Raw genomic sequence first — 131,165 nt, forward strand, 5'->3', positions numbered from 1 at the left:
TGGCACCAGCTGAGGCAGAAAAGCCCCCAGCGCCTTTCCCTGGGTGCAAAAATGCTGCCCTTTCGTGGCACCCGAGGGGAGCTCCCTCCCGCCCCCTTCCCCGCCCAGTGAAGAGTCCCGAAATCCCCAGCTGGGCCGGCGCGGACTTAGCGACGCCACCGCTGCTGTCGTCCTGCGCCCTCACAATAGCCTGGAGTCCGCAGGGAGACGGCAGCGTTTTAGGCTCTGCGCGGCGCAAGCGAAGCCCGCTGCTGCCGCTGCGCTCGCCGACCTCCCCGCCGGCGTAGCCAAGCCTTCGGCGGAGCGGCGGCAGGAGGCGGAGCGGCAGGGCGCCTCCCCGCTTGGCCGCAGGTGCCCGCGAGGCGAGCGCAGGCGCCCTTCACAGGCGCCCGGGCCGAGGAAGGGCGCGCGGCGACCTCGACTCTTGTGGCGTCGCGCGGAGGCGCCATGGACGCCCCGCCGGAGCGGAGGGCGCCTCTGCCGACCTCGGAGCAGGTGTACCGGCTGGCGGGGGCGCTGGGCTCGGAGCTGCAGCGGCTGTCGGGCCTCTTCGGGCCGAGTGCCGTGGCCGGGCTGGTGCCGGAGGTGGTGCGTCTCCTCGAGCTGCTCGAAGCCCTCGCCGCGGCCGGAGAGGGAGGCGTCGGCGGGCCGGATCCGGCCGAGGGGCTGTGCCGCGCCGGGCAGCTGCAGGAGGGGCCCTCTGCGGGGGAGCCCTTTCCGGGCCCGACGCGAGACTTTGTTCAGGTGCGCGGGGAGGTCGAGCTCGAGGCTGCCGCTGGCTTGCTCGGAACTGGAGAAGAGCTCTCCGCACGCCCTGTTAGCATAGATTCCTAGGTTGAATCCCGGCCACATCCAAATGAAGGGGGGGGGGAGCGTAGCTTAGCTTGGTGGGTTGAATCCCATCGGAATTTATAGAGACTAATAAATCTTCGTTACACAGTACCTCGCTAGAGGGACCGTCGAGCTGGCTCGGTAGAAAGGCAGCTTTGGGTGCTCATCGGGAGCCTCTGGTCCCTTCTTAACAGATCAGTTCAACAGGTGCAGTCCTGGTCCCTTACCCGCTCCCCCAAAACTCCCAGTGTGTATGGGCCTTTCAGACTGATCGATTTTGTGCTGTAGGTGAGCCCAGTTTAAATCCCTGGAAGCTCATGGCTGCGTTTGTGTCCCTGGGTAGAATTTCAGAAATGGGGAGATGTGGAGGGGTGGGGAAGGTTTGCTAGGCAGGGCAGGCCTGTTTTCAGCAGCCTCCCCTCAGAAAGGATATTGTAGCACTGGAGAAATTCCAAAAGGGACAAACAAAATGGTCAAGGGGTTGGAGTGACTCCCCTGCGAGGAAAGATTTCAGCCTTTGGGGCTTCTTAAGTTTAGAGAAAAGGTGAGTCGGAGGCAACATGACAGAGGTGTATAAAATTACACACGGCCTAAGAAAGTGGACAGAGAAAAGGTTTCCTCCTGAGCTCACATAATAGTAAAATTAAGATTCGGGGTTATCAAACTAAAGCACTTCTTCACGCAACACACAGCTAAGCTACGGAATTTGCTCCCACGAGAGGCAGTGACACCCACCTACGTGGATGGCTGCAAAGAGGAATAGGCAAATTCATGGAGGAGGAGGAGGCCATCAGTGGCTACTAGCCAGATGGCTGTGTTCGCTGTTGGAGGCCGTCTGCCCCTCTGAATGCCAGTGCTAGGGAGTCTCTAGTGGGCGAGTTGCTGTTGCGCTCAGGTCCTTCTTACGGGAGTCCCATTGGGGCATTCAGGTGGCCGCTGAGAACAGTGTTGGTCTAAATAGGCCTGGCCTCTTATGTTCTTACACCCTTTGCCCGGCTGGGCTGCCGAGAGACGTCCTAAAAAGGCATTGCCAACCTGATGTGCTCATTGCTAGCTGGGGCTGATGGGAGTTGTAGTCCAGACCATCAGAGGGCACCAGCCTGTCCTAAGACAGCCCCTAAGCTGAACTGCTGTGAGTCACCAGGAGGAAAGGGCCCGCGGACAGCTTGCCATCCATGTACACACACACGAGCCCTGCTTGGTCCAACCTCCTGTTTCCCTTCCTCCTCACAGGCTCTGGAGCTGCAGCTTGCTGAGGCCCGGCAGAGAGAGCGCCTCCTACAGAGTGGCCTGGCCCAGGCCGAAGAGGAGAACCAGCGGCTCTTGGCCCAGTTGGCAGGCAGCCAGTCCCAGGAAGGTGAGAGGCTTGGGAGGGACGGGATGGGCCGTCAGCACTCAGGTGCCGTGTCTATTTGGACTGACCTGTGGGGTTGCTGTGCCTGGCCTTGGGGAATTTCCCAGGGTGGGGCAGAAACTCCTGCACCTCATGATGGTATAAATGCAAACCGCAAGGCATTTAGAGCTGCTGTGACACTGCCAAGCGCTCCTTTTTACTCCCTACTGCTGTTTGTTTGGTTTCTCTTTTGCCCTCCCCTCCTTTGTGTATCTCTGGCATGCCCGCCTGGGGAGGAAACTGGGAATGAGGAGCTGGACTTTGCCAGGGGATAGCGTGCAGGGCGTGCTGACTGCAAAGAATTGTGCAGGCCACATTGACGGGTTGGAGAAGAATCATAGACTGTTCCTGAATACTGAGCTTCTCTGTGACAGGGAGAGGCGAAGTTTCCTCTGGGTTCAGCAGCATCTCCGATGAGATTTTCTTTCTTTCTTTGGCTGTGTGGGATGCAATTGTCCAAATGTTGTCGGTGGTTATTGGGCAGCACCTGTGACGTTGCTGCCGAGTGACAGGATGACGATGTCTGCGTTGTGTGCTCCAGCTGTTTTTAAGCAATTTCTTAAGGTTTCAGAGTAGGAGAAGGAAACCTCAGGCTCAGGGGCCAAATGCAGCCTCCCCCGGCCATTCTCTGTGGCCCTGGGGAGTCTCTTCAGGCCACTTCCCTCACCTGTCTGTTCCATGCCGTCTGCCAGAGCTTTTCCTCAACCTGTGATAGCTGGAGCGGATGGACAATGTCTCTACCTTTTGTGTAGCCTCCTTAACAAGGTTAAGAGCTGCATCGGTGGCCCTGCCCACTTTTGCCTCTGGCTCTGCCCACCCCTGGTATGTGCGTGCTCTCTGCCTCTCTCATAGAGTAGTAGAGTTGGACGGGGCCTATGAGGCCATCGAGTCCAGCCCCTTGCTCACTGCAGGAATCCAGCTCTCCCTTGGAAGGTTGTGCACAAGGGGATGTGGCCCTTGAGCTGAAAAGTGCTCCCCAGCCCTGGCTGAGATGCTGAATGTTCTCTCTGTTTACACAGTGTGAGCGCAGGAGTCCTTGCAGGAAGCATAAACTGGAACCAAAACCAGGCCAGCGGTGCTTCTGTTTTCTAGTTCACTGGCTTCTCTCTCTCTCTCTCTCTCTCTCACTTTCGCTCTCTCTCTCCTCTTGCCTTGCTTAAAAAAATAAAACCTTTTGAAAATTGGCTGGTCCATGACAAGGCGTTGCCTTGGCTGCACTATGTGTTTTGAACAGCCACAAAGCCTCTTGGGCTGTGCGTCTTGAGCAGGGAGGGTGCATTTTTAAAATAATGTATAATTAATGCTAACTCTACTTCCTTGAGAGAGCCAGTGTAGTGCAGTGGTTAAGGTGCTGGACTACGACCTGGGAGACCAGGGTTCGAATCCCTCCACAGCCACAAAGCTCCCTGGGTGACACTCCTTCTCAGCCCCAGAGGAAGGCTTACCATGAAAACCCTATTCATAGGGTCGCCATAAGTCGGGATCGACTTGAAGGCAGTCCAGTTCCAATTCCTACTTCTATGAGCTGCAATGAGTTTCACGGGTGCAGTGTTTATCCAGCCTTCCTTTGGAAGGAGGTCACTGAAGGCTTAGGGTGTGGTGTAATATCTGAATGTGTTTACAAACAGTACAGGTTACGTATAGGGGGAGGCTCCAACTTACAGCCAGATCCAATGCCCCATATCACATCTCTGGGGAGCGCTATGCCAGGCACCTCCAGCGCTGTCCGCTTACCAAGCTCACGCTTGGCACTCCCTGGCTCTGGCCTTCTCGTTGCATGCAGGCACCTCGATCACACCATCCTCAGCTGGGCCGTGGGGAGGGATCCTCCTTTACAGCACTCGAGAACGCCAGCTCTCAAGGGGAAGGGCTGTAGCTCAGTGGCGGGACACCTGCCTTGCATGTAGAAGATCCCAAGTTCAGGCCCCAGCATCTCAGGGTCAGACTGAGAATTTCCCCTCGCCAAGACCCTAGAGAGCTGCTGCTGGTCAGTGTAGATCAGGGATGGGGAACCCGTGACCCTCCAGATGCTGCTGGACTCCAATTGCCATCATCCCTGACTATTGGTCATGCTGGTTGCTGGGGCTGTTGGGAATTGGAGCCCCCCCCGGTCTCTCCCTCCCCAGTGTAGACAATACTGAGCTAGATGGACCAGGAGTCTAACTTGGTATGGCAGTTTTCTATGTCCCTATTTAAACCAGCCCTTTATCCAAAATCATGAGGACTAGAATCTTAGTTTATTTTCAGGGAAAGAGCTATGGCTCAGTGATAGCATACCTGCGTTGCAAGCAGAAGGTTCCAAGTTCACTCCCCAGTGGCATCTCCCTGAGGACTGGGAACATCCCTGCTGTGAAACCCTGGAGAGCCACTGCCAGTCAGTGCAGACAGTACTGGACCAGATGGACCAATGGTCTGACTTGGTAACGGCAGCTCCCTGTGTTATAAAGTGTAATCAGCCATTTTCTCCAACAAAAGGAAAGTACTTCTTCAAACTTTGCCACAAACTATTAAGGCAGCATCCTCCACTTACCGTCTTGTGCCCAAACACCCAATTTTACCCAACGTCATAAAATGTTTTGCTTCCCAAGCGAGGGCCTCCAGCTTAACTACATTCACAAGTTTAAAAAATAATGCAGTAAAAAAACAAAAGCAAACAGTGTTAAAACACCAGAACTAACTAAAACGTAACTCTCAGCAGCGGTGCGTGTGTGTGGGCCTAATTCCTGTCTCTAGTGCTGTAGCTCTAGTTTCAAAATTTAATTCATGAATCGTGAGATTTAATCCCTCAAATAATACCGTTTGCATGGACTTGCGTGTGACTGCCCCTGTAGCTCTGGAGGAAGAAAGCGCCCTTTGTCTTTAGATGGGGGTGGGGAATCGGTGGCCTTCCAGATGTTGCTGGGCTATTAGAGAGGCGAAGGCCCAGAAAAAATAGGGGGGAAACCATGCCCCTCCCCAATTTTTTCACCCCCCCAGACCTTCACATCTCTACTTGTCGCTCCCATCACCCCAGATTATTGGCTGTGTCAGCTGCTGGGACTGTGGCGGGTTTTTGAGTCCAGCAACATCTGGAGAACTGCAAGGGCCCCGTCCCCTTAATGCTTTAAATTTTGCTAGTGCATTTTGTTGCAGGCAGGCATCTTAGAGGACTCCCTCGCGTGAGAGAGAGGAGGTGCACCCTCTTCTCGGAGGACACCTACCACAGGCAGGCTGTGCAAGTGCTAAAAATAGACTACTTCGGCTTCACTGGAGGGGGCTTCTTCTAATCGACACGAAACATTTAAAATCAGTTAAGAAAACTGATTAATCAACTCCGTGCTGTAGCTCTGATGCAGGGGTGGGAAACCTCATGCCAGGGGTCCAAATGTGGCCCTCTGAGCCTCCCTGTGTGGCTTGGGACTTGCCCACAGGCTGCACCCCCGGCCGTGCTTCACACCATCCTTGAGTGTTTTTGCCTGACTGTCCAGTGCTGGCAGGAAAGGTGTTTGGGATTGGCAAAGCCAACCAGGGAGCCCATCAGGGCTGCTGCTGCTGCTGGTAGTGGTTTGTGTGCCGCAATTTGCCATCCAGAGGCTGCTACTCAGTTCCCTCCTCTGTCCTCAGACAGCGCCTTGCGCAAAGAGAGGGACGTGATGTTGCGCCTCAAGGAGGTGGTGGACAGGCAGCGGGACAAGCTGCGTGCCCAGGCCCACGAGATCCTCTGCAAGGCCCGGGACACTGAGGCGGTAAGGGCTGGGGGGTGGGCTGGCAGAGATGTTGCCCTGGAGGTCCCCCACAGGTGGCTTGGCACCGCTCCTGTGGTGTAGGGGCAGCCACGTTCCCTCCCCTGCACCGCTTCAGCGTGTGTCTGTCTTCTCAGCTGCAAGAGCAGCTCAACCGCTTCATGTCCATGAATGAGGAGCTCCGCCATAAGTTGGCCGTCGTGCAGGCACAGCTCAGGAGTGCCCTGGAGAAGAAGGGAGACCTGGAGAATGCACTACTGGAGACTCGCCAGGAAGCAGAGAGGCTGAGCAAGGCTGGGGCGGCAGCAAAGCCCTTGAGGACTAGCACCACGGTGAGAGAGAGAGCAAGAGCTTCACCCAGAAGTACCCCCGCCTCACTTTCATACCAGGGCATGGCCACCGAGAGTCATAGGGAGCTGCCTCAGAGTAAGTCAGTCTCTTGCCACCGAATGTGGTAGCGGCTGTGCAGGGATTTGGCAGGGGACGTTTCCAGCTGGGGATGCTGTCAGGGATTGACCCCGCAACCTTCTGCATGCAGAGCAGGAGCCACAGCCGTCCCCCAAGATCTGAGGAGCCTTTGCAGCTGCTTTTCGGTATTGAATATGCAGTGCCGCTTTGTCATGACCTGGCTTTGCTGTCTTCACGTCCCTCACCTGGGACTCTGGGGCTTGGCATCATGAAACTCTCTTTACCTCGCAGGCAGTAAGATCCTAGCTCCTTCTGCGCAACAAAGACCTGCTTGAAACTGTAACGGGCACTGCCTGGTGAACTCTCGAATGCCTGGCGGGTCTTGAGGGAAAGGTGGGAGCAGCTTTCAGGGCCTCCGCAGAGTCTCCCTTCTCCTGTCAAACGCACAGACACTTGTGTGATTCTCTTGTCTTGCCCTATGCCAGCCTTCACCATCCTGGTGCCCTCCAGATGTTTTGAACTATAGTTCCCACGGCCGTGCTGGCTGGCTGGGGCTGATGGGAACGATAGTCCGAAACATCTGGGGGGTACGAGGTTCATGAAGGCTGTGGTATGCAGACCTCCTGGTGGGGTCTGGGGCATCAGAAAGCGTGTTGTTCTGCAAGGGCCACTCTGAAGCTGGCCTAGCGGGACGGGATCTGACCTCTCCCCGCCTCCTCCCAGGACGAAGAGGTGACTGCAGCAGCGGCACCACCTGGGGAGGGGCTTCCTGGCAGGGGCCAGCGGGACAGCTCCTTCTCCAAGGAAGAGTTGCAGCAGGTCCTACAGGAGCGCAACGAGCTCAAGACCAGCCTGTTCTTGGTGCAAGAGGAGTTGGCCTATTACCAGCGGTCAGTTTGGGGGTGGGGAGGGGGGCAGCTGGGTGGTCCTCCCGGCCAGTTGCTGTTGGACTTCTGGTCTCCGGGGCCAAAATATCTGGGCAGAGGCTGGGCAGTTTTATCCAAGAACTGCGCTCCTGAAAGGTCGAGATGGGGAAGCTGTGGCCCTTGCACTACAACTCATGGCCACCAACCTGGACAGCTTTAGACAAATTCATGGAAGAGGACGAGGCTATGTTCTAGTACATCTGTCGGGAATGCTTTAAGCTGGATTCTTGCATTGGGCAGGGGGCTGGACTCCATGGCCTTAAGGGCCCCTTCCAACTCTCCTATGAACAGCAGGTGCTGGGAGGAATCCCAAATGGGAAGCGCGCTGCTGTTGGTCTCAGGTCCTGCTTGGGGCTTCCCTTTGGGGCATCTGGCTGGCCACCCTGAGGACAGGATGGGCCCCTTTTGGCCTGATCCAGGTGCAGCCGAGCCCTTCTTAATGCCCATCAGCCCAGACCGCTGGCCATGCTGAGAGTTGCTGAGAGTCCAACATCTGGGTCAGAGGGCCACAGCAGTTAGGAACATGGCATCTAGCCCATGGTTGTGTTCTCACTTGGTGAACCAGATGCCCAGTGTGGGAAGCAGAACTTGGGTGCGAGAGCATTCTCCCTACTTGCGATTCACAGCCACTGATACACTGAGGTACACTGCCTCCAACAGTGGAGTGTAGTCATTGTCTGACCCCCTTTCAAAGTCATCCAAGTTGGGGGCCATCACTGCCTCTTGTGGGAGTCTGCAGTCTTACTAGGTGCGGTGTGATTAATACCTTCCTTTCCCTGTCCTGAATCTCACACCATTCAACCACCGTCTTCCCTAGCGCTAGCCTAGCCTGATCACGGAGACCTGGTGATGCTTTGCATTGCGATGCGAAGGGGGCACGCACCCCCGCCTCTCTTTGGTGGTAGACGTAGATCCCCTGCCCTCCAAGGCTCTCTCCTACATCTCTCCTACCTCCAGGGAACTGCTCAGCGACGAGCGGATCCCCAGCCTCCTCCTGGAAGCCGTGAAATCCACCATCAAGAAGCAGCGCAAGAAGATCTGGGCCAAGATGCTGGGCACGGCGGAGGAGCCAATGAGCAGGTGAGTCTCCTTGCGCTGCTGCTGCTGCTGCTCTCTGGGGATGCCTGCAGGGCTGGCGTGGATCTGGCTGTCCTTGACCTTCTGGCAGGGGGAGCCATTGGCCAAGGAGGGTCCCAGCATCAGTGGGACATGCCCGGCTGTAGCTGATGTTGGGAGACTGAGGCTGCCTTGCTGAGCTGGTGGCTGCTCTTTGCTCTGGTAGAAAGAGCCCGGTGGCAAATGGGGCATGTGAGGGCAAAGGAGGGCTCCTCCAGGCAGTGAGGGTGGTGTGTGGGGTGTGGAAGGAGGTCATCCACATTTGCGGGGTTGGGGGGCTTCACTTTGCCTCCTTGCAAACAAGCTAATTAATTAGTGTCTGGTGCTGATCCTCCCCCCATGTCACTGGAATACATTTGCTGTGGACGGCATATTTTAACAACTTTTTAGATGTGTGTCCAATAAAGCTTTGGAATAGATGGTTGAAAGCCATGCCCCCCTCAGTTGTTTTGCGATGTGGCTTCTGCCTTCTGCTGAATAAAGGAAAGACTGTTCTGTTCCCCACCCCAGGTCAGCTGACTGCTGCCTTCTCGGAAGGGTAGGACGTCTGGAGTGGCTCAGCAGCATCTTCTTGGGCAGGGGGTGCCTCAGTGGCAGAGCACCAGCCTTGCATGTGAGAGGTCTCCAGGCAGGGCGGGAAATATGATCCCTGCCTGCGACCCTGGAGAGCTGCTGCTGGCCAGTGTTGACAGTACTGAGCTAAATGGGCCATGGTATAAGGCAGCTAAAGGCCTCCCTGTTTGGTGGCAGTCTGCCTCCTAGCCAGTGGGAGTTTTAATGAAGTGTGCCTGCAGGGAGGGAATGCCACCGCTCAGGGGGCTGCCACAGAGAATGCCATGTCTCCCCCCACGTGTCTCAGGGCAGGGGGACTACCGATAGGGCCCACATGACGGCACATAATAATCTCACAGCTGTCATGGCTGCAGAAAAGCGGGAAGATGTTAGCACACGCAGTTCATTAAGTGAATAACTGATCTGGCTTCAAGGCACATGAATGAATCCTCCCCCCCCATTTCCCACCACACACAGAGCAGGAAATAGGAAACTCGTGGCCTCCCCTTAAGCAAGCCTCTCTCTCCTTCCCCCCCCCCCAATATCTCCACACTCTTGAAAAGCATCCTGGAATTTCTCGGTCCAAAAAGGCTTCTCTCAGTCAGTGAATCTGACGTCTTGACTCTCACACATGCGCACCCCAACACCCTTTCTCTCTCTCTCTGATGTTGGAGCTGCTGTTAAACCTTTGGAAGGGCCTCCGCTCAAGTCCCTGGCTCAGTCCCTGCATCTCCAGGATGGTAAGATGCCTGAAACCCCAGAGAGTCGCTGCCAGTCAGTGCAGACAATACTGAGCTGCTTGGACCAGTGGACTGACTGGGCATGAGGTAGCTCCTTGTAACGTCCCTACCATCTCCGATGGGGAGAAACCGTCAGTCTGTGACTGGTGCATCCCTAGACCATCCCAGGCTGCTGTGCTGAATGTGGCTTGCCTAAGATCATGGAGACCGCCTTGCGCTACCCCCAGAGCTGGACTCCAACTCCCAGTGGCCAGCAGTCGGGCACGATGAGAGCTGAAGTCCCAACGTCACCTGGAGGACCACAGGCGAGCCACATCTCCACAACATGTTGCCTTGGCTGGGAAGGGGCGTGGCCCCGGGTTCAATTCCATCTCCAGTTAAAGAAGGATCACGTGGTAGACGGGGTGGGGAAAGCCCTTTTTTTCACCTGAGGCCCTGAGGAGACACTGCCTGTTAGGGAGACAACATTGGGCTAGTGATCGACCAGTGGCCTGTTTAGTGCAGTGGCCTTCAACTTTGGGTCCCCAGGTTTTTTCTTCTTTTTTTGGACTACAACTTCCATCATCCCTGACCATTGTCTAACCTGGCTGGGCATGATGGGAGTTGTAGTCCCAACGTCATCATAGGACCATGGTAACCTGCCTTATAGAGACTCAAGCCATTGACACAGCTGAGTCTACGCTGACCGGCAGTGGCTCTCCGGGCCCTGCTGACTCACTGCTCACTCTCTGGTCACATCCACACCATGCATCAGAGGTGCTGGGAATCTTTGGCCCTCCCCATGTTGCTGAACTACAACTCCCATAATCTCTGGCCATGGATTTCTGTGGGTCTACTCTGAATAGAACTTAGTTGGAAACCACCTTCAGAGTCCACATTTTGCCAAGGCAAGGAGCCTTGGTCCTTACCCCACCACACACTGCAAATGGAAACAGCCCTCTCTACATTCAGTTCCTGGGGATGGGAATCACCCCCCCGCCCCCCCCCCACTTTAGGCCTGCATGTGCCTGAGTGAGCGGGGCTGCCCCGGGGGCCTCTGACCTTCTCTTCCTCTTTGGCCCTGTCTGTTCCAGTGATGAAGAGGAGGAAGGCGTGTGGCTGACTTCCCCTGCTGGCTCTGACTGCCTTGACGGCCGCCTTCCTGAGTCTAAAATCAAGAGCCTGTAAGTCAGTGCCTGTTGGAAGAGGGGATGGTTGTTTTGGCTGGAGCGAACAGGAGGGCAGCCTGTCTTGGAAGAATATCCCTTGCAGAAGGACAGGTTACGTTAACACGTGCAGACAGAGAGAGAACTGACTCCATCCAGTCCAGGCCAGCACAGCAAGCTGCTGTGCAGCAGACACTTATCTTAAATTCAGAATTAAACTGGTTTAATTTGAAGGCAGCCTCCAGTTTAACTGCCTGCTGGGAAGCAGGCTGGAGCCAAAGGTATCTTGGCTGGGTGTTGCCCACAAATAGTTCTTTTGAATTAGCAAACCCTTGGCACGCTTTTCAGTCAGCTTTCCATAACCTGATACCCTCCAGATATTTTGGACTCCCAATTCCCATCAGCCCCAGCACCAGATGACTGTGCTAGCTAGGAGTTGTTGGCCAAAACGTCCAGACGGCGAAGGCAGTTCTGAGTTCCCAGAGATGGCACAATTACAAACAACCTTAGCAGTTTTATATCTCTTTTTAAAATTATTATTTATTGTGGCATTTATATCTCACCTTTCCTCCAAGCAGCTCAAGAGATTATGCACATGGCTTACCCCCCCCCAATTTTACCACCACAAGAACCCTGTGAGGCAGGTTAGGTTGAAGTTGGTGACTGGCCCAAGGTCACCAAGTGAGCTTCCTGGCTAAGCAGGGTTCCAAACAGTCATGGCTTCCCTTCAGGAAATCTGAGGGTTGTTGTTTGGGGCCAGGGCTGAGACTTCCCTGAGAAGCTCTTTCTGCCTGAGAACAGGCTCTGGGACAGCCTTTGCCAACCTTGTGCCCTCCAGATGTTTTGGACTACAAATCCCATCAGCCCCAGCACCATACAGCCATCCTAGCTGGGGCTGATGGGAGTTGTAGTCCCAAACGTCTGAAGGGCACAAGGTTGACAAAGGCTGCTCTAGGATATTCTCCCTATCGAACACAATATTTATATTCTATAAACGTCCTCCAGGTTCATCATGATTCTGCATGTAAAGAGAACTAAGTTCTTACCTCCACTGCCAAAGGCAGTAAATGCCTCTGAATGACAAGTGGGGAGAGTTGCTGTTGGGCTCAGGTCTTAACTTGCAGGCTTCCTGTTGGGGGTACCTGGTTGGCCACTGTGAGAACAAGGTGCTGGACTAGATGGGCGCCCTTTGGCCTGACCCTGCTGCAGTTGGGCTATTACATTTTCACTGCACAAAATTAAGATATGCGCTCCTTCCTGTGTGGCCCCAGCCGAGGGACCTGGCCTCACCGTTGGCAATGTGGCCTCCAGACTCACAGCCAACAAATCAGTTTATTACTTATATAATGTTTTTCTGCATGAGCACTTGGAGCAGTTTCACAACATAAAAACACAAAATAAAAAGTACAGTGATAAAAAAAAATTAAAACCCGCAGTTTCAATCTAAAAGTAGCCATCTCAAAATCTAATATCCGGTGTGGCTGCAGTAAAATCAAAGACAGATCTAAAACCCCATTGGAAAGCAAGAGTTCTGCGCATGAGTCTTCCACGGGGCAGGCCTTGATCTCTGCCAAAGTCCACTCATCTCTCTCTCTCTCTGCAGTTTTAGCCTGTGGTATCGCCGAAGCAGCAAAAGCAGCTCACCCGAAGCCTGGGAGATAGTTGGCCCCCAAGATGTGGGCCCTGAGGAGCAGGAGGAGGAGACGAGAGCTTCCTGCAGTTCCAGCCCTTCAGATGGGCCCTCTCACTTTCCCTGACCCAGATGCTGTTGGTTGGACCCACAACTGTACCCTGATCCTGTGGGGACATCAAGGCTCTCCGAGGTTCCTGCCCAGCCAGCAGGAAAAGCTCCAGCTTGGATTAGCCGACACAGTTTTGGAGAGGGGAGCGTGCAGGCAGTGTTGAGGGCCCACCTCACTCGACCCTGCTGAGTCCTGCAGGGTGCACAGTTCTGAGGTGTCCCTAGCAGTCTGTTGGTGCAGCCTCAGGTGAGGTGGTGTCTTTGGATGGGCCGGGACATTCTCTCCCTGTGTAAAAGTATGCAAATATGGCTGGCTTTAATCTTGCATAATGTAAGCTGTCTGTTGTGTGGAGATGTGTGCCCAGAGGGCTGATTAGCGGAGCTTGGAGGACACTAAACTGCTTTCCCCTCAGCCGGGACTGATTTCACACAGGCTGCTTCCAGTGTTTTTGAGCCTCTTTCTCCCCAATTGTGAAAAACAGAAATGCTGCTTTGAACGCACTCGGATCAGGATATTAACCTGACGGAGGACCACACAGGAAGGTGGACTCATAGCTGCGTCTCAAATCTTCTGTCCCCATGAACGGGGTGAAGCAGATTACAAAAAACCACCCACCACTTTCTCTGTAGAATTTGCACATATTTCAGGAACGGATTTGTTTTTATAAAAGATGTTTATACTGCCCTATCTGCAGGAGATTCCCAAGATACCTACCAAACATTACAGTCCAAATGTTAACCTTTTAACATGGAAACATTCAACATCATTTCATATTGATGCTAAAAATGAAAAGCAATAAAGCAGGAGCAGTAAAAAAGTAAAAATGTAAGCGAGGTTACAACACATTCATTAAAAGCTCAGGAGAATGCAATGATCTGATAATCTGGCACTGAAAAGCTACTGAAGTTGGTGCTAGCTGTGTGTGGTGAGGTTATGACATAACTGGAGTGCCCCCCCCCAAAGGCCCTTTTGCCACCCAGAGCATGGCTTCTGTAACAAATCTTAAAAGGAAGGGGAGGCAGATTTCTGAGGGATTAATAAAGCAGTTGAAAAATCCAGATACGATTTTGGTTTTCTACATATAATAAAACCAATTTAGTTTGACGATTGCTGCCAGTTTAATCAATGAGAGTTAATCGGAACTTAGTGGCATTCATTGATTGCTATATCTGGCCTCTTCCTTTTTTTAAACAAAGGCTGGGATTTGAGAGCTGATTAAACCATTCATAGGGAATAAGCCCATCGTAATGTTATGGGATTGAGGGGTTTGGGAAACTTCCCTATAAATCAAATGGGGAAGCAAGATCTGTTTGAGTGTTCATGCTGTGAGCCCTTCCATTTTATGCTTGGGTTGTATATATGTGTAAATAAAACCATATATCCTAAAGACTCCACAGACTCCAGACACCTTCATTCCGAGGAGACTGAACCCCGGGTAAGCACTAGAACCCCTGGAAGCCTCACACAGCTCAGAGATCGGGGTGTGCGCAACTATACTGTTCTTCTGGATCCCACCTTCTGCCCCTCTGATCAATGGCCAAGGCCTATGGACACCCAAAGAAAACCTTCCTGGAAACGAGAGACTTCCAAAAACAAAAAGATGAGTTTCTAAGCTGAATTCTAAATAGGGTTCCAAACCACATAAACAGGTACAATACAAAGAGCCCGATGTCTAAGGCCTGCTGTCCTTTTACACACCTAATGCCCCCCATCCTATTCCACACATATTTGTGGGATGCAGGTGCCGGACAGGAAGGGCATAGAGCTCTCAGACCCCACATGGCTTGGGGAGACCTCATCACTTGTGAAGCCGCTGGCCCATGTAGGGAAGGGGGAAGGATGTTTACAGCTTACAGTTAAGAAAACAGGAATCTGTTATGTTGAACCAGACCAGTGGTCCATTTAGCACAGTATTGTCTACACTGACTGGCAGCAGCTCTCCAGGGCTTCAGGCAGGAGGTCTTTCCCAGCCCTACCAGGAATGCTACCAGGGATTGAACCTGGGACCTTCTGCATGCAAAGCAGCTGCTCCCCACTGAGCTATAACCCTTCCGATAAAATTAAAGTAAGATTCTAGTCTTCATGGTTCTGATTAAATAATTGACATAAGAATACCAACCACCCAGTCAAGGAAAAGACAAGGATGAAACTTTTGAAAAGCAAATTGCCGATGTTTGGAGGAGGCATGATGTAGTAGTAATGGGGGAATTCATTTACCCCGATATCTGGCCCCTCCAAGAAATTCCTGACTTGTGTTGGAGATTTCTCCTACAGAAAGTGGAGGAAGCAACTAGAGGATCAGGTATCCTTGACTTGATTCTAACCAATAGAGATGACTTGGTGGATGAAGTGGGAGTCATGGGAATTCTGGGAGAAAGTGACCATGTTATACTTGAGTTCTTGATTTTAAAGGAAGCAAATCTGAGTGTAGCCATACATGTACCCTGGACTTCAGGAAAGCCAATTTTAATAAACTCAGAACAATGATAAGTAAGGTCCCACGGCAAGCAATCCTAATGAGAAAAGGAGTCCAAGATGTGTGGGAGTTTCTAAAAGAGGAAATTCTAAAGGCACAATGGCAAACAATTCCATCAAGGAAAAATGGGGGAAGACAGCAGAAGGAGCCAATGTGGCTTCACAGAAAGCTCAGAGATGACCTGAACACAAGAAAAGGAGACATACAGGAAGTGGAAGGAAGGTCAGGCCACAAAGAAAGAGTACAGGCAGGTAGCACGGAATTGCAGGGATGGTGTCAGGAAGGCTAAAGCTGAGAATGAGCTGAGGTGAGCGAGAGATGCCCAAAGCAACAAAACAGCTTTCTTCAGGTACATTCATAGTAAAACAGAGAAAAGAAACAGTGGTAGGGCTACTACTCAGTGAGGATGGCATATAAAATGGTAACAAAAGGCAGAAATGCTCAGTTCCTGCTTTGGCTCTCTTCTCCCAAAAGAGGGTCTATGATCCTCCTGGCAAACATGACGTTGAAGGGGCAGGATTGCAGCTTGAGGTTGATAGACAAATGCCCAAGGAACACCTAACCACTTTGAGTTCAAATCTCCAGGGCCCAATGAACTCTCTCCTAGAGTCTTGAAGAAACTGGCTGAAGAACTTTTGGAACCACTGTCTATTCTCTTTGCCAAATCGCGGGGGATGGCGAAGGGCAGGATGACTGGGGAGGGGGGCTAATGATGCCTCTATCTTAAAAAAAGGGGGGAAAAGAACCTGGGAACTGCACACCAGTCAGCCTGACATCAATCCCTGGGGAAATTCTGGAGCAGATTATAAAGTTGTCGATCTGTAAGCAGTTTGAAAACAATGCAGTGATTACTAGAAGCCAACATGGACTTATCAAGAAATCCCGCTAGACCAGAGGTTCTCAGTCTTTTTTGGTTCGCAGCGCACTGTAACACATATTAAAAATTTCTGGCGCACTTCGTGTACAAAATTAAAAATATATTAATATATTTTAAACTATGAATAAAAATAACAATAATAATATACTTTCATAATACTCGCAGCACACCTGCCACCTCTTGTGGCGCACCAGCGTGCCGCGGCGCACCGTTTGAGAATCACTGCGCTAGACTAATTTCATCTCATGTTTTGATCAGGTTACCTCCCTGGTAGACTGTAGGGATACTGTGGACATAATATCTCTCTGCTTCAGTGAAGTCTTCAACATTTTTATTAATGAATTGGATGAGGAGGTGCAGGAAATGCTTATCAAATTTGCAGATGATACAAAATTGGGAGGGATAGTGAACACCCTGAAAGATGGAAACAAAATTCAAAGGGATCTTGATAGGCTGGAGCACTGGGCTGAAAACAACATAATTAAATTTAACAGGGATAAGTGCAAAGTTTCCTAAGTTCTACACTTAGGAAAAAGAAATCAAATGCACAGTTATAAGACGGAGGATACTTGGCTCAGCAATACTACATGCAAGGAGGATCTTGGGATTGTTGTTGATCACAAGTGGAATATGAGCCAACAGTGAGATGTGGCTGCAAAACAGGCAAATGCTATATTAGGCTGCATTAACAGAAGTATAGTTTCTAAATCACATGAAGAATTAATTCCCCTCTATTTGGCAATTATTAGGCCTCATCTTGAGTACTACATCCAGTTCTGGACATCGCAGTTTAAGAAAGATGCAGATAAACTGGAATAGATTCAGAGGAGGGCAACAAGGATGACCAGGGACTGGAAACAAAGTCCAGTGAGGAGAGACTGGAAGAACTGGGCATGTTTACCTTGAGAAGAGAAGACTGAGGGGAGATATGACAGCACTCTTCAAGTACTTGAAAATTTGTCACACGGAGGAGGGCCAAGATCTCTTCTTGATCGTCCCAGAGTGCATGAAACAGAATAATAGGTTGAAGTTGCAGGAAGCCAGATTTCAGCTGAACATCAGGAAAAAACTCCTGTTAGAACGGTACAACAATGGAACCAATGACTGAGGGAGGTGGTGGGTTCTCCAACCCTGGAGGCATCCGAGAGCCAGCAGGAAGGTATGCTTTAAGTTGGATTCCTGCTTTGAGCAGAGGGTTGGACTTGATGGTCTTACAGGCACCTTCCAACTCTGATTCTATGAATATAGGAAGTTGCTTTATATTGAGTCAGACTATTGGTCTATTTGGCTTAGTATTGTCTACACTGACTGGCAGCGGCTCTCCATGGTTTCAAGCAGAGGGTCTCTCTTGAACATTACCAGGAGATGCTGTTGGGAACTGAACCTGTGACCTTTTGCTTGGAAAGCAGGCATCTATACCCCAGAGTTGCGGCCCTTCCCACAATGTTCAGCGTGCAAAATGTGGGGCCTTCATGTCACCTGAATGCAAAACTCACCTTCATTTTATCCCATCTCAGTAGTCATGGCTTTCCCCTAAAGCATGGGTTCTCAACAAGTGGGGAATTCCCCCCCGGGGGGGATTTTAGGGTTCCAGGGGGGGAATTGGGACCACTATTCAGCAAAGTGTGATGTCCTGTAGATTATGTACAATCTGTAAAATTGTAGTTTGTTTTTAATTTAATCTGTGACATTCAATAAAGTTTATTGAATGTCACAGATTAAAATCGATTCTTGAACATGCAGCATTATTTTCATTTGCAAAATTAAATTATTATTTAAAGACCAGAAAGTGCTCCAAGAAATTATGTTATAATATAAACTAAGAAATTTTTCTCTCACGAGAAACACCACCGTCACTCGCGAAATGGCAACACGCTATGAGAGACTATCTTGGGAAGGGGGGAATTATATTCTGAACAACGGTGAAAGGGGGGAATGGAGCAAAACAGGTTGAGGACCACTGCCTAAAGAAACCTGCAAATTATTCCTTGGCGTGATGGCACAAACTCTGTCAGAAGTCTCAAGAACAGCCATCCTCCCTAAAAGAAACCTAAACACCTACAACAATTCACAGACTTTCCTGGAAGAGGGGCTGATGACTGTTGATCCAGTTTTAATTCTGTGATGCAGAAATGTCCGAGACTTGGACTCTAGCCGGACATGGACTGAGTCTTCAAGCGGGTGGCAGGGGCCCTCTTTGAACAAAGTGTCTGTTGGAGCAGGAAAAAGGTGTTTCCTTTTAATGTGCTGACATGGAGCTCTGTGAAAGGGGAGAGAATGAACAGGAAAGACCCTACAAGGTCCTCAACTCCCCCTTTTATTGTGGGGCTGTTGCCGCATCAGTTCCTTAGAAGACTCCGTTGGCAGGAAGAGCCAGATCTCATCCCTGGAGCCTGTTTTGAGTGTCGGGAGTTGGTGGAAGGCTAAAACCTCTCAGCCCTTTTTGGAGTCCTCACCACTGAGCAACTGCAGCCGCCTGAGCATTCCTGAGGTTGAAGGGCTTCTGAGGCAGCCAGCTTTCAGCTCCGGCACCCCTCTTGTTGAGAGGACGCTTAATCACCGCTTGCGGCCAGGGATGGGGATAGGGAAGGCATTTGGGCCTCACCACGGTGTACACGAGCAAGACTAGAGCACGAGAGATGCCTGAGGAGGGCTGGTGACCTGTTCCCTGAGCATTCGCCCTCATTTGCTGTCACAAAGCCTATGCAGAGGTTAGATTATATCCGGACTTCACTGAGCATTCGTTCTGATTTATTTGCAGGGCAGGTTATACAACAATGAATTTGCTTGTGGGATGTTTAACATGTCTTCCCGTTAGTCATTTGTTCATCCCATGCTTTTCAATCCATTTCCCGATTTTTTTGCTAACAAAAAGTCTGTTCCTTTTCATAAGTGGTTTTCTTGTGACAGAGCACATTAACCCACTTTAATTGCACAAACCTAACTTTCCCAGTACGCACTGGAATCCTTCTTGCAAAATACTGGCAGTCTGGGGGTGCTACTGTCAGACTGCAGGGACCGCCAGGCTTGGGCAGGGAGGCATCTTCCTCATCTCACCCCAAGACGCCTTCCTCTGAAACTATGGGTTCCCCTCCTGCACTCCCATTTGGCTAAAAATAGCCGGGGGGGGATATGGGTGTCCATCTGTCTACCTTGCCCTCTGCATCCCTCCACCCACCAGCTCCCAGTTTGCTTCCTCAGGAAAAACCAAGGAGGAAATGGGAGGGAGAGCAGCAGCTCCGGAAGGAGGCCTACAACAGTGCCGTGGCTGCAGCAGCCCGGGCAACGAGTTTTTGCCGGGAATCCCTACAAGGAGGATGGCGCGTTGGCCTCTGCTGCTTTTCTGCCTGCAGTTCCTGGGCCCAGGGATTGGGAGCTGCAGCTCTGACCTGGACCCCAGCGGGAGGCACGTCTGCACATCAGACAGGTAGGTCAGCCCCCATGGTGGGTGGGTGGGTGGGTGGCAGAGGGTCTTGTGTTACTTTTGACCATTTGCTTCAGGGATTAGGAAGCTGCCGCTTATCAAGCCAGTAGCTGTCCACCTAGCCCAGTATGGTCTCTGACTGGCAGTGGATGCCCAGGATCCAGGCAGAGAAGGGTCCTTCCCCATCGCTGCCAGCTGAGATCCCTTCTGAGTGGAGCCGGCATTGGGGATCAAGAACCCGGGGCCTTCTGCATGCATATCAAGGGCTCTGCCACTGAGTTGAAATCCCTGCCTTAAGGATCTTCTGGACAAAACAGTCACATGGATAAATTTCCCCGCTTTTTATGTTCTTATCCTAACAGGTCTGTCTGCACACATATATCTTTGGACACACCTGTCAGGGTAAATAATGACGCTGAAAGACACTTACCTTAGTTACCTGAGGGAGAGGAAGGGGGTTCTGTGTTCATTTTGTTCATTTATTATTCTCTATGACTGTCAGTTTTTGAAACTTAAAAAAAAGCTCAGGGTGTTTGTCTTGGCCCATCTAGCCCCCCAGTATTGTTGGCTCTGACTGGCAGCAGGTCTGTAGGGTGTCAGGCAGGGAAGGTCTTCTCCCTCACTGCTGCCTGACTGTGTCCAACTGGAGATGCTGCTGGCGTCTGAGCCTGGACTCTGCAGACAAAGCATTTGGCTGCTGAACTGGGCCCCTCCAGGGCCTTGGGCAGAGGGAGGCCTTCCCAACTGCCTGTTACCAGATCGTTTTGCCTGGAGACACCCAGGGCCGAAGTGGGGAACTCTTGCATGCAAGGCATGTGCTCTGTGCCACTCAGCCCAGGGTTCCTCCTCCACTGTCAGGAGGCGGCATGTTTCCGAATACTGGAAACCGCAGGAGGGGAGAGTGCTCTTGTGCCCAGGCCCTGCTGGCAAGCTTCCCATTGGGCCACTGCGAGGACAGGAGCCTGGACCAGAAGGGCTGTTGCCCCGATCCAGCTCTGTGCAGGGATGAATGTGTGCTGAGAATGGGCAAGATACGTGTGTGCGTGTGTGTGAGAGAGAATGTGTGGGCACCATGCATGCCGCCATGCCTGGTTGAGGTTTACGCCCCAGTATTTTCTGCATCTGAATATCTTTTTCTATTGTATTTTCCATTTCCTGCCATTCACATTGGAGACTATTTAAGTTCCCGCGTCTGCTCTGTTCAAAACTTCCCCCCCGAACTCACCACTTTTCTAGACACATTATGGAAAACCTGTTGCCTTCCAGGTGTTGCTGGACCCCCAGTCCCCTCATCCCTGACCCTGGCCTGTGCTGGCTTGCTAGGGCTGACGGCATTTGGAGTCCAGCAACACCTGGAGGGCCCCACAGGTTCCCCCCCCCAACTGTTACCCAGCAGAGGCTTTGAGGCAGCGACTGAGCTCTCACACAGCTTCCTTTGCTGATCAGTAACGTTGCCCACTAATCTTAGGTAAGAGGAAGCGAAGCCGGACACTTTCTGCCATTCGTAGGAGCAGAGGAGGCTGCCTTGTACTGAGTCAGACCAGTATTGTCTGCACTGACTGGAAGCAGGACAGAATGTGCTGGTTGTGGGAGTTTTGTGGGGCCCCAAATAGGCTGGGCAGCAAACTGGGCTCTTCCTGGGTGCCTTTGCTGGGATGGAGGGGAGGGGCCACCCAGTCTGAGCCTCTGCAAGCACCAGTCCTGGAGCCGGGCTAAGCAGGCTGGTTCTGGTTTGCTTGCTTATCTGTTTCTCTCCTCCCCCCCCCCCGCCAGTCACCCCCCAGTCCTCACCTGCTGCCCAGGATGGAAACAAGAGGGCCGGGAATGCCCAGCTGGTAAGTGGCACATGCATCTTTTGGGGGTTCCTGTTCCCAGCATAGTCTGAAGCCTCAGGCTGCTGCCTGCGGGGTGGGGTCTCTTTCCTCTGCTGTCTTGAGCGGGATTGTGGTGCGAGGAAGAGGCAATCTGGCCTTACACAGCAACCAACACAAGTTCTTTCAGTAAAGCTAATCCTGGCTGTTCATTCAACTAAGCTAGTGCCCATATTATTATTATTATTATTATTATTTCTTACCCACCCTTCACCATACTGTTCCAGGGCAGGTTATAGCAATCTAAAAATGCAATGTTAAAACACTGTGAAACAAATTACAGCCATAAGGATAGACTGGGTCTCAAGTGTCAAAGCCCAGGGTGAAGAAGTGCGTCCTCAGCACATGATGAAAGCAATACAGTGAAGGTGCCAGTGCCCCTCTGTGGGGAGGGAGTTTTCACAGCTGAGGGGCCACCACAGAGAAAGTCCTCTCCAATGCCCCCCCCATATCTGAGGATGGTGGAACTACCAAGAGGGCTGCCTCTGCTGATCTTGGTCTTTCAGATACGTGGGGCCTAAGTCATTCAGGGCTTTAAACACTAGAGTTAGCACATTCAACTGGGCCTAGAAAGGAACTGGCAGCCAATGCACCTGTTTCGAAAATGGGGTTATATGACATCTAATTGGAACCCCAGCCCATAATCTGGCTGATGCTTTTTGGACCAGTTGATGTTTCCGAGTTGTTTTCAAGGGAAGCCCCACTGAAAGCATGTCACAATAATCCAATCTGGAGCCAGTGGGAAAGAGGGTCTGAATGCCACCTCCTGTCTCCTTATGCCGTTGCCAGCACTGTGCACAGGAGCAGATGCCTGCCGGGAGGGTGAAGTGTGCATTCGCCCTGGTGTCTGCCGCTGTAGGCCTGGATTCTTTGGGGCCGACTGTATTGCACGTGAGTATTGGCTGAGGGCGGGGAGGGGGCAGGCAGAGCAGGAAAGCTCGGCAGTTTCTGAACAAAGACAGAGGCTGGTCCGTTTGGGAGACGGGGCAGTGCGCCACCAACCTCACCGGCCCCGCTTCTGACTTACAACCAATCACGGGGCTCTGGCTGCAACTCCTGACGGTCTCCCTTCTGCCCTACCAGTCCCAATGGGCACCAGCTGCCACTGCAGTGAGGGCATCTGCAGGAGGCCCCCTCGCTCAAGGTGTGGGGTCCTGGCTGCCCCACAGAATCCCATGGACTGAAATATATTGGGGAGGGGGTGCTCTCTAGCCCAGTGTCCCTTACCTCAGTCCTGGGCCCTGTGGCAGCTGGCATCCTGACCCTTAAAACCAAAGCAAGCCCTTTGATTTGTACTCAATTTAAGTACGTGCCAATTTATAATAGGCCACAGAGGCTCAAAGAAAAGAAAAAGGCAGATTTAAAGCTGCTCAGGTGCCTGTTGTTTTTTTGGGGGGAGGGGTTGACACAAAAGGAAGGTACAGAGGGGAAAGTTTGCAATGACGACCGGAGTTCGCCCAAAGACTGTGGACTCCTCCTTTGGAGGGTTTCAACTAAAAGTTTAGGGCTGAGGGTTCTCCTGCCACCAGGGGGGGAAGAGGGGAATCTTCCCAACAGGGCTGAGGAGAGGCTGAGGGGGTCTGCAGCACTTTGGAGAAAAGCCAGCATGACAGGAGAAGGCTTTTCGTGATGTTCCCCATTGTTCTAAAAAAAATAAAATAAAAACTAATTCTGTACTGGGACAAGTCACATTTTATCCCAAGAGAGGCAGAATTCTGTGGATTGAATTCACACACCCAGCCCGTTTTTGTGTAATTTAGCCATTGCAGGGCCAAGGAGATGCCTGGAGGGACAGCTGGCCAGGATCTGGCCCTGATGCCTCCATCTATCAGTTTCCTCAGGGAACTCACTATATTCCCCAAGCACCTTTTTCTTCTGTGCAGCAATGAAGGGTAGAAATTTGGTTTAACATTTAGGAATCAGAAAGCTGAAAAGTTCACAGGATGCAGGACTCGTCTCTTCCCTTTTCTCTTCCTTGTGGCCAGACTCCGGATTTGGTGGTTCCACCGTACAACTGTGGAATCAGAGAATATCCTCCCAGCAAAGTTCACAGAGTGGTGGTCTGTTTTGGGGAAGGGCCCAAGCACAGCAGCAGAGCCCCTGCTTTGCATGCAAAAGGTCCCAGGTTCAATCCCCAATGGCAGCTCCAGGTAGGGCTGGGTGGGACCTCTGCCTGAAACCCTGGAAAGCCGCTGCCAGTCAGTGCAGGCAACACTGAGCTAGATGGACCAAGAGTACTTATGCTTTGAGTTGGATTCCTGTATTGACCAGGAGGTTGGACTTGATGACCTTATAGGCATCTCCCAGCTGTTACTACTCTGTGATTCTAAGGCAGCTTCCTATGTTCCTATTGAAATTAGCCCTTTATTCAGAATCATGAGGGCTAGAATCCTACTTTATTTTTGCGGGAACGGCCACAGCTCTATAGCAGAGCCTCTGCTTTGCATGCAGACAGTCTCAGATTCAATCCCCATCATCATCTCCTGGCAAAGTTCAAGAGGGAGCCCTTCCCTCAAATCCTGGGGAGCTGCTGCCAGTCAGTGTAGACAATACTGATTTAGATGGACCAGTATTCCACTCCACCCTCCAGCTCAGTGACTGCTTGCTTCTGGAGGTCCCTTTCCCTTGGGTGTTGCTGGGGAAGGCAGGGTGATTTGTCTCTTCCTCCCCAGAAGGCTGATGACTCCATCCGTCTCACGGGGCCTGCGGTTTCCTTGCAGGCTGCCCTGATCATTACTGGGGTCCAGACTGCAAAGAGAGCTGCCTCTGCTATCCCAACGGGAAGTGCGATCCAGTCAGCGGAGAGTGCAGCTGCCACCCTGGGCGATGGGGCCCGCTCTGCCAGTTTGCGTGCCTGTGTGGCCCCAGGAGCCACTGCGACCCCCTCACTGGGGCCTGCCAGTGTGAGCCTGGCTGGTGGGCACCTGACTGCAGGAGGCCATGCTCCTGCAACCTGTCTGGCTCCCGCTGCGACCCTGTGACCGGCCGCTGCCTCTGCAGACAAGGCTGGTGGGGCAAGAGGTGCACCTCGTCCTGCCTCTGCAACGGCTCGCCCTGCGCCCAGGAGACTGGCCGGTGCGAGTGCAGGGAGGGGCTGTGGGGTGTGGCCTGCCAGTCCAAGTGCCAGTGCCTGCATGGCACCTGCGCCCCCCAAGACGGCCAGTGCACCTGTGACGCCGGCTACCAGGGCCAGAGCTGCAGGGACCCCTGCCCTCCTCGGACCTACGGACTTCGCTGTGCACACAGGTAACTGCCTGCCCCCTCTTGCTCCCGTCTCTCAGCCTGTCTGTTTCCAAGGCTGGCACTTCTGCTGACTCAAAAACGTAATAATCTGGCTCCCACTGACATTGATATCAAAATGCCCATTGGTTTTAATACAGGAGTTGGAAAACTTTTACCACCCCAAGGGCCGCATTCCCTTGTAGTCAGCCTTCCGAGGGCCGCATGCCCAGTGGCAATAGTGGGTGGAGTAATTGATGTAAATTTTACCTTTGTACACTGAGCTGGTTGTTCCATACATACTTGCACACGTGCACCCCCATCCAGGGAAGGAAGCAGTGCTGGATTCAGACTTGGTGAGGCCCTAAGCTATATAAAGCTTGGAGGCCCTTTGTTAAAAAAATTACACCAGATATATATATATATATATTCAGTACACATAAAATTTTAAAAGCCCCCCCCCCCCCAAAAAATCCTGACATTTTTTAAGGCCCCTGCGGATTGTGAGGCCCTAAGCTGTACCTTGTTTAGCTTATGCCTAAATCCGGCACTGGGAGGAAGAGCCATTATCTTAAGAGACAATTATTAAGAGCCTTCACTGTACATTTTTTGGAGCCTGTTTAAGACGTTTTTGTTTCTGTAAGCCTAACACAAGGGTTTAGAGGCGGGGCTGAGACTAATATTGTACAGCTGGGTTGGGTTGCCCCACACAGCTCAAACAGCATGTGTGTGGGGGAACCCCTTCTTTTTGGCTCTAGGGGCCCCTTCCTCTCTGCTAAATACTCCCTCCGTCCTGCCACCCACAGCTGTGGCCACTGCAAGCACCAAGAGCCTTGCTCTCCAGTGACTGGCTCCTGCCTGGCCTGTGAGCCCGGCTGGAACGGGACCCACTGCAAGCAGCTATGCCCACCAGGGCGCCATGGGGAGAACTGCACCCAGATCTGTCCCCGCTGCCGACGAGGGGAGACTTGCCACCCAGAGACAGGGAAATGCCGGAACTGCGAAGCAGGACTCACAGGTGCCAGGTGGGAGCACGTGGGCGAGGGCCCCTCTGGGAAGTGGCCTGTCCTGCCTGGAGCTGGGAGGGAGCCTGTGGGCACTGACTGATAAGGCACTGTGGCAGCCCCTCTGCACAGCTGGGGAGGAGGGAGACGCTTGGTGCAGCCCCCCCCTCTTGAAGGACAAAATGGTTGGCAAGCCGCAGTGGGGGAAGCAGCCACAGGGCCTGGCCATGCAGAGGGACCCCCTCCCTTGACAGGAACAGAGGAAGCGACCTTAAGCCAGGCCAGACTCTGCCTGTCTAGGCTACTATTTCCTACTCTCTTGGAGGCTCAGGTGGGGGGGGGCAGTGAAGGCTGCTCCATTTGGGTGAGTGGGGCACTGCCCCACCAATCTTAGCCTGGCCTCACCTACCCACCTGCCTCCTTACTGACAACCAGCCCAGGGGGAGGTGGCACTGCCCTCACTTCCTCCTCTCAGTCTCAGGGCTGCCCCTTGTAAGACTCAGCAGGGAGGGGGAGGAGGAGGGTGGGGCCAAGCTAGAACGAGGTGGCTCTGCTTGGTTGGCTCCCTGCCTTCCGCCCGCCAGTCCCAGAGAGCACCAGCCACCACTGGAAGGAGATCTTCCCCATCTCTTGCTCCCTGATCCCTTTTTAACTGGAGATGCCATCAGGGACTGAACAGGGCCTTCTGCACGCCAAGGTAGACGCTCTGCCCCTGAGCTGTGGCCCCTCACACCCTTGCCTGACTCCTTCCTGCAGGTGTGAGCTCTCGTGCCCCACTGGCCTCTTTGGGGAGGGGTGCCAGTTCACCTGTCCAGACTGCGTCAATGGGAGCTGTGATCCGGTGTCTGGGGCGTGCGTGTGCCAGGCTGGGTTCTGGGGTACCAGGTAAAGGGGGCTTGGAGGAAGGGGGGTGAGAAGGGGGCCCTCCCTCTCCTAGCCCATGAGACGGCTGCAGCATGGACCCTCCCTCCCTTTCTCTCTCCCTGCAGCTGCAACCAGACCTGCCCTGCAGGGTTTCACGGCCTCAACTGCTCAGAGCCCTGCCAATGCGTGGGGGGCACGTGCCACCCCATCTCCGGGGACTGCCAGGGGAGTAAGTCACTCAGAACATAAGGAGAGCCTGGCTGCAGCTGGATCAGGCCCAAGGGGCCCCCTCTAGCCCAGCATCCTGTTCTCACAGTGGCCAACCAGGCGCCCCCAATGGGAAGCCCCCAATCGGGAGCTGAATGCAACAGCAATGCCCAGAAACTCTCCTCCCTGTCCCCACAATACAAAGATGACCTTGGCCCAGTCACTGTCCCTCTCAGCCTAACCTACCTCACTGCATTGGTGTGAGGATAAAATGGGGAGGGGAGGGGGGAACAATCCTGTATGCCACTTTGAGCTCCTGTGGGGGAAAATCAGGGTATACATGTAAGACCACCCCTGGCAAAGCACGGGTAGACTGTACTAACTTAGCTTAGTTGGAGGTAACGCGGGCGGGCAGGGGGTGGATGGGAACTGCGTGTGGATTTCTTTCCTCGCACCAGCTTACTTTTCCTTCCTCTCCTAGGAGGGCAGAACCAGGCAGCCCTCTTAGCAGGCATCCTGACCCCTTTGATCCTCCTCTTCCTCATCCTCCTGTGCATGTGCTGCTGCTGCTGCAGACCAGCCCCAATGGATACCAGGTACTGTTACTGCCCAGTGGGCGAACCGTGTGCCACTCTCTTTCAAGACAACAGGGTGCTAGGGCTGTACAGATATGGAAGGCTCACTGTCTTTTCCTAGGGTGCTGAGGCTGTTTGAAGCAGGAGGTGGGAAGGCGGCCTTAAGAAATGGTCTCACTCAGTATAAGGCAGCTTCCTATTTAAGTCAACCTTTTATTCAAAACAATGAGGACTAGAATCTTATTTTTAGGGACAGGGCCATAGCTTAGTGGCAGAGCACCTGCGCTGCATGCAGGAGGTCCCAAGTTCAATCCTTGGCACTTCCAGTTTAGAAAGATCAGGTACCAGGCAATGGGGAAGTCTGTTCTGCACAATACAGGAAGCAAAGGGCCTTTGGTGTGGTGGCCCCCACCCTTTGGAACTCCCTCCCCTTAAATATTAGGCAGGTGCCGTCTCTGTTGTCTTTCTGGTGTTCCTCTTCCAACAAGCCTTTTAAGTACAAACCTTTATCCCAGTCTGCATCTGTATTGGAATTGTTCTTTAAGATGCTTTTATCATTTTATTGGTTCTTATTTGCTGTCCTAGGGGCAACTTTGGGAGGAAGGGCAGATACAAATTTAATCAATCAATAATAATCTATCAAAGAGAGATCTGCCATAGTAATTTTCTGCCATGCTGGCACTCTGTTTTGGAAACTGATGCAGCCACGTCCAATTATGTTAGTTCTCCCCGCCCACAACATTATTTAGCCCAGACAGACTTGGAAATGGAAGGACCTTGTCACTGCTTGTGTGAAACCAGAGTCTCCCTTCATTCCCTCCCCAGGGCAGTGGCTGCGGAGGGGGACCCCATCTCCCGGGTGAAGCACCACGTGCTGGGAGCCCTGGCCAGCGCCAGCCCTGCCTTGCCCTGCTTCTCTCTGGGGGGCTACAAGCTTCCGCGTGTGACAGGTGAGATGGAGGTTTTAGCGTGAGCCAAAAGTACATAATTATTTCGGTGCCTGCCTCATTCCTAGGGGAAGGACATTCCACAGAACACAGAGGCAGTCTCTCTCTCTCTCTCTCTGATGTTGCTGGGAATCACAAGTGGGGAGATCACAGATGCACAGAAGAGTTGGAAGGGGCTTATAAGGCCATCACGTCCAACCCCCTGCTCAATGCAGGAATCCAGCTTAAGCATCCCCAACATGTGGCTGTCCAGCTGCCTCTTGGATGCCTCCAGGGTTGGACAGCCCACTACTTCCCTCCGTCATTGGTTCCATTATTGTACTGCTCTAACAGTTAGGAAGTTTTTCCTGGTGTTCAGCCGAAATCTGGCTTAGAATCATAGAATCATAGAGTTGGAAGGGGCCTTGTAGGCCATCGAGTCCAACCCCCTGCTCACAGCACGAAATCCACAGCTAGAGCATCTCCCGCAGATAGCTGTCCAGCCTCTGCTTGAAGACATCCAGCTTCTTGTAACTTGAGCCCATTATTCCATGTCCTGCACTCTGGGACGATCGAGAAGAGATCCCGGCCCTCCTCTATGTGACAACCTTTCATGTACTTGAAGAGTGCTGTCATATCTCCCCTCAGTCTTCTCTTCTCCAGGCTAAATATGCCCAGTTCTTTCAGTTTCTCCTCAAGGGGCTTTGTTTCCAGTCCCCTGATCATTGCAGTTGCACTCAGGTCCTGCTTGTGGGCTTCTCATTGGGGTATCTGGTTGGCTACTGATGGCCCATTGGTCTGATCCAGCAGGGATCTTGTGTTAATTCCCTCTTATCTGAGATACTTATTAACCAGGACTGTCAGCTCTGATATATATTTATATATATAAATAAATTCTACCGCAAGTAAAGCTGAATTCTGCAATTTGAACAAACCACGCAATGTAAGCAAATGACCAATTTTGTGCTTCCTTTTGCACCAGTTGCCCTGCTTCTGCTAGGCGTGGGGATAGGGCAAGAAGCCAGACAAACAGCTGAACACTGCAATGGCATGTGCGTGTTCACACAGGGTTGCACCAGTCTTGTGGGGACCCAATTCCTGGCCTATTTTTGCAGCCATGAGAAATTTGCTTTGTTTTAAAATGAAGGTTAATTGGATTCTGCACTCAAGACCCACATTTTGTGATTTTTGTGCATCTCTCAAGAATCACAGGATAAAGACACTTCCTTTTTTTAAAAAAGGGGAAGGGCTATAGCTCAGTGGCAGAGCTCTCTCTTTGCATGCAGAAGGCCCCAGGTTTAATCCCCAATGGCATCTCCAGGTCAAGCTGGGAAAATATTTCTGCCTGAAACTCTGGAGAGTTGCTGCTGGTCAGTGTGGACAATACTGAGCTAGATGAACCAATGGTCTGACTCAGTATAAGGCACTTTCCTGTGTTCCTATTTAATTCAGCCCTTTATTTGCTAATATTTAGAATCATGGGGACTAGAATCTTACTTTTTAAGGAAAGGGCCATAGCTCAGTGGTAGAGCAACTGCTTTGCATGCAAATGTCCCAGGTTCATCCCCAAGTGGCATGTCCAGGCAGGGCTTGGGACAGACCCCCTGCCTGAAATCCTGGACGGTCACTGCCAGTCAGTGTAGGCAACACTGAGCCGGATGGTCCAATGGCCTGACTCGATATAAGGCAGTTCCCCATGTTCCAGTCAAAGGTGCTGGAGCTGATGGGAACATTCCCTGCACATGAAGGCCTGTGTGCATGTATGCTGGGCTGCCACAGAGCTATGGCAGCCCCTCCGCTGAAGAGGTCTTTGGGGCCACAGAGGGGGGGCGGGCAATGGATTGGTGCTAAGCCAAGGGCCGTGGTTGAGGGATCCAGGGCCGAGTTACCTTCCCTCCCCCTGACTTAGCCCTGCTCTACGCTCTTACTCTTCTCCCCGTCTTGTTTTTGTTTCTGTCTCCCCACCCCACCCCTCGGGCAGTTTCCCACCACGATGCAGAGCTTCCCTTCAACCCCAGCTTTATTGAACCCCTGTCCGCTGCCTGGCCATCCGACAGCTCTTTCTCCTCTTCCTTCGACACAGATGACGAGGAGGGGGGGGCAGCTTCCCCCCTCCCTGCCAGCAAAGGTAGGGCTGTGATTGGTGCTCACTTCTCTCAGTTTGCCCTCTAGCAAAGCTGGGTGTGTGGGAGAGTGTCTGTGGCAGAGCCGGATGGCAAGGCTTTTCTGGCCTCCTCCTCCTCTTCGACTCTCCCCCAGATGATGTTCAGCAGGCATCCCCAACTTTTTTAGGCTCTTGGGCACATTTGGATTTTTGAGTGACTGCTGTGGGTGCCTCCTCCTCTAAGTCACTTCCCTCCCCTGGATTAGCCCCCCCCCATACATACACACACAGAAAGAAAAAGGCACACTCACACGCTCACTCTGCTTCCCAAGGGATCTGGGCAACAGCTGGATCCAGTAGAATTAATCTGAGCCTTGGAAAGAGGACAGAGCTGAAAAAGGAAGTGGGAAAGAGCGTCACTCTTCCCAACTTCCTCCTTCAGCTCTATGTACTTTTCAAGGGAGGAAAAGGTAACCACCCTCATCACCAAGGGAAGGCAGTGAGGGCGGCACTCAGAGCCTTTGGGGCCACCAGGGGAAGATCTCCATGGCACCACTGTGCTCACGGGCCCCACGTTGGATCTAGAAGGCTCCGTGGAAGGCCCATTACTCAGACTTTTGTTCCGTGCTTCCACCCCACCCAAACAGCAAATTCTGACTCTAATGACTTGCATGCCGCTGCCTCTTTGATCTTTGAATTGCTGGGATTTTGTTGTGATAGTTTTTGCTTTAACACAGGGTTGGGGAACATCTGTGGGGCCCTCCAGATGTCAATGAACTCCAACTCCCAGGAGTCCAGCAACATCTGGAGGACCATTGCAGGTTCCCCACACCTGCTTTAAAGGACGCAAACTGCTCTTTTGAATTCTGTGGGTTAATTCACTGCTGTTGCTGCAAGCTACTTTCATTACTGCTGTAACAGAAGAGGGGACAGGATTGAAATAAGGGCCCAGCCCAATCCCCAGGGAGCCCCCAATTCGGTGGGCAGCAGCTGCCTGAGCCCCACACCCTTCTCTTCCAGCGCCAGATGCTGAGCTCGCGGCTGGGTTCCCCCCTGGGGCACTGGCCTTGAACTCGGAGCCCTTTGCCATCCCTCGCACCTCCAGCATCGCCAAGGCCAAGCAGCCCTCCGTGTCCTTTGCAGAAGGAACCCGGTTCAGCTCTCAGAGTCCCAGGGGCTCCATGGAGACCCTCGACCCCACACGGAAGCCGAAGGCCCCCTGGGGCTCAGCCCAAGTCTCCTCCCCACAGTGTCCCCAAACAGACCAAGCTGGTGCTGCACAGGATGGTGATTCACCAGGGAGCTGTTACGAGAATGTGGAGGCCCTTTGCAGGGAAGACGGGAGCCACAAGCCTTCCACGCAGAAGAGCACCCCTGGTGGTCATGGCAGGAAACGGATGGCCAGCTCCCGGCACGTGGCCCAGAGAGTGGAAGCCCTGGAGGCCGCCTCGAGGGCTCAGGGGAAAGACCTGAGTGTCACCACCATTTATGTAACGGTGGGCAAAGCGGGCAGCGAGGGGCCGGTGCAAGCCGTCCTGCAGCGGCTGGGGAGCCTGCAGAGGGCCAAGCAGCTATCTGGGAAAGAGTCGCTGCGGGCAAGAAGCAGCCCTCAGGGCATCCAGAAGCCACCATGGAGGGCACTGGGCTCTGAGAGGGACACCGCTGTGAAGCTGATGCCCCAAGACAAGGCTGGCCTTGAGGCTTCCATGCCTTGCACTGAAACCAGTGCTGCAGAGGAGGCAGAGGCCCAGGGCATTCTGGGAGGGCCAGCAGTTCCCACCGGAGAGCACGGCAGCCTTGAGTCACCCCAGAGCCACAACCAGCCAGAGATGTTGACTGGAGGGGCTGCCTTAGAGGAGAATGCAAAGGAAGAGCTGGAGCCAAAGTATGAGAATGTCTCTGGCTGGTCCAGCTCTCCGTAAATACCAGGTGCCCCCCCATGCCCAATACAAGCATACTCCCTTCCCAAGAAACTTTAGGGAAGCTGCGGAGGAGAGGTCGCCACGGAAGATCCCTGCAGGAAGGAGGCCATCATGTCCACGAGGAGGGCTGCTTTCCTCAGGGGGGGCTCCCACCTTTATGGAGTGATCCCCCTCCTGGAGGCGCAGCAGAAAAAGGTTAAAAGCACACCTGATTATTAGTCAGGCATTGATTCTCAGGCTGTCGATTTTTAAGTACTGTACTGGCTTTTAATGAACCTCTGCATATTTTTGTGTATATTTTAATTTGTATGGTTTTATTGTTTTGTAATGACTTGTCATGTGGTTTTATTTCATTGAACTACTTTTTGGGGGGGTAAATTGCCTTGTAATCATTTTGGTGAAAGGCTGATTTAAAATAAATGTATATAAAAGGAGTGACATGCATGGATGTGTGTGGTGTACACACACACTTCAATCCCTTTGCACCATCCCTCGTTTTTACCCTGAGTTTGTCTCAGGCTTTATATCTCATGGAGACTCCTCTGTGATCTCACCCTCCACAGATCATCACACCCACATATGACAGTGAACCCCCTTAGGACCCCTCTGTCTCACCTTTGCTCTATGGGGAGTTCACAGTTGAACACGAAACACAAGCTATTGATTTCACAAAACAGAGAAGAGGCAACTCTTACCTGTATAAAAAAGCCCCCGGCACAGACCTCCTTTGTCCCTCTGAACTCTGAATTCTCCCAGAGGTGAACTCCACAAAGCCAAGCGGAATTTCTTCATGTTCTCAATAAACAGAAAACTGAGATAAGGAAAGATCTGTGCCAGGAAGTGTTTATCCTTCACTGGCAGATAATATTCTGAGTGTCCATGACCCAGTTCTGGTGCTGAAGCTAAGCCGGCCTGGATGGGACCACCATGAATGAGGAAGGGGAGAAGGGAGGGGATACCTGGAATCAAAAAGAGTTTGGATATTTTTCCATTTACAGACATTTATGAGCTGATCTTAAATCTAAGGGCAGCTTAAAAGAACTTATAAACACAAATGTTTCTAATATAACAATATATTACTAAATATATAAATATACTAAGCAGCCCAACTGAGGAGCAATAAATGTCAGTCACAAAAATGTGATACTAGCAGCTCTAAAAGACCTGGGTGGCTAAAAAGATTTCCAGCTGGTGCCAAAAGGAGATCAGTGAAGAGGGAGTGTTTCGTTTCCCCATGAACAACGCACGACAACCTTCTCAACAGACCTATTTCCAGAGCATGAATAACTAGCTTTGAGGCCTGAGCGGGATGGGAATCTGACTTGCACTTTTGAGCTGGGCTTTCCAGGGCAGAGGCCAGACTACTGGGGTGGCTGTGCAAACAAGCTTTGCCCCAGAACCTTTTTGCAATGCCCTAGTGCATGTAAACAATACTACAGAAAGCATTGTCTCTTGAGCATGCACAGACTGTGTTCCCCATTCCGCAAAGTCACCCTAACCAACCCCTGTATATCAGGAGAGAGATTCTATTTATTTATGTAACAAAATTTATATACTGCTTAAAACCTCTAAGTGTTTTACTAAAAAATGAAATGCAAAAGGCAGACTGTGACAATTCAGGGTGAAGCTTCAGATAGGCACGGCCCCACTGAGTGGGGAACCTGGGGCTGAATGCGGCTCTTCAGGCCTCTCCACGTGGCCCTTGGAACTTTCCCCAGGCCGCACCCCTCACTGTTTTGCACCCTCCTTCAGTGTGTTCTTGCCTGGCTGGAATGTGTCATGCCTCTTGTGTTGTCTGGATGGAGGAGCGTGCGTGCGTAGAGTCTCTGCTACAGCACAGAGGGGCAATTAAAGTTTGTTGCTCCGCCCACTTTTGCTTCTGGCCCTGCCCACCACTGGCACGTGGCCCCCAGAAGGGAATGTGGCCCTCAGGCTGAATAAGCGCCCCCCAGGGAACAGCTTTCCCACTCTCTCCTCCACTCCCCCCCTCCGGGTGTGCATATCCGTTCTTGCTGACTAAAGTCAACCCTCTGACAAAATGGGTCCCCCCAAAAGACTGCCGCAGTGACTCTTTTACCCGTCTTGAGAGTTCCACCCAAAGAGTCTTGCTTGTCTTTGCTGCAAGAGACGGACTAACCTGCCGCCTCGCTCCCCCTCAAAACAAGCCTGGGACTCCTTTCCCCCCGGGAGTCTTGCAGGTGGGCACATCGCCCTGCAGGTGGCACTAGTGGCGCAGGAGGCGGGCGCAGGTACGTGCGCGCGTGTGTCTGCCTGCCCTCAGCAGCTCTGTTGCTTCCAAGGGCCAAGTCCCCTGAGAAGCAACATTTCTGCGGGCCTTCCTGCCTTCCCCTGTCCGCTCTGCCCCCCCCCCCGGCTCCATCTCATCATCTCCTGCCACAGCTCCCCTTTTGCCCCACGGGGGGTCCTGGCAGCCATCATAAGCTTGGTGTGGTGGTGCCCTAACTTAAGAACGGAGCCTCGCCCTCCTCTTGGGCCTGAGGCTGGAAAGCTTGGTGGCCTCTCTTGGGGCTGTGCAGGCAAGCTTTCGAACGACACAGGGTTCTTCAGCAGCACGTTCAGTTCCTTTAGAGCTGGGGCCCTCCAACGGCTCCTGGGGTATCCCAACGGCCGGGTGCGATGGGAGATGGGTCCAGCAGCCTCTGGAGGGCCCCATGGGCCGGCTGTCCCGTGGAGCGCAGTGCGGCCTCCAGCCCGTCGGTGGGCTGTTCCCCTCAGAGTCGCCCTCGGGCGCTGCGGAGGAGGAGGAGGGCCAGCCCGGCCTTGGACTGCCCGCCCAGGCGCACTGCAGCTCCCCCGGGGCTGGCCAAGTTGTCTCGGCAGCTGCTGAGGCAGAACAAGCGGCCCCCACCCAGAGCTTCCCGAGGGATCCTCCGCCTCCGGCTGCCTCAGACCGGCCCAGTTCCGCCCGGGCAAGGCTGGCGGCCGCCTCGGGCATCCGTAGCGCGCAGAACTGCCCGCCTCTTCCTCCTCGGGAGAGGCTCCTGCCTCAGGCGCCAACATCGCTTGGAGGTCTGGAACGCGCCTCGCCCGGTCGCCATCCTCAGGTACCAAAATGGCTCACGCGGGGGGCGCGCTGTGAAATCACCCTCCCGGCGGGGGCTCGTCGCCACGAGGGTGCCCCGGAAAGCGCCCACGAGGCCGGCGCCAGGCGAGTCTCCCCGGGGTCTCCTCAGGCGGGACTCACCGATGCTCTCGCCTCCGGGGCCGCCGCACCTCTACAGCATCTCCGCCGACTCGGGCCCTGAGGCGGTGCCGGGGCTCCTCCGGCCAGGCGCGTTTCCTGGGCCGGTGAGTCACTCTGTGCATGCCCAGAGGCGCCTCTCTCCTCCGCTCGCTTTCGGCCTGGGCGAGGGGAGGCGCCGGGCTCTCCATCCTTCGCAGAGGGGCGCGCGGGCGCGGCCTGATTGGCGGCGGCGCGGCTGGAAACAGGCCGGGGACCAATCAGCGCCCCGCCTTGTTTTGCTCCCCGGCCGCATAAAAGGCCAGAACCGCTGCCCGCCCGGCCCAGTGAACCAGCAGCAGCTGCGGCGCGCAAGCAGAGCGCGGCCGGCCAGGTAAGCGAGCGAGCGAGCCCCGCTGCCGGTGCTTCGCGACCGCGCCGGGTTTTCCTGCCGCCGGGCGCTGCGCCTCGGATGAGCGACTTGCCGGGGATGAGGAGGGGGCGCCGGCGTGGCTTCCTTCCCAGCCTGCCGGCCACGCTCCTCTCCTGGCGACCCCGGGACTGCAAGCGGAGGCGGGGCGCTGGCCTCTGGGTGGGGGTCGTGTCTCCCTCTCATCCCCCTTCCCGAGGTGCTTTTCGCCGGGGCGGGGGGAGCCAGGAAAGGGGGGAGGCTTGCTTCTCGAAACTCTAGAAGCCCCTTCTGTCTTCCCCCCCCCGCCAGGAAAAGGGAGGTAGCGTCCCCTCGCCTGAGATGCAGGCGAGCAAAAATCTGAACGTACAGGGCGGGGTGCTGCCCCCCACGCCCCAGTGAGCCGGTAGGGGAGGGCTTGTCTCGGGGATCGGTGGGTGTGCCTCTGCCCCCGCAAGCATTCCTCCCCACAAGGAGCCCCGTGGGGCCTTCTGGAGGAACTGTCGGGCCCCTTTGCAGAAGGGGTGGGAGATTGCAGACTGTGCTTTCCTATTTGCTGGGGGGGGGAAGAGAGCAGAAAGCCCTTCGGGGCTACCATCCCCTTTTGTAGTAGCCATTCAGATCCTTCATGGAAGCCACCAAGCAGGATGTGCAGCAATAGCCTTTCTGTGTGCTGAAGTGCTTGGTGTTCAGAGATACACTGCCTTTGAACATGGAGGTTTCATTTGGGTATCATAGCCTCTCTTAGTGTATCTAATGTTGGCAGGTGTCCCCCATCTTGTGGTAGTGAGTTCCATAGTTTATGCCCTGTGTGAAGAAGTCCTTCCTTTTTGTCTGTCCTGAATCTGTCAACATTCAGCTTCGTTACATGACCCAGTAGTGTTATGAGTGAGGGAGAGAAACCCCCCTTGTTTATCTACTTTCTCTGTTCCATACATAATTTTATGTCCCCTCTTACCTTTTCTGTAAACTAAATAGCCCCAAATGTTGTGGCTTTTCCTCCTGGGGGCCAGCTCCAACCAACTTGATCGTTTTGGCTGCCTTTTTCTGCACCTCTTCTGGCTCCAGGATATTCCTTTTTGAGGTACAGCAACCAGAACTGCACCCAATATTCCGAGAGCGGCTGCACTGTAGATTTATATAATGGTGTTACGATAGCTGGCAGTTCTGTTTTCTTTGCCTAATAAATCTCCATTTTTAACTGCAGCTGCACAGCCAGTCCGTGGTCAGCTCCCCAAATAATCTTTTTCTTTGATTCCAAACCATTCTGGTGTGTGTGTGTGTGTGTGTTTGTGCATGTGTATAGGTTAACCCTCAGTGGTGCAGTTAGGTAACATTAGACTATTTACTCAGTGGCCTTAAGGGAGCTGCCCCCCACTTTAGATGGCAATGTCTGTTGCTTCTCTTACTTCAGAATAGGGTAAACCAACCCTGCTGTGTCTGTGGGGGAGGGGGGGCTCCATTCTTTAATGCCCATTTTGGAGAGATGCTTCTGGCACTCCTTACAAGTTCCCCTTTGCCACGCTGGATCATCTGGGGACACCACCTCACTGTGCACCCCTGACTCCAGGTCATTTAAGAACATGTTGAAAAGCGCAGCTCCTGATGTAGGGTGAGGGAGTCTCTGCTTGTCCCAGAGGTTCATTTTGAATTGCTTTCAAACCTATCTTCGGTTGTGTTTTGCTCTTTTATGGTATGTTTGTAAACTGCCTTGAGATGCGTGTAACATTAATTGATGCTAATTATAGTAATATTGATCCTTGGGCAAACTCTGCTGTTTACTTTCCTCCACTGTGAAAACTGCCCATTCATTTCTGTCTCTTTCCTGTTGCTTCACCAGTTGCTTATCTGTAAGAGGAGCCGTTCTCTTAATCACATCACCTCTAAGTTTACTTTGTCGAGACCTTTTTGGAAATCCAGGTGTATCATGTTTACCAGACTGCCCTTATCTTTGTCCTTGTTGACACTCTTAAGAATGCCAGAAAGTTGGACTGCTCTTTGCAGGAGCCAGGCTGATTCTGCCCCTGTGAGTCTAGCGCCTTTGGAGCATTTTCCACATCTAGCTCTTTAGGAACGTTTCCCACCAGTTCACCTGTAAGTGAAATTAGGCAGGCAGCTCTGAGGTTTCCTCGTTCCTTTAATGTCGCATTGGCCACCTTCCAGTCCTCTGATAAGCTGCATTTTTTTGCTAAAAGATTTATCAATTTCTGCCAGGATTCTCAGGTGAATGGTCTCTGACCCTGCTGGCTGGTGCTGGCTTGTTAATTCATAACTGGCCAATTGACTGTTCTGACTTTATTCGAACGTAGCTGCTCTGAGATTGAGTGGAGGGCAAGCAGCAACAGGCGCAGGATGAAGAGCTGCTTAGGTGGATTGTGGCCTGGGACTGAGCTCAGGATCGCTTCTGATAGGACTGTGTTTGGGGTCTCAATCTTGGCGTAGCTCCGTTTACATCTTGCATCCTGGTCACAAAGTGGACTGTTAATACCAGGCCGGGGAGGGTCTACTACCCAGTGCAATCCTTCCTCAGAAAAAAAGGCTTAAGGGATGGAGATCTTATGGTTGAAAGCTGATGGGGGGGGAAGGGATGGACTGCCGTAGCCCAACAGGCGGTTAAAGGGCCTGTCTTCTGAGGCTGGTTTGCTTTGCTCTAGGGAGAGGTGGACATTGTAGGTGAATGGATTATTATTTCACTTATGTAACCTTGCTTTTAATGTTTTGAAATTGAATTGCATGGGTTGGGTGGAAATTCAGAGTAACACAACCAAACGCAGACTGAAAATAAATAAGGTAAAGCAAATATAAAATAAGACGAGAAAGCAGGAAAGAGAGCAGAAATTGGTCCATCTGAAATGCCAGGAAGAAAGGGGGAAAGGGGGTTGCCTGGAAAGACCCCCCCATTCTCCCCACAGGAGTGTTCATCATCCAGGTGTTTCCCTTTCCACTGCTCCAGTGGGGGGGAATTAACTCAATTTATCTTCTCCCCCCCCAATGCTTGCATGTGGTGGTTCTGGATGGGGCTTAATTTACACCGTGAAAGAAAGGGTTGGATTAAAGCTTATGTATGAACTGCCTTCAAGTCGATTCCAACTTATGGCGACCCTATGAATGGGTTTTTCATGAGGCTGAGAGGCAGTGACTGGCCCAAGGTCGCCCAGTGAGCTTCATGGCTGTGTGGGGATCCGAACACGGGTCTCCCAGGTCATAGTCCAGCACCTTAACCACTACACCACACTGGCTGAGCTGAATGTTCTTGGACATAGAGTTTAATGCTGTGACTTCTGCTTACGTTTGAGCACCTGATGGTTGTCTCTCTCACCCCCCCCCCCGTGTGAGGGATTATTGGTTGGAACTATTTGGGGGATGGGGGTTGAGGGGCTTGTGTCTCCTTGGACTTTCTCCTCACTTCACACATGGTGGGACTGGGACCTCCCATTTGGAGACCCCGGGTGGGTGGAGGGGTTGAGGTTCTGCTGCGGTTGCTTGAAATCCTTCTGGGCCCCTCCCAGGGTAAACCATGTTATCTTTCTTTCTCTTGCATGCCAGCAGTTTGGAGGACCCCACGTGAAGAAGGCTCTGCTTGCCTCCCATCCTCCTCGTTGTAGTCATGGCTCCCACACTGGCCACGGCTCACCGGCGGCGCTGGTGGATGGCCTGCACGGCTGTGGTGGAAAACCTCTTCTTCTCGGCCGTCCTCCTGGGTTGGGGCTCCCTCCTCATCATGTTGAAGTCTGAGGGGTTCTATTCCTACTTGTGCACCCTGCCAGGTAAGAGAGGCTTGCTGGTTTCCTTTTTTGGGGGGGGGGAGGTTTGATGGTATTAGTGGCGCTGCTGAGTTGGGTTTCTGGCCAAACCTGGGCCTGCTCCCTCAATTGGCATTTGCTAGGCAAGTTGTAGCGGCCTCCATTCCAGGCTGGCTAAACTGGTGGCTGCCGTGGGAGTGGACGCCGGAGTGGGGAGGGTGCCCAGGCGCTGCTCCCTGTGCTGGTTGTCGTGGTGTTGCTGTTGCTGCTGCTAGCAGGGAGCCTAGATGAGGCCTAGGCAGTTGGGGCTTGGCTGAAGGAGAAGTGACCTTCCCTCTCAACTGAGGGGCACTTCCCTCACTTGTAAGAAGCCTTTCCTCAAATCCCAGGTGGCAGGGCTGGTTGAGAAGGAGAATGTCCTCTGGGCATGCTTGCACTTCACATTTTCCCCAAGCCCCCTCAACACAGATTCCTCTGAAGCCCCTGAGGAGAGTCTTGGCCCCATGGACCTGGGGTGCTGTTTGGCCCCAAAGCTTCTCATCGGTTGCAATGCCCTGTTGGCCAGCATCAGCCAGGAAGGCGCCCTCTGTGCATCTGCTGGTGGGAGGTGGGGTCCCAGGCATTCTCCTTGGGAGCTGCGCTGTCCGTTGTCATGCTGGTGAGGGGGAGGGCAGGTTTCCCTGGCTGCCCACACCCATTATCTGGGGCTGTTCTGGGCTGGCTGAGAGCCCAGCAGCCTCTTCACTGCAACACCTAATGATTAACTTGTAAATGGATCTAGATGATTGCAGGAGATTAACAGCAAGGAATAGAATGGAAGGTTAAAGCAATTTCCAAGGAGTAAAGAGCGCGTCTCCTGCTAAGGCTAAGCCAGAACTTGCTAGCTAAGATATAGTTAGAGTGACACCGTCTCAACCTCCCCCCCCCCCACGTTTGCTGACAGACTTTTGCTGATATGCAAAAATGCTTTGGAAAAGGTGCTGGTATTTGTTGCCCAGGAACAACTGAGGGGTTTCTGGTTTCTGGTGGTGCAGTTTATTGAATTCAGACCCTGGAATTAGTGGTCAAATGGCCCCACCTGCCTCTGTAGGGGGTCATGGAGTGTGTGACTTCACAGTGTGTGAGGCCAGGCCTGCTGTGTTGTCCACCCCCCAAAAGCTGCTGAGTTGTGGGGCCCCTGCCCCTGCCTGTCCCACTGTTCTTCTCTGAGTCTTGTGGCTTCTGAAGTGAAGTGGGTAACCATGCCTTTGGGACTGGGGTGGGGGGGCAGGATGGCCTTTGGACCCATCCGCTCTTTGATTCTGCAATCTTGCAGTCACAATGCCGTAAAAAGAAGCGGAAACCTCTTCTGGAGAAGTCGGCGGAAGCTGGCAGTCTGTCGGGGCTCGAAGGGTGCCCAAAGGGGGAGGCCCTCCCTTGCTGGCCTGCCGCTGCTGCGCCCCTCCTCTTTGTTTCATCGGGGCCTGTCCTTGGGCCACGGAGTCCGTCTTTCGCTGGGTCTGCAGAGATGCCCCTTCAAGCCAGGCAGGAGTTTGGATGAACATCCTCGCTAGAGGGAAGCCCTGTTGGGTTGTGCCGAGGGCCTCTTGGTCTTCCGTTGTGCTTCGCATGTTGGAGGCAGTAAGTGCCTCTGGATGTGAATCCCAAGCGGGTCGCTGTGGTGCTCAGGTCCTCCTCCAGGGCTTCCCTTTGGGGCATCTGGGTGGCCATTTCAGGGAACCGGACGATGGCCTGGATGAGCCCCTTTGGCCTGATGCAGCTGCCCGAGGGCCCGCCGGGTGCCCCTGTGTTGATCATGAGGACCGGGTGGGGAAATGGGGCTGTAGCTCAGTGGCAGAGCACTCGCTTGGCATGCAGGGTCCCCCGGGTTCAATCCCTGGCAGCAGCCCCAGGCACGGCTGTGGAAAATGCTCTCCAGGGTCTTGGGCAGACAAAGTCTCTCCCAGCCCTGCCTGGGGCATCTCACCCAGCCCAGTGACAGAGCGCCTGGGTGCCCAAAGGGTGGAGGGAATAGCCGGGAGCCTCCCGTGCAACATGAGGGGACAGCGGAGGCAGTACTGAGCTGGCAGGACCTGCGCTGTGACTCTGTCTAAGGCACCTCCCTTCCTTCAGAGTGGCCCACTAGGGGCTTCTGGGAAAACGACAGGCGCCAATGCAGGGAAGAGCCTTCTTCCCCGCCCACTGAGTGCCCAGCACCTGGTGCTCAGAGATATACTGCCTCTGACCCTGGAGGTTCTTCTAAGCTACTATGGCTGATAGGAGTCTATATTGCCCCACCCCTTTATAAAGCCCACTAAGCAGCCAGCCAGCACCAAGTCTTGTGACAGTGAGTTCCGTGAGTCAACGATGTGTCCTGCGGGACTGCTCCTCCTCTTTGACCCCATGCTTTGAGGTGGGGGGAAAACGTGAGGAATGGCACTGTCTTGTTGGAAATGCAGTAGGTGATTCTCCCGTGTGGCTCTCGTTGCCTTCACATGTATTTATGCTTCCTTTGAAATTGCGCCTCACTGGCAACCCTAGCAATTCTCCTGCAAGGGAGGCTGGGATTGATGTGCTAGTGTTACTCTCCACGCTGCAGATGGAAATGAGCAGGGAAGCGATACCTGTTGAATTTCTACTTGCTTGGCAGTTGTTCAATAATTGCACAAATATTCCCTTCCATGTAGCTGGCCTCTTTCTTAGCTGCCAATCCTGCTCTCCCCTCTGGCTGACTGGGACATTTCCTAATCCACACCTGGCTTCTTGCTGGCCGCCTCCAGTTCCAGCAGGCCTTTCTACCCCCTTAAGACCCTCAGCAAGGAAGGCTCTGAAATGACTGCCGGGCATCAGGGCTGCAAGAACTGAGAGAGAGGCAGAAGGCTCGGCCTTCGTCCCAGGGTGACTCTGCTCCGTGGTGGTTTCCTGCCGGTTGGCAGCTGTTGCTTCTGCTGCTTCAGCTGCCGGGAGGAAACGGCTTCCCCTTTGCAAAGCAAGAGCAGCGGAGATTCTGTGTCCTGAGTCAGCAAGGGCAAGGCGTGGGGTGGCCAGCCGAGGGGCAGGGCCGAGGGAGGGAGGGCACCCTCTCCCACGGCTGGGCCCTGCTGCTCCAGAATGCCTGAGCGGAGGATCGCTGGCAGGGCAGGGCCTGCCTGCGAAAAGCGTAGCTCCTTGCGAGACCTTCAGCCTGTGCTGTGCAAGGAAGGACCTTGCCCCCTGTCCAGATGGGTGCTGGCTTCTCCTCCCCACTTCCCTGGGGGCTTCCCCCCAGAGGCAGGGGATCCCTCCCTCCCTCCGCAGAGCCTGCTCATGCCACTTTGCCCCAGCCGCAATCTGACTGTTCCATCACTGATCGCCCTCGTCACCTGTTGAGCCAGCATCTTCTCCCTGCTGAAGTGCTGACTCCGCTCTCCTTATCTCCCTCCATGGCTCTTATCTGGGTGTCTCAGGGCTGCTGCTGCTGTCTGCCTTTTCCTTCAAGGGTGGAGCTGAAGGTTCAGCGGGGCGGGGGCTTGTGCAAATGCTGTGACCTACCCCCCTTGCCCTGGGCAGGCATCTGGCTGAGATCACCCTGCCTTTCTCTGTCCTGGGTTGAGTGCTCAAGCGCCGGCTGCCTTGGCTCGGGGTGGGGGGCATTTGGGGGGTGGGGGAGTGCTCCGGTGTGGCTGGCTGTACAGGAGGAAGTTGCCTTGGGTGAAGCCAGGCGGTTGGTCCATCTCGCCAGTATAATGGCCCTCGCCAACTTCCAGTGGCTCAGTCCAGAGTCTTTGGCCAGCAGCCTTCGCCAGCAGCTGCCACTTGAGCTCCTCTCAACATGGGGATGCTGACGGTTGAGCCTGGGGCCTCCTGGAAGCGAAGCTTGTGCTTGAGCCTGGAGCTGTGGTCTGTTGTGACTGAGAGCCAATTGTCGGGAAGGGCACCTGGTTCCCCCCCTTTCCTCTTTTTTGGGGCCTGCCCCTGGAACTTGGCTCTGACTTCTGCACCTGCAGGCACCATTAATGATCAAACATCTGTGGTGGCTTGTATTTGGGTGTCATCTGAGCCACACGCAAGCGCTTGAGTGAACTTGAGCAGCCCTGGGGCAAAGGGAGGGGGCTGGTTAAAGGATGCAAAGCAATGGCTACTAGCCACAATGGCTACGTTCTTCCCTCCACTGCTGGGGGTCAGTAAATGCCTCAATACCAGTTAGTGGGAACTGCACGGGGGGGGGGAGGAGATGCTCTTGCACTCGGGCCCTCTTCCCTTAAGGGGCGTCTGGTTGGCCACTGTGAGAACAGGATGCTGGACTGGATGGGCCCCCTTTGGCCTGACCCAGCTGCTGCGGGGCTCCCCTTGTGTTTCTTAAGCAGAGAGTAGGAAATGAAATGGGCACAAGGAGAGGGCACCCTTAAGGACCTGAATTGGGCCTGGGGCTGCTGAATGAGTGCTAATGGAGTTGAAGCCACGTAAATGACCCGGAGTCGGGGGCGAATATTGAGGTGGCCCAGTTGGCAAAAGAGTGCTGCGTCATTCAGTCAGGCAGAAGCCCAAATGGACTCCCAAGAGGGAGGGTGGGATTAAAAATGGCCATCAAGGTCCAGCAGGTGGGACCAGGAACAAAATGTTGCCATGTGGGGTGTTTCTGTTCAGGGCTTCAGCCCCTCTGCGCCCCCGATGTTGCTGGACTGCAGCTGCGGGCCTCCTCCTCACCCCTGGCTACTGGCAGTGCCGTGGCTGCTGGATTAGGAATCCTTCCTCCTCTGCTAGACTGCTGTTCTGTGATCTGGAGGGTTCCCCCCCCCTCTGGGTTGGCCAGGAGCTTGGGCTGAGCGGCAACCGTGCCCTTGATACCCGCAAAGAGATGCCAGGTAGGAATGCCTATCGCCTTGGCCGGGCTCTCAAGGGCATGGTTGGGCGTCCTCTGCTGGCATCCGTGTTTCCACTACAAACAGTCGACTGTTTGTGGTGGAGCAGCCACCATTGCTGTGGGGCTGATCTGGTCACCTGTGCAAATGCGTGCCAGCAGGGGTGTTTAAAGCCACAGATCATGCCCCCCCCGTACATACGAAGCCCCCTTGTCTCTCCCCAGTGGCTGCTGCTGCGGCTGTTTTGTTCGCTGGCTCTTCTCTGGCGCAGTCCGGCCTTTCCCCTCAGTCTGTTTCCTGCTCCCTGCCACGAGCCCCTCGCTTCCCAGGGCCCTGCATGGTTCAGCTGCTCTGCGTGTGTGTCCAGGCCAGGGAGCGCTTCTGAGCTGAGTTAATATTTGCACAGATCAATTTGTCAAGTTGTGGGGAGGGGGAAGAGGGTGGTGAGCATGAACTGGCTGGGTCAGGCATGAAAGACTTCTAGCAGTGTATGGGGGGCGGGGGAGGTGCTCCTCTGAGTCACAGCCGCTGCAGCCTTTCCAAGGTTGGGTCATTAATTCTGAGTCAGTCCATCCAACTCAGTATTGTCCACGCTGACTGGCAGCAACTCTGTAAGCCTGCCTGGGTGCACCAGGGAATTGAACCTGGGACCTTCTGCCCGCAAGAGAGGTGCTCTGCCACTAAGCAATGGTCTCTCCATAGATGAACGAGGAAACTGCCTTATTGGACCATCTAGCTCAGTAGTGTCTACACTGGCTGGCAGCAGCTCCCTTAAGTTTTCAGACAGGGTCTCCTCTGTGGGGATGCTGCTGGGGATTGACCCTGGGACCTTCTGCATGCAAAGCAGGTGCTCTGCCGCTGAGCCATGACGGCCCTTTCTGACTTATGCCTGTTGCACGGTTGGGTCTCTTGGCCTCACTGTATCTTTTAAAACACACACACCCCCATCCTAAAAGGACGGCTTCCTGCCTCTGAAAAAGCACGTGCTGGCCTGTGGAATCTTTATGCCACACTAAAGGTACCCTAAAATGTTGCATTTTGTTCCCAGCTGCTTGGAGCTGACCTTCCTTCTCTTTCTCCAGAAAACTCCACCAGCTTGGCCCACGCCAGCCCTGCCAACTCCACCTCGGCCAAAGGGAATTGGACGGTGGCAGCGACCGTGGAGCCGGTGGTGCGTATGAACGGCTGGCTGATCTGCAAGGAGCAGGATGAGATGCTGAACTTGGCGTTCACCGTTGGCTCCTTCCTGCTGAGCGCCATCACCTTGCCCCTGGGCATCGTCATGGACAAGTATGGTCCTCGCAAGCTGCGGCTCCTGGGCAGGTGGGTCTTGACTGTGCCAGGCAGCTGCCCTTCGGAAATGGGACTTGCTAAATAGTGGGCCATGGCTGCTGCTCTGTGGCTGCGCCCAGGCAGGGCTGAACTCCAAGTGACTTTAAGTGCCTTGCTCCTTAGCGTGTGGGTGTGTGTCTGCGTGTCTGCATGCATGTGTGGGTTTTTACTTCCCGGGTTTTCTCCAGTGCTGTGTGGCTCTTGCAGTCACCCCACCAGTCTTGAGGATGGGAGGCAGGCAGGCAAATCCCTGGTCAATTGATGGCTTCAGGAGTTGTGTCTGCAATGATTTCTCGCTTAAGGCTGCTTCTGCCCAGGGCCCTGCGCCTCATCCCCTCGTCTGCCATGTGGGCTAGGTGGGACCTGCACAGGCTCAGCCTGTCTTGTGGGTGCTGAGCGTAGTGGTCCCGCACACCTCAGCAGCAGAACGACGGCAAGCGAGAGCACGACAGAGCTGTGTAAGATCATGCATGGCGTGGGGAAAGTGAGCAGGGAGCAGCTTTCCTCTCTAACACCAGAACTCTGGGACCTCCAGTGAAGCTGAACGTTGGGAGATTCCGGGCAGACAAAAGAAAGGCCTTCTTCACAGAGCTGTGACACTGTGAACTAAGGAACTCGCGCCCAGAGGAGGCAGTGATGGCCACCAACCTGGATGCCTTTACAAGAGGACTAGTCAGATTAATGGAGGATAAAAAGGCTCACAGTGGCTGTGCTTCCTCTTGGGGTATCTGGTTGGCAGCTGTGAGAACGGGATGCCTTTTTGCTGATCCAGCTGCAGGGCTCTTTCTGTTTTGTTGTGTTCTCATGAGTGCCCGCAGAGGGGGAAGAGCTCCTGGGACTCCTGATCTAGGAGGGTTAAAGGCAAAGCCAGAGCTTTTGAGCTTCTCACCTGGCCTGCAGGCGGGAACCCGCCCCCCAAGCCTCTGGGCTGCTCTTTTGCCTGTAACTTCAGCTTGGTTTGCAGAGGTGAGCTCAGTCTCCAGTCTATGGAAAGCCCCACCTGCAGGTTGCCTGTGTTCCTCTGCCTTCCTAACTGCAGTCTCCATTAATAGCCAAACACACACACAGGAAAAAGTGGCCCCACAAGGCAGAAAACTGTCATTGTCTTTCCTCGCTCCCTTGTGTGTTGGCTTGGCCTGCTGAGGAGCCCCGTCCCTCCCTCCCCCAGTCAGTCTAGCTGTGCCTGCCTGCAGTGATGGGCTCCTTTTCCTTCCATTGCAGCGCCTGCTTTGCAGCGTCCTGTGTGATGATCGCCTACGGGGCCAGCAACCCGGACTGTAAGTCGCCTGGCAGTTGGGAGGTGTGGGGGGCTGGCCTGGGTTGGGCTAAATGGCAGGGCTTGTGTCCAATCCTGTTTTAACATTGAAGGTCCTGCCTCCCACCTGGGCTCCACCTTCTGTGCCTTGGCTCTCTTTGGACAGTGGGACTGGGGAGGGCTGGGCCAGGCCTTAAGAGGCCATTTGTGAAGCCGGACTTTGAAATGGAAGGTGCAGTCTAATCAAAGGTGGTGAAGTTGTGGCCCTCCTGCTTTGCAGGACTGCATCTCCCATCATTCCTGACCATTGCCCATCCTGGCTGGGGCTGATGGGAGTTGTAGTTCAGCAGCGGTTGGAGGGCTGCCGCCCTGGTCTAAATGATCAAATGGATCTGCGGCAACAGAGAGTCACTGGCATTACCGGGTGTGGGCATCATCCTGCATAGGACAGAGACCCGTCTCTTAGGGGCAGTGCTTTACATGGAGATAGCCAAAGATTCCAACCCGGCATCTCCAGCTAGAGAGAGGTGGCGAGTGATGGGAGGGGCCCCTGCCTGAGAATGGCTTTGTGGGGAGGGGCCAGAGTTGGTGCTAATCAACCGACTGGCGAACTGGAGGGGAGGGGCTGAGAGACCCTTCCCTGCTGGAAATCCTGGAGATATGCGGCATGTCAGCATGGCATGATGCTGTTCAGGTGGACCAACAGTTTGACTCTGTATAAGGCAGCTTGCTAGGCTCTTCTTTAGACCAGTGCTTTATTTGCAACCAGGAGGACTAGAACCTTTACATTCTTTTTAGGGAAAGGGACATCTCACAGTGGCAGAGCCCCTGCTTTGCATGCAGGAGGTCCCAGATTCAGTTTCTAGCAGCATCTCCAGTTGTAAATGGGCCCGGTTACAGGTGGGGGGGAAAGACCTTCTCAGCCTGAGACCCTGGAGAGCAGCTGCCAGTCTGAACAGGCGATACTGGGCTGGATGGGTAAGGCAGCTTCATGTGTTTTTAGGAAGCTGCCTTAGACAAAGTCACTTTGATCTGCCTAGCACAGCATTGTCTCCTCTGTCTGGCAGTGGCTCTGAGATCTGCCCTCATCACGCGCTGCCAAGGAGGCTCTTTAATGGAAGGTGCTGCGACCGAGCCTGGGGCCTTCTCCCTCCCTGGTTCCCACAGATTGGGGCTTGCCCAGGCTGACAGAGGGCTGATCGTGGGACAGGGCTGGTTGTGGGAGGATCTGGCCCCCTCCCTCTCTCACAAAACAGCCTGCCCTCCAGTTATGGCCCTGGGGCGTCCCATCGCCCCATGGCCAATTCTGAAGCCTCCCAGCCTGCTCAGGGGAAGCGGGGTGGCTGTGAGAGGAGGCCCTGCTGGTGCTGTGGCAAGCTGCCTTGGGCTCCTCTCCCCACTGAAGGTCTTTGCTCTCCTTCCCTCCCTCCCTCTACAGCTCTGTCGGTGCTGATCTTCATCTCTCTGGCACTGAATGGCTTTGGGGGGATGTGCCTGACCTTTACTTCGCTCACGGTGAGTGCCGCCTTAGTTCTCTGGCTGGGGGTGTGTGTGAGGAGGGAGAGGCTACCTGTTGTGCCTTGCAGCTAGCTCAGTGTCCCCCCCCCGGCTGCACAGCTGCTTCTCCTTCAGCCTCTCGTGTCAGCAGAGCTGACAATGTGTAGAGCAAGTCAGTTTCCCAGGGCTGGCAAGGCGGAACCCTCTTTGGGGAAGCGGAGGTGGCGGCTGCTTCTCAGCCGGGCTTGAAGGCTTCACTTCCTGCTCCTGCATCTTGCAGGGCTCTCGCTTTCCCTTCCCACTGTGGAACTCCCTTGGAAATGCAGATGTGCATACAGGTGCCCCCCCCAACTGAGTTGGGCACCAGGAAAGGACTGGCCGTGGGGGGAAACGGGGACGTGCCGTGTTCCCAAGTCTCCTGCCTCCTTTTGACTGTCGCTTCTTTTGCCCAGTGGGGCGGGGGGGTCGGCAGGGAGGTCTTTTTCAAGTATGAATCGGCTTTGCATTGGTGCAAGCTGTGTGGACCAGGGAGGGAAAGGCTTCCTTTGAGAGGAAGGGCACTTGTGGGGTGGCCCCAGTCCAGAAGAGCGGTTGCTTTATTGTTCTCAGAGTGCCCCCCTGGACACCCTTCTCTGGTTGCCGAGACTCTGTAGTTGGAAGTGCAAAGAACAACTGCTTCCAGGGGTGCTTTACCCCCTCCCCACAGCCCTGAGCCCTGTGCCTCTCGTTCGGGCTGTTGAGCCAGTGGGTAGCCGAGGGCCCTGGGCAGCGTACACCACTGCAGTGCAGTCCAGGATGTGGCCGCCCCTTCTGAACATAAGAACATAAGAAGAGCCTGCTGGATCAGGCCAGTGGCCCATCTAGTCCAGCATCCTGTTCTCACAGTGGCCAACCAGGTGTTCTGATTACCTCTCCTCCCTTGCTCCCAACGCAGAACAAATCTGCTGCAAGCCGCTCGCTCACATCCTCTGCTCTGGGGTTATTTAAGGACCTGGCTGCTGCATTGCATCCAGAGCGCTGTAGCGGGGGGGGGGGGAGGAGGAACTGAGCCAGGTGGAAGTCTGTCTGTCCCCCCCCACCCGCTTTCCTGATAGAGATCCTGCTCACAGCAGGAATTTTCTCAGTGCTCTCAGCAGATAGCTGGCACAGGAGCTCTGGCAGCTCATCTCTGCAGTCCTTGGAAAAGGCAGCGGATTCTGTGGGAGGCCTCAGAGCCTTGGGGATGGGGCGGAGCACATCATCATCCCCCCCACCAATTCCTTGATGCCTGCCTGCGTCTCCCAAGTGGAGGGCAGCTCTGGATGCCTCCTCTTGAGTTGCAGAGGGGGTGTGTGAACATCTCCCTCTTCTCTCTCCCCCCCCCCGGCTCCCTTCCGCAACAGCTTGCAGCAGCCTTCCCCAACCTGGTGCCCTCCAGACATTTTGGACTACAGCTCCCTTCTGTCCCCACCAGCTGGTCATAGTCCTAAATATCTGGAGGGCACCAGGCTGGGGAAGGCTGGATTACAGCAAAGATATGATCCTCCCCCTTCTTCTCTTGCCCCACTGAACTGATTTCATAACTTAGTTCCTCTTTTTCTTGTACTGGTTAAGAAGTTGGGAGTTCTTCTTTTCCCCCTTAATGATGCTCGTCTTAAGCTGCTGCTGTGGTTGCCCTGGTGGGATGTTTGTCCCATGGCGGCATTTCAGGGCTGGCGTGAGCTGGCACCTTTTGCAGTCTGGAAGCTGTAGTGGGGCTGCGAGGGGCACCAAATGCATGTCAACATTCATGGGGAATATTGGCATATTGAAAATACTGTTCAGTGATGCCATTATAATTGAAGCATGGCTGCAAGACAGCAAGTGAGAAGCCAGGCGTTGGTTTGCTCAGAGGCTTAGTGGGGGCAGCTGGCCTGGAGGTGACTCTGTCCCAGCTTCTCATTGGTCCTTTTGCCTGCAGCCTAACCTAGGGAAACGCACTCAACCATTGGTGGGGAGGGGCAAAACCTGAGACACATCAGCCTGACCAGCTGCTGCTGATTGCAAAGCACCAGGTTTGGTTTTGTCCACACAGCAGCAACTGAGCCGGATCAGCCTTATCAGTAAGGGTGACTTCATCAGCAATACCCTTTAAGGTCTCCAAATGTTCTTGACTCACCCTGGCTTTTACCAAATCATTTCCCATGAGGCCTAATTCTTGTGACATTTAGGAAACAGCTTAATGCTGAGTCAGCATATCTGTCTGTCTAGCTCCATATTGTCTGCTCTGACTGGAAGCAGCTCTTAAAGTGGCAATGCTGGGGATTGAACCTGGGACCTTCTGCCCTTGCCAAGCAAGTGCTCTGTCATGAGCTCCAGCCCTTCCCACATTTTTCTCTGTGGCGTAGCTGGATTCTGGTGGGAAGACATTTTGAAAGGGACATCCTGCCCAGGCATAGTGATGGTTAGTTATGGGGCTGTCCAGCCCCAGGCTCTGGTTTGGGCTGGCAGATGGGCCTTGCAAGCTTTGCTGGGGTGTTCTAGTAGCGTGTGGCCGCATAGTTCCCCCCCGGCCATTTTCAGTTCTCTGAAAAACAATTTTCTCCAGAGTTGGAAAGGGTTTGTGGGAAAGTTCCCTTCCCGTGATTGAAGGCACGTTTCTGCTCTCACCTCTGGCCAGCCAGGTGTTTGAAGCAGTACCCAAAAGCCTGCAAAACATGTGAGAAACCATGGCTACACTGTCAGCAGCTATGGGTCTTTCAAACTACCTGCAACACTTCCCCCCTTTGAAATCGTCTGCCTCCCACGTTCAATGCCATCAGAGATGACGTCTTCCCACTTCTCAGCTGGAGCTGTACTAGGAATCCTACTGATGAGCCTGGCAGTGGCCGGGTCCTGGAATCCCCTCCCTGCTGCCGGCCGCTCTTACTCCCAAGTGGACAGCTCCCGACCTCTTCCTGCAGCTCTAACCGGCCTCCCGGCCCCTCTCCTTCCTTCCTTCCTTCCTCTTCAGCTGCCCAACATGTTTGGTGACCTTCGCTCCACCTTCATTGCCCTCATGATCGGCTCTTACGCCTCGTCGGCTGTGACCTTCCCAGGGATCAAGGTATGTTGGCTGGGAGCTCCGGCCTGTTGCTACTGGAGACAGACAGGCTCTTTTCAGTCTGGGGAGGGGGGCGGCAGCAAGTTGTGAGCCAGTGATGCAGCCAGAGTCCTTTGCCAAGTGCCAGGGAGGACTCTCTGAACGGGCAGTGTGTTGCTCCAGCTTGGCCACAGGGACTAAATCCATCCCTAAAACCAACCTTCTTTTGAGAGAGCAATGGGGAACTTACCATTCTGCCAGCAACCCATCACTGACCCCTCCAACTCCTCATCCCGAAGGCATAATGTCTTCTTGACTCAAGTTCCCTAGAACAAGGAGAGTGACGGAGATAAAATTCTGCTCCCCACCAAGGCCACTGAACCAAGAAGTTCAGTTTATTCACATACGCCAATAAGCTGGAGAAGTATAGAGCAGAATGTTTGTTTCTGAGCTGTCCCCGGTTGCCAGAAAGAGCAGCCATGCACAGCTTACTTAATTACAGGCCCATCTGTAATAAAAGGCACTTTCACCTGGGAGCCTCTTCTGACCTGCCTCTTGTGAGCCAGTTTGTGGGCCCATGGACAGAACAAGCAGGGCTACATCTGTGGCAGAGCGTGGAATTCTGCTCCAAAGCCCCCCATATGGCAGCCTGTAGCCTTGAGGTGTGACACAACGCAGGAAGGAGAACAAGATATTTGGGTGTGTATGTTTGCACACTGAGAAGCTCCCTTGGATGGGAGTTGTGGCAAGCCCCGGCTAGTTTTAGGCCAAATGTGGCCCTCTGGGCTCCTCTGTCTGGCCCCCGAGGCTCTTTTGGCCACACACCCTTCACAGGCCCAGCTTGAGTGTTTTTGCCTGCCTGGTATGTGTCCCTGAACTCGGATCCTCTTGCTTACCTGGATGCAGATTAGAGAGGGGTGGACGAGGTTGTGTAGAAACTCATCACCTGTGCAAAGGTAAAACTGACATTCCTTGCTCGGCACACTTTTGCCTTTGGCCCTGCCCAACACTGGCATGTGGCCCGCAAAAGGTTGCCCAGAGTTGCAGGACATGATAAGAAACCCTCTGGCACCTTAATGCACAACATGGCATTAATAGGCTGTGATGCATCACTCATACATCGCACTGTCGCCCTTGGTAAACCGATCCCAACTCCCCTAAAAACTCCTGGCTGCAGCCCAAGGTTCCTGTGGGGCCACAAATAGTTGTGAGGAGGAGCCCAGACATCTTGCTCCGGTCGGGCCGGTCAGTGCTGCATTGTAGTGGATTGGCTGGTTGGTTGATCTTTAGCCGGCTGGTGCTTTGCAGCGTCCAGGCAGAAACCCTCCAGGCATTGGTGTACCCAATACCTGAGGTGTTGTTTTTGTAAGGGTCACATTGCGTTGCTAAAAAAAAAAGAGTATTGGTATAAGAGCAATCCTGCTGAAGTTGGCCAAGGGTCCATAGAGGCCACGGTGTCCTGTTTCCAGGCATGGTCAGCTGGATGTCTCCAGAAAAGCCACAAGCAGGACCCAAAGGGAAACTTAAGAGCCTGCTGGATCAGGCCAGTGGCCATCTAGGCCAGCTTCCTGTCCTCACAGTAGCCCACCAGATGCCCCAATGAGGAGCCTGCAAGCAGGAGCTGAGCCCAACAGCGGCTGTATTTGGAAGCATTCTGCCTCTGCCAGTGGATGGAGAACATGGCCACCGTGGCTAGTAGCCATAGACAGCCTTCTGCTCCTCCAAGAACCTGTCGAGTCCTCTTCAAAGCCATCCAAGTCGTGGCCATCGCTGCCTCTTGGGGGAGTGAATGCCGTAGTGCTGGGTGAAGAAGCCCTTTCTTTTGTCTGTCCTGAATCTCCCACCAGTCAGCTTTGTTGGGTGCCAGGCCCGGCTCTCTCCCCTTTTTCTCCCCAGCATCTGGTATTTGGGGAAAGGCTGCCTCTGCTTGTGGATGTTCCATTGCATTATCATGGTTAATACCTGTTGATAGGCCTCCAGCATGGCTAGTCCCCTTTTGAGTGCTATCTAAGCCAGCATCTGTGACAACTTATGCAATTCATTGCAAGAGGGTGTGGTGTTATGTGACAAAAACACAGGGAAGGCATCTAAGGGTATCTCGAGATACACCTCTCTGAATGGGAGCTGGTGCATCTCCTGCACTGCTACCAAAAAAATCAACCCCTTTGCTCGTCTGTTGACAAACACCACCAGCCTGAGGTCCCCCCCCCCAACCCACAGGTAGGATTCTGCTGCTTCTGCTGTTGCCCGTCTGCAGAAGGCCAGGCTGGTGACGGCTCCATTTCTCCCCTTTTGTTGTCCAGGTGATCTATGATTTCGGCGTCTCTTTTATCCTCATCCTGGTGGTTTGGGCATGCTGTGCAGGTCTTGTCTTCTTCAATTGCTTCTTCAACTGGCCCCTTGAGCCGTTCCCGGGCCCAGAAGACATGGACTACACGTAAGTCCCTGGGTGGGGTGGAAAGGAGAAGGGGCCCTCTGCCGCCCTTCCCTCTGAATGCGCTTCCTCTTTAGGGGGGCTTCCATGGATGCCCTTGGAATGCCCAACCCTTCCCTGGACCCAAGTGCAAACTCTTGTGGGAGATGGGCCGATCTAACACTGGAAGGGCTGTGTAACCCCTCCCAGACACACACACACTCAACGCACTATGAATGGAAGTCATGCTCTTGGCCAGCTGCCATTTCTTTCAATGGGTGCTTTCATTAGAGAGGAAGGGGCTGTCCTTGGATTCCACCCCCTCATCCACCCAAGTGCGTTGAGCCAGCCTTGTTTAATACTGGAACATTCCTTCCATGCTACTTTCAACTAGGGCTGCAACCCTAAAAACACAGGAAATGACATGTGCCTAGTACAGATGAATAAGGCCTTTCCAAAGCTTCACGTCAGCCAGGGTGGGATGGCTGGAGAGGCAGGGGCTTCCAGACAGCGGCTCTTTTCAGGTGGGGTTCAGTCACTTACTGGCAGATTCAGGCTGTGCAGTTACAGTTGTCTGGGAGACCTTGCACAACAAACCCTCTTCCCCTGAAGTCTGGACTTTTTTGCGATAAGGAAAGTGTTGGATAAAACTTGCTTTGATGCAGCACTATTCAGCCTCCCCACAAACAAAGCAGAGTGAATGCCCATTAAATAGCCAGCGCCGTCTGCAAACCAGCCAGGACGAATGCTCATGAACCTGGGCTGTGGTGCGGGTGACCAGCGCTGCTCTTGTCATCCTCCCTCCTGCTGGACAGGGTGAAGATCAAATTCAGCTGGCTGGGATTTGACCACAAGATCACCGGGAAGCAGTTCTACAAGCAGGTGACGACGGTCGGGCGACGGCTCAGCGTAGGCAGCTCCATGAAGAACCCGAAGGAGGCGGCGGCGGAACTGCAGGACGGCAAGAAGCTCTGCCTCTCGACGGTTGACCTGGAAGTGAAGTGCGAGGCAGACAACGCAGGTGTGGAAGGCGGGACATTCTGCCAGCTCCCCTGTGGCCTTCTGGCCCTCTGCCTGCCCCTCTGCTCTGGGTGTGCGCACAGCTGCATCACTGCCACCGGTCACCCTTCAGCAGAATTCTAACTTTGTTTTTCTGAGGGAAATGGTTTCATGTTTCCAGCTAGGTAGAGCTTGTTCTGAAGAAATGGTTGCCCTCCAATGCCGTCCCTTGGAAGAGGACTGAGGGCTCCTTGGGTGAGGCTGATGCCTCTTCCTGTTGTTCCTCCACCAGGGAGCAGGGGGCCCACCTCTCTAACCCCCCGGCTCTATGGAACCCCCTCCATGTTGCCCCCCAGTGGGGGGGCATGAAGGCTCCCTATAAGCCGCGGGTGGCCACCTTTGGGAGGCTGGCTGCTCTTGCCTTCTCCTTTCACAAGGGGAGAGCTGGGACGCACAGGTGGAGGGTGGGATCATGCTGTTTTGTTTTAAATTTAGACAAATATCCAGATGCAACGTTAACAATCACAGGGTGCTGTACACAAAACAAGTACAGACGTTATAAAAACTATACTAAGTTAAAATTAGGGCAACAAAAAACCCATAAAAGAAACATTACCACAGGGAAAACCTCAACAGATTCATCAAAGCGATCCTTGTTCCCTCCAAAAATGTGACTGCCCCATGCTGCTTTATAAAATGGGCTTTTAAAGAAGTTGGGGGAGGAAGTAAGGGGCAGCCCGTCAGCATTCTGCACATCTGGCTTTGGCCCTGTTCAGTCCTGGTTTCCCAATTCAGATCTCGCTTTGGTCACGAGGTGACCGCAGGCAGCCATTTCCCTCAGCCACACGTAGAAAGAGTGCTGCTGTGGCAAGAACTGTCGGTGGTGCTTGTGCTGTGGACACTGGAAATGCACCCCGTGAATGGGGGGATTATTATTCAGAAGAGCCCCTTCAGTGGGCCAGGGTTGCTCCCCGTGCAGCCAAGCAGGCTGGAGGGGGCAGCGCGACTCTTCCGGCGAGAGGCCCAGCAGCTTCCTTAGTGCCTGTCCTGCCTCCCTCCTTTCCTCCGCAGCATCTCCATCTTTCATGCACAGTGTCTTCAGCCCCATCCTCCTCCTGAGCCTCATCACCATGTGCGTCACGCAGCTGAGGCTCATCTTCTACATGGGCGCCATGAACAACATCCTGGAGTTCCTGGTGGATGGGGACCTAGAGACAGGTCGGTATATCTCGCCCCGCCCGATACTCTAGTGCTTGGAAGGGAGGCGCGGTTCTCGCCTTGCCTGCGCAGGGTCAGGCGGCTGGCAACCTCCCCAGGAAGGGCCGTACTCAGCGGCTGAGCATTGGCTTTGGCAGGCAGAAGGTCCCATTCAGTCTGGGAAAGACTCCCTGCCTAAAACCCTGGGAGTCGCTGCCAGTCAGTGTAGACGACACTAAACTAGATGGACCAAGGATCTGACTAAAACAGATGTGTCTTGCAGAAGAAAGCCTTAAGAAACAACAACCGAAAAGCGAAGCCGTGGCTATTTCCAGCCACGTGACTTCTTGTGGCCTCCCACAAAGGCTCCTTTGGGAGGAGGGGTGAGATATAAATTCAGTTATTCAAAATACAAATAATTCGTGGGTCTTCAGGAGCAGACAGAATGAGGAGCAGGGGGCGCTGCCTTATATCGGCCACCTCCACACTGCACGCATATAGAGCGCAGTCGGTGGCTTCCCCCAGAGAATCCTGGGAACTGTAGTTTACCTCTGACAGCACTTCAATACCCAGCACCCTTAGCAAACTAAAGTTCCCAAAATTCTTTGAGGGAAGCCATGCGCTCTAAATTTACAGAGTGGATGTGCCCCAGGTCAGACCCCTTGGCCCTCTCTTGCCAGCCCGGTGCCCTCAGCACGTGCTGGCCAGGGCCAACAGGAGGTGTGTTCCAAAATATCTGCATGGCATTAGGTTGGCAAAGTCAAGTCTGCTCTTGGAATACCACCAGCCGCCCAGGATCTCGAACAGAGAGGTGGCTTTTCTAGTACCCAAGATCCTTGAAGTGGAGATGCCAGTGGGGATTGAACCGGGTGCCTTTTGCATGCAAAGCAGCTCTGTCTCTCCCTTAGTGTAGGGAATCATGCCCACTCTGTTGTGTGACGTACACCACTGTTTCTCTGTGGTCACAGAACTGTGTTGCCATCCGGTTCTTGTACCTGGCGAAATTGCCACCCCAGGCTCCTTTTGGGAGGAAGGGCATCACGTGAATTTAATAATAAATAAATAAAATGTATGGTGGTTCTATGGAAGAGGGTGTGTTGGGAATCTGGTGTGTACAAGAGAAGCGCTCCATGTGGTCCCCTCTGGTGGGGTGGGTCAGGACCAGCTGGGCCTGGCTGTGCCCCCAGACGGAGGAAAGCAGGTGATCCCTTTTGGGAGGGCAGCCACACTGTTGAATGTCAGTGCTAATTTCATCTGTCTTCCATGGCACTCTCGCCTGTCTCACGTCCTCAGGCTAGGGTTGACTGAGTTTAGTTCCTCATAGACTGTCCTAATAACTCCTTTCTTCATTCAGGGAAATGGGTTTGTGGCCGGCCAGCCAGCCTCGGCTACTCCCAGTCAAGGGGGGTCTCTGACTGTCTCCCCCCCCCCCGGCAACCTCCCCAAAGCAGAGGGAGAGCAACGCCTGTAACATGGGCTTGAGCTTCAGTGCCGCTGACTCAAGGCTCGTATTTATAGCTGCTGGAAGGAAGCCAGCCAGGAAGGGGAGAGATTTACATGAGCTGGTTGTTTGTCTTTTGCACAACAGGACGAAATCATTTGTGTCTTGCGTACTAAGATCCAGTTTGGGCTTGTTAAAACTGGAATCTGTGAAGCAGATAAATCAAGAGACGCTTCCAGGAAAGCAACAGGGAGGCCCTGCCGGAGGGGGCTGCGGAGGGGGGGGGCTTGGAGCGGAGCTGCTGCCAGGCCACCCCCACCCTCTCCTCTCGGGGGCTTCTCTGGCTGAGAGCTCTGCTGGGCGGGGTAGGGTGGCCCTGTCGACTTGATGCTGGGTCCCAGAGCCATGAGCTCCCCCTCCCTGCTCCTGGTTCCTGGCTCTGCTTTCCTCTCGCCTCCTCCCGCTGCTTTGCCCAGCCAGGTGGGACTTTGCTGCAGGCTCTTCTTTGTGAGGAGGGGTGTCCCTGCCATGGCCCGGGATCCAGGCGCAGCAGCCCCACGGCTCCTGGCAGACCCCACTGAGGGCTGGGTGGGCTCATCCTGACCCCCAGCAGACAGCTGCACCTGGGCTGCCACCGGCAGAGCCTTGGCTTCTTCCTCGGGCGCCTGGCCCTTGCCTTCCACCAGCAGGCCACAGAGGAAGTAACCAGGCAAACAGGCTTGTGAGGAAGGGGGCCAAGGGCCAGAGGCGAGCAGAGGCCGAATAGTGCCAGGGGGCGCATGAGAGAAGCCTGCTGCCCTGCACGATTTCGACTACAACTCCCATCAGCCTCGCCAGCATGGCTCCCTTCGTGCAAGGGGGGAGGATGGTGGCAAGTGGCCCTTCCCAGCAAGGCTGATTCCTCCGCCTTTTGGGGCCTGCCACGTCCGACTCTCTTGCTGCAGATGATGAGGGCTCCTTTTCTTGTTCCTTCTCTCACGGGCAGTTAATTTCAGAGGCAAAGGGGTTCTTTTGTGGGCTCCTGCTCCCTCCTTCCTGAGCGCTGGCCACGCTGGCTGCCGGGAGTTGGAGGGTGATTGATGGAGTGGCTGTCTGGAGGTCAGGACATAGCTGTGGATGCTGACCCAGTGCCTTGCAAGGCATGCTGGGGAACCTGTGGCTGCCCTCCAGGTGCTGCTGGACTACAGCTCCCATCCTCCTCCCTGACCCTGATTGAAAGGGATGCATCCCACTGGTGCATCAGTTCCAAATGGTAGCACAAGACCACACCTCCAGATCTCTCTCTCTCCTCTGCCCCAGTTGGAACCCACCAGACTGTCTGTTGGCAGACTGGGGCTCTTGGAGCCTCTCCATTCCAGCCAGGCCTTGGAAGGAACTTGGTGCATGGTGCCTTCCGCATGCCTGTGCCCCTGCATTCCTGACGCTGCCCCTTCCTCTTTCCCCTTCCAGTGGGTCTTTACACCTCCATCTTTGGAGTCCTGCAGCTGCTTTGCCTCCTGACAGCCCCGGTGATCGGCTACATCATGGATTGGAAGCTGAAGGACTGTGATGATGGCACAGAGGAGGCGGATGACGGGAATGCCAGCCAGTACGTAGCTCTAGAGAGCTCAGCACCACCACCCCCGCAGGCGGCTAGTGACCAGCCCCGCCATAACAGCTTTTAGTTGGGCGTGGGGAAGAGGAAGCCCCCAGCAGGACTGTTTCCCTGCCGGTTCCTTCTCCCCATCCTTCCTCTGCCCCACGCAGTCCAGAGCAGGAGCCCAGCCCTGCAGCAGAGAAGCGCATTCCCAGGGCAAAGAGCGCCAGAGAGATGGCTGGTGCAAGCACTTGTCTGACTAGAATGGGGAGGCCAAGACCCAAGGAGGTCACTGTGTCAAGGATTCCCACACAGTTTCAGCCTCCCTCGTCCTCTGCTGACCTAGAAATGGCAAGAGCCTGGAGGCTGACGTGGAGAGATTCTGCTTGCTTGCTTTGTTTGTTTAACAGGAACTGGTTCTCTGCTTGGGCAAAACAGTTCTAGGAACGTTTTGCTGCTGAAACTGGCTGCCCTTCCTAGGAGGACAACCCCAGAGTGGGGAGCATCTGTGGGCCCCCAGATGTTGCTGGCCTCCAATGGTCAGGGATTATGGGAGTTGTAGTCCAGCGGCATCTGGAGGGCCCCCGTGTCCCCTACTCCTGGGATAACCCCACAGCTTTGGGGTGTGTAGAGCATGGGTCTTCAGCCAGTGGGTTGGGACCTGCTAAAGGGTCACAGCCTGATCTGAGGTGGGTTGCAACTGCAGCATGACCACCATGCAATCATACATGGTGAAAATGCAAGATATGGTGCCTCCGCCCCAAGTCCATGCTTAGGGTAAAGGTGGGTCCCAGGTCTCAGAGGTTGAAGGCTACTGGTATAGAATTATGGATTGAAAAAGGGGCGGCCCCTGTGTTCCCTCTTCCTATGCTAAGTATTTGAGGCTCCAGATGATGTGAGGCTCTAGCTTGCGTCAGCCAGCATGGCCAGTGGTCAGGGGCTGGTGGGAGCTGGGGATGCAGCAGCAACTGGAGGGCGAAATGTTGGCTGCCCCTGCCGTATAACAGCCTCTTTGCCCATCGTGGTGCCGCACTCTGGAGGTTGCTGGACCCCACCTCCCCCCATTGTCCCTGACATTTGGCCATGCTGGGAACAGAGGAAGATGCCATTCACTGAGTCAGGCCATTGGTCCATCTCGCTCAGTACTGCCCACACTGACTGGCAGTAGCTCTGCCAGGTTTCAGGCACAGAACATTCCCCGCCCTTCTTGGAGAGACCTGGGATTGAACCTGGAGCCTCCTGTGTGCAAAGCAGATACTCTGCCACTGAGCTATGACGGCCCTTCCCCTAATTTATTGATCTACTGGGTGCTTTTATGTACTGCTTTCTGTCGTGAGGGGTTGGGAGTCCACAGTCTGGAGAGCACAGGTTGGGGAAAGTTTGTAAGAGCCAGCGTGCCCCTTGAAGGCTAGGACTTGGGCCTGATTACTGGAGTCCTTCCGCATCTCAGCACATGGCTAATTGCAGCTGCCTGCATTCTGTTGGTCACTGCAAGCCCCGTGTGATGTCTTCGTGCCTCAGTTTCCCTTTCTTCCTCTCTCACAGGGGCAGCAAGAAGAAGCCCCGTGACCGGCAGATCCAGAAGGTTGAGAACGCGACCAGGGCGTTTGTTTTCACCAACTTGCTGCTGGTGGGATTTGGGATCACCTGCCTGATTCCCAACTTGCCTTTACAAGTGAGCAGTTTTCGGGGGGGTGGGGAGTGGCCAGTTGCAGAAAGGTCAGCTGAGATATCAGGTGTGAACAGGAGCACAGCACAGGCAAGCACTGGGCTGTGAGGCGCTGTGGGAGTAGCCTAGGCCTTGCCACTATTTTCAGGTGTATCACTCCTTGTGCCTCACTTGACGCTTCTATCTCTTGAGAGCAGGATCCTGCTGGTGGTGGCTCCCCATTCCCTGGTCTGTTTTGACAAGGTGCCCCTCTGTTGGAGCCTCTCCCAACATTTCCCAGTAGCCAGACTCAAGCTGAAAGGCACACCATCTGTCCATTAGCAATTCTGGGGTGGCTGTGAGTGGGAATACTCTTCTGCCTGGGGAGTGTTCTGCTATGAGCTCCCCAGAGGTGGGTTAGGAACAAAGTACTTGCACTGTGGTGGTGGTTGCAGCTCGGCACTGGCATGGGATCACACAAGAGGGCCATTTCAGAATTCGACTCGTGCGGACAATTCAGATTGTGTGTCTTTTTCTTTTTCAGATCCTTTCCTTCATCTTGCACACGATCGTGAGAGGGTTCATCCATTCTGCCATGGGTGGGCTCTATGCAGCTGTGTAAGTCTAGCATCACCCTCTGTAGAATGCCCCCCCCATACAAAGCAGGCCTTTTGCTGCTTGTGTTTGCCCAATCGACTCTCTGGGGGTTGCTGCCAGCAGCAACAGCCACTTTGTTTACAGGGCACCCAGTTCCAAGTTGGGATGCTCCTGTTTCTTGGCAACCTGTTTCACCTGATTGCTGGGTCATGTTTTTCTTCTGCTGTGGATTAACTAATGAGCAGCTGTGGATCCTGGCCGTGGGTCTGCTTCTCTGGGCGTTGCTCAAGGGGAGTGTGGCTAACATGACCCACATGCCTTTATCGTCTCCTCTCCATCTGATACAAGCTTGATGTCACCCTCTGCTCCTGTTGCAGCATTCCTTTCTGGAGCAAAATAGTTTCCTAATAACAGGCACAGCCCTCGTACTCTCTCGCACACTCCAGTTAGGCCGGCCAGATGCTGTTTGCCAGCGCAAATGTAGCTTGGAGGGTCCTGACTAGGCCAAAGAGCCTCTTGGGGAGTGCAAGTTTGCACCCTCTCCTTTGAATCTGCGTCTTTCTTGCGGTGCCCTTGTCTGTCAGGCATGCAACTCGTGAACTAGGTCCAATTTCAGTGGCTGCAACTCACTAGAAGTGACTTAGTGGCTTTGTCCTTGTGTCTGGTTTTGTAATAAAAGAAATGTATTCATATGATATCAATGAGGGACCTGGTCCAGCTCTAGGCGTTTTTTTTGTTTCTCAAGCTAAAGATTGCTCAACTTCAGGAGGAGGGCAAAGCCCTCTTGCCGCCTTTCCCAGGCTCCTGTTTTCAATCTCCAGCCTTCAGCACTTTCTAATCGATGATGCTGTTCCACCTGGCAAGGGGAGCATGTTTGTCCTCCTGGAGGGCACGCTAGCTTGGCCAGGGCATTCCTACGCGCTCCCTTCATGCCCAAGCAAGCTTTGGGAATAAAGCCAAGACTCTGTAGCCCAACCTGGTCTGTGTTTGTTTGCTCAGAAGTGCCTGGGGGTCTCACTGGGCCTCACGTCCAAGCAGGGTGTGCTGAGAGTTGCAGTTCTACAGCCTGTGACCCAAAACAGACTTCTGACTTGGCAAGCTGGGCTGAAATCAATGAGAGTTCTTTTCAGGGCACTCCAGTTTGGAGTGCCCCAGGTGTTGACTCAGGCCTCGGAGGCCCATGACTTTTATTTTTAAGTGTTGTTTCCCTCCCTCCCTCCTCAAGAAAGCTTGGATTGTATTTTACAGAAATATTCCCTCATAACAGCCAAACTTGTGCTCGCATTTGGCCTTGGGTGGAATTAGATGAAGGGAGCAGGGGAGACCTAAACAGGCAGCCAGACTCTGGTGGATTTTAGCTTTTGCTTCAAAAGAAGCAGCACAACCTTCTAGTCTTAGTCTTTGCTTGGAAAACCATGATGAAGGGAAGAAAAAATAGTATTTGCCTAAGTTCTGTCAAAAGCTCTTCAGCAAAAGAAGGGTGAATTGGGCCTTTTGGCCCAGCAGGTTCCCTCCTGTGCTCTCAGACTTCCCCGGTGTATCTGCCCTGATCTGATACAAGACAGCAGTGAGCGTTTGAGATGATGGAATGAAGAACAGCATAACGTGGTGCATAACTAATGAATGGCACTCCCTTTGCTGCCACAGAAGGAGGAGGTGGCGGCATCCAAGGGCTTAAACAGGAGCTGAGATGAAACCACGATCGGTGGCCTTTAGCTGCGACAGGCACGAGGTGACCTTTGTGCTCAGAGCCACAGTGCTTCTGAATGCCAGTTGCTAAGAACAGCCCTGGAGCTGGATCAGACCAAAGGGGCTCCTTGAATCCCACATCCGGCTTCCTAAAGTGGCCAGCGAGATGCCCCAAAAGGAAGCCTGCGAGCAGGACCTCTGGCGGCGGGAGAGGCGGCTACCTTCAGGCCCTGCTTTGTGGGCTTCCCAGAGGCATCTGGTTGGGTCACTGCTGGAAACCAGATGCTGGACCCGCCTCCCTCTGATCCTGCAGGAGTGTCGCGTGTATCCCATGAATTGAGTGCTTTTGAAATGGCATCCAAAGGGGCTGCCCTCCCTGTCCCTTTGAGTCATGAGTACAGGGGTCCCGTCCAGTGAGGGGTGGGGTGGGGCTGAGGGAGGAGCGTGACCCAAGCAGTTGCAGAGTGCGAGTATAAAGCAGTGAATCCCCCTCCCCTCTCCCACAGGTATCCCTCCTCGCAGTTTGGCAGCTTAACGGGGCTGCAGTCTCTCGTCAGCGCCCTCTTTGCCCTCCTGCAGCAGCCCCTCTTCCTGGCCATGATGGGACCCCTGGAAGGAGACCCGCTTTGGGTAAGTGACACAAACAAGCGGCACTGCTGCTGGCTCAAGGGAGTGAAAGTAATAGCCATTCATTCCAAAACCAGCCTTGGGAAGCGGTTTCTGTCTTTTAACAGAGAAAGGACTGGTCTGAATCTCTTTCCCTCCAGCTATCTCTCCCCCCCTCAACCAGCTGCTTTCCTCAGCCACAGGCGCTTATAACTCTCCTTGCAGAAGGAGGCGAGCGGTGGCCGCAGTGGCCCATTTTTAAGTGGGAAAGCAGTGGGAGGTGAAAAGGCTGCAGGCCTCTCTCCTGGCTGCTCCTCTGCACAGACTTGTGGCAACAGGCTGCGCACTTGGGGGGGAGGGGAGGGGGCAGGACTCGCGCCGTGTCTCCTGTTGCCATCTGGCTCAGCTGTATGACCCAACTAGCTTGGGCTCGCCTTCGGCGCTTGCTTCTCTCCACAGCACCCCTCGCTGCTTGGGTGTGGGTTGACATGTGCACGTGTGCACATCCAGCGGCGGTGGCCCTGCGTTGTGGGAAGGGGCTTGCATGTAGTGGCAGCCCAGGCCTTCGACTGTGGCTTCCCAGAAGATGGAACTAGCTCAGCAGGGTAACAGTGGACTGAGTGCCATGCACTGTTCTCGTCTAATCACCACCAAAAAGGTGGGATCCGGAGTATGAAGCGCTGCTAGGTGTGGCCCAGCCTAGCTGCATTTATTTACCTTTTGTTGGCGGGGCTGTTCCAAAAGCCACAAAAAAGCCTTGCGACTCCACAGAACTTTATGCCACAATAAATCTGGTTGTCCTCATAAGAACATTGGAAGAGCCTGGCTGCTGGATCAGGCCACAGGAGACCCATCATAGGCCAGCATCCCGTTCTCACAGTGGCCAACCTGATTCCCTCCACGGGAAGCCCGCAAGCAGGATCTGAGGGCAACAGTAACTCTCCCCACTTGCAATTTCCAACAACTGGTATTCAGAGGTATACTGTCTCTGACAGTGGAGGGAGAATATAGCCAACATGGCTAGTAGCCATCGATAGTAGCTTTCTCCTCTATTGCGGCAGAAGGTTTTGTGAACTAGAGTCCATTTCAGATAATGGTGGTGTACTTCACTCCATGCAGGCTTTTGCCACAGAATAGGTTGTTTTTATTTATTATTGCATTATATCTGACCTCTCCCTGGTATCCTCACAATAACCCTGTGAGGTAGGCTAGGCTGAGAGGCAGTGACTGGCCCAAGGTTACCCAGTGAGCATCATGGCTGAGAGGGGATTAGAACTCTGGTCTCACAGGTCCTACTTCAACACTCCAACCACACTTTGCCACACTGTTAAGGCGGTTTGAGGATGCCATGGGACACTCTTGTTGGGGTTGCTGCAACAGGCAAAGGGGGCTACCCCTCTGGAAGCTGCTTCAGGGGCACTGCAGAGGCCCCTTGGATCCGCTTGCTGTGCTCTTGGCTGGGCGCCCAGAGCCATGTTGTTTTTTGTTTATGCAGCAAATCACCTGGCACCTAGCAGGAGCAGCTGAGGGCTGGTTTGAAGCTGTTGCCCTGGCGTGCCTTTCTATTTCCAAATCACGATGGGGGCACGTGGGGCAGGGAGCGCTGCCGGAGTGATGCTTGTGGGAGCGGCTGTGCTCAGCAGGGAGCCAAAACAGCAACTTCTCCTTCCTGTTGCTCTGGGTCCCTTGCGGGGAAGGTATTTTCAGGGGGACACATTTTGCACAGGGATGGCTTGACATACCCAGCAGGTGGTTTTTTGGGGAAGGAGGCAGGGTCTGTAGCTTCCCTCCCTGATAGCTGGAGCTGTGCCAGGGAGACCCACAGGCTGCTTGTAGCAGGAGCTGCAGAGCCCTTGTGGCAGGAGGCCAGCTTCCTGGCAGTGCCCCCTACACTCCCCCCCCCCACAAATGTCTGTGGGAGAGCAAACTACCTCCTGCTTTCCTGCACGGAGGGAACGTGCCTTCTGCCCTCTTGAGCTGGACCAGTCCTGGCTGGCTTGCTAGTGAATGATGTTAGGGGGAGATAGACTGGCCACTGCCCGGGCCAGATTTCTTTGGACAAGGGACCCCTCCAGCTTCAGCCATGCTTTCAAATGGATGTGCAGGATGCAGATCCACCTGTTGCGGTGCCTCTGCCCCAGCAAGCCACCTGCCCTTGTTGTGTATACACATCCAGGTTGTGCAGGTAAACACCCGGCTCCAGGCATGGGGAGCTGGCCCCCTTCCTGACTGGGGGGCGGCAGGGGGGCAGATTTGACACTCTGGGAGAAGGAAGAGCCGTTGTGCAGTGTTAGAGCGCCTGCTTTGCATACAGAAGCCTCCAGCGCCGGTTCTGTTAAAGCAGGGCAGGAGCCTGTGTGGGCCTCCTTGGTGCAGGCACGCCTAGGAGCTCTGGGGGAGCGAGAAAACCCTTGGAGGGCTGGTCTAGGTACAAAGTGCAGCAGCTGGAGCCAGGGGGGTGAATACCCACCCAGTCAGGAAGGCGGCCCTTTCTTTGCCCCCCTCCTGATCCTCCTGCCTCTTCCTCCTCTCAGGTCAACGTGGGGCTGCTGGGGGTAAGCATGCTGGGCTTCTGCCTCCCCCTCTACCTGATCGGCTACCGACGGAGGCTGAAGCGGGAGAAGCAGCAGAAGAGCGAGGATGCCAAGCTCTTCCTGAAAATCAATGGCACACCCGGCCAGGAAGCCTTTGTCTAGGGAGACTCCTCCTTTGGACTGATGGGGGCCCTTTTGGTGGTGGCAGCAGCGGCTCCCATGGGTGGTGCGTCTCTGCCTTGGAGGCTTTGACCTGCCCCTCCTCCCCGCCCAGACCTGCAGCCACCACTGCCTCCAAAGAGCCAGAAGGGGGCTGCTGCCGCTGCTGCTTTTTACTGGCAAGGGCCTGGCTTTGGCTTTGAAAAAGCCACTCTCTGCCACAGAGCCACCGTGGGACGCTTCTTCCGCTTTCTCAGCTGGTTGTCGCACTTTCTCTTCACAAGACCGTGGTGCTGCGGAATACAACCCGGGCCCTGACTGGTTCACAAAAGGGACAGAGAGCCTGCCTACCCTTTTCTTTCCCTCTTACTGTGACTGCAGGAGGCTCTCCTCCCTCTCTGAGGGTGGCTTTTGTCTGGGCCGGGCGCAGACTCTGCCCTTCCACCTTGCCCCATCTTCTGCAATTCCTTCTGCCGTCTGGTGAGAGTCTGCTCTCTGACTTGAGGGGAGCGCCGACAGCCCTAAAGTGACTCCGTGGACTAATCTGTGCACCAGTTGTGAGCCGCCTCTTCCTCCTCTGGTCCTGCCTTGTGGGGCTCTCCCCTCAGCTCTGCCACTGCCCGGAAGGGAACTGGCCCAGGCTGGGTGTTGCACCTTCTCTCTCTCTCTCTCTCTCTCTCTCTCTCTCTGTCTCTGTCCCCCTCTCCCCCCTCCCCTTTGACTACTCTGTCTGGACTGAGGAGCAATTCAGAAAGTCCTGGCGGAGTGTGGAAGCCTCAGCTTTCCAGGGGTGGGTTTTCCTAATGGCTACTGCAGAGCCCACAACTGAGCCTCTTGGCCAGGAAAGGGAGCGAGAGATGTGGCTTGAAGGCCCTGGATCCAGCTGGCCTGGATCATGTTGTAGATGGATGGGGGGCATGTGTCAAGGTCTGCCCGTCCCCCAGGAGGGCTGCTCTGTTGCAGGCATTGAGCCAGCACTGGCATGCAAGAGTCCTGCGGGGGAGGCTGGTGCCCTCTGCTCTGGGTGTGTCCGTCTGTCTGTCTGTGTGGTGTGTTCTCACTCTGTGTGTGGCGCAGCCGGTGCTCTGTAAAGCAATAAAGACGCAGGTGCGTCCCTCGTGCTGTGTTGCAGAAGGGACAGGAAGAGGTGAAGCCTGGCTCTTTCTTTAAGGAATCGCCCGAGAGGCAGGCTGGCTCTCTCAGTTGAAGGCCCACAACGCGGACCCTTGCCTGAAGCCCTGGAGAGCCACTGCCAATCAGTGGAGACAGTATGGTGCTAGATGGACCAGAGGCTCCGATTAGGGACAAAGGGGCTTCCCTGGGGTGCTGTCAGTACTGTGAAGGGAAGCAGCAGCCTGAGGCTCTCCTCCCCTCTTCAGGGGTTGGCAAGCCTGGGCAGGGGAGTCGCTAAGCCAGGCAAGTGCTCCCCCATTTGTGGCTTGAATCCCCCGCCAAATACCTTCACTGTTGGAGACCAATCACTGTGACGCCAAGGGGGTGGCGGCGGCGGCGGCGGCAATCTGTGAGGCAATCTCCCTCTGCCCCTGCAGGTGGCCCCATCAGGCCGCCCTCCAAGCTGGGTCAGCGAAGGGGCTGCAAGCGCTTCCAGCTCGGCCATGGGGCTGCGGGCTGGCGGTGGAGCCGCTGCGCCCTCTGGTGGTGGTCGGCAATCACTCCTCCGGGAGCGGGCCCTTTACTCCCGTGCAGCCAGGCAGCCCTCCCTGTCTCCCGCGCCTGTTCCGGGAAAGACTCGCCCCCCCCCCGCCGCCTAAATGTCTAACGCGCTTCAGGCGCTGCCTTTAACAGGGGCCCCTTCTTCTCTTGGAGAAAAGCCAGGCGCCGGCCTTGGGGAACGGAGGAAGCGGCCTTATCCTTCCCAGACTGCATGGCCAGGGGTGGCTGCTCTGACAGGCAGCAGCGCGGCGGGGACCTACCACAGCGCGTGGTCCCTTGAAGCGGATTGAACCAGAGCCGCCTTCAGCACCGCCGGTCGCTGGTCCCTCGGGCGCAACCCTCCCTCCGGCATCTCAGAGGCGTCTGTCATGCTGATACTCCCCCTCCCCTTCTGAAATGGGGGGTGGGAAAGCCGCCGCCAATAGGCTGGAGTGGTTTCCGGGCCCCCCCCGCGGCATTCAGTGGCCCTGGGGCCCGCCGGCGGCTTCTGCAGCGCGTGCCACAGGCAACGATTCCCGGGGGGACATTGCTGAGGTGTGGAGGGGGGACAAGGTGAATGCTGAGGGTCACGTGGGGCTGGGGCTGAATTCGTACGGCGGAAAAACAAGCTGCTCTAGGCCCCCGAGTAAGCGGGAGAGGGGGAGAAGACCCTGCCCTGCGTCGCTACGGCTGTGCCTTTGGGCAGCTTCACGGGAAAAGCCGCTGTCATGCCGGGCTCCCCTCGCCAGGGAGAAGGGGAATGGGCACGGGCAGGCAGCCCTCGCACCAGGCCGGGGTGTGTGCGCGAGGCGAGCGCTCCGACAGCGCGCCCGAGAGAGCCTCCCCCAAGTCCGTCTGCCCTCCATTCAATTTGGACTCCTAGGTCCCAGCACCGCACGGCTACGCTGGCTGGGCCAGATGGGCGCCAAAGCCTTTCCACGCCCTGGCCCCCTCGCGCAGGAGCCGATCCCCGGGGCTCCCCGGCCCCTTCCGGCTACAACTGGAGCTGTGATTGGGAGCCCTTCCTTCCCCCCAGCTGCAGCTGCTCTCCTCCTCCGTTGCCGGGATTGGTGGGCGCCATGGAGGCATCCGCACGCCCAAGGGGATGCTTGGCGCCGGGGATAGCGCGAGAAAATCCGCTGGCGCCCACCGTCCCTCCCACGCCCAGTAGCCACGGAATGTTGAGCGCCCCTTGGACAGAAGGGAAACCCCGGAGGGGGAACATGCAATGGAGTATCCTGGAGGAGGGCAGGTCTCGCGCTGAACAAGAGCACCCCTATTAGGAAACGGGGATATGCCATAGCGGTCCGTTTGCAGGTCCCGCTTGCTCATCAGGCAGCTGCCCGCAAACTTTACCCTGTGAGGGAAGGGTGGGGAACCTTTATGGTACCGCAGGACTGGCAGGTGAGTTGTCCCGCCCACCTGTCAAAGTCCTTGCGCAGGGCCTGCGGGCGCCCTTGGGAAGCATCGCCAGTTCGGAGCGTGCGGCCGGCAAAGCACTGCTTCCTCCCACCCATCAGCTGATCAGGCCAGGGAAGGAAGCCTGCTTTTTGCGGGCCTGGCACCGCAGCTGCCTGCTAACTGCTCTGGGAGCAAGGAGCACCCTGACTCAGGATACAGGTGACAGCGCACCTTGCTCCAAGCAAAGGAACAGATGGGAAATCGCTTTAAGCTCCCCGCACCCCTGTACCTGCCACCACCTCCTGGGGGCGAGCGGGTGTGGTTTTGGGGGAAAGGACCTCGTGGGCCAAGATGGGACTTTCATCACCTGTGTTTTAAAAGCCAACCTGCATCTTATCAACCTTTCGATGACGTTAGATGGGGACTGGCGCACTGGATGCCACTTCAGATCTCCTCCCTACTCCCCATTTTTCCCATCTCAAGGGAAGGGGGGGGGAAATGGAGTATCCTGCAAAAGGGCATAGCTGGCTGCCTCCCTGGAGAGGAGAGCTATTCCACGCTGCATTATTTTGTTGCAGGTCCCACTTGATAAAAATAGTATTATTTCTCCTTACACTTTTATCCTGCCTTTCTATAAAAGGTTTCTAAGAACAAACAGACACCAGGTACCCAAAACTGACAAAATTAAACGTTGGTCTAAAACAGCCAACTCAGGAACAGTTTAAAACCACAGCAAAGACCTGTTTGTGAAAACGTGGGCTGGGAGAGACGGCCTGAGATGCCGCCAGAAGGAAAGACCCCCACCTTCCGCACCGACTGGCCCCTGCCTTGCATAGCCCCTTCTGCCCGCTCCCTCACTCCTCTTCTTTTGATAAGCCAACAGTCAAGGGAGACAAGGAGAGCCTTGCCTTTTGCTTACGTTACTCTGCAAAGTGCTGCATACAGTATATTGTTTCCATTGTTCCTACAGTGCCAAAGTGCACAGCCATTTAGTGTTGCGTACGTTAATTTCCACACCAATTTAGATTTCCCCTGCAGAGAATTAAAGAAGTATTTTTCTCTGGTTCTTTTTAGGTCGTGGGACATGCATGGGATCACCTCAAGGTGGTATCAGAGCCTTGCGCAAATTAGGGATAGCATAGTTAGCCAAGCCACTGTTTATTCACTCACAGGCCTGATATCCTAGCAACGGTGCGTGGGGTGTTGTTGCATGAGGGCAGGCAGGCAGGCAGGGCCCCCGATTCAAGCTTGCCTGAGCCACAGAAATCGTGACTCAGAGAATGCCAGCTGCCTCTCAGGTGAAACTGGCACAGCCCAGGGTGGCCCAGGACTGGGAGTTAATACACACGGGCAGTTTTAGCAGATGACACGGCAGTTTCATGCCAGCTGTTTGCAGACTGAATGGAGAAGCCACACTGATCAAAACGAACGTCCCATTTACAAGCAGACCAAAACCCCAGACTCTTCATATTCAACATTTAACAGGTGTTTCTAGACTACAACTCCCATCCCTCCCAGCTGCCAGCCACACCAGTCAGGGTCTTAACATGATGGGATTTGTAGTCCAGAAACACCTGGAAGACACCTGGCTGGCTCACCCCTGGACTGCACCCTCATGTGCTCCTACTGGGAGGAAGGGTGGGATATGAATCCGATCAATAGATACTGTAAGTGTTCAAACTGCTTCTAGTTGGAATCCTGACAACTCTGTAAGGTAAAACCAGAGCTATTGTTGAGGAGGAGGGGAGGGTGTCTGAGGCTGAAAAAGCACATAAGGCCACATAGTGAGTTCATAGCAGAGGTGAGATTCGAACCTGGAACATCAGTCTCTCGGCTGCTACACCACACCAACTCATCTGCCTGGTTCAGCATCCCCATTCCTACCATGGCCAGCCAGATGCTGCCTTCTGGGAAGCCCATGGGGGGGGAGGGGGAGAAACAAGCCCGTGACATTGTTTGCTCCCTAGTGCCTGCTCTCCACAGGTAGCATGCCCCTGAACATGGGGGTTCCAACCAGCTGTCAGGACTAGTAGCCGTGAATTGGTGTGACCACCCCCTGCCCTTTTAATGTTCTTGTAAAAGGATTAGACAAACTCATGGAGGATGAGGCTCTCAGTGGCTGCTAGCCATGATGGCTAAGTTCTGCTTCCATTGTCAGAGGCAGCATGCCCTCTGAAGCCCAGGTGCTGAGAACTGCAAGCAGGGACTTACTGCTGGGCGCTCAGGTTCCGCCTGTGGGCTTCCCACTGGGGGCACCTGGCTGAACACTGCCAGGACTTAGTGCTGGACTAGGTGGGCCCCTTTGGCCTGACCCAGCAGGCAGGCTCTTCTTATGTCCTCAAAGCCATGCCATCCAGGGGCCATCTCCACTTCTACTTGACGACTGCCCCCCTGCATATATTTGGTATCCTTTGTGTCCTCAAGGCCACTAAGAGCCAGCCTCCATCAGCCCACAGGGCTGCATTCCCTCTGGGGCAATGAGTCAGCGATGGGTGGGGCCAGAGGCAAGTGGGCGGAGCAAGCAACAGATAGGACTCTCACCTTTATACTGTGGGCTACATCCAGTCAGGTCCTATGAACACCCCCCTCCCAGGCCAGCAGGAGATGTCATCACAGTTCGAGGACAGGCTTCAGTCAGGCAGCAGGGCTGGTGGGAGGTCTGGGCAGAACCCAAGGGCCACGCAGAGAGGCCTAGAGGTTCCCCAGCCTTGGCTAAAGCATTAGACAAGGAGTGGGAAGACCCAGATTCAAATCTCCACTCAGCCTCGAAGCCAACCGGGTGCCATGACTTACCAGCTGAATCTGTCTCACAGAGGACAAGAGGCGCAAACATTTACATTGGTGTCAAGGGACTGCTGCCAGGACCATATCCCATCCAAACTTAGTGAGAAGAAACCCTGCCCAATCTGGGGGCAAAAGAACTCTCCGGAGCCAAACACTCACTACAGTGCTTGCAGGGAATGGCCCTGAACTTTGCACACAGGGCGGGTTGCAGCTGCCAGTCCTGAACAGGACTAGCCACTTGACACCTGCTTACAAAGCCAACTTTGTCCCCAAAGTGCATTTGGACACGTTTGTAAGGAAAGCATCTTTCTGAAAGGATGACGCCCTTCTTATTTCAACAAACTCTCTCTCCCTGAAAGCACTCTTTTCAAGGCAGGGCCTCCACCATCCGTCAACAGTAGCAAGGGAGGGACCCAGGCAGGCAGCCTAGAGTGGAAGGTTCCCCCAAATGTATCCTCCAAGCCCTAGATTTTTTCAGCATGGTGCTATTTATTTCAGTGGACTAGGTTCAAGGACAGAGTAAAGTGCACAAGTAAAGGGATCTTGGCTCTCCACAGGACTTTGTCTCATTCTTCTGAGGACAGGAGTTCCTCAGAGTGCTCACAGGAACAGAAAGCTCAGCAGTCACGGGTTAAGAGGGTAGATCCCCTAACGGATTAGTCACTGGCTGAAACAAAAGGGAAGCAGAGTGTAGGAATAAATGGGCGTTCTCACATGGAAGGGAATGTAAGAAGTGGCATCCCCAAGGACCTCTCCTGGGATCAGGCCTTTTCCATTTTCCATTTCATTTCAAACAACCTGGAGTGAACATTGACGTGGCTGAGTCTGCCCAAGGACACCAAATCATTCAGGACGGTGGAAACGTTTATACTGCAAAGGCTGGATAAACAGACCTCTTTCTCTTTCTATAATAGCAGAATTCAGGGTCGGCTTCTGCCTGGCACACAGAACCTTCCTCAGGCCCCTCCCCTCCCCGGGCCTGCCTTGCACCTGCCTTGAGTGTTTCTGCCTGGCTGGGACGAAACAGTCTGATCACGCCTCTTCTACCTTGCCTGGGTGGCGGCCAGAGAGGGCCACGTGTCAGCAGAAAAGTACAGTTTGCACCCTTCTGCTCTGCTCAGCTTTGCTTCTGGCCACGCCCACCATTGGCATGGGGGTATTGGGCTGAAAAAGGTTCCCACCACTCCTGGGACAGACAAAAGAAAGGCCTGCTTCACATAACACGCAATTATCCTACAGAATTCGATGCGGTGATGGTCACTAGCTTAGATGGAGGAGGAAGTCTTATCAATGGCTGTGTGGAACCTCTAGTTTCAGGGGCAGTCTACCTCTGAATACCAGCTGCGAGAGAGGGATGTCGCCTTCATGCCCTCTTCCTGGGCTTCCCGGAGGCATCTGGCTGGCCCATACAGGAAACAGAATGCTGGCCTAGATGGTCTGATCCTGCAAGGCTCCTCTTTTCCTGGCATTCCCTCCCTCCCTCCCAGGGCTCTCCCAGGTCACGGAGATGGAGGACATTCTGGAATGATGAGTGGCTCCTCCCACTGACGCTCAGAGAGAGGACCTCCGCCAGCTTCCACAGCTTCCACTGGGTCAAGGGGACTGCAGGTTTGAAGGCTCCCACAACTGAGGACCAACCAGTATAACCAGCTCAACTAGTACAAGGCATGAAACCTAGCAACACTAGGCTTCAATAAACTTAACAGAGAAGGTAGAAAGTAAGAACAGAAGGTCATCCCAGGTTCCATTTATTATAACTGTGGGGAAGAGGGAAGTGGGCACAGATTGCCCTCCACCCCCCCAACCCCCAAAGTGGAAAGTGCAGTCCTAGCTCAGGGTGGGCCAGGCTGCCACTCTCCTTAGCAGTGACACATTTTATAAACATAAATAAATGTGTAATATAAATGTAATCTTTACTAATTCTAACCCTACTAGCTAATTTCATTTTCAAGGGTTACCAGACCTACCTTAGAGGACTAATGTTATACTTCATTTGTGTTCAGAATTTATTTTGTAAACAGAGCAGCATTAACATGAAGACGCTTTTTAAAGGAATTATTACTGGGTGTCCATTTTTTCCATTCAAAATGGCTGAGATTTGGATTGAGGAGAAAGTGGTTCAAACTAAAAAAACAACAACAACCCCAACAACAGGGAGTGAAAAAAGCCTTGCAAGTGCATTTACACAAGCTGCTAACCCAGCAAAATTCTTACTAGCTTGCCCACCCACCAATAAATACACAAATTAAAAAGCATTATTAAAATTTAAAACTGTTTATGCTGTAGAATTCTTACGAAAAAACAACAAAGATAGGGAGAACCAGCCATCACAGTGTAGAGGAAGAGAGACTTTGCTAAGATGCTTTTCAGGAAGATTAATTTAAGAACCCCAAGGATTATTGTGTAACGTGCCCCTATGTTCTTCTGTTTCTGGTCAATTTCACTAAAATTTCATACCTCTAGTCATTGTTTCAGTGGCTTTCAATCTGAATTTGTGTTCCTGGTTCATTGATTAAACTTTTGGACACTGGGTGTCCCAAAGCTAGGACACCCAACTATTAGTTTAAAAATGCCAAACTTTTTTGGTCACTTACTGGCCAAAAGTCTGGAATAGATTTGCCTCTCAGGCAGATCCAACCTCTCAGCTGATTGCAGGACTGTATAAGCAGACCAAGAAACTTGAAACTTTTTCTTTATGAAGACATGGTTTTCTTTCATGAATTGTTCTGTATAATAGGCCTCCTGTAGTATATTTTGTACCTAGCAGTATGTTACTTTTTCATTAAAGACAAACAACCTTTTTATTTTGATGCTTAGTTTGCATTATGAGTTTCTTTTCTCTTCTAAATTTGTCCCACTGTCTAACATTTGCTCCTTTTACATGAAAATGAAAACAATCACTGCTCTGTTTCCAGGCAAAATTCGAAGAGCTAGTTTTGATCATCAACCCCATAGTTTGTTCATAGATCAGAATAGGGACATGATGGTTTATGGATAGGTGTGTGAGTGCGCACATGCATGCGCACATTGTGATATGGGTTTATGGGAAAATTTTGAATTCCCTAGTGATCATTGTTACTAATGAAATTCCACCCCACATCACTGGGTGCATGGCCTGGCTGTCTAACAGGTGTGAGTCACAATTCCAAAGTCACAGGAACAGCAGTTGCCTCAAGCCAGACCAAACCCTGAATTCCAACCTGCTATTTAATCCTTTTTTAAAACTGGAGATGCCTTTTTACATGCAAAGCAGGAACTGCCCCATATCAGAAGAGCCCGGCTGCAGCTGGATCAAGCACAAGGGGGTTCATCATAGCCCAGCATCCTATTCTCACAGTGGCCAACCAGATGCCCCAATGGGGAGCCGATAAGCAAGACCTGGGCGCAAGAGCACCCTCCCCTCCTGTGGTTGCCAGCAACTGGTATTCAGAAACATAGTGCCTCTGACTATGGAGGAAGAGTGTGGCCATCATGGCTAGTAGCCACTGATAGGCAAATTCAGAGGAGGATAAGGCTAATCCTTTACAAGAGCCAAAGGGAGCCCATGCAGTCCATTACCCTGTCCTCAGAGTGGCTGGCCAGATGCCCCAATGGGAAGCCCCCCAACAGGACATTATCCTGCTCATGATCCCCAGCTGATACTAGAGGTAATATGTAGCCATCATGGCTAGTAGCCATGGACAGCCTTATACTCCCAAAGAAAAGAAGGGCTGCGTGTGTGAGGGGGAGAGCCTTCCATCCCTATAATTGTTTTTAAAGGGAAAAAATAAAATGCTGGCTTTTTAGATTACTCAGCTAGGCAAACGGGGAAGAAAGGAAAGCCTTTTCTGAGTTGCTGAGCCACGACTGCATTCCAAAACAAATTTACTTGGGAGTAAGCCTCAAAATTAGCAGAGTGGGACTTACTTCCAAGTACACAGGCATAGGGTCCTGCTGCAAGAGGCTTTCTTTCTTCTTAAACCTTCTCCACATGGAACGTAGGAAGTTGCCTTCTACCAAGTCAGACCATTAGTCCACCTGGCTTAGTACTGTCTACCCTGACTGGCAGCGGCTGTTCAGGGCTGCAGACAGGGTTCTTCTCCCACTCCTAACTGGAGATGCAGCCGGGGTTGGATCTGCGATCTTCTGCATGCAGAGTGCATGCTCTGCCACTGAGCTACCCACAGCCCTTCCCCTCAACTGTGATTCTTGGGAGAAGAAAAAGAGATGTCTGATGTCCGGCAAAGGAGAAGGATCGGTCCTGCTGCCGGTGACCCCGTTTGCTTAACAGCCACAGAAGGCTGAAGGTCCTCCCGGTCACCTCCAGCACTTAGCACAGGGAGGGGGGGGGCGTTTGGCCCTCCATGTGTTGGCCTGCAATCCCCACCATCATCCCTGCTCATTGGCCATGCTGGCTGCTGCTGCTGTGAGCTGGAGGCCAACAACATTGGGGGTGGGGTGGGAGGGATGGGGGGCACATGGGTGCCCCATCCTCCCTGTTCTGGTGGATAACAGCCCCATTCATTCCCTCTTCCATGGGAGACAAAACGCACTGCCTGACTGACAGGTCCACCTACCTCCGCGCTCCAGGAATGGCACCCTGGGCGGCTCTTCCTGCTGAGTCTGGAATGAGAAGCACCCTTGGTTAGCAGAACAGGGGCAACCCCAGGAGGGACCCCTGGCCCCTGCTTCCCCTCCCCCCTCTGGGCTGGCTCCGGGGTCTTCCTGGGAGGCCCTCCCCCCTCAGGCTGGAAAGGGTCTTCTCGAGAGGGAGGGCGGAGGAGCAGCAGCCCCAGCAGCCCCCCCCCCCCGTCTGTGAAGCTCCCTTTCCTCAGCGCAGCCTTCTGCAACCCTTCCGGGGCCAAGCAAAGGCCTTTTTCTTCCCTGGGCTTAAAACGTCATAAATAATAAATTTATTGCTGCCATGTTTTAATCCACCATTTTATGCTTTCCAATTTTGTTTCTCTCCAGCGTGCTCGTGTAAGCAAAGAGGCCATTTCGATTAAAGGAGCGTTTTTAAAATCATGATTGGGTTGACCTCGGGACAGGCTGCTTTCTTTCCTCAGCTTGGCCTACCTCACAGGGTTGCTTTGTGGGGAAAAACTGAGCAGGATGAACAGCGAAAGGCGGAGGAATACGCAGTGAAGAAACATGAGATTCCATGCCTCAGCCTAGCCTAGCCTGCAGGGCTGTTGTGAGTAGGGTTGCCAGGTCGGAACCATCCAAAAACCTGAGAAAATGGGGGTGGGCCCTAGTGATGTCAGGGGGCGGGCCCTAGTGATGTCAGGGGGTGGGCCCTAGTGACATCAGGGGGTAGGCCCTAGTGACATCACAGGGTGGGCCCTAGTGACATCACAGGGTGGGCCCTAGTGATATCATTAAACATGATACATTGTATCAACCACAGTTGCTTGGAGCATACCATTCAAAAAAAATTCTCTGGAGATTAAAATAGAAACCTTACCTAAAATAGGGTGTTCCTAGGTCCATCTGAAGTGACAAGGTCATTCTTTCTCACAAGCTTAGGGTGATGCAAAATGGAAATGGACTGCCTTCAAGTTGATCCCAGATAGGGTCTTCATGGTAAGCAGTACTCAGACAGAGGTGGTTTACTATTGCCTTCCTCTGAGTCTGAGAGGCAGTGACTGGCCCAAGGTCACCCAGGGAGCTTCATGGCTGTGTGGGGATTCGAACCCTGGTCTGCCAGGTCACAGTTCAACGCCTTTAGGGAACATTTAATCTAGCTTACTTGCTTCTGGCAAGAAGGGTTTACGTGCCCTCAGGCCAGGCCATTATTGGAAGAAAGGAGCTTAGTGTTGCAGAGACGTTAGATGGGAGCACAGATAGATGCCCCTGAAGGCAGCAACTGTAAACATGCTTATTAAGGAACTAAGCCCCATAGAACTCAATAGGACTTACTTCTGAGTAGTAGCTTGTTTAACCTGTTTTCGGCAAGGAAAGGCATCAAATGTAGGATTTTGAAAACTTGCTTAGAAGCAACCAATGTCTGATGGTCAATATTTTAGTTTGCATCCATAACTCCATTACTCTCCTGCTGTCATTTGGCCACAATGCTGAATTAGATAGCAATATAAGAAAACCAGCTTCACTGTCAACACACTTTTATCCAATTTCAACATGAAGGGATACAGTTGTGTGGTAGGAGCATGTTGCAGCCCAAGAGCAGGTGTCTTCTGATGAACCATTGGAAACACGCCCCCTTCGCCTCGCGCCCGCCGCCGCAAGAAACGGACAGGACTTGCGAAGAAGTCAGAGATTACGATTGAAAACGTTCCCTACTTAAGCTGGCAGCTCACAGAGGGGAGTCGCTGAGTCAACTTCCTTTACACACCGCAGAGCATGTCTAGAGTGCAGATAGGGATTTCTAGTGAGTAAGGCAGGTTTCTATATGAAGCGCAATGTCTTTGATGTATTCATTACTTAAAGCAAGATTTAATTGCACCCGCATCTCCGTCTCGTGGTTCCAGCTCTGGACGGGACATGCAGAAGAGGAAGTAATTCAGACACTTTTTTCCCCATTAAGGAGGATAGACCACTCGAGGATGAGACTGGAGGACAGCCTGTGGTTGAAAGTTTACAGGAGACCCCGTGTGACAACAAGCAAGAGGCTGAAGCTCAATCAAGCAGGGACAATGAAACCACTCCCCACAACAAGATGAGAAGAGTTATATATCATATGTAATAAATTAAATTTATTAGTTGCCCATTTGGCTGGTTTACCAGCCACTCTGGGCGACGTACAACATAAAAACATATAATTCACATTAAAACCTTAACATTCCAACAATAAGACTAAAACCTAACCCGCCCCAAAAGCCTGCCTGAAGAGCTGAAAAGCCAGGTTTTCAAGGTCTGGCAGAAGCTCATCATGGAGGGGGCATGGCGGATGTCATTTGGAAGGGAGTTCCACAGAGTGGGTGCCACGATTGAAAAAGCCCTCTCCCTAGTTCTCACCAGTCTAGCTGTTTTAACTGGTGGTATGGAGAGGTCTTTTGAGGCTGATCTTGTTGGGCGGCAACGTTGATGATGCTGGATGATTCTCTATTGGTACAGATCAGATTTTTATGTAGTGATTTTCTGCAGCTGTTTTTGAAAATAGATTTTTTAAAAAATCTGCCTCTATAATAAGAATGGTAATTTATTGATACAGTATTTCCTTTCAAAATATGTATTTCCTTTAAATTGATCAATATTTCCTTTTAAAATATTGATATTAATATCAATATTTTTTGCAAGGGGAAAAACGGATCTGTAAAAGTTGTGGCTGGCAGACAAAGAACCAACTCAAATCAATACCATCCTGTTAGGTCAATGGAATGCTTTCGAGCCAGCGCTAGCCAATGGATCCTATCCCTGTTCCTAATATGCACTCCACTTTCTGCAGCTGATCAATGGGAATTGAAGACATGAGGAATTTATCCAGGTGCAAAAAGTGAATCTCATTTGGAAGTGTCACACTTTCCTGTTCTCTGTAGAATAGAAATTGCATTTCAATTGGGCCCTGAATAAACCTTCAGAATTCTAAAATTTGGCAGGAATTTACTTTTGAAAGTGATCCATTGAGGTAGCCTATGTCTGCATTGGGCATTAGGGGGCACAGCTAATACTGTGGAAGACAGAAACAAAATTCAAAAGGACCTTGATAGGCTGGAGCATTGGGTAAAAACAAGAGAATGAAATTCAACAGGGATAAATGCAAAGTTCTACACTTAGGAAAAAGAAACCAAATGCAGGGTTATAAGATGGGGGATACTTGGCTCAGCAATACAACATGTGAGAAGGATCTTGGAATTGTCGTTGATCACAAGCTGAATATGAGCCAACAGTGTGATGTGGCTGCAAAAAGGGCAAATGCTATATTAGGCTGCATTAACAGAAGTGTTGTTCCCCTCTATTCAGCATAGGTTAGGCCTCATCTTGAATACTGCATCCAGTTCTGGTCTCTGCACTTCAAGAAGGATGCAGACAAACTGGAACGGGTTCAGAGGAGGGCAACAAGGATGATCAGGGGACTGGAAACCAAGCCCTATGAGGAGAGACTGAAAGAACTGGGCATGTTTAGCCTGGAGAAGAGAAGACTGAGGGGAGATATGATAGCACTCTTCAAGTACATGAAAGGTTGTCACACAGAGGAGGGCCAGGATCTCTTCTCGATCGTCCCAGAGTGCAGGACATGGAATAATGGGCTCAAGTTGCAGGAAGCCAGATTTCGACTGGACATCAGGAAAAACTTCCTGTTAGAGTCATACAACAATGGAACCAATTACCTAGAGAGGTAGTGGGCTCTCTGACACTGGAGGCATTCAAGAGGCAGCTGGACAGCCATCTGTCGGGAATGCTTTGATTTGGATTCCTGCACGGAGCAGGGGGGTGGACTTGATGGCCTTATGGGACCCTTCCAACTCTACTATTCTATGATTCTATGATTCTATGTGTGCTGTATTTACTGGGCATTTTTTAAAAAATTAAAAAATACAGAGATGCAGAAATAAAAAGTTAAAAATACTAGATACCCAGTTGGAGACTGAACTGACAGTTGGAGAAAGAATGAGAAAAGGTGGCCACATTGTGAGTCTGAGTCTTTCTTAAGAGTTGAGACTATTTTTTATTTTATTTACTTTTCTTTTTGTGAATGGGGGAGACTGTTGGGAGGAGAAACGGCAGGTTGTCTCTGTATGTTTGCTTGTTGCCTGCCTTGCACGATGAGAGGGAAGAGTCCAGAGCCAAGAGAGTTTCCTCCATGTCCTTGTCCAACCTCACCCTTAGGTGTGACTGGGATTTCTTCACACACACACCCTCAACGCGCCTTGCACATGCTTGGGTCACACGTGCCAGTGTGGGATCTATTGTGATCCTATACATGCACACTTTACCTGGGAGTAAGTCCCATGCAAGTGAATGGGGCTTCCTTGCTTCTGAGTAGGCATGTAGAGGGGTTGCACTATCCACAGTGCAAGCCTGCCTGCATGTGTTCACTCAGAAGTAAGTATGTAGTGAGACTTACACTGTAGTAAATATGCTTAAGATTGCAAAGGTGACAATGCAGCATCTTTACTCCTTAAAGGTGCTTAGTTTGGGGGTGGATTATGCTCCTCATCCTCTGGTCTTTAAAAAATTGTGGTTTCCTCCCAACATCAGGCAGATACAGTTTTTGTGGCTCAGTGAGTTTAGATCAAAGATGTCAGAATAATGTCACAACAATATGAATGTTGTTATATTTGTTTCTGTTTGTTTGTTTTTTGATCTGGTAGCGGGAAAAGCTGGAGAAGCTTGTAGCAAACAAGACCAGTCCGCAAAGACAACAAGTGTGTGAACTGAGGGAGAGTATGACGCCCAGTTCGACCTCAGCAAATTTCTCCCTCATCCCTAATAGTGTTAGGATTGCACTGTTTGTGGATCGAGACAAAAGAAATTCACGTACACTTTTGCTGCTACTGCTAAAGATGATATAACCATCACCATCATCATTATTTTAATATCCGGGGGGGCAGAGCCTTCCCTGCTTGCTTTCCTTGCCAAACCCCCACCCCCAAACACACAGACACACATCCCATACACCCCCAAAGATACAACCCCTCACAGGCACCTCCTGGCACTCCTAAACACACATGGATACACATAAACATAGAGGGACTCTCTCTCTCTTTCTCCCCCCCTCACCCCTGGCACCCACACTTCCTAACACCACCCACTTGCCTTGACTGCTGGGGCTTTGCTGATGTTGCCATCACCCTCCTCCCTGCCCAGGCCCAAGCCCTGGCCCTCCCACCTGCCGTGATATGTGTGTGGTCTCCAGCATCACCACAGCCTCCCCCAGTGCCAGTGCCATGGCCTACATAGCCTCCTCAACTGCTGCAGCTTCACTGCAGTCTGCGTGGCTTCCACCACCAGCACCGCCTGAAGGGCTCCTCCTGCTCCTCTTCTGTCCTCTCTGCTGTCGTGGTGGCCAGTGCAGCCTCCTCTTGCACTGGTGCCAGGGCCAGTGTGGCTTGCAGCCTGTGCTACCTCCACCACCGCTGCGTACCCTGCCTGCTTGCCCACTGGTCTTTACCACCATGCCCCACTCCAACGTCACACAACATCCTGCTGGTGTGAGGGCTTACAATTTTATGATATAGGAAGATCACACACCCTTCACCCTGAGGTCCCAGGACAGGTGGCAACAATCTAAAATACATCATTAATACACCATTTAAAATAACTTACAATCACAAAAGTAGGGTGGGTCCTACAAATATTTTTATGGGTTTGGGGATTGAGATAGATTATTTCTGTGAGTACCCTTCTAGGTTCTGATTTGGAACCCTGCACCTGGAGGTGGGCTCTGCAATGGAGAAACCTGCTCCACAGGTCAGGTGAGTCTCTTTTGCTAGTCTAATAGAGTGGCCAGATGAGTTAATGGGTCTGTCAAGTGCCCATTAACTGGACCACGGAGATCCCGTTGTTATTGAAACTCTTCAGGAGAGAGCCCCCCCCCCGCCCTAAGAGAGGCTTGTATTGTTAGTTGAGTCTGAGAAAAAGCTGCGAACAGAAAACAAGGCAGAGAGGCTGGCTCCCTACACCATGGATTTAGGATGCCTCCTATAAGTCTGATGGAAAAAAGAAAGACTGCTGATGCTTTGAACCCCTCCATCTTAAACTCAGTTTGGAATGTGTGTAAATAAAAAACATGTATTTCATAAAGACACCACAGTCTCCCGCTGATCCTCTTTCCAAGGAAACAACCCCCCGGGTAAGCACAGGGACCCCTAGAGATCTCTCACTGGTCAGAGATTGGGATGGCACACAACACTGGTTTCAGAAATGGGTTGCGTTTCCTGGAAGAAGCGCTGGGATCAAGGTGTGCCTGAGTCACAATGGAGGGAGAAACAGCAAGCCTCCTGGAAGAGATAAAATAGGTGCTCAGTAGCAAGCAGAACAGATTGAGAAAGACCAGCAGCAAAGGCAACGAGAGCGCCAGTCATTTGGAGAGATAATGGAAAGCCTCTTTGGAGAGAAACAGGAGACCCCATGTGAGGAGGTGAGAGCCATGTACAAAGAACTGCGGCTGCTGCTCTCTGAGCCCCTTGGAGAAAAAACGGGGTATAAATGTAGTCATTTTTAAGACTAAAGACAAGTGAAGAGGGGCGCTGCTTGGAACGCCTCTGGGCATACGTAGAGCGCCGGCTCTCCACACGCGAAGAGTCTCCAGCGCCGCGGCCCAATCTTCCCGCGCTCCTCCGGCGCATGCGCAACTTTCCTCGCCGCCACCTCGGAGTCGCGCCACAGAGAAAGGGAGGGGGCAGGGACAGCCCCGCCTCCGCCGCGTGACGTTATCGTGTCGGTGACGCAGAGGCTGTTGCCGAGGAACGCTTCTTCCTTCCCTGTCACTCCTCCCCTCCCCCCGGCTTGTGCCCAGAGAGGGAGGGAGGGAGACGGCGGAGGGAGGGAGACGGCGGAGGGAGGGAGGGAGGGAGGCGACGGAGGAAGAGCCGGAGCCGGCGCTGTGGTGCCTCTCCTCCTCTGACGCCGCCGCTCGCCGGTCATGGTGCTCGTCAAAGAATAGTGAGTGGCCTCCGGGGAGGGGGACTCTCTCTCTCGCCCCCCGACACAGACACCGGGGGGGGGCTCCGCCTGAGGGGAGGGCTTCAGCGAGGCCGTCGCAGGGAGTTCCGCAGGCGACACCCCTCGCCCTACGCCGCTCTTTGGTCGGACGGGGAGGGGAGGGGGGAGAGGGCTCCCTCCCCCTCCTCGCCCCCCCGTCCGGTGAGATGCGGTTCTGAAGAGGGGGGAGGAAGGAGGGATGCGGGCGGTGAAGGTCATCCGTCCTCCCGGGACGGGGAGTCTTTCTCCCTCTCCCTGCCGGGGCTGGGAATCCGCATTTCTTTCCTTCTCCCTCCCGCCGCGACTTCCCTTTCCTCGCGGTGCACCTTTTCATCTCTCGCCGCTGCTGCCCCGCAAGGATCTCCTTCCACAGCAGGAGCGCGGAGGGAGGGAGGGGGAGGCGGGCGCCAGCCGTCTTAGGAGGGAGATGAGCAGGAGAAACGGGGTGCGCCCCCTTCCCCTCCTCCTCTGCCCCAGTCTTCTTCTGGACCCTCGCCTCTCCCCCGCCCCTTCCTTGCGTCCCCTTTTTAAAAAGAGCCTTTGGCTTCCTGGCGCTTCTTGCTTGGAAGCTCCACGGCCTCGTCCTGACAGGGCAAAGGGGGTGATGGTGGGGGCGGAGCGCACAGGGAGGTTACATTTCCCTTAGTGTCCAGTGGGTGGGTGGGTGGGGGCGGGTGGGGGTCCTTTGATCCTGCACATAAAGTCAACCTATTGTTCTTATTCCACATAATACAGCCCTGGCTCCTGGGGCCCATGCAGTGTCGCCACCGCTGCTGCTCCTGGTTCTCCTTCATGACCCAGATCCTGTCCTGGAAGGTCCTGCCTTGCTGGGAACCGTGGCGGTGCCTCTCCGGAGCGGAGCAAGCATGCTGGGATTTGCCAAGCCCCGGAGCTGGCACCCGGGAGATGAGCAGGACCGCCAAAGAGCCCTGGCATCCTCCGGCGCTCACGAGGCCGCCCTTGCTATCTCACCACGGACTTCCAAACACGGCCACAGCCGTCAGATACTGACAAGGGCCTCTCTAAAAGACACCAGGATCCTTGTGGGGAGCAGCAGCTGCTCCTTCCTTGACCTGTCCAGAGTTAAACGTGCATCACTCTTGAGTCTGCAGCCTTGTGAATCCACAGTGTGGAATGGAGGGAGGGGGAGGCACCTCTCGTAGTTCATCCCCCTCCCCTTTTCCGAATCCTAATCGGATGAGTCACAGTGCTGCGTTCCCCTTCCTTCAGCCAGGCTGTTCTTTTGAAAGGCTGCTGAACTTCCCAAAAGTAGTTTTAGACTTGAGGAGCTTATTTGGTACATTGTCCAAAGTGTAGAAGACCTCGCAGGCTGTGCCTGTAGCAGCTTTTCTTAAAAGTCTGGACCAATCCTCAGCCTTGGCCATATGAAAAACGAGCCTTTAGTGACTGTGTTTGGTTCCAAAGTCTTCTCAATTATGAAAGCATATCCTGATCATGCTCCGTTATAGATCTTTGAAAGAAAGCATTTTGGTAACTAAGGTGGTTTTTGTGGATTCCTAGACGTGCCCATCAAATGACAGTCGGCTACAGTTTGCTTCTTCCAGACAAGACTTTTCCACGTAATATATTTTGATGGTTTGCTTGACAATGAACTGAGACTCTCCTGTATGAAATTGCTGATTGTTTCTTGTAGGCCCGTTTGCAAATCTAGACATGCTTCCTAGCTTCAGAAGAATTCATCTCCTTATTAGGAGTTTTTCTGGCTGATCATTTAATGTTTTGTTTTGTTCCAAATGTTCTTTTGCTGTCTTTTTGTCACTTTGTTATTGCAAGCTAGAAAGAGCAGGCTGGGAATTAGAGGGCTGGAAAAACTTTTTTAAACACTTTTCCCAGTACCTGCATGTGGCTGGGATCTAAATGTTTTGGTACAGGCTCCTGCATTTGATGCCAGGACTGGAAATATATTTCCGGCTCTGACCAGTGATGGAGAACAAAACAAGGCATCTTTTTGCTTTGCTGTGCTTCTTGTGCACATCACGTGCAGGAAATCCACTCACTTGCAGGGTTCCACACAGACACTTCCAGGTGACTTTTCTCCTGGCTTTGACGTTTCCTCTTAGGATGTCTTTGCATAATGTAAACAATGGAGTTTACTCCCACTGGGACAGTGAGCTTGGGGGTGGGGGAGGGCACCCCCAGGTGGTCCTTGGCCTGTGGCTCCTGATGGTTCATTGTGGGCTCTCCCCGATAAACTATCTTGCGCAGAGGGGTCTCTTGAGCATGGGTAGGGGACATCTGTGGCCTCCAGATGTTAGCACCCCTCCTCCACTGGTCATGGTGGCTGCCGGGAGCTGGAGTCCAATGTCTCTCGAGGAAGAGGGGCAGCCTCTGTCAGGGATGCTTCCGGACGTGTACTGAATTGCTGGGGAAAGTCTGCCACTTTATTTTTCAGACTTTATACGCTGCTTGAATGGAAAGACCTCTGAGTGGTTACATGCCTTGAGCCCTTCCCCAGATGGAGTCATTCGCTTCCATCATACCTTTACTTTTCTGGAATCCATCAGTTGGGCTTGCAAAACATCAAGAGCTTTGCCAAATGTTTAAGTACCCCCAGTAAGGAGATTAATGATGTATTTGTAAAGAAACCTGTCTTTGTTTTAGTACCCATAGGTTCAGGTGGTGGCTGCTTGGCGATGCCATCAGCAGCAGCACGTTAGATAAAGTGAACATTTTTATTCTGATGTTAATGTCTGTCTGTGTGTGTTTTAAACACCATTTGGGGGTTTGGATGGGGTTTCTGTTCTGGAAGTTGTTTGATGGGACTTGGACAGAGTCTGCCTTGCGTGCCAGTTTTTCTGTTTATGCCACTCCCTTCTGCACCACCTTTCTCTGTGTCCTGCCAGAGTAATCACTTAGAAATCCTATGTGGCCTTTCTCCATGCACCATCTTTGAAATCGCCTGGGAAACGATCCATGGCTGTTCCTTTTAGGATCCTGTGAAGGAATGTGCTTTATCAGAACAGATGAGGTTTGCTCTGGTAAAACCTTGAATGAGCTGCCTCAGGCCACAAAGATGAAGGTCGCGTGGTAGTGGTGGGGAAGGAGGGCAGCCCTAGCTCAGCCAGAACCCCCACCCATGGGCTTCCAACTGTGGGACTGTGAACGGCGGCTGCTGCTTCTGTTTAAGTGGTCCTGGTTACCGGACCTTAGTGACCTTCCTTTTTTCCCCCTGTTCTCTTGCAGCCGCGTTGTTTTGCCTGTGTCTGTGGAGGAGGTAAGTGTCTTTCCTCATTCTGCTACTTCCTTTTCAAGACTTTGTTTAAATTTGTGGCCAATGCAAAAGCTCAGGAAAGATGGTGCCCAATGACCTCCCCCTCGAAATACCCATGAAGGAGAAGGGCTGAAGTGTGTTGTGGTTACTTAAAGATTAGCCTTCCTGTGTTTTCGTGGGGTCCACTTTGTTGCATGCAGAAAGGGGGTGGGGGGTAGGGACGTGGAGGGGAACTTGTTGCCAGTTCTGCATGTGGTTTTGGCTGTCATTGGACGAATTCTTGGGACTTTCCTGTAAGGTGCCAGCCCCGTCTCCCATCATCTGCATGCCCTGTAATGTGCTTCTCGCATGTGTTGCTGGAGCATGCACAGTTCTCAAGCATGTGGCAGGTTCTTCTGCATACCCAGGTCTTTCTGCTCCAAACTTGGCCTCCATTCTGTGTGGCGAAGTTGGCCTGCAAGGTCTATTCGGGCTCCTGGGATCTGCTGGCTGGCTGCCCTCTTCTTTTTTTTGGAGACTATTTGAGTTATTAGGAACAAGCTGCTGACTAAGCAATTCTCCTGCATTTGCAACCAGATTAGTGTGTGTGGCATGATGCAGCCTAACTTCCACCTTGCCTGCCTACCTGCAAGGGGCTTTTACTCCACGGCTGAAACATCCCCAGAAGAGAGATGCCTTCTTTGAAATGCCCAGTTGATTACTTCCCTTGCTCTAGAGGAGTGACAAGCCCACACTGAGGACATTCCTATGTGTCTACAGTGAACTTCCAAAAGGGCATGCAACTCCCCTCCCCAAATTTTCTAATGAAATGCAGCTGTTGAGGAGGCTCCAGGCTTGAGCACAGCACTGGGGAAGAGGCTGCTTGGCCTTCCTTCCTGCTCCACCTGCCCATGCTGCTTGTCTCCCAACTGGGGGGAAAGGATACAGCAGCTGGGTGTGCATGTGCACAGTTTTGAGTACGATTGGTGCAATGTGTAGTCACTGAAGCTCTGTTGGGCTGTGTGTTTTCTCTGTGCATTTGTTTGTCTGTTTACCTATTTATCATCCATGCTTTCATAAGAATATATCAAGGCAGAATACAACATATAAAAATGAGCAAAAGGCAACCATAAAAAAACCATTAAAACAACAGTAAGTGCAGATTGGTTAAAAAGAGAAAAATTAAATTGCAAAGGTCTGTCTAAATGACACAGTTTTCAAAAGAGAGGGATGGTTCCTGCCGAACCTCTACTGGGAGGGAGTTCCACAGGGCAGGGTCTGACACTCAAAAGGCTCAGTCCCTAGTGAAGCCCAGCCGAACCTCAGGGGCTGTGTGGGAAACCACTAAAAGTGTCTGATCAGAGGATCTCAGTGACTGAGATGGAGCATAAGGAATTGGACGCCCTAAAGGTACTTTGGGCCCAAGTTAGCGCCATCTCTGCTGTCTTTTCGGCTCCTTTTGAAGACTTTCCTCTTCCAACAAGCCTTTTAAGTTGAGACCTATCCCAGTCTGTGTCTGTGTTGGAATTGGTTTCAATATGCCTTTTAATATGTCTTTGACCCTTTTTTTAAAAGATGTTTTTAAATGTTTTTAACGTTTTGTTTTAATGTATTTTAAGGTCTTTTTATGATGTTTTAAAGTGTTTTTAGTGTTTCTGTTTGCCACCCTGGGCTCCTGCTGGAAGGAAGGGCGGGGTATAAATAAAATAATAAATAAATAAATAAGTTATTTAGATGTTTGTGAATTAACACAGTACCTCAAACTTGGCCTGGTAGTGAGTTGGCAAGTAGGACTGCTCTGTCAGCAGTGGAGTGACATGTTGCCGGTAATCTGCTCCTGTGAGTAGTCTGGGTGCTGTATTCTGCAGTAGTTGCAGCTTCCAGACCAGATACAAGGGCAGCCCCATCCAAAGTGCGTTACAGTAATCAAGCCTTGAGGTTACCAGTGCATGGACTGCTGTGGTCAGGCCGTCTCGGTCCAGGAATGGTCGCAGCTGGAGAACCAGTCACAGCTGGTAAAAAGCACTCCTGGCCACAGAGGTCGTTTGGGCCTCCAGTGACAGAGATGGATCAAGGATTAGCCCCAGACTGCGCACCTCTCCTTCCTCTGTCCTTTGCTGCGGAAGGGCTGGAGACTTCCTGATTGTGCCTTCGACTGCTAATGCTATGAGTTCTGTGAAATCTAAAAGCTTGCCCCCCTCTTTCCCCAGCAGATGCTAGTTCCCAAAAATGGAAAATGGACTTACCCATTTTGTCTCTAAGAGTGAAAAAGCGAAGCTGCCGTCTGCATTCAGTGACTTCCTGAACCTTTGAGGCAAGACTGTGTCTTGGGCCAAGGTGCGGCAAGGGTTTAGAAGCCGGCTGTCTCCCGCTGGTGCTTCTTCCAGGTGGCAGTGAAGAATGATGGTGGCAGGGTCTACTGGCGAGTAAGGAGGAAGCAGGGTGCAGCCAAAAGTCAGTCAGAGGGCCGGGTACTGACATGGGGGAAAGGGTGGACACAGCCGACCGCTGTTGTGGCTTGGATACTTCCCCAGAAGTCCCTAGAACAAAGATCCCTCCGCCGGCCTGAGGCACCTCCGGGCCCCGTGGCTGTCACCTGGGAGCGGCTTTTGCCTGCCAGGTGCTCACCGCCTCCTGATGGCTCCCTGTGGATTGGGACAGTGATGGCAGGTCCAGGAGATTGGAGGATGGACCACAGCCGCCTGACAACCCAGTGGGGTCCACACCAGCCACGTTCTGTGGTTGGAGACCCAGCTGGGGGGAACGGCAAAATGTTCCAGGCCTGCTGTTTGGATGCTGCCCTTTCCTCCAGCCTCTGGACTGGACGGGGCTTACCCTGGCTTCCTGATGCTGTAGCCTTGGATTCTCAAGCTCTTGCTTCGCCTGCTGAATCCACCTGCGGCTGCCTGCATGGAGTAGGGCTGGCTGGTGCCCCTGCCTGGGTTGTGGATGGTTAGGTAGTTGGGTGTGAAGACAGCAAAGAGTGTCTGATGTCCAGAAAGAGCTTTCACGGTAATACTAAATCTGTTAGTGCTTAATGTGCTACGAGACGCTGCTGTTTTTAGGGTTAAGAGCGTAAACGACTGAGTATTGACATCCCTCGTTCACTGCTGCTGTGCCTGCGATCTCGCTTGATTGACTTTTGGACAAGTGACTCGTGCTTTCAGCTTTGGTTCTCCAAGTGGAATATTTAGACAGTAATACTGGCCAACCCTACAAGGTTGTTAGGAAGATAACTGGGATAATATATGTGAAGCACGCTGGGCCCCTCGGAAGAGGTCTTTCTCTCCATGCTAAGCAGATGTTGTTGCTCATGGGCCCCCTGGCCAGTCCTGAGGGCGGCTCCTCCTTGGAGAAAGTCTGTACAAGTCCTGGCTGGGCTGCCTTGGCCTCTCAGCCAGCAGGGGACCCGAGTCTCTGGCACTGCCCTGTTGGAACTGGAGCAAAGAAGGGCCGGGCTCCTCTTTCCCAGAGTTTGCATTCCCGGTCACGGGGGGGGGGCATGGGGTTGCCTTCTGGCTCCTTTGCCACTCGGCACTTCTGGGCAAGCCTGGGAAGCTTCCTGCTGCTCCTGAGGCTGCCTCACTTCTGCCCTGTGGCTTTCTGTCTCCCCAAAGGGGCCTGACTGAGATCTGCTGCCGATCCGGTCTCCCCCGCAGGAAACTCCCTTTGAGGCCATCTCTCCTCTCTGTGGTTTTGGTCATGTTTGGCTGCTCCCAAAGCACAAATGGACCAAGGCACGCTGGTGCCCAGTTTCAATTAAATAGATTGGAAAGGCTTGGCAAGCGCAGGCTTAGAGTGCCAGCTGCAGTCGCAAGACCCTGCAGACGGTGACCCCAGGCCGGCTGGGCGGGAGCCCGAGGAGGGAGGCATTCTGGAGCTTGAACTGCCCGGAGGGAGCCAGTGGTCGGCTGCACTCTCTCTTGAACTACCAACCCCTCAACATCCCCTGAAGGAAAACAATGGAGGGGTATTAAACCCCCTCCCCTGCAATAATGCAGCTTAGGCAAATTAAACCAAATGTGTTGCCTTTTTAATTATTTTTGCATCATGTATTCTAATTCTCAGGCCTGGGGTATAGCGCTCTGCATGGGTGGGTGCAAGAGGTGCAACAGAAAAACCTTTGGTGGTTGTGAAACTCAAGCCAGAAGAGTTAGGCTTAACATCCAGAGGGGTTTCCTTTTAAGGCCTGGATCTCCCCCCCCCCATCACAATTGCTGGATGGGCTTCAGCAGGATACGTGGGCGTGTTCCCAGCTGCTACTTCTAACATGGTGCCATCATTTGTGCCCACTCTGTGCTGCCAACCCCCCCTTCCAAACTCCTGCTTGCGAGAGATGGAGAGTCTGCATTTCCCTGTTGAATGCTGCTCCTGAGGCGCCTGGATGGGTGGTGGATGGAAGGGGAATGCTTTTCCCCAAGGGGTTCTGTCTCTGCCCCTGCCTCACCCCCAGGGCATGGAGCCCAGTCTGGCACTGCAGGGCCTCTGTGGCCCGTCCACACTAGAATGTGTGCCGCCTGCAGCAGAGCCCAGCCCAGCCCAGCCCAAGGTCACCTACCACCAGGCCCTAAAGAGCAGCGAGCGGAGCGACTGCGTCACCTGCTTCCGTCAGGGGCAGACAGCCCACCCTCCTTGCTGGGAAGGAGGCCTCTTGGGCACTTTCTCAGCGGATTCCCCTGGGATCTGGTCTCATTTAACACACCAGTTTCTCTGTGCCTGCTTCCTTGTTCCAATGGAATTAGGGGATCAGAAATAACAGGGGAGGTTAAGGGGGGAAGATGGCAGCCTGATCCGTTTAGTGCTTGAACTCTAACCTGTAGAGGAGAGAAGAGAGCGAATGAAGAATGCGTCAATGCTGATGGCACATTATTTGGTGTCCCCAGGGGACCCCATCCTGGAGACTCACTCTCTCCTCTCCCCCCCCCCCCAGAAAAGCCACTCTGCAAATCCCGGCCGCTTTCTCTTCCTGCTACTCGGCTGCGGTGGGTACCCAGCCATCCATTAATGGTTTTTCACAACTCTTGTGCTGTGTGCGCACGTGCGTGTGCTGGGATCTGGTCTTGGCTATGGGGCCTAAAGAGCTAGTGCGGTGTAGAGGTCAGAGTGCTGGACTGGGGCCCCACAAGCACCCGAGGGAGCTGTTGTGTCCTCTTACTGACCTGATCTTTTCCAGGGTGGTGCTTGGGGCTACGGAGCTCTTTTGAGGGCTGGACTAGCCAGTGTACCAAGTATTCTGGTGAGCAGGCCTTGGGCGTCCTAAGCCTGTGTGATCCCCACTGAGTGGGGACTCAGTGACTTTGACGTTCTGGCAGCACATGGAGACTGTTAGATGGACAGGACTGCAGCTCATGCTTGAATGCCAACCGTCCTGGTTCAGTCCCAGGCAACATCTCCTGTGGAAAAGGGTCTGGTGGCAGGCGATGGGGAAGGTCTCTCTCTCTCCTTGAGACCCTCAAAGGCTGCTGCCGGTCAGTGTGGACAATACTGGGCTGGGATGGACCACCGGTCTGACCCATTTTAAGGCTGCTTCCCGTTGGGCAAGGATCCCCCTGGCCCTTCGCAGATCCGATTTGGTCAGGAGGATGAGAAGGCCGCCGTCTGCACCCTGCAGATCTTCCCCTCCAGGGAGAAAGTGATCAGGAACGTAGGAAGCTGCCTTATCCCAAGTCAGACTGTTGACCCACCTAGCCCAGGTTTGTCCCCAGCAGATGTGTAGTCCCTGGCCATTGGCCATGCTCGTTGGGGCTGATGGGAGTTGTAGTTCAGCAGCATCCGGAAGGCTAAAGCTCCCCCTCCCAAGCCTACAGCACTGGGTTGCAGCCAGGGCCTCCCAGGTGCTTTTGAACCACAGCTCCCATCAGCCCCAGCCAGCGGTCAGGGGTGTGGGAGTTGTAGCCCACCAGTTGTAGCATCTGGGGATCCCAGGGTTGAAGAACGCTGCTCTCCCCTGGCTGGTGGCAGGGGGACATTTTCCAGTGCTTGCCGCCTTGCACATTGTTTGCTCCGTTCCTTTCTTGGGTCAGGCGGGTATGAGGCAGCTCCCTCCTGACCGGCCAGCATGCCGGCTTGCTGATTCTGCCATAACAGTGTTGTGCTCTGCCTCTCGCTTCAGTACCAGGTGGGGCAGCTGTACTCCGTGGCGGAAGCCAGCAAGAATGAGACCGGTGGCGGCGAAGGGGTGGAAGTCCTGGTGAATGAGCCCTACGAGCGCGACGGGGAGCGGGGCCAGTACACCCACAAAATCTACCACTTGCAGAGGTACGTGGCAAGCGAGGGCAGAGGGCAGAGCTGAGCTGCCTGGGAGCCCACCTGGGTGCGCCTGCAAGGGCAGCGACGCGTCTGCCGGTTGACCGCTCCACCACCCTTGCAGTTGGGACGTTTGTTCAGCCTGAGATGCCTCTTTGGGCTGCAGTTTGCGCTTATTGCTGCTGGTGTGGGAGCAGCGGTTCCCTTCCTGCTTCACTGCCTGCCACGTGGCCAGCTCCCGTGGGCGGGGAGGGGGAAGGCTTTGAGCTTGGCTCCTGAGGTCTGTTCTGGGGAAGTCCAGATGCCTGGCTTGAGCCAGCAGTCCCTGTCAGAGACAGCCAAGGCCGGGCACTTGTGAAGTTCCAGGTGGAGCCATTCTGGCCTGGTGCTGAGCAAATCTGCAGGAATGCTGTTGGTCATACGCTGAGTTGGCGAGGCTCATTCAACAGCAACAAGTCATTGAGCCTTTAGTGCCACTGGCCCAGTTCTGTGGAATGCTCTGCCAATAGAGATTCAGCAGGTGCCTTCTGGTTTGACCTACAGAGAAAAAATATTCCAGTAATAGTTAGTTGATCTTTAACCATTTTACATGTTTTTTATTGTATATATGTAAGATTATTGTAAAACGCTTTGTTTTTTTTATGAATAGCAGTATACAGATATTTCTTATCAATTGGGGTTGGGAGAGATAGAGAAGGAGCCATTGGTGCGTGTGAGGTGGGAGGAGAATGTGGGGAGCCTGTGGGAAAGGGGTACCCCCTGGCCCCTTTGTGAAGCAGTTTTTCTACGGATAGCCTTTTGGCTTCACCTCTGGCTGGTCCTGGGCCAGAGAGCTGGCTGAGAGGTCTTTGTGGCTTCTCTGGCTCGGTCCTTCAGGCCAGGCTGGAGGCGTGTTTCAAGGGAGTTGTCTCTTTCTGCAAGCACAGGAGCTCTTCTCCACTTGGGGTCCCATTCTGGGGGTTGGTTAACCCTTTGTGTTGTGGGCATTTTGTGGGTGGGGGGGCATTTTACACTCATTTGCCAGCTGTCACAGCTGCCATTAGAAAGATCTGAAGTTTAAATGGCTCCTGGGCTCTCTTGTGCTGGGGGGTGTCTGTTGCAAGCTTGCCTTTTGAGCTGTGCTCTGCGTGTGAGATGCCGCTACAAGGCCGCTGTCTGTTGTTGCTCCTTTCCTGCAGCAAAGTCCCTCCCTTTGTGAAAATGCTGGCCCCTGAGGGAGCCTTAAACATCCATGAGAAAGCGTGGAACGCGTATCCTTTCTGCCGGACTGGTGAGTACAGGCGGGGAGTTTTGCAAACAGAGCCTTGTCCTCTGTGTGTCTTTCGTCTGTTTAGCAGCAGCATCTGGCACCGGCCGGTTCTGGAGATCTTTCCCACTGATGTTCAGCAATGCTTGTGAGACGCAGCTTATGCCTCTTTCTCTCCTGTGTGATCTGGCTGGGATGATGCAGCTGAGATGAGCTCCCTCACTTTCTCCAAGACCTGCTGGTGTTCCAGGCCTGTGGTGATTCTGTAGGGAGATATCAGCTCTGCTTCCTTATATAAACCACAGCAATGTGTCTGTTGTGCTCACCTGGGCTTAGCAGCCGGCCAGGAACATCGTGGCTCTCCTTGCTCTGTTGGCACTGCGTGTCATGGGCCTGTATTCTGGATGCTGCACCTGCCTGCTCTCACCTTTTAGCTCAGGGTGAGCATTTCTGGCTATCAGGAAGGGAGGCACCTTGAGTGTGGCAGGGCTTACGAAGCTCCCGTTGCCTCTGCATTGTGGGTGTCTGTCTGCCTGCCTGGGGTGGGGCGGGGGCTCTAGAGCAGCTGCCTGCTCCCTGGCCCAGGGCTGGGGAACATCTGTCTTGGCAGCCCTTGTGGAGCACAGAGCCGCCAGGCCCTGGAGTGCTGGGCAGCTGTCTTGGGAAGAAGCGCAAGCTTGTGTCTGGCTTATCGCATTAACACTTTGCCTTAGAAGGGATCCGTGCCAGGGTGGGATTGGGGCCTGGCCAGGGTGTCCTGGCGTGCATGTCACTGCTGCCCGGCTTGGCCCGGGAGGGTGGGCTATGGGCACTCTCACACCTGAATGCCACAGGGCCATTATTGGCTTCCCACGTAGCTAAACTGGCACCCCTTTTTGCTCAGCTCTGTAGCTGGCTGGCTGGCACATCAGTCGGCACAGCTGCAGTCCTTTGCCTCCCTCTTCTGCTTTCCAGGCCAGCCACGTTAGCCACAACTGGTGTTTTCCGTGGGGAGAGGAGGGTGGTGTCATGGCGCTGCTCCTATAATTGGGGCAGGAGTGGCAGTTGTCGCTCACGTGCATGAGAGAGGCAGGAGCCACTCCCTGCTCCCGGCTACCTTCACCCCAATTTTCCAGGGGCCGACCAGGCAAAATGGATGATGGCCCCAGCAGGCCTTGCCCTTCGGATCCATCTTGGGCCTCCCTGGGGAAAAGACGCCTGTTGCTGCCACTGCAGGGCCATGGCTGGAGCCTGCTGCTCTCCCAGCACTGGAATGTGGCAAGCTGGGCTTGGAGGCAACCTAATTTTGGAGGGGGAAATGCCTCTGGGGAGGGGTCTTGCCTTAACACACCAGGTGGGGCTGCAGGAGGAGACTTTGTCTGGGCGGCTTCTTCTCTCTCCTGACAGCTGGCGAACTCTCCTCCACCTTCGCAGGTGGTGGGGCGAAATCTAGGGCCCGGCCGAGCTTCCGAGTGGGGCTGTTATTCAGGAACGGAAGCTGAGATTTATTTTTGCAGGGCCCTCCCGCATTTCTTGGCAAAACAGGCAAGGGAGAGCCCCTGGGAGACACACACCCCCGGCTCTGGGGAGTTGGGCCGTGGTGCTTGGGCTCCTCCCCCCCAGGTATCCCTTCCTTGTATTAAGCTGGGCATGATACTCCCAGCATGCTCTGGGGCCGTGTGTCAAAGGGAAAGTCATCCTGACTTGTCACTGTACCTTCCCAGGTGTTCCTGCCTGGAAACTTGCAGGATAGCGCCCCCCCCCCAGAGCAGCCGCCCAGTATGTGGCTTGTTCCTGGTGCCTCCTTTTTAACAGGTGCCACAGATCCCACAAAAGGAGCCACCCTTTGAGCAGCAATCTGACGCATTGTGTTGAAACCTTGGCTTCTGTCCTGCAACCTTCAGCTCCTCATTTTCAGAATGGAAATAACAGAGGTGCCTGGTGCGGGCTCTGTGGCTGTCACAAGATCCGCCATGGCTTGGCTCATGAATAATGGAGCCATGCTATCAGAAGCGTCTGGTTCCTGGCAGTGAGGGGCAGAGTTGGAGTGCTGGTTCTGGTTACCACATGGTGGAATGAGAAGAGCTGCTGTGGCCTGTGAGGCAGCCTTTCCTCCCCTTTGCAGAGCTGGAGAGAGAATGGCCTCATTTGCAAGCAGTCACCTGACCAAACTTATTCCATCTTTTCATCTAGCAGAATTGCCCCGGGAAGCAAACAGGGGCAGAGCGTTAACTCAGGGCTCCTCTGAGCTGCTCCCATCACACAGGATGGTTAGTTCTCTTGCAGATCAGCACCCATGGCTGGGAGGGACCCTTCTTCCTTCAGAGGAAGCTGCTTGCAGCCGAAGCAAGCACACGCTTCTAAGGTTCTGCTTGTGGCATAATTCTGAATGGCGGTGCTCCTGCTCCGTGCATAAACTCAGCCATGAATGTAGCTTGTCCCACGGAGCCGCTGGGGCTAGCGACATCTCCCACGTGCATCCAGTCCCCTTGTGGCGCACACGTCTGCTGGAGGAGGGATGGGGACCCATGGCCCTTGAGGTGCCCACCAGCCTCAGCCCGCCAGCAGAGATGGTGGGAGAGACAGCTGTTCCGGCCCCCTGGGAGGGAATGGCTCTCTCACGCCTGCTCATTTTGTGCAAGGCTCGAGTTGGGGATTGCCTCAGGCATTCCCCTGACAGCTTGGAGGTCTGAAACCCTGGAGAGCAGCTGCCAGTCTGTGTGGGTGAAACTAGGCTAGGTGGACCCCAGTGGTCTGCCTCTGTTTAGGGGAGCTCCCTCTAGAGAGACTTGCCTGCCAGCAGCTGTCTACCGAGAAAGCTTCTCCCTTTGTGGGACTTGCCCTCCCACAGGCTCCGGGTCTTTAAGCAGAGTAGTAGACTTGGGGCCACCTTTGAAAAACGGGGGCTGGAGAGAAGCCAAGCATGCTCTAGGGGCGAATTGGAGGGGTAGCGAGAGGGATTCCTCCGTGTGTGTGTTTTAAAGAGGTGGCAAGCGATTCTCCCTGCCCCCCCCATGCAGCTGTTTGGCCGTATGCAAAGGAGTCCGCTTTCAGCTGCTGCTTCCTCAGACTTGATGGTGCCTGGTTGCTGCCGCTGCGCCATCGGGACGGGGGACAGAGTTACCACTTCATCTCTGAATTCTTCCTCTCATTAAAACTGTGTTTTTTTCTTTTCATGTATCGATTTTTGGAGCACAGTTATTACAGTAAGTATTAATTTGTCCCCTTTTTGGAAGAGGGTGTGTGAGTGAGCTCTGAGCCTGCTGGGACACCCCACAATCAGCCAGGGTTTGGGGAGCTCAGTGGTATGGAGTACCTGCTTTGCTTGCAGATGGTACCAAGTTCATCTCTGGGTAGGGCTGCCAGTCAGTGTGGGCAGTATGGAGCGAGATGAACCAAGGATCTGACTCGCTTCCTATAAGCCACCGTTGTTGCTTTGGGGCAAACTTGGCATTAGGTACTTTTAACTGTTTGCACCCCCAACTGCCAAGGGGGAACTACGGCTGATTTAGCAGTTTTTCCTCCTCAGTTAATTGGGGGGAAAGTCAGGGTCGTTCCAAAACCTCCAACCCCACACAGTCCGCCCTCCTAGCCTTCTTCCAGCCGGCGCTTTTAGACTCTCCCAGTCCTGGTTCCTTTGGCCCTTTCCCTGGTGCTCAGCCGAGGGCGCTGCTGGTGGCCCCATCCTGGCTGCTGGACTTTGTGTCCGGAGCATACTAGTCTCACAGAATTGGTATGTGTCCTAAGGGAATATGGCAGCCAGTTCTGGAGTGCCAGTGGTCACTGCCCTGGTGATGGCTTCCAGGCAGGGTCCACTGGCTGAGTCTGTGGGATGGCCGAGTAACGCGTGTCTCCCAAGGCTGTGACCTTGGAGAGCCTGTGCCGCCCGTTGCCCTGGGCCAGATGGCAGCTTCAGGTGTTCCTTTGAGGGTTCCAGAGGCTGTCTCAGTTGGAGGAGGACGATGGCATCTTTAGAATAGCTCTGTTCCCACTTTGGGGACAAATAAGAATGTGCAAGTTCACTGGTGCAGAGTCTCTAAGGCAGCCTTTCCCAACCAGTGTGGCTCCAGATGTTGTTGGACCACAATCCCCATCTTTCCTGACCATTGGCAATGCTGTCTGAGGCTGATGGGAGTTGTGGTCCAACAACATCTGGAGGCACACTGGTTGGGAAAGGCTGCTCTAAGGAATCAGCCAAACAACCCAAGACTGATTTTCTCAAAATGCTTCTAAGGGCCTGAAACAGCACTGTAGTTATGATGTGAGCCGAGCCTGTGTGTGTGAGAGAGTGAGTATGCACTGTCATCATACGTGGTGCTTGACCCAGCTTCATAAACAGGAAAAAAAGGCAGATTCTTGCTTCTCAGCTTTGAGACTGGGGGAAACCAACAGGGGAAGAGAAAAACAAGGTTACTTCCAATGTGTGTTGCTGCTTGCACTTCCTAGTTCCCAGCAGGTAACTCTCTTCTCTCTTTGGCAGAATGAATACATGAAAGATGACTTTTTAATCAAAATTGAGACCTGGCACAAAGCAGACATTGGCATGCAGGAGAACGTAAGTGCCCTGGGCAGGAATCGCAGAGGCTGGCTCTTGGTTCTCCTAGGTGGGCACCAAAGGGATTTCTCTGCAGAGTGTTTATTTTAGAAGCTTGTTCTGTAACCAAATGTGCGTGGAGCCCTTCTGATCCTTATGGTGACTCTTCTGGCAGCCACCCTGTGAGGATGCTTGCTCCTTCTCCCACTCTGCAGGGGCAGCTGGAGAGGAGGTGGACCGGTGGCATGGGGTGGGGCAGTGATACTGCCAAGGACCCCACGTCCAGTGCTGGCCGGATGGCACTGAGAGCAGGCAGAGTCCTCCACCTACACACACCGCAGGGCGGCAAGAACGTGGCCGGCCACCCATGTGAATGGGCCTGAAAGCCTCGTGTGAGCGCTTAGCAAGATGTTGTCCCCTGGTGACGCATCAGACTGGCACACGCTTCTCGAGAGTATTGCAAGATGACATGCCCTAACCCTCCAAACACAGGATAATAATAAGAGCTTATAAAAACAAAGAAGATTAGTCCTCCTCGAAGAAGATCCCTTGAAATAAAGGCACATGGCTCACTTAGGTCCATCAACTGCAATGGGTCTACTTCGTTGGAGACAACCTGTTATAAAATATTCTGCTGATTCATAAGAACCGAATTAATCCTGTTTTGATAGGAGCTGGTTTCTACATGTTTTTAGATTTAACTGTTGTATTCCTGTTTACTATTTGCTGCCTAGAGCCCACCCCCCGGCTGAAGGGGTGGGGTAGAAATCTTATTTAAATAAACCTATTAAAACTTGGGGGGCACCTTAACATCAAGCGAACCCTGCTTCTCTGTGCTGTCTCCAGGTTCACAAACTGGACCCCAATGAATGGAAGAATGTGGAAGCCATCTATATAGACATCGCAGACCGGAGCCAGGTGCTTTCCAAGGTATGGCAGCAGGGCACGAGAGCTATCCCGGGGAGGGTGCTCAGGAGCAGGGAGCCCTCCTGGGGGGGGAGGAGGGGTGGGTGATGTGCTTGGCTGGAGGAACGCAGCTGCCTCGATGAAGGCTGTTTCCAGTTGGAAGGACTGGGCCCTGGGCGGTGCCACAAATAACCACTTTAGATTTGTCTGCCTGGATGGGACCTTGAGTTTCCCCCGGGGCTTTGCAACAATGCCACTTGTAAATTATTGTTGTTGTTGTTGTTATTATTATTATTGTTACTAGATTCATATCCCATCCTTCCTCCCAGCAGGAGCCTGGGGGGGGGGGCTTGCTTCATCCTTGGCTTAACAACAGAAGACACCTAGACTTGTCTTCGTTGTGGGGTTTTGGGGAAGGCTTCTAGGAGAGCTAAATATTCCTTTTTTTACTTGCAAGCTCTGGGACAGGACCTTAAATCCGAGCAGAAACATCAGTTCTGTTGTTGGGGCTTGAACATGGCAGAGAGGCTGTTCTGTTTGGCAGTGCCACACCTTAAATGGCGAGATAAGAGGAAGGCCATCTCCCTCACCAGAGGGGCGGTGGGTTGAGAGCTCAAGCCAGCCCAGCTGTTGCATCCTGCAGGGGAAGCGGGGCTTAATTCCTCCTTTCCCTAATGGAGGCAGCAGCAAGACAGCCGTTGCTGTCCTGCCTCTGAGCCGTTGCTGTCCCTGTTGCTGCAGCAGAAGGGAGAGAAATGGAGCCTTCAGCTGGGACTGGGCTGCCTTGCCCCTGAGCTCCCCTGGGGCTTTCTAGGTGATTTCAGGAGGCAAAGGTGGTTGCTTTGTAACCATCTGGGGAGGAATCTTGCTAGGCCGGGGTGGGCTTCGTTTGCTGTAACCATCTCTCTCTCCCCTCCCCCCCCCATTTTATCTGTTGCAGGATTACAAGCCAGAAGAAGACCCAGCAAAGTTTAAATCGGTCAAAACAGGGCGTGGCCCTCTGGGGCCCAACTGGAAGGTGTGGATGGTGTCCTTTCTGCCTACTGGTACATGGGCAACAGTGTCATTCCAGGGCTGGGCTAGGTGCTGGACAGAACGGCCACTGTCTGTGGAGGAGAGTGCTCTGTAGATGCTGAGTGCTTCCTAGCTTCGAGTAAGGTGGCTCAGGACTGCCCTTCTAAGAGACCTGCTCTGAGTTGAGACTTCAGCTGGGGCACCCTGGCTCACAGCTCTTACTTCCCACCACACCAGGTATCCTGGGCCTGTTGCTGGGCTTTGGGTGGCTCCACTGAGTTGCTGGAAGTATAAACTGTGAACGAGCAGAGGAAGAGTTTGGGTCGGGGACCAATGGGGCTGTCTTGGGCTCCCTTCTGAAAAAGTGCCTCTTGTGTCTCAGAAGGAACTGGGCATGCAGTCGGACTGCCCGTACATGTGCGCCTACAAGCTCGTAACGGTCAAGTTCAAGTGGTGGGGGCTGCAAAACAAAGTGGAAAACTTTATACAGAAGGTGAGTGGTGGATCTTCCTGCAAGGACAAGCGTACTTAGTTGGGAAAGGCAGATGAGGTGCTCCCCCCTGCATCCTGCTGCCTTCTCCAAGCCCTTTTTAAACCTGGGCTGGCTGAGGGAACTTCCCGTTCATCATTTGGGCTTGTGGCTTTGCCCAGTGTCCTGCCTTCTCCTTCTGGAGCTGGAGCAGCCGTACACTGACTGCTGACAGGGAGATGAAGCACTCTTGTGTTGCCCTCTGTAGTGAGAGCAGGCACCTACAAAGGTAGAGTGGCCAGCCCTGTCTGAACATACAGTTCCCATTTACATCCAGATAGTTTTTCCCCTGTCTTCAGCGAGCGCACACAGCTCTCCCCCACAGTTGGCCAGAGTTCACATATGCCAGCATCTGAAGGGTTGAGGGCATCATGACTGAGCAGAGGACTTCTGAGTTAGGCAGAGTGCTCAGAAGGGCTTCTGTGCGCAGTGAGATCACTGGCAGCGTGGTTCTGTGCACTCTGCTGGGCCAGTGGTATTCCTGGGACTGCCTGCGCACCTGGGTTATAAATGAGACCTCTCCTACTCTCGTGCTAGCCTGCCAGAGCTCAGAATAGTTTGTCACAGATGGAAGCCAAGAATATTGAAATGGACTTCTGGCAGCAAGCAGTTTTGATACATTCCCTTTTGGGGAAGAGGGGAGGCGTGCCTTGGCTGTGCTTAACCCATCATGAACTGGTTGTGGATGCCTCTTAGACTGGTGTTTTGAGCTGCTGTCCCTTCTCTTGCAGCAAGAGAGGAGGCTTTTTACGAATTTCCACCGGCAGCTGTTTTGTTGGCTTGATAAATGGGTTGACCTGACAATGGAGGACATTCGCAGGATGGAGGATGAGACAAAGAGGCAGCTGGATGAGGTTAGTGTGAGGGGCTTGGACTGCTGAGGCTCTTGTCCCCAATGGCTATGGTCTGGAGGGCAGAGAAGTGGCTGGCAACTCTGTTTCCCATGCCCGTGTGTGCCCAGGCAAGGGGGGGGGTGTTTCTCGCTCTGTGGGCTTTCTGCCTGTTGGGTAGGATGTGGCAGTCTCTCATTTCTTGAGATCTGACTGGTTGGAAGCAAGAAGCTGGTTGTACTGTTCCTTGGCCTGATTCTGCAAAAGACCAAAAAAGAAAAGGAAAAAAAACCCTGTTTCCTGCTGCAGATGAGAGAGAAGGATCCATTGAAAGGAACGTCAGCTGCAGATGACTAGTGTGGATTCCTCCCGTTGCACGGTATGTCCCCAGGGAGCATTGCAGCTTCAGGGTTCCCTTCAAAGGTTAAAAAAGAAGGGATGCTATAAGATGCTTCCTGTGAGGGTTGTTATAGATTCAGAATTAGTTCAGGAAAAACATTAACACCAGCTGCAATCAGTTTTTGATGCAGATATTCTTTGTGGGCTAGACTGCAGGGGGGGTTGGCATTGGGGTGGGGGCAGTCTCTGCGAAGGTCCTGGAATAAGGTGGTTCTCTCTGATTCCACAGTAGCGTGCTCACTGTTGAAACCATGGGTTGTTATCCCAGACAGAAGAGGCGCTCTGTAGTCCCTCTCCTTAAAAATGACCAGGAGCATTTACAAAACTCAACTGCTAGTGTCTCCAGTTATGCCCTGTGTAGCCTCCCACTTGGAACATCTTTTTCAAGCCGCTGAAGTAACCCATCTCTCTCTCTCTCTCTCCCCCCTAAGTTTGCAAAACAGCCAGCAGGAAGGCCCAGGAACTCCACCCTCTTGACCAACGGACCATCTCTGGATCAAGTCCTCCTGTATCCAGTCAGCAGGCGACTTCCAATCTCCCCTAGCTAACTCTAGTTGCCCTTAATATCGTGAGCAAAGAGACAGTCCTTCGGTCCTGAGCACTCTGGCCTTGGCCCCTGGGCAGGAGGTGGCTCCTTTCGGACGGCTGCATCCGTGACTTTGCCCCCTTCCCCAGACAGTGTTCAGCGCGATCCCCATGTGGCTCTCTTTCATTTCCAAGTGACCGTTTTAGCTGAAATAGTCTTGTGACATGGTGATTTAGATTTCATGTGTGTGTGTCTGTGTGTGTATGTATGTATATATATATATATATATATATACGTATATATATATATATATATATGTATGTATGTATACCCCATCCCCTTTCAACCACTGGGATAAAATGCTGCTTTTGTTCCTTCACCTTTCTTTGTCAATCTGTGGAGAGGGGAACTCAGTGTTAGAGGGCAATGAATGCTGTTTGGGAGGGTGTCAGGCCAACTTTTTTGCTCCCTGAACAATAACCTAGTGACGGGCAGGGCTCCTGGTGCCCAGGAGTGGGCAGGTCTTGTTGCTCACGCTGGCCTCGATATGCACCAGGAGTCTGTGCGCCTTGCCCCACATTCTGCCTGCTGTGAGGTCCTTTCAGTGTAGTTCTCTAGATCAGTATTGCTGCTTTGGAATTGAGAGAGAGAGCAGGCCTGTTAAGAAAACCGTTGTGGGAATCCACTGTCTTGTCCTTCACTACAATTAATAAATGGTATGGCCTTTTATCTGATCACAAAAAAAACAGCACAGGCAGAATTCAGTTCTTTAGTTGAATCATGCTGAGGTGCTGCTGGTGTTGTGTGTTTGTCCTGGGCAGTAAGACCTGCAGTGACTTTGTAGAGGGGTTTGCCTGTCTCCCTTTGTTGTCAGGAGTGGCAGGGCATGACCAAAAGCTGACTGAGCTCTTTGCTGCTGGAGAAATTGCCTATCTGTTGAGGTGAGGTGAATCTAAAGCCCACTTGCCTGTGGGCTGGTATCTGCTTTAGACAATCAAATGAGCAGGATAGAGTTGAACAAACACTGCTGGCTTCACTCAGGTGCTGGTACGAGTAGAGCTAGGGCCATGTCTTGGTACAGCAGCTTCTGCAACCTGATCTCCTCCCTGTCTCCCTGCAAAGCAAGCTCTGTGTCTGAAGCTGTGGCTTTCGCTAGATATATAGGGAAGGAAGGAAGGAGGGAGATAAGCAGGGTGAAGATTTGCAGCTTTGCTTTGGGAGGAGGCAGTTTATCCTTCTTACTCCGTTTTGTCCATTTTTTGCCTTATTGATGTCCAAGTGCAATAAGCAAACTTGATCTATGCTGGTGGCACTCTCTTGGCAGATGCCCTCTTGTGGTGACATGAGAGGGTTTCTTTGCTTTTTGGGTTGGTGGGTTTTAACAATCTTGTCAGACAAGAAATGAAATGCATTGGATCCTTGTTTGTCTCAGAGAGAGAGAGAGGACCTCAGCAGTCGAGGCAAAGTCCTTTGGGACCAGAAATATGTTGGGTACTCTCGCATGCCTCCCCTCCAGGGCAAGGAGGCCCCTGGCTAATCTTCCTGTACTGTAAAACACTGAGATTTGGGAATTAAAACACCGAACCTTTTTTTTTTTTAATGAAATGTAAGAGGATTCTTGTGCTTCAATTGTTAATTGTTTTCATGGCTGTTCTTATCACTCCTCCTGCTTAAAGATTTGTTTAGCTGAGAGGCTTTCTAGCTGGTGACACCACATCTCTATGGAAACAGATGGTGACATTTTAAAGGGTGGGGGAGAGAATAAAAAAAGATTGTGGTATGAAGGTGAAAGCTCTCATTAAAACATAAAGCTTTCCTGCTTAGCAGTAAGAGTGAGGAAAATGAAGAAAACCTCCAGTCTGTGTCCTTTGTTCCACTCTTTGTGTTTTGAGTTTTCCCAGAGGTCCCCCCCCATCCCTGAACATCTTTTGAGTTTTCTCCCTCCCCACTCCCATCCCAGCTCATGCCAGGACTCTGGTGGTAGGAACAGAGAGGGCGCTGTGAGTGCATTGTTGCATTTGACTTCATCATCCAGAACCCCAACCCTCTTGGCTTTGGGGGGAGGAGAGTGGGTTTGGGTGCTGAGCTGAAATGCTCTGTGCAGTTCCTGCCTGGGTTGGCTTGCTTGGCTTTCCAACTCGAGCCCCAGTGGGGGGAGAGAAGCCCCTCCCCACCACCAGCGCATGCCCTTGTCTTTCTGGGCTCATCCCCCACTGGCCCCTGCAGGGAGCCCCTGCCTAGTTTTGATTGGTTCCTAGTGCTATTCCTTTTTATGGCATACACACTTTGTAGAATCGATTAGATTATCTCATTGTTTCTTTAATGTGAGTTTCTGCCTTTTTTTGGTCTCCTAATCTTCCAATACAGGCATATTGGAAACAAATCTAATAAAATCATAGACAGCGCATCCTGGAGTCTGGCTTCTTATTTTTGGTGTTCCTCATCTCCCCCACCCCTTACATCTTTTAGGATGTGTGGCAGCAAGTGTCAGTGGCTCCTCATTAAATCAGGGATGGAAAGCAGCCCGCAAAGTAATAAGGGAGAAAGGAGACAGAGAGATCCTGCTAAAGATGGCAGAGCAGGGCTTAAATTGTTGGGCTTTTTGGGGTGTGTGTGCTTGTCCCACTTACTAGTTGTGAAGGGCCCCTGAGCTGCTGTGTTAGAAGGCTACAGTGCTGACCATGATTTGAGTACAGTTGGTGAGAGTTGGGGGTTGTGGCGTTACTCCCCATCTTTTGAACAGCTCCAGCAACGGGAGCAGCTGTGACTAGCCTGGAGCTGAAGAAATTGACGAAGGGAGAAGCCAATCCTGGCCTGCAGGTGCCCAGAGGCCAGCCAGGAGCCTCTGGTGTCTTCCTAACTGCAGAAGGGATGTACTGCACATACTCTTAGGAATTTGGCATGTGCCCCATTGTCACACATTTGCTCTTGTGCATCCCTCTGCCCTTTTCTGGTGGGGCAACCATAGATTCATATATAAAATCCGAGTGATTGCTGTCTGGTCCCTATATGAGACTTCTGGTTTCCTCTAAGGTACTCTCATACCCACCCCCCATGCCTGTCACTTCCACTCCAGCAAGGGACAAATCAGGGTTTTATAGTGCAACCCTTTACATTATTTTTATTTATTTATTTGATTACATGTATATCAAAGGCCTGTTGTGCTCAGTGGGACTTACTCCCAGCTAATAGCATAGGATTGCAGCCTTAGCATCACTCGCAGCAATTGTGTTTTGATAAAGCAAAGCTTTCAAAGGGGGGCCTTATTTGATGTGGAAAATATATTTAGGATTTCTTTTTAGAGTTTATACATGTTCTGTACATTCCCCCCCTCTAGAAACTTGTGCAGACTGGTGTCAACCAGAAGTCGGACATTTAGTGTCCCTGGTCCCATGCTGTGGAACACTTTTCCAAAGGAAAAGCACTTCAGACACTTGTTTTTAACTTTCAGGTATTTTTTGAAGACTAATGCAAACAGGTCTATGAAGTTTTTAAAGTTTTTCTTCAGTACTCAGTCATTTTAATGACTGTTCTGTATTGCTTTTAAAGTTTTAATATTTAATAATTTAATATTTATAATATTTAATTTACACAATATTTAATAATAATTTGTGAAAGGGTGGTACATACTTATATATATATATAAATAAAGAAATAAATTTCTCTCCTGTTGCTGGTGTGATCTCTATGGTTTACGACACCCTGGGGATGTAGTCCACTCCTGGATGGAAGGTGTTAAGCTTTTAGCCACCCACCGCCAGTCGAAAGCCAACCCGGGAGGCGGGCACTACTTTATCACTCTACTCTCTCTCTCTATGGGCGGTGAGTTGAGTTGCGCTCCCACAGAGTTATGAAATGGATGGAGAGGGCCATCTCCCTGGATAGGTCATTTCCTGGTTCCTATTTATAGACAGCTTTTTAGGGGGACCTCACGAAGCAGTTCACATAAGATTATTACAATAAGTAATGGGTTTTTTAAAAGTTACAATAAAATGGAAAAGACAGCTTGTTTAAGAAGAATCTGCCACTGCTTCTCCTTTCTCCTCGGGTCAAGATGGTTCTACTGCAGGTTCCCTTGAGAGGCCCATGTTTAACACGCACACCCTGCGGAAGCAAGTGACAGCTGCACATAGAAGTCAGTGGAAGGATCCCGCATTGTGATAAGGCCAGGAAGCGGCTCCTGCAGCGGCCACCCTGAAAACATCGGCAACCGCACCTCCTCCCTCCCAAAAAGAAGGGTTTTCTTTTTTAGAAGAATTGTGTTTCGCGAGAAGCATCTTAAACCTTGCTGAGCCGTTTTGACTAATGCAGACGCAAGCCATCATCCCGACATGTGGCCGACCGGAGAGTTCTCTGACCGGAAAGAAGGCACGCACAGTAGTCTACAACACCATCCTTGCAGTGTAGTCTAGTGTGAATATGGCGGGTCGATGGTCAGGCTGGGAGTTGTCGCACAACGTCGCGGAGCTCCCCGGGGCAGCGACCCTAAAAGAAACCCAACTCGGAACGGCCGCTCTAGGTTCTGCCACCGTGGGAGCTCGTTTGCATCCGGAAGTGCAAGGAGAGTGGTGCTCTAACCTTTTTGTTACTCTTCGTTCGTTACCAGTTGTTTGCATCACGTGCCCAGTGAGAGCGACCTCTTCGAATCCCAGCCAATCAAGAGGTGCTCTGGCTTCGACCGCGGCCCTTATTGGCCATTGTCGTCACGTAAGCCGAACGAGGCCGGAGTCGGCCGAGTTTTCTCCTCCGGCCTCCTCTTCTTCTTCCTCTGGCGGAGGTGGCCGAGATGGAGCCAGAGGAGGGGCGGGAGCGCCTCAGGTGAGGGAAATACTAAGTGGGCTGCAACTGCGCGTGCGCACAGGTGGGGTGTGACGTAGCGAGGGGGGTTCCCTTCCTGACCTACGTGGCCCCGCATCTGCTGGGGGCGGAGAGCGTCAAGAGTGTCCCTAGGAATGTGCAGAATGCACACATATTAGTTCCATTTAAAGTCGGCTCCCTCCTTCCCCGCTGGAGTCACCTCTGGGGAGGGTCCAGTCCCCCGCATGGCATCCCTTCCCGCCAGGAAGGATGAATTTGGGAGTGGCTGGGCGGGCTTGGTCTTGTTCCCCTGAAGTAGCCCTTTGGGCTGCTGGCACAATAGCTTACCAGGAAGCCGAAAGGGCGGCCTGTCGGGATTTCTGGACCCCATGACCAGCCTCAATCCCTGGCTAGGCGCTGCTTCTTACAGCAAAGCCCCGGGGGCAAGATTACACCAGCCTCGCTCCTGATAAGCGTGTGATGCGGCCCCCCAGCTCGTCATGGTAATAACCGCAGGAAGTGCAAAAGCCGATTTTCGGTTGCAAAACCTTTGCTGGAATTTTGGTGCTTCCTCCGGGGAGGGGAAAAGAGCTGCTTATTTAACAGGTTTTGGAGTGTTTTGTTTTGCGAAAGGGACATGTGTGGATACGCTGCCAACTCCCTATAGATTGGTCCCCATTTTCCAGATCAGGATCCCTCAAAGAAATACAGCCCACGAGTGCGGCTCTTTTGTTACCTTTCCGATACTTTTCTCTTCAGTAAACTGCTGTTCAGATTTTTAAAAGCTCAAAGCTCTGTAAGTCCCAGGTGCCTGGGCTTCGTGGAGTGGTGGCACTGCTTGGCTTATCCAATTTGTCTTTCCTGTTGTTTAGCAAGGCTCCCAGATGCTGCTGGGCTCTTAGTTGCCATCAGCCAGCATGGCCAGTGGTCAGGGATGATGGGAATTGTAGTTCAGAAATGTTTGATTGGGAGGCCACAGGTTTCCGACCTCTGGATGATCCCTTCATGTGACTTATTAATAACATTTACTGGAAGGCCTCATTCAGGCTGTAGAGCAGGCTGAATGCACCCAACACACGCTCCTGACAGCAGGCAAAGACTCCAGTGGCTGCCTCTCAAGTTGCAAGTCCTGAACCCCAGACCTCCTTCCAAACTAGAGACTGTATTATCAAATGCTGTTTGAGGGGTCCCTGATCAGATTTGGTTCTTGGCTTGGCAGTCTCTCTGGGAAAGCCAACAAAACTGTGCAGAGCCCATACTTCAAGTCCAGTGATTATACATCTGTGACAAAACGACAGAAACATGTGATTGGTCTCAGTTAACAATAGCTTTACTTAGGCCTCCAGGCCTCAGTAGCATTAAAGCTCTGAGAATGGAATGTGTGAGTGCGGTGGGACTTGAAGGCTTATGAGGGGCGAAAAAGGATGCCTTTTCCCTGGCTCTGAAATGCCTTTCAGTGTGGCTGAAGGCACCCTTACTTAGCTTGTGCTAGGAGTAAGGCTTAATTTTGTGGATAAGGAAGGGGCTGGCTTGTGCAGCTGTGGCAAGCTGAGCAGGCCCTAGCCAGCTGGGGAGGACTAGCCTCAGAGGGAGGCAATGGGAACCCCCCTCTGAATACCGCTTACCATGAAAACCCTCTTCATAGGGTAGCCATAAGTCGGGATCAACTTGAAAGCCGTCCAACCCTTGTTCAGGAGTTGCTCTGAGGCTTTTCCGGGGTGGGGATGCCATCTCTCCTGCTGGCCACATGGCGTCTTTGCAGTGTGAAGAGATGCCTGAGGATTTGCTCTCTTGTCTCCTCGCTAGACTTGGAGAATGCACCCCTCTTTCGCAGCTGCTTTGCCATCGGTAGCAGTACCGGCTCCAGTGGCCGCATGCAGCTGCGGCCGCATGTGGCCCAACTTGTGGCTTGCGTGGAGGACGACAGTTTGGACAGTGAGACTCATGAGGAAGTCTCATGCACAACAGAGGAGGCTTTTCAGATCTGTGGGAAGAAGCAGAGGGAGAAACTTCCAGAGATCAGGTGCCTTTCCCCAGCCAGCCTCCTCCTACAGCACTCAGACATTTTTAGGGCAAGGTTACAGATAACACAGGGGTGGGGGGGGAGAGAGGAGAGATGATCATGTATACGTGTGTTGAAGGGGAGCCAGGTAGGACGTCAAAGAGGGTCTGGTTCCACCTGTGTTCGTATTTCAGCTGCGTTGTCTTTTGTGTGTCTTTGAAGGTTGCACTTGGTCACCTGGAATGTGGGTACAGCTTCTCCCCCTCCTGAGGTCACCTCATTACTCCAGCTGAACTGGCAAGGCCAGGCAATGGACATATATATCATTGGGTAGGTATTTGGGGAACAAGATTTGGGGCAGGATTCCATCCTGGCGATGCTGTTTGTAGAAGCAAAGAGACTGCATTCATGATCACTGTCCTGCTTGAGCACTTTTGCAAAATTTGCACTCCTCCCACCCTCAGTCCCTACTTTAGAAGGGCAGGCCTCTGGGTGTAGATGATGTGGGCTGTAGATGAAAGAGCTCCTTCAAGACTGGATGTTCTTGTTTTGCGTTTTTAGAGTACCATCTCTACAAGTGATTATGGCATCCAGTGTTGCACCATGCCTCTGTCCTTTGCAGATTTGTGCCCCCTTGTGGTGATGTCGCACTTCATCCCTTTGCTTTCACGGGGACATAGGCCAGGGATGGGTTTATTGGCTGGTAGGGAGATGGGCAGCACACTGAAAACAGGAGACCTACCAGCAGCTCTAGGTGCTGTTTGTCAAAATGAGTTGGCAAGGCTATCCGCGTTAACTCTTGGAGTGTTCAGTTTACAGGAGGTGAACTCCAGGATTGTGAATTTCCTGTCTGACTTAGCTTTTGATGATCCTTGGAGTATTTTCTTCATGACGGTTCTTTCTCCTCTGGGCTACATCAAGGTAATTGCCTAATTTTTCTATTGATTGTCTGTGGCTTGCATCTTGCTCTGTGTTCTCCTGACTTGGTTATTCTGGGATGTGAAGCTACCTGCCTTTCAGCAGGTTGCCTGAGTCTGGGCTCTGCCTCCCTTCCTGGCCAGCGTACAATCACGGCAAGTGCCCTAGAACTTGCCTTCAATGTGCGTGGAAGGCATCCTCTGTGGTTGCCCCCATCCCCTGGGGACTCAAGACTGCCTCTTGGAAGTAGGGGTTTTAGGATTGCCTCTTATACTGGAAGTAATATTATGACTGTTCACTCTTGCACTGAAGTTAGTATGCCTCTGAATACAAGCTTGCTGGGGTTGATGTGTGATGCAGTGCTGTTGCACTCATGTTCTGTTTGTGAGCTTCCAATTGGGGCATCTTGTGGGCACCCCCTTGGCCTGATCCAGTTGCAGGGTGGTTCTTAGGTTCTTTTGATTTAGAAATGCTAAAGTTTGGTTTGGTCATAAGAAGCCCGTACCTACCACCTAGGGTCACAATGGATGCATGTTAAAATAAGTACATAAATATACCATTTATCTGTTTCCTCCTGCGCTTGGTCTCCAGAATTCTCCTGAGCTTTGGCATTCCACTGCTCTTAGTCAGAAACACCCCCATTGCCTCTATCAGGGCTGTAGGGCTGTGCGGCAAGAGGTGCTGAGCATTGCTTCAGCTCCATTTGTCTCAAATGCCACCAAGAATGGAGGAAACAGGCTTTCTTTGGGCCTCGCCTTCAGTCTCCTGAAACCGGGGAGATGGACTTGCCTTCCTCTGGCCCAGCAGGCAGAGCTTTGATTAGTTTCCTAGGCCTGAGACTCACAGGGGCACCAAGCACCTGTTACAGGCAGAATTTGGACACTTTTGCCCCGAGATGCAGGAGGTGGGGTCGTTCTTCAGAGTTACTAACTTTCCAGGGTGGGCTCTAGTGTCTTCTCTCCTCCGCTTGCAGGTATCTTCCATCCGCATGCAGGGCCTCCTCCTCCTGATATTTGCAAAGCAGGCCCACCTCCCCTTTCTACGGGACATTCAAAGCCAGTTCACTCGAACAGGCCTCTATGGATATTGGGTAAGCAGCTCAAGTGTTGCCTGGGTACTTTTTATGGCTTTTCAAAATACAACTTAGTCTTGTCTTTTGCTTGTTCTCTCTGGTGTTTTAAGTTACCCAGCTGCATGTCAAACTTGCCAGGAATAAATGGAATAGAGAATTTTACTCTTGCTAATAAATTAAAGTTTAAAAACCCCTAATATTTTTTGCCTGCAGAGTTTTAAGTCCTGCAGAGATCTGTCTGTATGACAGTGCAGAATTGGGCCTTCTCGCTTTTGCCTATTGTGTTCAGGCAAAGATATAGGGAAAGTATGAAACATGCTATTTGCTGCTTAGGAGGAAGCAGTGTGGTTGGTCTGTTTCTCAGAGCAAAAGTGTTGGCATTGCTGATGATTGCAAATTTGCTCCTCGTTTGGCTTTTTAACTTTTCGGGACAGTTACATGCCCAAAGTGCCTTCTAACACTCAAAGTAGCAAACTTTTCTGTCTTGGAGGACTCCTCTTTCCCTTTCTTGCCTTCAAAAAAGTTCAGCATTGGTACTGCCTTGTGAGTTTGACCAATATTTATGAATGGTGGATGTTGCTTCTGTCATGTGCTGAGAAAGTAAGAGGCTGGTTCCCAAAATAGCCTCAAGCACTGGCATTGTGTGATCTCGGGGAATTGATGTGTCCGTGGCCTTGGCTTCTAATGTCTTACAGGGAAACAAGGGGGGCATCGCTGTGCGCATGTCTGTCTATGGGCACACAATCTGTTTCCTGAATTGCCACTTGCCAGCCCACATGGAGAATGCAGAGCAACGGCTGGATGACTTTGAGCGCATCCTGGAGATGCAGCAGTTTGAAGGGGAGAAGATCTCCAATGCCCTGGACCATGAGTGAGTGGCAACTGAATCTGGCCAAGCCTGTCCTGTTATCTTGCTACTAGGAAAAGAGGATCCAGAGTGACTTGAAGGTCTCTGTTTCCTATGTTGATTTCCTGTTCGTGTAGGGAGTCCATCTGGTGGTTTTGAACCTTAGTGATATCGTTGGGGAGAGTGTCTTCAAGATGGTTGTGGAAGTTTGTAGTCTAGAGTGTATTCAGAGCTCCACACAAAACCTACAAGGGACAAAACTCCTGTAGGGAGGAGGTCTTCAGACCAGCAAGTGGTCCTATTCTGAGCTTGGAAGTCTTCCCTTCTGCTGTTCCCTTGTTCTCACTGGCAAGGAAGAAGGGGTGTGTGCCTGTATCAGGGAGGGAGCATCCCATTTTGAGTCTTTTTCTGGAAACCATTGTTGTAGCTGTCATAGGTAGTAAGCCTGACATCTCTCCCAGTTGTGCCAATTTCAATACTAGGTGATGCTTGGGGGGATGGGCTTTGGCTTTATGGAGCTTCATAAACAAAATCATGCAATTTAAAACTGGACGAGGGGGCAGACTGAGGAAAGTGGAGAGCTACTGGTGGTGGGTTGCTAAGTTCTCCCGTGTTCATCTCTTAAGTCTGCCTTGTAGGTTTCTCTTGCTCTTCTTCAGTTATTTCTCCTTCTTCCTGAAAGCATTCTCTTCTGGTTTGGTGATTTGAACTTCCGGATCGAAGATTATGGTCTGCATTTCATTCGAGAGTCAATAAATAACAGCCGATTCAGTCTCTTGTGGGAAAAGGACCAGGTATTATCCCCAGGCTGTGTGCAGATGGCCAGTGCACACCACCACCTGGCCCTTAGGCTCTCCCTGATGGAAGAAGTTCCAGGGTTCGCTGTTAATTTCACCCATACGGGAATCACCACCCATAAGCAATTTGGCAAAAGATTTGTGAATGTTTACATTTTGCTCCTACCATTTTTGCGGTATTACTTCTCCATATCTATTTCACAATTCCCCACAAAGTCTCTAAGAGGAGGCGATGAACCTCTGATTATAACTCATGTGTGGGGTCCTTAAAATTGTCCCCAGATTATGCTTCTGGCCTTTGAGTTGGCCTGGTTGCTGTTTTGTGTTTCTAAACTTTTTTTTTTTAATAATTCAGCTTAACATGGCTAAGAAGAAGGAACCCTTTCTTCAGGAATTCATGGAGGGGCCCCTGAAGTTCAAACCCACTTACAAGTTTGACCTGTACTCTAATGACTATGACACCAGGTAAATGCTTTGTTGAGGGAGCAGAGGTGACATTTGGGCTGGTGACCCCCCCCCTTCCCGTGGGTCTTGGATCTGTAACTAGGCAGGTGAAGCTGAAGAAGTAGACTAGGCAGTCAAGTAACCAAGGAGTCGTTTTGGGAACAAGAGGAGTAGCCCTGGTGAGCTGAATCGCCACTGCTGCAGCTCAGTCCTCCCAAACAGCCAAACCAGGAGATGTGTTGGGATTTTTGCACTAATATCTGTTTGTATTTCCAGGAGACAGAAGACACTGTTCTGGTTTAAGTAAGGAGATTTTGATGTGCTTCTTCCCAGAACTTTAGAATTTTAGACTATTAGATTCTTTCTGTATAATTTTAAGCTATTAGTTTCTTTCTGTAGGAGGGATTTCAAACTGTCACTGCTCTTTTCTCTCTGGCTGCTGGAGGCTGATCCTAACGTGTTAATTGGCCTGATGGTCCTGGTATGAAAAACAGCCTCTTGCACATGTGTCCAGTGGAGCATCTCCCGAACAGTGATTATTGGGGATGTGAGAAGTGGCTGCTCTTGAGCCCAGTAGCCTTTATGGCTTAAACTTTCCCTATGGCTTGTCAGGTTGCATCTCTGCTGGGCCTCCTTAGGAGTCAGGAAAGGCTTCTGCACTTGCCTCCACAGGGCACAGAGGGCTGTTATTTAGTCAGCCTTGCTGCTTTAAAGAGGTTTGTTCATTTGCTCGATTGCTGTGATGAATGGGATTGTCCCTTGTGTAGCTTAATCCCTTCAAATCTATCCAGGAAGACCTTCAGGATGGGAAAGGAGTGAAAAGGCTGAATCCTAAGCTGCCAATAACTCTTCTGGTGGCAAGAGTTCGGCATTATAAGGCAAGCGGTCTTCCTCTCACGCTTTCCCACCAGCCTTCTGATGGTGAAGTGGCCCAGGCAGTGCTTGTCTTCTGGTTATGGCTGCTTCATAACAGCTTGTGAAAAACTACCAGATATGGATATAGGACCAGAAATGGGGGTGGGGTGGGGGCACAACTACCAACGGTGCCCAAACCTCAATGTGGGCAAACTTTTCCTGAGCACTCAACCATTTTTGTGAACTTGCAATGTTCCCATGACTTAACATGTGGGCCACTGTCAATGTAAAGCTGCCTCTAGTTGCTATTACCTGAGTAACACTTCATTGCTACTAACTGACGTTCGTTTTCCCATACCAAGTTGATTAACCTCCTGCTCCTTCCCCTGCCTTTCTTTTACATCTGCTTTGTATGTTGTCTGGTTCGGCTGTGAAATGAATGGTGGCAGGGATGTTTACAGGAGTTGTTACCCCCCCCCCAAAAAAAAGCGCCTTATGACAGTCACCGGTGGCTTCTGCTGATGAGGGCAGCTGGTGTGTTCTCACTCCTTCCCCTCTGCTCACTTTTGCAGTGGGAAGAAGCGGAAGCCTGCATGGACAGATCGGATCCTCTGGAGGGTGAAGCCCCTCTTGCACCCAGCCTCTGAAGCAGGAGAGACGCCTAAAGAGCAGGCCGTTTGTGTGTCCCAGCACAGCTACATCAGCCACATGACTTATGGCATCAGCGACCACAAACCTGTCACAGGGACCTTTGAACTTGAGGTAGTTAACCCCCTTTCTCCAAATGTAGATTTGCCTCTTGGTAAAGGGAACCTGGAGGCCCAGGCTCTGGTCCCTTGCGTCCAAAAAGCTGCTGGACAGATAAAGCCAGGCTGCTGAAGACCTGTGAAGATGTTCCTCTTCACAAGCTTTCCAGTTTTGGCACCATCGGGGATGTATTTTCTGATGATATACACACACCCAAAATATGCAAATCCCAACCTCAAAAGGTAGAATTGGGTAGGAACAAAAAGATGTATGAAATGCTGCTAAAATGTGTGGAAGAATAAAATGCAAATTTAATCCTACAAAGAGTATGAACGTACAATAAACATATGAATGACATTTCTAAAATACAATAATTATGGTCTCAAGTGTCCAGAATGATGCCAACATCAAGCTGATGTGCCAGACAAGGAATGTACTAATGCTAGAGACCAAATGCTTTTCAACACGGCCCTCCCCTCCCCAGGTCTTTCTCAGGTGTCAATGAATTTGTAACATGCAATGTTGCCACCAGATGTTAGAGTCACATGGCTGATCGGTATTGATAAGGTGAGCTGCCCTGCAATGGGTACAATACAGAGTAGTGCTGAATATGAGCCGACAGTGTGATATGGCTGCAAAAAAGGCAAATGCTATATTAGGCTGCATTAACAGAAGTATAGTTTCCAACTCGTGTGAAGTATTGGCTCCCCTCTAGTCAGCACTGGTTAGGCCTCATCTTGAATACTGCATCCAGTTCTGGTTTCTGCACTTCAAGAAGGATGCAGACAAACTGGAACAGGTTCAGAGGAGGGCAACAAGGATGATCAGGGGACTGGAAATAATGCCCTATGAGGAGAGACTGAAAGAACTGGGCATGCTTAGCCTGGAGAAGAGGAGGGGAGATATGATAGCACTCTTCAAGTACATGAAAGGTTGTCACATAGAGGAGGGCCAGGATCTCTTCTCGATCGTCCCAGAGTGCAGGACATGGAATAATGGGCTCAAGTGACAGGAAGCCAGATTTCGACTAAACATGAGGAAAAACATCCTAACTGTTAGAGCCATATGACAATGGAACCAATGACCTAGAGAGGTAGTGGGCTCTCCGACACTGGAGGCATTCAAGAGGCAGCTGGACAGCCACCTGTCGGGAATGCTTTGATTTGGATTCCTGCATTGAGCAGGGGGTTGGACTCGATGGCCTTATAGGCCCCTTCCAACTATACTATTCTATGATTCTATGATAATAAATATACATGTCTCACAAAACTAAAAACCTTGGTCTATTTTCTTTCTTTTATGAAACTCGCCGATCTTACTACGTTTACTGTACACATATGATAAATGTATATGGTGATAAAAAAAGGGAGCATTTTACTACTTGTACCCAATGTGGCAAATGTGAATAATACCAGATTCAAACAAATTAGGTTTTGATGAAGCAGTATCAAATATAGCTATCTCTGTAAGTTAATGCACTACCTTAAGGGCAGTCTCACCATGTATGTTTTTAGGGTGTCCTTCAGATTTATGATTCTAGATGTCAGCCATCCACCATGCATTTTAGAAATTTCATTCATATATTAACTTTATATTCATGTAGTAAGTAAGATTAAAGTTGCATTTTATTTTTCTACACATTTTAGCAGCACTTTACACAAGATGGATACGTTGCAGTCTGTGTATCAAAGAGAAATTGTGAGCTCACTTACGGCTGTGTAGAAGGAGACCCCTTGCACCTTAGCAGAGTTTGTTCCAGTAACAGCTTCATCTCTACATTAAAAAGGCTGTTCTTGGCCTTTGTCTTCTTGGCCCATTTCAAGTTTTCCCCTGTGTAGGTGCTTGCAAACTGCGATTGACTCAGCCATCTAAATTGGGGAAGTCTCTTGTGAGTCAGCAGGCCTTTTTCAAACTTTAAGGTTCATCATCTAGTCTTCGCAGTGTAGCTTTTGTTTGAACAGCAGCAACTGGGGATTCTTAACATTTTCAGAGAGTTTTGATCATGAAGAGCTGATGGTGGTGAAGAGGTGGCTGTGGAAGGCTCCCAGGTCATATTTTAACCCAATGCAGTTTCTTTCCCCTCCTCTAGATGGAGCCTCTGGTGTCTGCCCCACTAGTCCTGCTACATCCTGTGGGCCACTGGAGTGCTGAACAAGATGCCACCGTCAGCTACTCCACGGCTCCTGAATTTCCAAGCAGTGCCTGGGACTGGATTGGTCTCTACGAGGTAACATTGCCACAGTTTTGTGCTGACAGAAGGACTGTGGCTCAGTGGCAGAGATCCTGCTTTGCATTCAGAAGGTCCTATGTTCACTTGCTGGCATCTCCAGATAAGATTGCTTGAAACCCTGGAGAGCCACTGCATTAGCATAGGCACCACTCAGCTAGATGAACCAATGGCTTGGTTTTCCTCTGTTCCTTTGAGGGCAGGATGTGGAGGGATTCTGAGAAGGAGTGTTTCCTCACTAGCCATTGCATGAAATCCCAGGCTGTGGAAGCCATCAGTTTGGTGCTTGTGGGATGGCCTGCTCTAGAGGTATTAGCTGATCTACACCATAAGAAAATTAAGTGTTATATCCATGATAAACATTTGGTCGTCATTGAAATGACAGTTGCTTCTTGCGAAAGAGGCTCCCTGGCCCCTCTGTGTGGCAGCTTATGTCAAGGACGGTCTCCTGTTCAGAGTACCCACAGCTCTGAGAGAATTTTGGGTGCCCCGCAGCCGAGGGCAGTGGCTGGCCCTGTAACACATTAGGAGTGGCACTAAGTGAGCTAAGCAAAGGGTTTGGTCCCCTTGAGGGGGGGGGGGTGAGGGAGGATTGTGCTGCTAACTTGGCACAGAAACAAAGGCAGGCCTAGAAACAGAGCGAGCCTTGCAAATGGCAAACCTTGTGCCTGAAGATGCTCATTTTCAAGAAAGCATCAAAGAGCCAGGATAATGAGTAGAGACTTGGTTGTCTTTGGTGCAGGAATCTTGGCTTCCTTGGGCCAGATGTGCTGTCTCAGCCTCTAAACCCCACCTATGCATTGCCACAAACGCCTTGGAAAAAAGATTCCAAGCTTCCAATACATAATTGTGTGGCCTTGGCCTAGTCCTGTTCTTCTTGGCTCATTTCCTTATCTCTATAACCTTGTCACACACTTAGCAGTATTTGAGTGTGAAACATTCAGTTTGTATCCTACTCATTTGGCTTTGTTGTTATGTGCCTTCAAGTCGATTACGACTTATGGCGACCCTATGAATCAGCGACCTACAAGAGCATCTGTTATAAACCATCCTGCTCAGATCTTGTAAGTTCAGGTCTTTGGCTTCCTTAGTGGAGTCAATCCATCTCTTGTTTGGTCTTCCTCTTTTTCTACGCCCTTCTTTTCCCCCCAGCATTATTGTCTTTTCTAGTGAATCACATCTTCTCAAAGTATGATAACTTCAGTTTCATCATTTTAGCTTCTAATGATAGTTCTGGTTTAAATTGTTCTGAAATGGAAATGGACTGCCTTCAAGTTGATCCCGACTTATGGTGACCCTTGAATAGGGTTTTCATGGTAAGCAGTATTCAGAGGGGCCTCCCTCTGAGGCTGAGAGGCAGTGACTGGCCCAAGGTCACCCAGTGAGCTTCATGGCTATGTGGGGATTTGAACCCTGGTCTCCCAGGTTGTAGTCCACCACCTTAACCACTACACCACACTGGCTCTCTAATTTGTTCTAAGACCCAATTTTTTTGTCTTTTTCGCTGTCCATGGTATCTGCAAAGCACTCCTCCAACACCACATTTCAGATGAGTTGATTTTTCTCTTATCCGCTTTTTTCCCCACTGTCCAACTTTCACATCCATACATAGAGATCGGGAATACCATGGTGTGAATGATCCTTACTTTAGTGTTCAGTGATACATCTTTGCGTTTGAGGACCTTTTATAGTTCTCTCATAGCTGCCCTCCCCAGTCCTAGTCGTCTTCTAATTTTTTGTCTATTGTCTCCATTTTGGTTAAAGATTGTGCCAAGGAATTGACAATCCTTCACAAGTTCATTGTCCTCATTGTCAACTTTGATAATTACTGCATTCCCTGGGATCCCCTTTCTTTGGAATTGGATGTATATTGAAAGCTTCCAGTCTGTGGGCTGTTGTTTAGTTTTCCATATTGGTTGACAAATTTTTCTCAAAATTTGGACAGATTCAATCTCAGTAACTTGTAGCAACTCTATTGGTACGCCATCTGTTCCTGGTGATTTGTTTTTTCTAAGTATTTTAACATCTGCTTTCACCTCACATTCTAAAATTTCTGGTGGTTCATCATACGTTTTGTCCGTGAATGATCCTTGCATCTCTTTTATATAGTTCTTCAGTGTATTGCTTCCATCTTTTATTTCATCTCGGTCAGTCAGTGTGTTTCTCTGTTGATTATTCAGCATCCCTACTCTTGGTTTAAATTTCTCTTTAATTTCTCTTATCTTTTGGAATAGGGCTCTTGTTCTACCTTTTTTGTTGTCCTCTTCTATTTCTATACAACTATTGTAATAGTTCTCTTTGTCCCTACATACTAGTCGCTGTATTATTGCATTTAGTGTTCTGACCATGTTTCTCTCTCCTTTTGCTTTTGCTTTCCCTCTTTAACCATTTTAAGAGTTTCATCAGTCATCCATTAAGGTATTTCTTTCTTTTTAACTAGAGGTATTGTCTTTTTGCATTCTTCCTTGATAATGTCTCTGACTTCAATCCATAGTTCTTCTGGTTCTCTCTCAACTAAGTTTAAAGCCTCAAATCTGTTCCTTATTTGATCTTTATATTCTTCTGGGATGTTATTTAAATTGTATTTTGGCATTATGATTGCTTTGTTCTTCTTTAGCTTTATTCTGATTTTTGATATTACCAGTTCATGATCTGTACCGCAGTCTACTCCTGGTCTTGCTTTTGCAGAAAGTATGGAACATCTCCATCTTGGGCTCCTGCTGGGAGGAAGGGCGGGATATCAATCAACCAATCAATCTTCTGCTACCAATTATATAATCAATTTGATTCCTATATTGACCATTTGGTGATGTCCACGTGTACAGTCATCTTTTCGGTTGCTCAAAAAATGCGTTTGCAAGAAACAAATTACTAACTTCACAGAATTCAGTAAATCTTTCTCCTGCTTCATTTCTATCCTCTAAGCCTCATTTCCCCGCAATTTCTAGTTCTTCTCTGTTCCCTACTTTTGCATTCCAGTCCCCCATGATTATCAGAACATCTTGTTTTGGTGTCTGATCGATTTCTCCCTATACTTCCGCATAAAATCTCTCCAATTCCTCTTCTTCTGTGTTTGCCATTGGAGCGTAGACTTGGAACTCGTAGACTCATTTGGCTATGCAGAGCAAATAGCTCTCATAGTATACAGGTGGTCATTGCCTTGGCAACCAGGTTGTGCTCAAGTCAACTTTTTATTTGGTCTCCCTTGCAGGTGACATTCAGGCATGCAAATGACTATGTGATGTACGCTTGGGTGCAGGACAATGAAATTTCCTCTGAGGAGGATGCAAAGCAGGTGAGGGGGAAATCATTGGGATGTTCATGGAAGGCTACTTTGCTTCAGATGTTTTGCTGAATGGTACCTGCCTTTGCTTCCTCCTTCCCAGGTTTATCTCAGTGCAGAGGAGCTGCCGGCAGCTGGAGGAGAGTTTCTTCTGGGTTATTATAGCAGCACAATGCAATCTATAGTTGGCATCAGCCTGCCCTTCGAGGTAGGGGGCTTGGGGTTCTTCTAGTGGGAAGCAGCCTTGATCTGCTTTATATGCATGAGCAGAGCATGCATAGTGGCCCGTTTCAGCATCTTGTACCTCCAAGCGAGCCACAGAGCATTGTGGGTTCTTTGCTTAGGGGAGCATCTCACGGGGACGTGCTTGGCTCCAGAACCACCCCCGCCACCTTGGCCCAGGTCTTTTCCTTTTGAGCGACATGGAATTCGCTTCAGGGGGTTCCTCCGTTCGGTGGTGGACTTGGGACAAACTTTTGTAGTACCTGAAAATCCACTTTGGTTCTGCCTGGGACCCCACCCTTAATGCAGAAGTCCCCTGAGTTGCCTTTTGCATGCAGTTCCCTCCTGGGTGGGAGTTTCATCCCAAACTCCTGTTTAGGCTTCTCTGGATTTGGCTTGGCCCATTTTGACAAATTTCTGCAAGAGATTGCTGTGCCCCCCTGCCCCCTTTTTGCTTTGCCCTCTCTCTTGCTGCTGCTTCTCTGGCAGGTGGCATGAGGCAACGTGGACCATACAGAGCTCAGTGGCAGAGAACCTGCTTTGCACGCAGAAAGGAAAGGTGGGATAGAAATGTAATAAGTAATTAAAAAGTGGGCATCTCCTTTCCTTCCAGGTCCGGCCAAGCAGAACGTTGGCTGAGAAGGATCTGACGTGGGATGGAGTCAGCGAGACGGAAAAGCTTTGTGATGACAAACCTCCGTGTGACTTTTGAAATGTGCATGTTGTGAGGAGGGTCCCCTTTCCTCTGCTTTAGGAACATGCCTTTCTTTCTGAAGAAAGGAGGCTGGATGCACACATAGTCATGTGAGTTTGAGCAGTTCCCACCATCGGTTCTTAGGAAATAGTTTTATCTCTGTCCCAGGAGGTTACTCTTGCCCTGGACTTGCACTGCATCAAGGCTGTGTCTACCTTCAGAAACAAGGACCTTGACTAATCACAGCTTTCCTGAGAGGATCTTCTGGCATCCTCCTTCCAGTGGCTTAGCACTGGGCAGAGGGCAGAGTTTATTCCTGAGGACTGCTGCTGCTTCCTTATTTTTCTAGGGGATATTTTAGGAACCAGGCAGTACATTGCAATATTAAATAGTCAATAATTTGTTTTTGGTTTTTTTAAACCAGCATTCCAGGATTCAGCTCCCAATTCTTATGAAATGCACTTAGAGTTTATTTGGGAGCTGAGATGCATTTTATATTATAGCTGAAGAGAAAATGCAGCCAGCTGTTACATCTTGGTTGATTGGAAATGGACGGTTGAAGGGAGGGAGGAATTTGCACAGCTCATGGCTTCTGTTACCTTCTACTTCCTGCCCCACACTGTGGTAGTTTTAATCTCCTTCAAAGATCTCAGTGCTTGAAATTTGGGAGGTAACCATACATCCAACAAACTGACTTCTGCTTTGATTTTGGGAGTTCCTGGTAGTCTGCCTTATAACAAAAATCATGCTGCTAATTCCACCTGGAGTTATTTCAAGCTGTATAATCAGAGTAGTCAATGTGGTGCCATCCAGATAATGTTGGACTCCAACTTCTATGAGCCCTAGCTAGAACGGCCAATGGCCTTATAATTTTAGGAAGGAATAGGATGAGGTTCTGGGACCAGTCCTAATCTGGATGTGTTTTCTTTGTCTTTGCACCTCTTCCATCTTTGGAAGTGCATGCAATCACTTGAGGGCAGCCTGTGGAAGTGGGCTGGTTTCTTTATCACAGTTTTGTGCAGTTTCTGGCTCCACACAGTGATGGCACGGAAAGCCCTTGTCAGGTTGGGCTGCCATGCTGCACTGTTGGTGTTCACCATGCCCATATAATGGGGGAGGTAATTCCCTCATGCATGCATAAGATTTGGACCCATCCATGGAGACTGTTGTGTGTGGTTGTGACTCAGATTCTCCCTTTGCTGCTCAGGCTCCTGGACACTCCATGCTGCTTATGTGAACCCTTTGCACTTGCAGGTCACTTGCCAGAAATTGGGGAGGGGGAAAGAATATGGATGCCTCTGAAATCTGGGCACTTGTCAGCTGTTTTTATGATTAGGTTTTCCGTGAAGAGAAGGGAGAATAGGAAAAACCTAAACTGACATAATCAGTGTTGTCCTCGTGGTGGGTGACCGACCTTTTGACTAGAGGGAAGGGAAATGCATCCACTGAAACCTTAAATATGAGCACTTTCTATTTGTCTTGCCTGAATTGTCCCTGTTGCATCTGGACTAGATGAGGCCAGTGCCTCCCATCCTGGCTGGTCTTTCTGAGAAGGCAGGAATATTCTATTGCCTAGAGCCAGGTGTTTAAATATGGGAGGCTTTTAAACAAGGGTGAATTTCTGCATGCCTATAACCAGACTAGCTTCAGTCACTGCCTAATGGATTTAAAGTATCTTAAGTTTAAGTTGTGGCAAACTGACAACAGGATTTTTATATAAATTGGCCATCTAATGTGGGATTGTCCCTTGTAACCTAAGCCTTGCCATTGTAGCTGGGACAGGAGGCTCCTTTTCTGCAAGTCATTTTGTTACATGCCTGAATCTTTTTTTTGTGGTTGCTAAGAGGGTTTTTCATGTTGTTCCATAAACACCTGAGAGTCTGCCTGGGGCCATTGCCATTACTAACATTTTTAAAAGAGTGCTGTTTGAGTACTGTGTTGAAGCCTGGGGGAGGACTGTAGCTCAGTGGTAATTTGCCTTGGATGGAGAAGGTCCCAGGTTCAACCTCCAGCATCTCCAGATAGGGCTGGGAGAGTTGCTTTAGTGTAGACAGTATTGAGATGGACCCAATGGTCTGGCTCAGTAGACGGCAGGTTCTTATGTTTCTCTGTGGAATTTCAAGTGTATGAAAGAGATTAACCCTAAGAATTGTTTGGCAGTCAAGTATGCTCTGACAACAGCGTGCACACGCACACATAACAGATGTGGCAAATGAGATGTTCTGCCCTTTCACTCTGCCAGAGAGTCTTCTGGCACTTATAAGACTAACAAATTTCTTGTGGAATAAAGCTTGTGGAGATTTGGGGGTGGTGGTGTCACACGTCTTGTTACTGAGTAGGTTCACAGTTTGGAGCGTCATTAGATGTGGCCCTGATGTTGGTGCCTAAGTGAAGATACTTAAGAGATCACCACTGGATTGTCGCTTGTTTCTGGGTGAAGTTCAAGATGCTGCTGTTCCTTTTTTTTTAACCCTAACCCTCTAAAGGGCACCTGAAGGACTTCTGCTTCCTCCCATATGAACCTGCCTGTTCACCGAGACTGCTGTCTTGAAGTCCAGCTCCAGGTGGTGATTTGGGATGGGGCCTTCTCTGTGCTGGTGCCTTGCTTGTGCAACACCTTTCTAAGGGAAGCACACCCAAGATCCACTTAAAAAAAACCCTTATAGGTAAAAAGTAAGAACTTCTTGTTTTCCCCAAATCTGCACATTATTTCCTCTTTTACTACTGCTCCTGCTGCTCTTGACTGCTTAGATTGTATTGTGCTTCTGAACTGACTTATTTTATTCTAGACTGTAAGCTGCCCAGTAGTCCTTGAGGTGGAGCACAAATGGTTTAAGTGAATAAAGAACAAATATTAAATCTAGTAAGTCTTCAAGGTGTCTGGTCATTCTGTTCTCCCCGTCGGTGCTGCTGTTTTTGAGCCACAAGGGGGCGCTCCTGAGTAGACAGACTCTGCTGCAACTGTTCCAGCTGTTCACAGGGAGCCGCCTCTTCTCAGCAAGCAGAAGCAAAGCAGATGTCTTCCAACATTAGCAGCGATGGGCCTGGCTTTAAATGTGCATTGTGTGACCTGAACCTGGTGTGTGCATGTGTGTTAAGAGGGAGGAGGAGGTTACAGTGGGAAAGGGTATAGTTTCTGTTAGGATGGAAAGGAACAGGCTGTTGCTGAGCTCAGTGCCCCTGAATTCCCTAGTATTAAGTTTTAAAACTTGTGATGCAAAGGAAATGGAAATATCTTTTAACTAAAAGTTTTTTTCAGAGTCTCAAAACAGGCTGTTATGTTTTGTCTCCCATCAGTGGAGGGAAGAGTGGGGGAGGAGGGAACAGAACTGATCACTTGCCTCTGATGTGCCAGTGAACTGCTGGCATTTCTGGAACGGGTGGGTGGATCTGTCTTTAGTAAGCTAATCTCTGCAGAACAAGAACACTGGCTCTGCAATGGAAGGTCTTTTAATTAAAATCTTCCCAGTTTGTGATTTTTCTATGCTTTTGTGGCAGAGTATAGTTTTTTTGTGGGGTGGGAAGGAAAAGGATGGGCTGTGGATGGGAAGGAATCTCCAAGCAAGGAATGACTGGCTCCACAAGGCATGCATGAGTGGGGGAGCTCAAAGGGAAGAGATGGCAACAGCCAGGGTAGGGGTAAGGTTGGAAAGTGTTTGAGGGGAAGGCCTGAAATGTAGAAAGAACTTGAGACAACCTTTTAAAAATCAGCTAGATGTATAAGAAAACTGGAAGAAAATCTCTCCACTAACTCCCTTCCTGTTTCAGCACAGTTCACTTGTTTATGAACTGAATTAATCCTGTTCCTGGATTTCCTCAAAAATCAATGCTATGTTAAGAGCTGTGCTCTAACATGGCCTTCCTCTACCTGGTGCCTTCTTGGTCCTTTTGGACTGCAACCCCCATCAGACCCAACATCCTATGGCTGTGCAGGGTGGGCCTGATAAAAGTTGCAGTTGAAAACACCTGGAGGGCACCAGGTTGGCAAAGGCTGCTAAAGCAATTGAAAACATTTTTTAAGCTTTGTATTCATCTGTGAGGCACAGAAACATGTTATGCCCTCCATAGTCTAAGCAAGCCCCCCACTCCACTCCTGGTGACATGCAGGTTGTTAGCACTGGTGTTCCTGCAGAATACATGAAGCAAATCAAGTGGAGGCTGGGCGGGAGGAAACCATCACTGGAGCATTTTGTTACATAAAACCTTCCAGGCAGCGATATTGTTTTTGTTTTTAAAAAGCATATCTGGGTTGCCTGTGTAGTTAAGCACTCTGGAAACTAGACCAGAAAACTCAGTGGGAATTTTGATGGCAGTGAAAAGACTGGGCAAGCCTGGCATTCTTGGGCATTTGCGAAGTAGGTGCTCCGAAGCCAGTCCCTGATTCGGTGCCACTGAGGAACTGGAACAGCATTCCCCTTGGCCTGCCCCTGCTCTATGGGCATCAGAAAGGACTACGCCTCTTCAAGCAACTGCCCCCTCTGCAGCTATGTGCCACCCAAGCACTCCTCAGAGAGAGAAAGAGCAGCTGCAAGCAGTGGCCAGCCTCTCCCTCCATGGGGGGAGGCTGAGCCCAGCAGGCGGCAGCAGCTGCTCCTTCCTTCTCTCACCACCTGCCCTCCTCTGGGCGGTGGCAGCAGCTGCTGCTATTCCTTATTGCCCCACCCCACTCAAAGACACCCGAGATAAAGGTGCTCTCTAACTAAAGGCAGTAATGTGGGGGCAGTCAGCACTGAGAAAGGTGGGTGGGATTTCTGGCTGTTCTCTACCACTCTGAGCTCTTGTGGCTTCAGACCCAGAGAACAATTGTATATATGTGTGTGTGTGTGTGAGAGGGGGGGTTCTGTACTGTAGGAGTGTCAGTAGACAAAGGTGCAGATGAACCTGCCTGCTGCAGTTTGAGGGTCAGGCCACAAGGTATTTTGTGTGGCTACTTTGGAGCTTTTTATTCCCAGCAAGGACTGAGGACTTGGGGAGTGCCTCCTGTTCCCTCTGAGAATCTCCCCACAGGCACTCATCATCCAGGACTCTTCTGCACAACTACTTCAGGCCTGGGAGTCCTTTTTTTTTGGCACCGTATGAGACAGCCACAGACTCATCCTTGTCTGGCCTTGGCCAACTCTTTTGTTTCAGCCGACGGGCCCAATCTGTACTAGGGAAATAACCAGAAGTCACAGATTGATCGTGTTTAAGGATTTTTTAAAAGAATTAAAGCTGCCACAGGCTTTCTGTCTGGCCTTGGACCAGTAATTTTTCACCACTCTCTGTTAAGGTTGAAAGGGCCTCTGGTGAGAAGGGATGGTTGTGAGTCAGGTGGGAAGAGCCTGCAGAGGGGGAGGGTGCCATCCATCTGTGGGAAATTCAAACAGGACCTTTGCTGCCTAGATTAACAAACTAACTAGAGTAATCCTCCAAAACAAGAGAGCAAAAATTTGAAATATATAATTGGGGGGGGGCAGACCCCTTTTAAGCTGAGAGAAGTGGGTAGCATAGAGCTTTTGGGTATCCAAGACCCTTTTTCTGGCCAAGTGATATGACTAATTATGTGAGCAAGCTGGAAACAGCCTTTAAGTCAGACTGGGTCAAATTTGACAGTGTTGGGGTGGAAGGTTTGGCAGTGTAATCCTTACTTTAAAATGTGTCTGTTAATTTTACTCCCCTCAGATGAGGCTGATCCAACCTTTACTTTGCAACTCCTTTCAAAAATTCAGAAGCTGCTGGTTTCTTCAGCTTTCGCTTGCTCAGGGTGAGGCAGGCTGGGGTGTTGGACAGCCTCTGGGTCTGCAATCAAGCCTTTGTGCTCTGAGATCCCATGGCCAGGGACTGGTGTGTGCAATGGCATGAAATAATGACAAATACCTGGTGATGCCGGCAGACTGCAATTGCCCAGTATAGAGTGCTTGCAAAAGTAGTCAGACCCCTGACCAATGCTCTCATATTATCTCATATTATTGAATTACAAATGGTACACTGTAATTCTGTTTGTTTTTTATGTTCCTTACAAACATTTCCCAACATAAAACCAATGTTTTACAGTAATTGATTTTGCGTTTCAGTGTTTCAAAATAAAATATCATATGGAACGAAATTACAATGTCCCATTTGTAATTCAGTAATATGACAGCATTGGCCAAGGGTCTGATTACTTTTGCAAGGCACTGTAGATGAGGAAGAAGCTCCCTCTGAGGCAGAAAGATCTTGACAGATGACCCTTGCTTGTCTCTCTCCCCCCCCCCCGGCTCTATTATTATTATTATTACTATTATTATTCACAAGATGAACTCAAAGTCAATCAAATATTTAAACCAATATAAAAAAATAAAACAAAATAAAAGTTAAAGAAAAAACCCACTCCTTGATAGACGCTACAGCATCAAAGTCCTTCCAAAAGCCCTCCAAACTCAAGAGCCGAATGCCCAAGAGAGGAGAAATGTTTTTGGTTGGCATGTAAAAATAGACAATGAAGGCACCAGGTGTGTCTCTCTGGGGAGAGTATTCCACAAGCAGGGAGCCACCACTGAAAAGGCCCGTTCTTGTGCTGCTGTATGAGAGGCCTCCGATGCCAAACGCAGGGTCCGGTTTGGTTCACACAGGGAGAGGTGGTCCTTGAGGTACTGGGGTCCTGAGCCACATAAGACTTTATAGTCAAAACCAGCACTTTGCATTGAGCCCAGAAACTAATTGGTAGTCAGTGCCACTGTGTCAGGATTGGTGTTATGCGCTCAAGCCATCTTGCTCTGCTCAGTCTTCCATGGGCTGGTCCTCAAAGTATGCTTTCAAGCCACCTCAGTGAAATCACTTGGCCATGTAGCCAGAGAAATCTGAAGTTCAAGCTTTGCAGGTTCCTTCCTACAGCCTACATTCCCCCCACCCCTTATAGGAGGCAGGAGGAGCCTTAACTGGCCTCCCAGCTGTCTTGGGGATAAATAGCGTACCTCTGCATTTACATAGCACAACTTCATGTAAACAGGAAATGTTTCCAAGATATTTTGAATGTTTTCTGGTCCCTAAAAATATCCTCTGATAAGAGCTATTGTTTCTTTCACAACTGCTTCCTGCAACCTAAATTATGATTTCCCTGAGAGGGAGAAAAGAAGCCAGAGAGTGCCCAGCCTTGGGAGTCCCAGAACATTGACTACTGCCGTACCTGATTATCCTGAAACGTGGACCAAGCAAGGCAGTTCCTCTCCAAAGAGCAGAAGACAAAAGTTCACAGAAGACTGGTGGGGCTCCTTACCAAAAGATTATTACAGCCCTTGGGAGTGAATTTCCAGAGCGATCTCATCAGGAAGCAGTTGCAGGAAATCACTGCAGGGTGGGGAAAAATTGGCTGTGTAAATCCACCAGACCATTCCTTCATTCCCCCTTTGAAACCCGGATAGTGGTTGTGACACCATTGTGTTCTCAACTGCACTGCCGGCTACTTAAAGATGTTTCGTTATTTCAGTGTATGCCTGATTCATTTTGAAGTAACTGATTCGCCACACAGATTAAGGTGAGCTGTTTAAATCGTATCAAGGCCAATAGGAGTTTAAAATTCTTAATGGCATACAGGTTTCCAGCTTAAATCTATCAATTTCCAAAATCTCATTTTGAGATTACCAAGGAACAACTTATTGTTTGAGGGAAACCCAATCTTTCATCTCCCTTCTCCCCGTTCCCTACCTCATTTTGGAATATGTCATTTCCCCTGTTATGCTGCCAACACCTCAGAGGCACGATGATTTCAGAAATACAAGGCTTATCAGAATGGTGAAAAGTCTTGGGAATTCACACTGATTTCGATGAAGTCTGAAATGAAGACGTGCTTTTATGCTGAAAGGCAGCTTGTCTGTTCTTTTTGAATACAAACCATAATTTGATACCAGAGTGAGGGAGCCGTTCTCCACCCCCAGTTCTGCAACATTTGCCAGCTGAGCTTCTGGGAGACTCCTGAAGTTGTCAGCCCCATTTTTAAAAGAGGTGCAGGATTTCAGTCTCATTCACTTGATTCATGACTACCACTTAATCCTAACCCTGCCTTGAACTCTTAGCAGGAGTGACTCGAGCAACACTACAGTATAAGCTCAGTTTATCAGCAAAGGCTGCAGATGTCCCTGTTCACCAGCTCCCACTAGTGGTACATGCCCTGGTCACCTCTCGTTTGGACTACTGTAATGCGCTCTACGTGGGGTTACCCTTGAAAATGGTCCGGAAATTACAACTGATACAAAATGCGGCGGCTCGACTACTTCCGAATAGTTGCCGCCGAGATCACATCACACCAGTGTTGTTCGACCTACACTGGCTACCAGTTGTTTTCCGAGCCCAATTCAAGGTGTTGGTATTGACCTTTAAATCCCTACACGGTTCCGGCCCAGTTTATCTTACGGAGCGCCTTCAACGCCACCAATTATGCCGCCCGACAAGATCGGCCACACAGGGCCTTCTCTCAATCCCGCCAACAAAAACAGCCAGATTGGCGGGTACAAGAGAGAGGGCATTCTCAGTGGTGGCCCCCACTCTCTGGAACTCCCTCCCACAAGACCTCCGGCACGCCTCTTCCCTAAATGTGTTTCGGAAAGCCTTAAAGACCTGGCTCTTTCAGCAGGCCTTCGGGGTATCCGGGGAGGGTTAATTGTTATAACTGAAATGCCTCCTGCCCCGTTTTAATATTGTTGCTGCAGATGTATTTTTTTATATTGTATTACTGTATTTTATTAATTGTATTTTAACAATTTTGTAAGTCGCCTAGAGTGGCCATTGGCCAGATAGGCGACGAAGAAATTAAATTTATTATTATTATTATTATTAGATGGGCAGTCTTCGACATTTTAGAGTTTCAGCAAGCACATTATTTAAAAGTACAATATTTTTCCAAATAAAAATAAACTAGTTTTATTTTTGGATTGCTTATCTCTGGGGAAAAATATTTGCACAGCTGTAGCCCAGCCTCCTGTCCACCCCCCAGCATGCTTTATGGCTTCTCTCTGCTTTTTTCACCCCTCTCCCCTCCCCCTCTTCCCTGCTCTACAATTGTTTTTTTCATTTGCTCTTACTGTTTGTTTCAGGCTGGGCCTTGAGTCACAACCATAAATCACTTCTGAAGTAAAAGTAAGACTCAAGTCTGCTCCACATTTTTAGGAATAAGAGAATTTTGTTGGCAAGCAGTTCCAACCAAGGAATTTGCTTTAGAAATGTGGGAGTTAATCTGGAAAAGACATAAGTAAAGCAGATCCAGAAGCAGTGACACAGAATGTTTT

At 51.9% G+C, this 131,165-nt stretch overlaps 4 protein-coding genes and 1 long non-coding RNA gene across 9 annotated transcripts; 4 read left to right on the forward strand and 1 right to left on the reverse strand.

Moving 5' to 3' along the window:
• The first annotated feature begins 350 nt into the window (after positions 1-350).
• On the forward strand, positions 351-32,468 carry LOC133374497 (scavenger receptor class F member 1-like). The gene is made up of 19 exons (XM_061605522.1): positions 351-744; positions 2,065-2,188; positions 5,828-5,949; positions 6,084-6,278; positions 7,078-7,244; positions 8,238-8,360; positions 10,762-10,851; positions 12,437-12,589; positions 19,110-19,355; positions 21,126-21,187; positions 22,013-22,114; positions 23,944-24,469; positions 25,249-25,467; positions 26,203-26,331; positions 26,436-26,539; positions 26,999-27,113; positions 27,918-28,042; positions 30,000-30,146; positions 31,143-32,468. Exons 1-19 carry the CDS (start codon positions 448-450, stop codon positions 32,042-32,044), a joined length of 3,948 nt encoding a protein of 1,315 aa, XP_061461506.1. The 5' UTR covers positions 351-447; the 3' UTR covers positions 32,045-32,468.
• Positions 32,469-34,900: 2,432 nt separating this feature from the next.
• SLC43A2 (solute carrier family 43 member 2) lies at positions 34,901-67,332 on the forward strand. Of its 4 annotated transcripts, none has more exons than XM_061605023.1 (14): positions 34,901-35,109; positions 39,181-39,401; positions 45,280-45,520; positions 46,751-46,806; positions 48,223-48,299; positions 51,253-51,345; positions 53,625-53,758; positions 54,550-54,755; positions 55,805-55,951; positions 58,821-58,959; positions 60,493-60,622; positions 61,140-61,213; positions 63,388-63,511; positions 66,022-67,332. In XM_061605023.1, exons 2-14 carry the CDS (start codon positions 39,242-39,244, stop codon positions 66,181-66,183), a joined length of 1,743 nt encoding a protein of 580 aa, XP_061461007.1. In that variant the 5' UTR covers positions 34,901-35,109; positions 39,181-39,241; the 3' UTR covers positions 66,184-67,332. The 4 variants fall into 4 exon arrangements, with proteins under 4 accessions (XP_061461007.1, XP_061461008.1, XP_061461005.1 ...); XM_061605024.1 differs by having other exon boundaries at positions 39,184-39,401; XM_061605021.1 differs by lacking the exon at positions 34,901-35,109 and adding an exon at positions 35,509-35,619.
• Positions 67,333-83,452: 16,120 nt separating this feature from the next.
• Positions 83,453-104,679, forward strand: PITPNA (phosphatidylinositol transfer protein alpha). The gene is made up of 12 exons (XM_061604738.1): positions 83,453-83,562; positions 86,806-86,836; positions 92,925-93,070; positions 94,237-94,328; positions 97,482-97,489; positions 98,764-98,838; positions 99,664-99,747; positions 100,664-100,741; positions 101,120-101,230; positions 101,998-102,120; positions 102,406-102,475; positions 102,927-104,679. The coding sequence occupies exons 1-11, from the start codon at positions 83,543-83,545 to the stop codon at positions 102,451-102,453; spliced, it is 816 nt and encodes a 271-aa protein (XP_061460722.1). The 5' UTR covers positions 83,453-83,542; the 3' UTR covers positions 102,454-102,475; positions 102,927-104,679.
• A 2,519-nt stretch (positions 104,680-107,198) lies between these two features.
• On the forward strand, positions 107,199-124,789 carry INPP5K (inositol polyphosphate-5-phosphatase K). 2 transcript variants are annotated; one of them, XM_061605454.1, is made up of 12 exons: positions 107,199-107,839; positions 110,043-110,150; positions 110,633-110,741; positions 111,712-111,828; positions 112,506-112,681; positions 113,340-113,451; positions 113,810-113,919; positions 115,326-115,515; positions 117,590-117,727; positions 120,939-121,022; positions 121,114-121,218; positions 121,846-124,789. In XM_061605454.1, exons 1-12 carry the CDS (start codon positions 107,808-107,810, stop codon positions 121,942-121,944), a joined length of 1,380 nt encoding a protein of 459 aa, XP_061461438.1. In that variant the 5' UTR covers positions 107,199-107,807; the 3' UTR covers positions 121,945-124,789. The 2 variants fall into 2 exon arrangements, with proteins under 2 accessions (XP_061461438.1, XP_061461439.1); XM_061605455.1 differs by lacking the exon at positions 107,199-107,839 and adding an exon at positions 107,918-108,321.
• LOC133374461 (uncharacterized) lies at positions 108,292-129,704 on the reverse strand. The gene is made up of 4 exons (XR_009759898.1): positions 129,589-129,704; positions 129,071-129,231; positions 109,444-109,802; positions 108,292-109,099 (listed from the first exon to the last, which is right to left on the reverse strand). It is a non-coding gene; the product is annotated as an uncharacterized LOC133374461 (long non-coding RNA).
• Positions 129,705-131,165: the final 1,461 nt, after the last annotated feature.

This window comes from Rhineura floridana, chromosome 21 (genome assembly GCF_030035675.1).
Source record: "Rhineura floridana isolate rRhiFlo1 chromosome 21, rRhiFlo1.hap2, whole genome shotgun sequence".
Classification (NCBI taxonomy): domain Eukaryota; kingdom Metazoa; phylum Chordata; class Lepidosauria; order Squamata; family Rhineuridae; genus Rhineura; species Rhineura floridana.

Excerpts from the sequence above, each read along its gene's own strand:
- LOC133374497 (XM_061605522.1), top strand. The coding sequence starts at position 448 with ATGGACGCCCCGCCGGAGCGGAGGGCGCCTCTGCCGACCTCGGAGCAG. Across the intron at positions 745-2,064 it reads CGACGCGAGACTTTGTTCAG|GCTCTGGAGCTGCAGCTTGC; the intron begins GTGCGCGGGGAG and ends TCCTCCTCACAG. Across the intron at positions 6,279-7,077 it reads CCTTGAGGACTAGCACCACG|GACGAAGAGGTGACTGCAGC; the intron begins GTGAGAGAGAGA and ends GCCTCCTCCCAG.
- SLC43A2 (XM_061605023.1), top strand. The coding sequence starts at position 39,242 with ATGGCTCCCACACTGGCCACGGCTCACCGGCGGCGCTGGTGGATGGCC. Across the intron at positions 54,756-55,804 it reads GTGCGAGGCAGACAACGCAG|CATCTCCATCTTTCATGCAC; the intron begins GTGTGGAAGGCG and ends TTTCCTCCGCAG. Across the intron at positions 63,512-66,021 it reads TGGAAGGAGACCCGCTTTGG|GTCAACGTGGGGCTGCTGGG; the intron begins GTAAGTGACACA and ends TCCTCCTCTCAG.
- PITPNA (XM_061604738.1), top strand. The coding sequence starts at position 83,543 with ATGGTGCTCGTCAAAGAATA. Across the intron at positions 83,563-86,805 it reads ATGGTGCTCGTCAAAGAATA|CCGCGTTGTTTTGCCTGTGT; the intron begins GTGAGTGGCCTC and ends GTTCTCTTGCAG. Across the intron at positions 98,839-99,663 it reads ACATTGGCATGCAGGAGAAC|GTTCACAAACTGGACCCCAA; the intron begins GTAAGTGCCCTG and ends TGCTGTCTCCAG.
- INPP5K (XM_061605454.1), top strand. The coding sequence starts at position 107,808 with ATGGAGCCAGAGGAGGGGCGGGAGCGCCTCAG. Across the intron at positions 110,742-111,711 it reads CTCCTCTGGGCTACATCAAG|GTATCTTCCATCCGCATGCA; the intron begins GTAATTGCCTAA and ends CTCCGCTTGCAG. Across the intron at positions 115,516-117,589 it reads CAGGGACCTTTGAACTTGAG|ATGGAGCCTCTGGTGTCTGC; the intron begins GTAGTTAACCCC and ends CCCCTCCTCTAG.